This window comes from Lepidochelys kempii, chromosome 3 (assembly GCF_965140265.1).
Source record: "Lepidochelys kempii isolate rLepKem1 chromosome 3, rLepKem1.hap2, whole genome shotgun sequence".
Classification (NCBI taxonomy): Eukaryota; Metazoa; Chordata; order Testudines; family Cheloniidae; genus Lepidochelys; species Lepidochelys kempii.
Genome location: NC_133258.1, coordinates 22,053,942 through 22,198,120, shown reverse-complemented (window position 1 = coordinate 22,198,120; position 144,179 = coordinate 22,053,942). Strand labels below are relative to the sequence as shown.

At 43.5% G+C, this 144,179-nt stretch overlaps 2 protein-coding genes and 1 long non-coding RNA gene across 14 annotated transcripts; 1 reads left to right on the top strand and 2 right to left on the bottom strand.

Annotated features, from left to right (window-relative positions):
- Positions 1-43,027: 43,027 nt before the first annotated feature.
- Positions 43,028-47,257, bottom strand: TTC32 (tetratricopeptide repeat domain 32). 2 transcript variants are annotated; one of them, XM_073335949.1, is made up of 3 exons: positions 46,738-47,257; positions 45,140-45,306; positions 43,028-44,051 (listed from the first exon to the last, which is right to left on the bottom strand). In XM_073335949.1, the coding sequence occupies exons 1-3, from the start codon at positions 47,034-47,036 to the stop codon at positions 43,924-43,926; spliced, it is 594 nt and encodes a 197-aa protein (XP_073192050.1). In that variant the 5' UTR covers positions 47,037-47,257; the 3' UTR covers positions 43,028-43,923. The 2 variants fall into 2 exon arrangements, with proteins under 2 accessions (XP_073192050.1, XP_073192049.1); XM_073335948.1 differs by having other exon boundaries at positions 46,702-47,240.
- On the top strand, positions 46,608-57,689 carry LOC140908562 (uncharacterized). 6 transcript variants are annotated; one of them, XR_012157913.1, is made up of 6 exons: positions 47,882-48,910; positions 49,408-49,861; positions 52,441-52,544; positions 53,617-53,719; positions 55,099-55,858; positions 57,026-57,689. It is a non-coding gene; the product is annotated as an uncharacterized lncRNA (long non-coding RNA). The 6 variants fall into 6 exon arrangements; XR_012157912.1 differs by lacking the exons at positions 47,882-48,910; positions 57,026-57,689 and adding an exon at positions 46,608-46,817 and having other exon boundaries at positions 55,099-56,025; XR_012157914.1 differs by lacking the exon at positions 57,026-57,689 and having other exon boundaries at positions 47,879-48,910; positions 54,957-56,025.
- Positions 57,690-59,981: 2,292 nt separating this feature from the next.
- On the bottom strand, positions 59,982-139,576 carry WDR35 (WD repeat domain 35). 6 transcript variants are annotated; one of them, XM_073335942.1, is made up of 28 exons: positions 139,426-139,576; positions 138,341-138,458; positions 125,929-126,000; positions 123,360-123,452; positions 121,410-121,538; positions 119,900-120,033; positions 117,722-117,887; positions 116,651-116,796; positions 113,919-114,044; positions 104,382-104,567; positions 102,876-102,908; positions 100,728-100,788; positions 92,489-92,633; positions 90,836-90,905; positions 87,854-87,907; positions 83,070-83,179; positions 81,590-81,800; positions 78,688-78,768; positions 78,425-78,561; positions 71,392-71,595; positions 67,928-68,074; positions 65,749-65,881; positions 64,971-65,081; positions 63,777-63,941; positions 62,168-62,308; positions 61,542-61,698; positions 60,627-60,867; positions 59,982-60,302 (listed from the first exon to the last, which is right to left on the bottom strand). In XM_073335942.1, exons 1-28 carry the CDS (start codon positions 139,447-139,449, stop codon positions 60,152-60,154), a joined length of 3,546 nt encoding a protein of 1,181 aa, XP_073192043.1. In that variant the 5' UTR covers positions 139,450-139,576; the 3' UTR covers positions 59,982-60,151. The 6 variants fall into 6 exon arrangements, with proteins under 6 accessions (XP_073192043.1, XP_073192047.1, XP_073192048.1 ...); XM_073335946.1 differs by lacking the exon at positions 139,426-139,576 and adding an exon at positions 138,867-139,318; XM_073335947.1 differs by lacking the exon at positions 61,542-61,698.
- Positions 139,577-144,179: the final 4,603 nt, after the last annotated feature.

Below are 144,179 nucleotides of genomic sequence, written 5' to 3'. Positions count from 1 at the left end.
CTGTGTGGCCTTGGTTCAGTGACTAGAGATTGCTAAATCAGGCACCTATCCCACAGAGCCTCACCTGAAGGTTCCAGGGCAGTGGTGTCCATGGCAAGTCTCTGCTAGCTTGACTCCCCTGGAACCGTGGTACCACCAAGACACAGGAGGTGCCACCCAGGACCTGAGCCAGCGCCCAGACAAAAGACAGTAATGTAGCTGGCCCTGGCGTCCTGCAGAAGCACCCAAGTCTGAAAACGCTGGCCTTTGTTCTCTCTGGGCCTCCTGCCATGTAAAATGGTGACCGCGTGCTGTGTAATCCTTCTGCCAGGGTCTCAGCAGCAATAAGGGACGGGTTCAATATCTAGGGGCTCCTCTTAACAGTACAAGACAGAACCACCCCCACCTAGAAACCTGGGAAAACTAATCATCTCTGGGTTCCTATAAGCGTATGTCTACGCTGCAAAAAGAACCCACAGCAGTAAACGTTCTCGTTCAGCTGGACCAAAGGCTCTGAAACCCAGCAAGGAGGGGATAGGTCTCAGAGCCTGCACTCCACCCCAGGTGGGAACATCTACACTGCTATTTTTAGCTCCTTAGTGCAAGCCCTGCAAGTCTGAATCAGTTGACCCAGGCTCCGAGGGTATGTCTACACTGCAACATAAACCTGTGCTTGAGCCCAGACTCAAGCCTAACCCCTCCCCTTGTGTCTACACTGCAATTGTGCTAACCAGAGTTCAGAACCAGGATCTCAGGGCCCTGCAGGTTTGGAGGGTCTGCATTTCAGTTATGCCCTATTGCTTTGCAGTATAAATGCAGCCCCACTTGACTGAGGTCCCGTGAGTCAGATGGAAGTATCCCACAATTCCATGGGACAACTTTCTTAGTCCTCTTTATCCCAACAATCTGCAATCCACTCTACTGAAAACAGAATCCCCCACCCCATCCCTTTATGAATGGCAGCAGCTCAGATCAGTGTTAACCCCTTCTTTTCTGATCACCAATCTGCAAACACACTATCAGAGAACCTCCTAGGGTGTGCTATAGACCACCGGGATCTAATTTGGATATGGATAGAGCCCTTTTTAATGTTTTTAATAAAGTAAATACTAATGGAAACTGTGTGATCATGGGAGACTTTAACTTCCCAGATATAGACTGGAGGATGAGTGCTAGTAATAATAATAGGGCTCAGATTTTCCTAGATGCGATAGCTGATGGATTCCTTCAACAAGTAGTTGCTGAACCGACTAGAGGGGATGCCATTTTAGATTTGGTCTTGGCGAGTAATGAGGATCTCATAGAGGAAATGGTTGTAGGGGATAATCTTGGCTCAAGTGATCATGAGCTAATTCAGTTCAAACTGAATGGAAGGATTAACAAAAATAAATCTGCAACTAGGGTTTTTGATTTCAAAAGGGCTGACTTTCAAAAATTAAGGAAATTAGTTAGGGAAGTGGATTGGACTGAAGAATTTATGGGTTTAAAGGTAGAGGAGGCCTGGGATTATTTTAAATTAAAGCTGCAGAAGCTATCGGAAGCCTGCATCCCAAGAAAGGGGAAAAAATTCATAGGCAGGAGTTGTAGACCAAGCTGGATGAGCAAGCATCTTAGAGAGGTAATTAAGAAAAAGCAGAAAGCATATAGGGAGTGGAAGAAGGGAGGGATCAGTAAGGAAAGCTACCTTATTGAGGTCAGAATATGTAGGGATAAAGTGAGACAGGCTAAAAGTCAAGTAGAGTTGGACCTTGCAAAGGGAATTAAAACCAATAGTAAAAGGTTCTATAGTCATATAAATAGGAAGAAAACAAAGAAAGAAGAAGTGGGACCGCTAAAAACTGAGGATGGAGTGGAGGTCAAGGATAATCTAGGCATGGCCCAATATCTAAACAAATACTTTGCCTCAGTCTTTAATAAGACTAAAGAGGATCTTAGGGATAATGGTAGCATGATAAATGGGAATGAGGATATGGAGGTAGACATCACCATATCTGAGGTAGAAGCGAAACTCAAACAGCTTAATGGGGCTAAATCGGGGGGCCCAGATAATCTTCATCCAAGAATATTAAAAGAATTGGCACAAGAAATTGCAAGCCCATTAGCAAGAATTTTTAATGAATCTGTAAATTCAGGGGTTGTACCATATGATTGGAGAATTGCTAACATAGTTCCTATTTTTAAGAAAGGGAAAAAAAGTGATCCAAGTAATTATAGGCCTGTTAGTTTGACATCTGTAGTATGCAAGGTCTTGGAAAAAATTTTGAAGGAGAAGGTAGTTAAGGACATTGAAGTCAATGGTAAATGGGACAAAATACAACATGGTTTTACAAAAGGTAGATCGTGCCAAACCAACCTGATTTCCTTCTTTGAGAGAGTAACAGATTTTTTAGATAAAGGAAACGCAGTGGATCTAATTTATTTAGATTTTAGTAAGGCGTTTGATACTGTGCCACATGGGGAATTATTAGTTAAATTGGATAAGATGGGCATCAATAGGAAAATTGAAAGGTGGATAGGGAATTGGTTAAAGGGGAGACTACAACGGGTCCTACTGAAAGGTGAACTGTCAAGTTGGAGGGAGGTTACCAGTGGAGTTCCTCAAGGATCAGTTTTGGGACCAATCTTATTTAATCTTTTTATTACTGACCTGGGCACAAAAAGTGGGAGTGTGCTAATAAAGTTTGCAGATGATACAAAGCTGGGAGGTATTGCTAATTTAGAGAAGGACAGGGATACCCTACAGGAGGATCTGGATGACCTTGTAAACTGGAGTAATAGGAATAGGATGAAATTTAATAGTGAGAAGTGTAAGGTCATGCATTTAGGGATTAATAACAAGAATTTTAGTTATAAGCTAGGGACGCATCAACTAGAAGTAACGGAGGAGGAAAAGGACCTTGGAGTATTGGTTGATCATAGGTTGACTATGAGCTGCCAATGTGATATGGCTGTGAAAAAAGCTAATGTCGTCTTGGGATGCATCAGGAGAGGTATTTCCAGTAGGGATAAGGAGGTTTTAGTACCGTTATATAAGGCACTGGTGAGACCTCACCTGGAATACTGTGTGCAGTTCTGGTCTCCCATGTTTAAGAAGGATGAATTCAAACTGGAACAGGTACAGAGAAGGGCTACTAGGATGATCCGAGGAATGGAAAACTTGTCTTATGAAAGGAGACTCAGGGAGCTTGGCTTGTTTAGCCTAACTAAAAGAAGGTTGAGGGGAGATATGATTGCTCTCTATAAATATATCAGAGGGATAAATACCAGAGAGGGAGAGGAATTATTTAAACTCAATACCAATGTGGACACAAGAACAAATGGATATAAACTGGCCACTAGGAAATTTAGATTAGAAATTAGACGAAGGTTTCTAACCATCAGAGGAGTGAAGTTTTGGAATAGCCTTCCGAGGGAAGTAGTGGGGGCAAAAGATCTATCTTGCTTTAAGATTAAACTCGATAAGTTTATGGAGGAGATGGTATGATGGGATAACATGGTTTTGGTAATTAAATATTCATGGTAAATAGGCCCAATGGCCTGTGATGGGTTTTTAGATGGGGTAAGATCCAAGTTACCCGGGAAAGAATTTTCTGTAGTATCTGGCTGATGAATCTTGCCCATATGCTCAGGGTTTAGCTGATCGCCATATTTGGGGTCGGGAAGGAATTTTCCTCCAGGGCAGATTGGAAGGCCCTGGAGGTTTTTCGCCTTCCTCTGTAGCATGGGGCACGGGTCACTTGCTGGAGGATTCTCTGCTCCTTGAGGTCTTCAAACTACAATTTGAGGACTTCAATAGCACAGATATAGGTGTGAGGTCTTTTTTAGGAGTGGTGGGTGAAATTCTGTGGCCTGCATTGTGCAGGAGGTCAGACTAGATGATCATAATGGTCCCTTCTGACCTAAATATCTATGAATCTATGAATCTATGAGGTTTGCAACGGAGAGCGAACCAATCGAGCCTTTTGCAACGTGAGCTGCTTCCTAGTAATGTGCTGGCTAGGCAGTAAAGTTTTCCCACAGTACCCTATGGTCTTAGGGCTAGAACGGCCACATTTCAAAAAGAGTGGGTGCTGGGGACTCTGGGATATGGCTACTTTGACTCAGGTCTGCACACTGCAATTTGGAAACCACAGCTCTAGGTTCAAGCATGGGTTAGAAAAATCTTAATGTAGGGTTAAGATACAATGTAGACACTCAAGCCTTCCATGACTTTTCAAAGATAATTGCTAATGGCTCATATCTCCTCAGTCTGCTCCTGGGGTATTCTAGGATGCATTTCATCCAGCCCTGGGGACTTGAAGACATCTAAGTAATTTTAACTTGTTCTTTCCCTCTTTTAGCCTCTGATCCTACCTCATTTTCACTGGCATTCACTATGTTAGACGTCCAATCACCATCAACCAAAGGAGGTGCTGTTGTCATCATGAATATATCGGAATATGAACAAGAGGCTGCTCGGCAGCTCTCCAACACCACTTTCTACAAGCCATTACCCTATGATCCCACTGAGAGTTACCAAAAGCAACTACAGCATTTGCTCAAGAAACTTCCTGAAAAAGCACAAGATCAAATCCGCACAGACACACCCCTGGAACCCCGACCTGGGATATTCTATCTACTACCCAAGATCCATAAACCTGGAAATCCTGGGCGCCCCATCATCTCAGGCATTGGCACCCTGACAGCAAGATTGTCTGGCTATGTAGACTCCCTCCTCAGGCCCTACGCTACCAGCACTCCCAGCTACCTTCGAGACACCACTGACTTCCTGAGGAAACTTCAATCCATCGGCGATCTTCCTGATAACACCATCCTGGCCACTATGGATGTAGAAGCCCTCTACACCAACATTCCACACAAAGATGGACTACAAGCCGTCAAGAACACTATCCCCGATAATGTCACGGCTAACCTGGTGGCTGAACTTTGTGACTTTGTCCTTACCCATAACTATTTTACATTTGGGGACAATGTATACCTTCAGATCAGCGGCACTGCTATGGGTACCCGCATGGCTCCACAGTATGCCAACATTTTTATGGCTGATTTAGAACGCTTCCTCACCTCTCGTCCCCTAAAGCCCCTACTCTACTTGCGCTATATTGATGACATCTTCATCATCTGGACCCATGGAAAAGAAGCCCTTGAGGAATTCCACCATGATTTCAACAATTTCCATCCCACCATCAACCTCAGCCTGGTCCAGTCCACACAAGAGATCCACTTCCTGGACACTACAGTGCTAATAAACAATGGTCACATAAACGCCACCCTATACCGGAAACCTACTGACCGCTATTCCTACATACATGCCTCCAGCTTTCACCCTGACCACACCACACAATCCATCGTCTACAGCCAAGCTCTGCGATACAACCGCATTTGCTCCAACCCCTCAGACAGAGACAAACACCTACAAGATCTCTATCAAGCTTTCTTACAACTACAATACCCACCTGCGGAAGTGAAGAAACAGATTGATAGAGCCAGAAGAGTTCCCAGAAGTCACCTACTACAGGACAGGCCTAACAAAGAAAATAACAGAACGCCACTAGCCGTCACCTTCAGCCCCCAACTAAAACCCCTCCAACGCATTATTAAGGATCTACAACCTATCCTGAAGGATGACCCAACACTCTCACAAATCTTGGGAGACAGGCCAGTCCTTGCCTACAGACAGCCCCACAACCTGAAGCAAATACTCACCAACAACCACATACCACACAACAGAACCACTAGCCCAGGAACCTATCCTTGCAACAAAGCCCGTTGCCAACTGTGCCCACATATCTATTCAGGGGACACCATCACAGGGCCTAATAACATCAGCCACACTATCAGAGGCTCGTTCACCTGCACATCCACCAATGTGATATATGCCATCATGTGCCAGCAATGCCCCTCTGCCATTTACATTGGTCAAACTGGACAATCTCTACGTAAAAGAATAAATGGACACAAATCAGATGTCAAGAATTATAACATTCATAAACCAGTTGGAGAACACTTCAATCTCTCTGGTCATGCAATTACAGACATGAAGGTCGCTATCTTAAAACAAAAAAACTTCAAATCCAGACTCCAGCGAGAAACTGCTGAATTGGAATTCATTTGCAAATTGTATACTATTAATTTAGGCTTAAATAGAGACTGGGAGTGGCTAAGTCATTATGCAAGCCTATTTCCCCTTGCTTTTTCCTACCCCCCCCCCCGACGTTCTGGTTAAACTTGGATTTAAACTTGGAGAGTGGTCAGTTTGGATGAGCTATTGCCAGCAGGAGAGTGAGTTTATGTGTGTGTGTGTGTGTGTGTGTGTGTTCCCGGGGGGCGGGGGGGGTGAGAAAGCCTGGATCTGTGCTGGAAATGACCCACCTTGATTACCATGCACATTGTAGGGAGAGTGGTCACTTTGGATAAGCTATTACCAGCAGGAGATTGAGTTTGTGTGTATGGTTTTTGGAGGGGGGTGAGGGGGTGAGAGAACCTGGATTTGTGCAGGAAATGGCCCACCTTGATTATCATACACATTGTGAAGAGAGTGGTTACTTTGGATGGGCTATTACCAGCAGGAGAGTGAGTTTGTGTGTGTATGGGGGTGGGGGGGTGAGAAAACCTGGATTTGTGCCGGAAATGGCCCACCTTGATTATCAGGCACATTGTAGGGAGAGTGGTCACTTTTGATAAGCTATTATCAGCAGGAGAGTGAGTTTGTGTGTGTGGTTTTTTGGAGGGGGGTGAGGGAGTGAGGGAACCTGGATTTGTGCTGGAAATGACCCACCTTGATTATCATACACATTGTGAAGAGAGTGGTCACTTTGGATGGGCTATTACTAGCAGGAGAGTGAGTTTGTGTGGGGGGGGAGCGGAGGGTGAGAAAACCTGGATTTGTACTGGGAATGGCCCAACTTGATGATCACTTTAGATAAGCTATTACCAGCAGGACAGTGGGGTGGGAGGGGGTATTGTTTCATGGTCTCTGTGTGTATATAATGTCTACTGCAGTTTCCACGGTATGCATCCGATGAAGTGAGCTGTAGCTCACGAAAGCTCATGCTCAAATAAATTGGTTAGTCTCTAAGGTGCCACAAGTACTCCTTTTCTTTTTGCAAAACAAAGAAGTTATTAAGCACCTCTGCTATTTGCGCATTTTCTGTTATTGTTTTCCCCCTAAGATGTACCCTACATGGATGCCAAGAGGCAATACTTTCCCACTCGCAAGCACTGAGTCTGTGCATAACAAAGGAAAACTTGTTAAAAGGGAGAGGGAATGCAGCATTAATTTGGGAAAACACCCCAACAATGATTCAAAAGCATGCAAATAGAAAGTAAACACCCTCTCCACAGCACCCGAGGCAACAGAGCTTCCACGGTGAAAGTCTGACAGACTAATGTCCCTTTAACCCACCACTGCCTTTTTCCATCTGCTGCATCCCATTCACCACCAGTTATCCGAGGTCAGCCAAGTCCCAGAAACCAGGGGTGCATTCAGGTGGGTTCACATCCTGCTCCTGGGAGGTGGGGAGTGTCGAGAGATGTCCCTGCTTCTGCTGGTGTCACCTCTGCTTGCTGCCTCTGCCACTGCCTCCTAGTATCACGGCCATCTCTGCACCTACTTACCCCTGCCTTTAGCTGCAACACCATGTACAGAGACTCCACCGCTTAGCCCACTTTTTAGTGATTGCAGTAAGCAGCGGGGGACCTCACTGCAGCTACATTCTCTAGATTGCTTTTCACCAGAACATGGTCCAGGTCTAAGTCTTAGCCCCCTAGACTAGTTTATCAGTGGTTTCAGCTATATTTTACACACTGGAAAGGAACAAGGACTCTCAATTGAGAGTGATCAGCTCTCCTTTTAACACTGGAGGAGAAGGATCAAAAAGGACCCTTTAAACAGAGTCCACACATTCCCTTCACTCATCCTGCACCACACCCTATCACTACCCCCTGCTTAACAAATGAGGTGAGTTTGGGTGACCCCCCCCTCCATTAAGTACAGTTCTGCTGCCTTTTAGTCATACAAAAAGGATAACAATGTTGCATTACTCCTGCATCCGAGGCTTAAGTGAATTTCAACCCAAAACTGATCGCTTTGGCAAAGCAGGTATGTCTGCAAATCACCTAGGGCAAAGTAGGTGTTATTATGCAAATAGAGTCTGCTCCTGAGGACTTTTCCCCCAGTTTATCTCTAGGTGGCAGAGGAGAGCTCATTCCAACCCTGTCTTATGTAGTGTAAGCACTAAGAGTAAAATAACGCTGTTTGTTACAGATGGTATAGTGTCATTTCAATTCCCATGCAGCCTACCTTGCAAACCATGGTAGGGATTCCACCACTGTAAATGACTCACAATGACATGCACAGTCCAAGTTGAAATATGCTACTATTAGCCTTCAGAAACTGCCATTTTATGTGCCAAATTTGCCAGTTCTAGTAAGATCCTGAATGCAACACAATCAATCAGTATGGTTCTACTGCCGGGTGCAGAGCAGGTGTGGAGACACCATGAAAGATGGTTCCAATCAGTTACAGTGGAGAGGGTTTCTGAAGGTGCAGAAATCAGCAATGGAGTGGAGAGGCAAGGGCTACCAGGGAAAGGAGAGGAGAGGTCTCTGCGGTTGGCATGAGTAGCAGTGGATCATATGGTGTCTATGCAGCCCCATCACCACTTAGGGCCTGGAGAATCAGGGTTGGTCATTCTCCCTTCATATTAGAGTTTGGAAGCATGATTTCATGTTCCGATTGTCTGGTGGACCCAGCAGCTTCCACGCTTGGCCTGTCACACGGACTGCCCTCATATGGTTTGCTGCTTCACAAGTTGGAATTTAACATGCCACCCTACAATACATTGTGGGGTGCCTCACAGCATACCTTAAAAATACACAACACGGTGCTGACTTTTGAATGTGCTACAAAGGGCGGCAGAGGGCAGCCAGGGCAAGGTACCACCTCCATACAAACACCCATCTCTTAATCCTCCCGTTTGGCCTTCCTCAGTTTCATGGAGGCCTGGGATCCCTTCCAGGCAGGGCTCAGATGAACCAACTAGTGGAATCTGTGTTTAATCTTTCACTACCTGGATGGATCTTGTGACGCCTCCAAAATAACCCCAGTGGCCTCTCAGAAGATCTCCCTGGCAAGGGTTGTCAATCACCATCATACCCTTCTGTGGGTGACAGAGCTTCCTCAGGTAGGCCTGATTTAAATTTTCTGAGGCTATAGAGAACCCAAGAGGAACACTTTGAAAGAGGCATCACTGGGAGCAGGATAGGCATTAGTACTCCATATGGGGATGGGGAATGCTGCAGCAAAGCCTTTAAAATGCATGGAGTGGATCTCTGTAAAATTAAAAGGCCACCGGCCCTCAAAGCTGAGGCTTCAAGGGCAAAGTTTCCATGCAGTTTACTGATTTCAGCATGAACGTCTCCTGAATGAAAACCAGTTTCACTCTCCCATTTACTAACCAGCACCTGAGAGGATTCAGAAATTCAGCCCCAGCATGAAAGAGGGGGTCGAGCCACAAAGTTCTCATCTGAATCCCTAAAGTGCAGGGTGGTTTGGGCCAGAGTAGCAATTGGAGTAAGCTGCATATTTCAAGGGATCATTGGACGATGGCTTTTCTCAAAAGAGAAGAGAGACACCCGATGGAAAAAAACAAAAGTGCACCCAGAGAATAAGTGAACCACAGGAACAGAAAACAAAGTTCATGGACAAAGAAGCCATGCACCCAACCTCACCTCCAGTGGCCCAGAGAAATGAAAGCCGCTTGAGAAGAGGTAACTCTGCGTGACCTTCTCTGCTGCTGGAAGCCTTGCAGCCGTGTGAGACTTCTGCAGCCTGCCTTGAGCTGCACCAGAGCCTGGCTGGACACAGTCAATCCCACAAGGAGCCACTGCAGTTGGGACAGTACAAGTTTGCTGAATTATCAAGGCAGACCTACATTGTGGCTGCCTTCCCAGGAAGGAGACAGGGGCAAGAGGCCCCAGAACAGGTATAGAAATCCAGGGCCTCCATGTGGATTTCACTGACCTTCACATTCTTGCATGGCCCTGTGAACATTTCTCAACCTCTCTCCCCACATTCCCTTCACTGATCAGAGCACTGTGCACAGGGCTGGCCTGGGGAGGATGGAAGGGTCAGCAGAGGATTCTTTGGGTTCACTCAAACATAACTAACTCATTTTCTACAAAAGAGGGCATTATAAAGAAGCAGGGCCCAACTCTATTGTGCTGGGGCCCATGCTGTCAACAATTTAAAAAAAATCCACAGGCCAGCTTTCCACATAAACTGGCCCATGGGGTCTGTGAGGTTGCTAAGCCTCCAGTCACTGGAAAATCATGCTTATGTGCTAGTGAATCTTAGCACTTTTATAGTAGCATTTTGCAAACTTCAGCTAATAATTCACCACAACCCTCCTCAGAGGCAAGTACTACTGTCCCCATTTTACAGATGGAGGAACAACCAACATCTCTCCACTCTGCTTCTTGAGACATTCCAGAAGGCTAGGATAGCGCTCAGGCATTGACAGAGCTAGCACGTGCCCACCCAGGTGTACGGGGACTGTTGCCCCCTTACTAACACTCACTGGGGCTGTTTTAGTGGCTATCTCCCAGTACTAAAAGGGGGAAGGGTCGATGGGCAATCCGGACCCTGAGACTGACAGTCCCCAGGAACAATGGGGAGAGGCCAATGCTCCAGGTCAGCCTGAATGACAGGGCGGGTAGGCTAATCAGGGAGTCAGGAGGCTCCCGTGCTCTGTGTGAGCTGGAATTGCCTGGGTCAGACAGAGTGGGGCCGGGCTAAGGAGAAAACAGGGGCCCAAGCTGAGCTGGGGAGCAGAGCCGTGCCAGGGCCAGAGGGACCAGAAAAGCAGCCCAGAGAGAGCAGACCCTGTCCTGGGAGCAGAGCTTCAGCAACCAGAGCCAGAGGGACCAGAGAAGCAGCCCACGAAGCAGGTCAGTGCTGGGAGCAGAGTCACAGAAGCAGCCTGCAGAGCAGACCCTGTCCTGAGAGCAGAGCTGCAGCAACCAGAGCCAGAGGGACCAGAGAAGCAGCCCAGGGAGCTGGAGGGAGAGCAGCAGCCGTGCTGAGGCAGAGTGGAGCTGGGGCTGGAGCAGTCCAGGGCTGGGTGTCATGAGCAGCTGGGGAGAGCGAGGGGGGACCCTGGGCAGCAGGCCCAGCACAGGGAGACGCCTCAGCCAAGAGGCTCTACAGGACAGACTCGGAGGGAGATTGGTAACCCTGACAGGGCGGGGCAATGCTGGGAAGAAGGGCCCTGCCACCTAGAGCCTGAGAGCGTGTGGCCACCACCAGAGCGAGTGTCCAGCCCACAGCATCCCTGCAGCACAGCCAGGGCTGGAGAAGGAGGCCTGGGACTTACAAGGAACAGACTGTGAACTGCCCTGACATTCCAGAGACACTGTTTGTGATGTTCCCTACCACAGAGCGGGGTGATGTGTTTCCTTTAACCTTTCCCACTTTTCCTTATTCTTTTTAAAATTAATTGTTGATTAAATAACTTGCATTTGCTTTAAATGGTATGTTATGATCCGTGGGGCACAGAAGTGCCTAGTGCAGAGAGAGTACCCCAGAGTGGGGACACCCTAGCCCCTGTCCTAGGTGACCACAGCAGGGTTGGGGCTGGAGCCCCCCAGGAATCCTGGGCCCAGCCTTGTTGGGGTTACGAGGACTCTGCCGGACAGGAGAGTGGAAGGGGAGTCCTCGAGGGCAGGGAGGCCTCTGGGTAAAGGAAGTGGGAGCGAGGTCTCAGATCCTTTCTGAGCCCACTTCACTGGGGTATTGCAGAAGCCAGGAAAGTTCCCCACAATAGCGGGACTGTTCCCCCGCTTATACAGGCACTTACTCTGTAGAATAGAAGAGCAGCAAACACAGGCTCCAAGTGGCTGATTCACCTCAGCAGCCAAACAAGCCTCTGCAGAAGGAACTATTTTGAGAACAAGCAGCAGCCACGTGATCAGAAAGTCATTGAGGGTCAGAGTTCAGAACCAGTGACAAATGCCACATAAAAACCAGAATAATCCTCATTGGTCTCTGGGGGTCCAGGTTGTCTACCTTGACCTCCATCTTAGCGCTCTCTCTCTCTCTATACTTTGTTAACTGAAAATATTAGTTTGTCCGGAGTTTAAACATTCTGTAATCCAGACTCATGTCAGGGACCTGGGGACAGGAAATATAGAGTAGTCTTCTACCAGCACTTCTGAATGCTCTTCAGAGTAAAGACTACATATTTCTCTATGTCCATACAGGGCCCAAAATGTTTTGGGCACCACTATAATACAAATAAATAATAGAGAGAATTGTGCTCTCACTCAGGCACTGGACTGGGAATTGGATCAGGGTTAGATTTTACACAAGACGTTTCATGGCCCAGTTCAGGAAAGCTCTTACTCACATGCTTAAATCCCGTTGAAATCAATAGGATTTAATTACATGCTTAATTTTTGCACTGAATAGGGATGCTTTCTTGACTAGGGGCCCATATCACTTTGTGCCTGTAATAAGGGGTTAATAGTATCTCCCTACCTCACAGGGGTAATGTTCATTAATGTTTGTGAGGTGCTCGGATACTAGGGGTCATATAAATACCGAGATACGTTCCGATTATTATTGACCTTTGGGACCAGATGCTGCCACTCTTGCTCCCAAGTAGTAAGTTACTCCAAAATAGCCTAAACAAAAAAATTGGGGTCTATTTGCAAGTCAGGTAGTACTCAGTATGAGGAAGGAGGACAGAACCTGATCCATAGATTGCAACCTCCTTTTCACAAGGACTTCACAGACAAGCATGAAGACAAACTATCTAGCATCCTGTTGGCACTATGAGACACCTCCCCACCACCACCTGCCTGAAAAAACTCCACCCAACTAAATACCAGAGCAGAAGGGTTGGGGGGCGGAAAGACTACAGATTAAATAGATGCATCATATTCCAACATACCCTGCAGGTCATGAATTCAGGCTCCGATGGACAGAGGGAGGAACAGAGCTGCTGTTCCTGCAGTAAGAATGCCAGGATACTAGCATCTTGGAGAGTAATAGCAAAACACTTGAGCCAATCACAAATCCTCTGATGGGGCATAGAGGGCATATATAAGGGCTATTAGTCATCCAGAAGAATTTTGTTTTTCTAACCTCTGTTTCTGCCTGTCACTGTTAGGAATAAATTTGTGCTCCTGCCAGTTATTTGACATTACACTTGCTTTGGATGATTGCCTTTCCCAAATATTAATAGTAACTCATTATGGACACAGCATTGGTATTTAGTTAGATCAGACCAGCTTATTTTTAAAAAACAACTATTTCATATAAGAGAACAGATGTTTTTAATTTACACCAAGAACAAAAACAAAGTCCTATTGTTCAGTTACAAGGAATACAAACATTGATGGCTCTTTAGAAATTAACACCAACAGAAACTTTTTTTTTTAAGCCCCTTGTTACATAGGTCCCTTTGTGCCTAATCCCCTATATTAATGGCACATAATTGTTATGTTTTGTAATACAGATCAACATGAGTGCATCATTTACAAAGACAATAGAAAATTGCATAAGCATAATGATTTAAGTACATGGTAGACAGACAAGGATTTTTTTACAAATAATTAAGTAGGGATATAAACACTAGCAATTAGGAGCATAAACCACTCACTGGCTCATGGGGATCCATAACAGGATGTCTTATACCTTTCTCTGAAGCATCTGAAAGTGACCCTTGTCCATTGACCATTGTCACAGAGAGCAGACTGGAGTAGATGGACCACTGCTCTGATGCAGAATAGCCATTAGAATCATAGAATATTAGGGTTGGAGGAGACCTTATGAGGTCATCTTGCCCAATCCCCTGCTCAAAGCAGGACCGACACCAATTAAATCATCCCAGCCAGGGCTTTGTCAAGCCGGGCATTAAAAACCTCCAAGAATGGAGATTCTACCACCTCTGTAGGTGACCTATTCCAATGCTACACCACCCTCCTAGTGAAATAGTGTTTCCTAATATCCAACCTAGACCGCCCCACTTCAACTTGAGACCATTAGTGCTTGTTCTGTCATCTGCCACTACTGGGAACAGCCGAGCTCCATCCTCTTTGGAACCCCCCTTCAGGTAGTTGAAGGCTGCTATCAAATCTCCCCTCATTCTTCTCTTCTGTAGACTAAATAACCCCAGTTCCATCAGCCTCCCCTCTTACTGTTCTACTATCGTTCCAGTTCCACTGTATTTTCTTGTGTCTACACCCACTCTTGAAATGGCACACAGCTATGGCAATTACCTGCCCACGACTGGATTTCATGCCACCTGCCCTCCTTTGTTGTCTGTACAGCGCAAGTGTCATGTAATGGTGGGTGCATTTAGGCCTCTGAGAAAGGAAACCCTTTTGTGCATGTACGAGAGAGAATTTTATCCAGCACAATGGAGTTACCTTGTAGTAGCATAGGAAGTTAAATAATTATTATACTTTTATAGCACCTTTCCTCTGGGGATCTAAAAACTCTTTGAAAAAACTCCCCTGAGAGGTAGGTGTTATCATTCTCCCCACTTCACAGATGGGGAAACTGAAAATTGAAGTGATTTGCCCAATATCACACAACCAGAGCTGGGAACAGAACCCAGGTCTCCCAATTTCCTGCTTTGTGAGTTAGCCACTACACCCTACCCCCCACCCCAACTCCCATCACTTATTATGCCACCACTTTATAGTAAGACACTATTCTATACAAGAACAAGTACATTTAATATAGCCAAAATCTTTACCTTGTAAACAGAAAAAGAAACTAAGGTTAGTCACTCTGTTATATCAGCATACGGAATCTTCCTGATGGTGACGAGGATACTTCTAAATTCACTCCATATTGAGAATGCGCAAGGAATATAGAAGCACGTTTTATACCTCAGGGTGGATTACACTATCTCCCAGTAGCACCACAATTGCCAGATATCGTGCTCTCTGCTGCCACCTTAGGGCTACATTTATTTTAACATGGCCTAACAAAAGCTGAGAGAGAGAAAGCATACAAACAAACATGCAGTATTAGTAATAAAGGGCCCAAAAGCTTACCCCTTTGTTACTCCTCTTCTTGCTTCTTCACTGGCTGCAGATTAATGCTATGAATGTGTGGTGTATGTTTTGGCCAGCTCGCAAATGCGTGCTGCACAGACACCCAATGGGAAGGGCTATGTGCTAGAACTCATGGGTCATGCCTCGTAACTCAGCAGTATCACTATACTCATGCCCCACAATTCCCTTCCTGCCCCTGGCTTTTCCAGCATACATAGCAAAGAGTGTGAATTTGGCTTATTAAATCAAATTTCAGAGACCCCTATCTTGTTACTGCCAACTAGCCCATCCCAGGATGAGCACTGTTCTACTCCATACTTGTCTCTCCCAGCCTCTATGGTGTTGTAGTATACCAGAGCACCAGGCTGACTTAAAATGATGCTGAGGGACGTAGTGAAAACTACTCAGTGCCTTCATTTTAACCTCTCCTATAGCAGGAGCACAAGGAGGGACAATTCTCTAGGGCCAAAAAATATTTACTTAGGCAATCTGTGCGATTCATTGTTACAGAAGGAAAGAAAGTTAAACACTGGTTGAAAGGATTGGACTTTTTTTTAATATTTTTAAATCACTAAGAGCAAGTCTGGTTGAGAGAGTTACCGAGTATTTCCAGCTCCCATTAAAGTCAGCGGTCAGTGTTAATTTTCCAGCTGTATTATACAATGTGAAACTCAGTTCCAGCCCCACATGGAAACAGAGTTCTAGTTACACCGTCCCTTTCAACTCAAAGGACTCCAAAGCACTGTACACATGAATCAGCTCATTGACCACTGAAATGCAGCCTTTTCCGTCATTGTTCCCCCATGGATCAATGGTAAGTTCGCTTTCTCCACCCTGGTTTCCTCAGACTTAGATTTACAACATGACAGGAAGCCTCTCCGAAGCTGCTTATTGCAACGTGAACAATTTGCTCTCCCATCACACCGACATTTTCACTCAAAGTTAAAAAGCTGCAGGCTCTTATGTCATACTCACTGCTGTGAGTATCTGAGCACATTCATCTCCAGCACAATTCCACGTACAATTGCTTCGGTGAAGAGGCACTGAGGTGAATCACAGTGCAGGCAGAATTAGAATAGACCCTGCTTAGGCCCAGAGCCTGCAGTGAGCTCGATGTGGGCAGACCCCTCTGCTTGGGTGGAGCTCATTAAATTATTAAGGCCTCAGGCACTATGGAAGGGAAAAGGGTCCTGTGGCCAAAGCACAATACCGGGAGACAGGTAGGTCCCCACTGTGCCCAAGGATTCTTGTATCTCTTTATAGAAATCATTGAATGACAGTGTGTGTCAGTTTCTCACCTACATAAAGGGAGTACACCTACCTCACAGGACAGTTGTGTGAATTAATCCATTATTTTGGAAGTGCTTGGAGACGGAAGGGGAGGCAGACATGCAAAATGCCATGTCCTGGATGCAAATGGCCTTCCTTTTCTCCAGCATAAAAAGAAACAATTATAAAACTGACCTCCTTGTTTAAAAAAAAAAAATCTAGTCAAATGAGTGAATTTAATGCTCAAGGATGAGGCCCCAGCTGCATTAAGGGGGGTTCTATCCCCCAAAATGAGGGGGAGACCACCACTATTATTCAGATTTTACACTCTAGTTCAAAAGAAAAAGAACATTAACCTTATTGTATTACCTCAACCCCCCTTACCTGCCTATATATATTTTGTCCCCCACACACATACACCTGGGGAAACCACAGGTGAAACTCATTCAGGCCACTGCAAAAGTCCTGGTTTTGACTTATCAGATTGACCCCACATACACACTTCCTGAATTCCCCTCCCCAGGTAGCAATCCCATTTCCACAGGGGGATGCTGTTGTACCCAATAATCCAACTTCTAATAAACCATCCTCTATCTTCTCTATAACATATTTAGTTTGGCTGATCACTGACCAGATCCACACCTGTCTGACTGCCTTGATTACAGCAGAGCATTTCAGAAGGGAGTGAAAAGTTTTCATCAAAACACTCGGCTGTGATCAAACAAATCAAAGGGCAAGCATGACTGGACTCAAAAGCCAAGGGCAGCCGTCACAGAGCTGCTGTTATCTCTGGCATTGCTGGGTCACCAGGGTATTTAGCAGTAACATGAAAAACCCCTGGGGAAATGCTACATAACTACTCCAGACCGAATGGCAAAACAATAGGATTTGCAAGAATTGCTTCTAATGGCCTGCTCCGGATATCAGTGCCTCCTAGCACACTAACCTTGCAAACACCTAGTTGTGGGGAGTTTCTCTTCTGCTGCCCCAGATAAGGTTAAAGGCTCATCAACAACTCATACAAGAGGATTCAACACCCCTCCAGCCCCCAGTACAAATGCCTGTTCCTGGAGTCACAGTGTGGGTCCAGGAGAGAGAGCGCCCCACACTCTAGAACAGGGCCCAGCAGCAGTTCCCCCCTTGCCATTCCTAGGGTGGCTCTGCCTCCAGGTGGAGCATGCCAGAGAGAGGAGGAGCTTTTGCAATCCAGCCCCACTGCCACATTTATCAGGGCCGTGGGAAAGCATGGAGGCTGCAGGCAGATTGCTCTGCAGGTAAAGGGACTCTGATCCCATACCCCTACCTGCCTGCTCTTTCTGGTCTGTTTGCTCTATTCACCCCTGCACCGGTCTGTATTGCAGAGTCTCGCTGCTCCTTCTGTGGCTCCAGCCCGGGCTAGGGAGGACTCGAGTGGTGCAGGCTGCTCCCCCAGGTTGGTGAAATGAGACAACAAGAGATTGTCAGAAACATTTCCCTTTTCTCTGCGGGGGAGGCCTGGGCCTTGGTGTGCCTGCTCTGCAATCTAGCCCCCGTTGCTTCTCTGTTCCTCTGCCCGCACCCCAGGTTTTATAGAGAGCAGCTGCCCTTCCAGGATCTTTTGGGTGAAACTGGACAAACGCTTCCTGCAGGGAAAGTTCTTCAGTCTGGAGCTCGTGGGTGAGTAGCAAAGTGACAGATCTCAAACCAGGGGTGGACTGGGGAAGTTCTCAAATTGCCTCTAGATTCAGAACCTGTGTGTTAGCTGCTGAGGGACTTTCCCTTTAAATGTTCGCTGGTGACTTATTTTAAAAAACTGGCAGGATGGTGGGACGAGAGTGATGTGACTTACCAAGGGTCTAATAGCTGTGGCCTTGGCCAATATCTGTACAGATGGGTGTAACTAACAGCTCCAGGAACCTTCTCCTTTGTGCCTTACATCTAATGTAACTAAGAAACAGGTGGAAGGATGGTCCAGTGGTATAGGTACTTGTGCAAGGCTTTGGAGACCTGGGTTCAATCCCCTACTCTGGTGCAGAACTTGGGTAAGTCACTTAGTTTCTCATCTACAGCTAGGGACAATACTACTTCCCTACATGACAGGGGTGTGTGAGTTTGACGTGCTCAAACTCTCCAGTAGTGGGGGCTGTAGAAGAACCAGGCATGGCAGCTAGTTAAACAGTGTCTGCTAGAACCAGCATTTCTCAAATGTGGTGCATGTGGCCACCAGGGGCTTTTCTTGCAGCCACACCATCCTGGGCTGTGATGGGGGGGAGTAATGGCCACTCCCCCTCCCAGGTGCTCCTGGATACACCACCTTGGTGTTGGTTTCTAGGGCCACCAGCAGGGGTTGGGCCCAGCCCCCATTTGGAGACACCTGGGGCACAACGCTAGAGGAGTACTGGTGAGTTCCCTACCTTCCCAGGGGCAGTGGGACTCAGATTTGGCCTTCAGTCCCGGGGTGGTGGGGCGGCAGACTCCAGCTCTATCCTCCAGCCACGGAACTTTGGGCTCCACCCCCACTCCCACCCTGCTGCCTCCCTGACCCCCCATCCAGGGCTTAATTTGTCCCCAAACTTGCCAGAGATTAGTAAGTCTGCTGTGAAAAGTGATACTTGTATGTTTGTTAATCACTTTTCACAGCAGACTTACTAGCTCCCAATAAACAAATTACAATGCTTTGGATGTGTATATGTGCATATTTATTTTTTTCCTAACGTTGATTAAGTATTTTAGGAAATATTGTCAGAGCGGCCACCAGCAAAAACTGTCCTGAATGGCTCCTCAAGGCATCTGAGCTACAGGCTGCTATGTACAGAGAACTAGGTTCTAAGATAATGTAATAGGTGAGTCTTGTGAAAGTACAGGGCTGTCACATTCACCCTAATGGTGTGGTCTTACTGGCTTCTTTAAGGAACATGCTGGCTTGACCAATTTAGACCTACCTTCTGAATGGGGGTGAGGATTGTAACTCCATCTAAATATCACGTGGAAAGTGTGACCTTGATGTACCTGAGTCAGATGAGTTACTTAAGCTTTTTCCACCTATATTATGTTTCTTGTCAATAACTAGATGTGTCCTTTCCTTGTCATTAGACCCCTCTGGTGGCACAGTCCTGCTTGATGAGAAATTGGCTGCTCGCTGTGGCTATGTTCTGTCAGTAGATGTGTGGGGCAATCCTATCTTCCGGGCTTCTGTGCTTGGCTGTCATGTGGCAAACAAGGTGAGGCCCAAAGCCTACCTGGGAGGCTTGGTCTCCAAACAGTCGCTGTAGGAAATGCGGACTGATCACATAAGACTGTGATGCTATATGACTTCTCAATGGGGTATGATGGGAACATGAGAAGTCGTGCTGACTGCATGGAGGAGGGAAGATTGATGCCTCTGCACACCACCGGGAGGACGGGTCAGTTTGCCTGGCATGGGACTTCCTCTGCTCCAATAAAATGACACTCCAGATTGTTGTTGCTAACTGGCTGCCCGTTCAAACTTGTCTTTGCTGCTGCTGGGGAGTCTTGAAAGTCTCACTGGAAAGCAGTAGACTTGTAGGCATCTGCTGAAAAGGCCACCAGGTGTAGGTCAGTCACAGGCTTGTGTGATTTAGAACCATAGTAATAATGAGGGGATGAGGTACTTGCCATACTTGGGCTACAGTACATCACCTGCTTAAGTGCTTGGCCTAGAGCTGGGAAGTCACAGAAGCCCTGGGCTCAAGTAAAGTAAAATGTTCTGGTTCAATCCCACTCTGCTATAAAACAGGGTGAAATGGTGTGAAGAATAATGGGCCAGCTTTGCATTCTACTAAGGTCTTTGCTTAATTGTACTGTAAGTACTGATTTCTGACAAAAAGACCTTTCCCTAGATGGGAAAGGATTTCTTCCATTGGGATAGCTCTCTCTGTGTACTATCCAAGCGGAGATGAGGCACCAGTAGTAGTCATCTTGGTGAAGCCAGTTGAGGTAAATGCCAGGTGGGGGTTACAGGGTTTACCATGACTGGCTACATCCAGATAAATACTACTAGTGACTCATCTCCACTTGGACAGTGCAGTGGGATAGTGATCCTGATGTAAACACCCCACTCTTGTAAGTGAAGACAGCCTATGACTGACCCCAATTTTTTAACTGTAACTTGCTGTAATACTCTGAGTCTTGTGGCAAGAATACTAGTTACTGCTGAAGTCGTTTCTTAAATTACTAGAAGTCGTTTCTTAAATTTCTAGAAAACTTACCTTGTACACTCTGTTTCTTCTAGGCAGATGAATTGTTTTCTCTTACTATAAACGTAAAGGTGTCCTCCTCTCCAGACATGAGGCAAGCTGCAACCTACACCTATCCTATGTATTGTACATACTCTCCATGGGCTCCAAGAGAAATTGTATGTGAAGAAAATTATATGGAGGTAACTTATCCATCAAAAGCTAAAACATCGAGGCTCTCTGCAAATCAATGCAGTCTCTAAGTTAAGACACGTGTGAGCAGTTTACTCTACCCTAACAATATCCTGGGATAAGGGAAAGCTCTCAACTTGAGCAATAGGGACATCTGCCAATTTCACATATGTACTAAAGTCGAAGAGCGTCCGCCAGAATGCTTACTAATAGATTAAAATATGTAAGGTTCTGTATCTTGGGTATTCCTGATCTGTGACCGGTAACACTCAATTCCTGCTGGGAATGCCATATTTTGTGCCACTGCAGTGGGAATCGAAAGCCTCATAAGCATCTCTGTTAAATCTCCAGTTATACAGGGCAGGGAGCCTTAATGCAAAAGTGCTGCAACATCTAGTAAAAACCTGTTACCCTTCTTGGTTCAGGAAGGGTAACGTTTGGGGGTAGACCCCTTTATTTTACAAGACTGAAATTCTGGTGCATCTCAGGGATTTTATCAGCAATGAGGCCAGCCTCCTGCTGGATATGTCAGATGCTATGTTACAAGCATCCAACTGCCACAGTAGAACCTTGCACCAGTCCCAAACATGAGCCAACTTCGTATACCTCTTTTTATATACTGGTTACATAATTATCTCAGGGGCAAGGCTGCAGTGATATAGTAAGTCTTCTAGGACTTGAGATTGTCCAGCCTCATGCTAAAATGTCTGGTGCCAATGGTGAGCACTGCACCACACTTACGGAGTGGCAGCAGTTTACTACTAGTGAATCCAAACCTTGACTTCCTGTCTGGTAAGTGATGGCTAGCATTGCACCCTGAATGTTTAACAGCAAAAGCATCACATGCACTTTGGTTTAACTGGCTGGATCCTGAGTTCCAAACTCATGCAGTCTTCTACAAACCCTTGCTGTACTCTTTAAAACACTATAGAGTTAGCCAATTGTTAATTACTATGAACTGTGTGTTCTTAAGGGGAAGGCTATGAAGATTGTCACTAACGTCCTGTAAATGTAGCCTGATCAAATGTTCCATATGTAACTGAGATGCTAATAACATTCCTCCAAAGCTCCCTGCCTTCTCAGTACATATAAAAGCATGCTGCAGCTCATGTTTGCCCATCTCTGCTCCACTTCCAGGTGTCGGTGAAGAGTGATGTTCCTGCAATTTCAGACGATGACACTGCAATATGGATGTCAGCTCTGCCAGAGGTATGGAGGAGCATGTTTTCTAGTGGCTTCTCTTTGCTCTGCATCATCGTAAATCAGTGGTTTGGGTGACGATGCTGTCATTCTTGGAATCTGGCTCAATCTGTGTCCGCCTACAAGCTCGACTAGAAATGCATATAAGGCAGAGGTTCTATCAAACATAGATGCAAGTCAGCCTTCCAGGAGAGGAAAACTTTCCTAGATGATAAGGGATACTGATCAAATCACAGCAAGCTCACTAGACTGCAGAGGAGAAAAGTGGATGCAGTAACAAAACCTGGCCATTTATATTCTAAATGTTACTCCTTAAAGTAGTCTGGCATTTGATCTCTAGGCTGCTTCAGCAATAAAAGCACACTAAAGTAGTCCAGTTACCCAAAGCAGTGTTTCCCAGTGACCCGTCTATGGACTGGGGCTGGTCCCTGAGATCTCCCTGACACAGTTTAGGAAGGCAGCAAGCTGGTCCCTGGTATCAAAAAGGTTGAATCACAGTGTCCTAAAGCACTAAGGGCTTCGTAATTGTGGGGACTCTTTCAGGGCCACAAACATAAGCTTCCTCCAAAGGTAAAGACCATATGACTTCTCTAGGAGATGCCTGCAATAGCTGCATGCTGCCTTGCCTTCATGTAAGGCATGTACATTTCTGTCCTAGGATAGGCTAGCAGTGTCCTCCAGTCTAAATCAGGGGTCGGCAACCTTTCAGAAGTGGTGAGCCGAGTCTTCATTTATTCACTCTAATTTAAGGTTTCGCATGCCAGTAATACATTTTAACGTTTTTTAGAAGGTCTCTCTCTATAAGTCTATACATTATATAACTAAACTATTGTTGTATGTAAAGTAAACAGGGTTTTCAAAATGTTTAAGCAGCTTCATTTAAAATTAAATTGGCCCGTTCAGCCCACTGCCTGCCTGGGGTTCTGTTCACCTAGGTCAGCAGTGGGCTGAGCGGGGCTGGCGGCCGGGACCCCAGACCTGCAGTTGGCTGAGCAGCTCAGCCCGCTGCCGCTCTGAGGCTCCGTCCGCCGGCTCCCGCCCACCAGGGTCCCGGCTGTTGGCCCCGCTCAGCCCGCTGCCAGTCTGGGATCCTGGCCCTGCCCACGTAGAGTGGGTACCTACCTTCTCCCTGGTTCTAGCCCATTCTCTTCCTCTCTCTCTCTCTCTCTGCACTGAGCTGAGGGTGGGAGTGCACTGAGCACAGCGCTGGGGGTGAAGGAGCAGGTTGGGGTGCAGGGTCTGGCCAGGAGCTAGAATGAGGGAGGGGGCTCAGTTGGGGCAGGAAGTTTGGGTGTGGAGTGCTTAGCAGGGCAGCTCCCATTTGGTGCGAGGGGTGCAGGTGGGAATGTGGGGGGGGGAGGTGCAGGAGCTCCCATTTGGTGCGAGGGGTGGGGGTGGGAATGTGCGGGGGTGTGAGGAGGGTGCAGGAGTCAGGGAAGAGGGCTGGGGGCAGGTGAGGGGGGTGCAGGAGTCAGGGCATGGGGAGGGGGGCTGGGTATGTGTGTGGGGTGCTGGAGTCAGGGCTGGGGTCGTGAGGGGGTGCAGGGGTCAGGGTAGAGGGCTGGGTGTGCATGAGGGGGGTGCAGGGGTCAGGGTAGAAGGCTGGGTGTGCGTGAGGATGGTGCAGGGGTCAGGGCAGAGGGAGGGGAGTGTTTTGGGGGGTGCAGGGGTCAGGGCAGGGGGCTGAGGTGTGTGTGTAGGGGTCAGGGAAGAGGGCTGGAGGTGTGGGCTAGGGTTGTGGGGGTGCTCCCAGCCCCCTGCCCAGAGTGGCTAATGGCACCCCCTTCCCCATGGCCCCATCGCCACCTCTTCTCTGCCTCCTCTGCGGCTCCGCTTCTCCCCCTCCCTCGCAAGGGTCATCAGCTGATGGCGGCAGGGAGGGAGAGGAGGTGGGGCAGGAACCCAGCACCCTGGGGGAAGAGGCAAGCGGAGGGGTGGGGGGGCCTTGCCTGCCCTGCAGCAGTTGCCGGCAGGATCAAGCTTCTTCACTCTGCCCCCGCTCGGCCCGCTGCCAGGGCCGGTGGGTGGGACCTGGCAGGCAGGCAGCAGCGTGCCATTAAAAATCGGATCGCGTGTTGCCTTTGGCACACGTGCCATAGGTTGCCGACCCCTGGTCTAAATCTTAATGGCAGAATAATTGGGTCACATGTCCACCTATATCTCATCTCATCCAACCATGTTTCTCTTTCAGGTTCAAAAAGTGGAATACCAGGTATGGCAACTGATCTTTCTTTCTCCTTCAGGGAGAAAGAAAATAATGGTAAGCGACGCAGCCAACCTGGGTTACAGCTTCAATAATACACTGGCTCGAGTGTTCCTGCGTGCTCCATATTCCAGTAATGAATCTAAACTTGCAGTGGTGAGTGGTATGTCTTGTGGTGGGACTGAAAGGCACTGTTTCCAGTTTCTGTCCAGCAACAGTATTTCTTAACTTTCCATAGGTTAATGGTGTGAATATGAACTCAGTCAGTTCCACTTCCATGTACAAGCAGAGGTGGCTGCTTCTCTTGATTGACACAACTGTCTCATGTCCTATCGGTAGGTATCACTTCACAATTTACCAAGCCTACCAAAAAATAGTCACTTGCGCAAGCTAGTAGAAAACTCTTCCTTCAGGCCAAGCTGCAGCTGGCTCTTCAAGAGAAGCAATGTAAAAACAAACCTCTCCTAGATGCGTTCCAAAGTACGATTTGCTTAATTCATTTTTTCATTTCTCCCTCATTCCTATATACACCTTTACACAAAGGCAATAAGCCATCAAAAAAGCTACATCAGACTGTCCTTCAGCTGAGTATCAAGATCAGAAAAACCCTATTTCTACCACCGGGCCAGGAGTCCTATTTAGATAATGCATATGCAGAGTTATAACACCCGCAGAAGCTGGGATTTCTTGCATAACATAAGGGGTTATATTTTGTGCCACTGTAGTGGGAATCGAAAGCCTCAAAAGCATCACTGTTAACTCTCCAGTTATACAGGGCAGGGAGCCTTAATGCAAAAGTGCTGCAACATCTAGTAAAAACCTGTTACCCTTCTTGGTTCAGCAAGAGTAACATTTGGGGGTAGACCCCTTTATTTTACAAGACTGAAATTCTGGTGCATCTCAGGGATTGGGGGGTGCGGGATATAGAGTGGGTTTAAGAGGGAGAGTGGGTTTAAGAGATAGGTAAGTAACACAGCTAAGGGGTATCTTTGTAAGAGTGGTAGTAACTCATCTGAAATGATCAGACTACTTTGAATGCCATGCTTCTAGGGAAGGCTATAGAAGTTCTTGGTGGAATGGGCTGGGGGATAAAGAGGAGGAGGAGGCGGTGGTGGCAGCAGCCATTGTAGAATGAAGCTCAGTCCTGTTTCTTTGGAAACACAAACTCTTGCACTGAAGAATGGTTTGATCATCTGATTATCTGAATCAACAGATGGCACCAGATTCACTGATACTGCTATAACTTGGACTGTGCCAAGCATTATCCCTACACTAGTGCCTCAAGAACCCACCTTCGTGTCCAAAAACATTTCAGTGGGAGTCGATGGCCAAAGAATAATGCACCCTGAACAGAATTATATTCTGGAACACAACAAGACACACATTCGAATGACTGTCCCCATTGAAGCAGCTGGGGGCAGATTAAAGGTTAGTGAGAACCTATCATAATTTAACACCCTCTGGAGACTAATAAAGGAGATCAGAGACTTCCAAACAGGGGTCCATCGAGCAGTTGCTGGTGGAGATGTGTTGCGTGATGCAAGCTTCTTCAAGATATTAAACTGGATTAAAAGACTATTAAAAATCTACTAAGGGCTCAATAGCTCTCTCAGCTTGAGCAAATCTGGGGTGCACTGGAGAAAGGTATCAGGAAGCCAGTCCCTCAATCTTGATTGCCTGCCCAAATATAAGTTTATGCCGAAGCTGCCCTCTGCTCCAAGTGCAATGCATATGATGCAGCAAAGAATTTGCCATAGCCGGTCCTCACTTTTCCATTCCCCCAACTGCCTTCCCCATTATGCTGGGCGGTGCAGCTCTTGCACAGGGATGGAGCTGATGTAGAAGGCAACAGAGCCAGCTTTTAACTAGCAGAGGTTCCCCTACACAGGATTAGAAAACAATCCTAAATATTTTTAATACTGCTGTGGATCCACAGAGGTGATATAAAGAGTTGACTCAAAAAGAAGAAACATGGACTAATTGCTTAGGAGGAGTACCAAAGAATAGCACAAATATGTAGAGACCAAATTACAAAGACTAAGGTACAAACTGAGTTACGCTAATCAAGGGACATAAAAGGCAAGAAGGAGAGGTTCTTTAAATATGTTAGAGAAAGTGAAAGATGAAGGAAAGTGTAGGTCCTGTAGTTAGCAAGGAAGGATAGCTACTAACTGATGACATCAAGAAGGTTGAGGTGTTTAATGCCTATTTTGGTTCAGACTTCACTTAAAAGGTTAACAGTGACCAGATACTCAGCACTATTCATAATAACAAAAAGGGGGAAAGGGATGCAAGCCAAATAGGGAAAGAACACGTTAAAGAATATTTAGATAAATTGGATTACTCAAGTCATCAGGGACTGATGAAATTCATAGTAGGGCATTTAAGGAACTAACTGAAGTAGTCTTGGAACTGTTAGCAATTATCTTCAAGAACTTATCTAGATGGGTGAGGTCCCAGAGGACTGGAGAAAGGAAAACATAGTACTTATCTTCAAAAATGAGACAAAGTTTAGAAAACTTGACCTGTAAGGAAAGTTAAAAACACTGGGCATGTTTAGTCTTGAGAAAAGAAGACACGGTGGGAGGGGAACCTGATAATAATCTTCAAATATGCTAAGGGCTGTTGCATAGAGAATGGTGTTCAATTGTTCTCCATGTCCATTGAAGGTAAAACCAGAAGTAATGAGCTTAATCTGCAGTAAGGGAGATTTAGGTTAGATATTAGGAAAAACTTACTAACTGTAAGGGTAGTTAAACTCTGGAATAGGCTCCAAGAGAGGTTGTAGAATCCCCAGAATAGCAGGTTTTTAAGAACAGGTTGGACAAACACCAATCGGGGATGGTCTAGGTTACATGGACCTGCGTCAATGCAGGGGGCTGGACTTGATGATTTCTCCAGGTTCCTTCCAGGCCTACATTTCTATGATTGTTTGAGGAATGGGAGAGGAGGTGGGCCCACGAGCCCATTCATTTAAAATATGGTCCATGCTGAAGTATGGACCCTTGGAGTAATAGTTCCTTCCTTCAGAACACTTTCCTCTCAAGCTTTCTGTTAGCAAAAGATCTGGATCTAAAAATTAATTAAAAAGAATTATCTTGTTAACAGTCTCTTAATGATGTATTCTTGCCCTGAAAGGGCCTAACCAGGAAGCAAGGGTGAGTGCAGCATTACAAAGCAAGAGGGAAGCAAGAATGTCTCCTTTGGATAATCTGCCAATTTACTGTTCTGTCTCCGTAGTTTAAAAGACCTTGCTAACCCTCCCTCGATGGCCTAAGCAGCTGTTAGAAGTACAGCCTGACACAGCTTCACACCTTAGATGCAAGCCTGACTCTACACATGCCATGCGTACAATCTATGTGTTTTAGGCATCTGTCTTGACTTGCACTGGATTCTGAAACGCATCACTAGAATGACAAATTGACTGGTGAGGGGGTTATTATCAAACAAAAATGCACATGCAAAGAATGGTTCTAGATGGCTACAGAAGGGACCTAACAGCCTTTCTACAAGACACTGTCTAAAACTCTTAATGGCTGTTATAAATTTGATATTGATGAAACTGCTAATCACCTGCAGCAACCTAACTTTGCAGTGTGTCTGCAGGATACAAACTGTCTCGGTGCACGGTGTAGCAAGCCAGCTCTACTCTGAAAATGATGGCCCACCCTAGCAAATTACCAGGGTTAAAGGACAAAATGGGAGACATCCCTCCAATCATAATGGAGGGTTGGGTCAGACACTGTGACCTAGAGCACCCAGAATGGGGAGCGGGACCCAGCCCTGTGGGGCAGGAGCCACCACTGTGGGGGTGTCAAACACAGAAAAGTCATGGACAAATGGGAAAATCAGGCTGTCTGTGACATTTTTCCCCCACTGTGACAAACCTGCAGCCGTATCCATGCTCAGTACTACTTGGTATGTCTAAAATCTTGTCTCCTAGAGCACTGTAGCCAATGGAGTCCATGGAGTAATCTACAGTATCAACTTATTCTTGGAGCACACTTGGACAGATGTAGATTGGCATATGACTAAGTATACTGTGATCAAGCCCATCACTACACCTTTCATGCCTCGAATACCAACAGTCATCAACAGTAAGTCACTCCTCTGGCTAGATCAATAATAAGATGGTGCTCTTTTTTTTTTTTCTCTTTGTCTCTGAGTTATTAGTGTGGCCTCTGCTGTGAAGTTGTATCAACCAAAATACTTCACTTAACTGGGAAGTTTAATTTAGTTAGCTAGCTAGCTCTCAGGTGAAATGAATGTCTAGATCTAAATCTTGATAAAACTAAACAATTCTGTTACACACAGATATTCCCTTATGGTTAAGATCTGCAAATAAGGGGCAAAATGGAGAATAATCACTAGGGATTTGATGTGAGTTGCTGATTTGAACACCAGATTCTGCCACTCTAAGGCCTTGTCTACACTAACGTGATAAGTTGATCTAAATTACTCTATTTAAGCTACGTAAGTTACGTAACTTAAGTCGATGTAGCTTAGATCTGCTTACAGCTGTAACTACACCGCGCTATGTCGACAGGAGAGTGGCTCCCATCAACATACCTTCTGCCTTTTGTTGAGGTGGAGTACTGAAGTCGACCAGAGAGCATTCTCCCATCGACTTATCGTGTCTTCACCAGACCCATTAAATTGACGCTGCTGCATCAATCACAGCCGCACCGATTTAGCCTGTAGTGAGGACAAGCCCTAATTCCATCAGTGTCTTCCATTGAGCAAAGTGTGACTAACCTGCTGCAGGGAAAGAATGTCTGCGGGGTGCATCAAATGAGGAGGGATATCTCATCGTCCCACTCCCAACCTCAAGCCTACACTCATTAGTTTGGGAGTAGAGTGCTTGCCACTCAGTTTTCAAAAGCTCCTCTCTTGTTACATGTGTAGACAAGCTATGACTCAACATCTTCATAGTTACCTGGATAATTTATTTTTAAATCAAAATGGTGCTTTAATATAGTATCACTACCTTATTATCTGTTTAGTCTAGATTCCCTGCCTGTCACTGGACTCTTATAATAGATCTCTAGAAAGTAATTACACTCGCATTCCTTCAAGCGTGTTGTATATATTTAATCTTCTATAGCTTGGGGTGAAAATTCCTGTGTAATCAGACTATCTCAGATCTGACTAAACGTTAATAATAGAGCCATTAAGAGCTAACCTCTAGATAATCTTGCTTGAGCACAGCAAAATGGGAGGCTTCTAACTGTCCTACAGTACTAGATAAGCATTTGCAGTAACTATATGCTATCAACCTAACAGATACTCTTCCAGAGAAGAGAATATTTGATGTTGCATTTGGATCTTTTCTTCCTGACGTCTCTCTGGTGACAATCACAATAGGAAATGTGCCACTTTCCCCAGGAGAGGCAGAGCATCATGGGTACAAAGTTTATGAAATTACTTTCCCCAATGGAACAAAGGGATTTAACTTAGAAGTGCCTTTTGATGATCCTACTGTTCTGAAGGAGGTAAGATAAGGTGGCTATGATGTTGTGCTCAGTAGGAAACTCTTCTTCCCATCCCACAAATTTAAGATCTTGAAACTTTCAGGGCAAAAATTAAAAATCTCAAATACTCATGAACCCCAAATGCCTCACTTTCATTTCAGCCATTTTAGATGTACCGTAATTTAACGTAATGCTACATCTACACTATGAGCTAGGCGTGTGATTACCAGCTCATATACGTATGCTTACGCTAGCTCAATGAGAGCTAGCACAAGTATAAACAGTAGTGTAGCTGCACTAGTGCATGGCTTGGCTGTACCGCTTATGTACCCATGAGATTCAGGTGGGTTTGCACTCGGCATGGTGAAGCCGTGCTGCTGCCCATCCTTCTGTGGCTTCACTACTATTTATACCCTCGCTAGCGCAAGTATGTGTATGCTAACTGGGAATCACACCCCTAGGTCATAGGGTAGACATAACCGACATTTAAAAACAAAACTTTTTGACACTTCAAAACACTTTAGAGTCAAAATTCATTGAAACCAACCCTTTCCTGCGAACAGCTCTGGGATTGGTGAATCATCATTTTAACTTCCAGCAAAAACCACCTTGTTGGATAATTCCCAACCAGCTCTGCTATGATGTGGAAGATCATGACACATTATGACTGTCATGTGAACATGTTAGGGCAGCCATTGTTCAAAACCTAGATCTGGCACCACTAACCACCAACCATGCAATGTCAATGAAGGTATCACTCTCCTGACCTGAGTTAATATTCTGTTTAGAAAGTCTTGAGCAGCTGCCCTGCCCCGTATAGGACTATGGGCAAAATGCAACTTCAGGTGTGATTAAATGACCTACAAACTATGGCGGCTTCTGATGCTTCTGTTAACAGGGATAGGACTCATGCATACATTGTTCAGCAGCAGGATCTTATTCAATCAATTAAATAACTGCCTGTTGGGATAGGACTGCTTAACTTAGAAAAACAGAGTGATCAGTTTTTGCAATACTGCAGTAAACCTTGTCCAACAAACATCCAGCCATTCATGAACCAGCTTTTTACGTAATGCAGTTCAAACTGTGACTTGAGCAGATGCTAGACAGATTACAAGAAGATGTGGAAGCCTGGAGCTGGGCACGTTTGCAGCACAAGTTTGTAAAATAGCATGAGTTTAGATGGGTGATCTAACCTCCTTGTGTTTGAAAAGGGTGGTAAAGTGCAAACACTTCAACACAATCTTGGACCAGCTCATACAGAGCTGTTATATGAAGCAGTAAGATCAATGACATTTTCTGTTGTGGGGAACAAATACACAGCAAATACATTCTTGTTTATGCTGGAAGCAAATGCTGCTGAAACCTCACTCTCTCTTCTGACTTTCTTTTCAGTATGTGAATCGAAATGAAACAAAATATACCCTCCGTGTTAACTATACGTTACATGTGGGTCCTGAAATGAAACCATATAATCATCCAGCAGAAGTAGAATGTGTGGTTGCTGATATTGGTAAGCTTCCTCCCGTACTGACTGATTGAGACTGGTATAGTATGGGTAGGATTTTCATTGATGCCAATGGAAACTAAATTAGGCCAATGATGAGAGCTTTTTGGAAAAATCCCACTCAATAATTGCTCATTATTGGCAATATGGCTAGCTCACTGCTTTTCAGATGGCAGCTCTTCTTCATTCTGTCAAGGCTAATTATCTGCCCTGGAGACCCCATAAGCAGTAAAAGCTAGTCATGGGTCAGGCAACATGTTTAAAAGAAATGGCTAGCCAAATCCAGCGAAGACCTGAAACTAGCCAAACCCAGACAACTTTAGTATCACTGCATCTACCGGTAACACTTTTCAGATAAAAGAAAAGGAGTACTTGTGGCACCTTAGAGACTAACCAATTTATTAGAGCATAAGCTTTCGTGAGCTACAGCTCACTTCATATTTACATTAGGACAAGCTGAAATCGCTCAGCTTTTACGTTCAGGGTAAAGTTCAATTGGCCCAAACACAGCTCTGTAAACTCTAGAAATGGCAAAATTGCACAAAGTAGATCAGATAGTCAACTACTAAGACCTACTACTTGACATTCTCTCCAACTTCTGGGTTTTACAATGTGCTCGGCTACAGATCCTTCTGATTGTAGTGCCTTTATCTTAGAAAACATGTCTTGAGTTGAAGTGAAAGGAGGCTGAGATAAAATAAAGCCCAATTAGTCTTACCAAAGTTGGAGTTTAGCCGGAAGTCAGTCGGGCAGTTGCTAATCAACTGGGACTTTTGACCATATCTTGGATGCAATACCTTGAAGGCTAAAATGATACTAGGTATCTAATACAATCTATAGTTTCAATACAAACAATTTCTCCATGGTAAGAATTAATGCCGTAACTAAAACTGTGTGTCCAGTCTACATCCTGGCTTCTTTCACAGAACTACCAGAAGCAGTTGGTTACTGTGATAAAGAGAACCTGTATCTAGCAGTTCCCGTTTCAGCTCTGTATCAGTACTGGAACCTGTACATTGGTAATGAACTTCTGAATCAGCAAACTGTGCTCTCAAATAGGTATCTCCTGACTACCAATTCTACCCATCTGGTGTTGCAAGTACCTCTGTTTACTATGGGGATTATCTATGAGGTATGTAGACTATATTGTAAGGCTTTGGTATCTAAAAGGTTTCTTATCAGGAAGGAAAGGCATTTCACTCCCAAGCTTGTCTTGTAATGTTACAGTAACCATTTCTAATGAGGAAAATATCAAGGGGAAATGACTTTCCAATAAGTAAAGTAAACACAACCACAACAAGAGATCTGACTCCTGACCTATGATTCCACTGCATTCATTTACCCAGTGCAATGGCTCAAGTGGTCCCCATACATGTGAAGCAAACACAAAATTGTCAGGTGTTAAGGCAGATGACCTGTCCATATTGGGTCAGGCACCATGTTTAAACATGATTCTTGCTAAAGAATTCCTTCTAACAGAGTGACTAGGCTAAAGTTGCATTTAGCCCATGTAAAACTCTAGATTATAATACACATCTAGGCTACTCTACAATAGCCAGTCAAAACGTATGCAGCTGGTACCATGCCTAACTAGTCTGCACTCGTAAACTTGACTTATGACCCAGGTTGGACCAGGCTTAAGTCTTCACACTTGTCTCAAATGTTATATCTTTGCTAGTGTTTAAAGTAGCATCAAACTAAAGAGAGCAGTCTCTCTCTGATCAGTAAACTATTTTCACTGGAGAAATATTGTCACTTTCTTTACAGGAAGTGTCCTTTCAAAGACTCAAAACTAGATTTGATCTTGCACTCAGGAAAGCAAATACTCTGGAGACCATAAAAACATTCTCTGTGAGCTGCAATTTTAATTCTTCAGAATTTATAGGTAAGCTATTTAGGTCTTGATCTACGAAATGGAACTCGATGGCGTTCCTGAATCTAACGGCCTCTCTGACTTTCTTAGTGTGCTACCCTAATGGAACTGTAACAGTATCTGCCCCAATGAAGACAATTCCTTCCATTGATATGGGCAAAACAAAACTGAAAGACAGTACCTGCAAGCCCAAAGACTTTAATGAGGAACAAGCCTTCTTCCAGTTCCATGTCTCCACTTGTGGCACTTTACTAAAGGTAAGCAACTGTGAAGAGTGTTTTTTCACTCTCTGAGTAAACTCAAATTCTAATCAATTTTTGGTTTGCACAGTTTGAAGGTGATCACATTATTTATGAAAATGAAATATCTTATGAGAAAAAGATTCTTCCACCATGGGGACCACCTAGAATCACAAGAGATCCAGATTATAGGTAGGACTCCTACTCACTGACTCCACTCAGCATAGTGATGGTGCCTGGAAAGTGTCAATAATAATAATTCTGTTATTGTAGATTGACAGTCTTGTGCTACTACCCAACAAAAGAGAGACTGATGCATACTGCTATGGTTAGCAATCTACCTACAAATGGATCCCCTCCTTTTGGCTATGGTACAATGATGGTGAGATCAAATGTTGCAGGTAATGACTCTTTTTTTTTTTCCTCCAGTTTATAACATTTGTGTGACTCTAGTGGTGGTAAGCACTCTTATCTCAGTGCTTTAATTCCTTCTTGTAAAAGACCATCCTTAACTTTATCTTCTGTAGGACACAGAAGGACCAGACAAGTTCTGAATATAATTGCAAGGGTATCCAAAGGTAAGTTTCCTTCTTTGAAAACTAGGATAGTATCAAATGAGTCTTAAATTGATTAACAAAATCCCCAAACCCATTCTTTTCAAGATGAATCTTTCATGGAACTTTATGAACCAAATTTGACAATAGTTAAACCTTCCTTGGAGCCCATATTTTTTGAGGTAGAGCTAAAAGATGAGGAACCCAATGTTGAATTACACTTGAATAACTGCTGGATGACTGGGTCTTCAGACTTCAAAAGCACGTCACAATGGAACATTACTGTGGATGGGCAAGTAGAACTAGCTTAAATGACAAAATTGTTCATCAGAAGCATCTTGATCACTTCTAACTGTGGTGTTGCTCTGATCTCTCAAATAGCTGTGGGAACGAAAACAACAAATCTGTTACAGAGTTCTATCCAGTATCTGCTAGTAGAAGAGTGAAACATCCCGCTCACTTTAAAAGATTGGCAGTAAGGATGCTGATACCTCTGCTGGGACAGGTAAGATTAAGAGAAGTTAGAGAATCTAGGCTGTGAAATGATACCCTAACACTTGTGTGCTCTAAACTGAGGAAATTTATACTGAGGAATAAACTTAAAAGTGCTATCCTAACTTCCTCTCTTGAAAGAGGCCCAATTTATGCACCTCAAGGGTAACGCTGAGCTTATGACTTAGCCAGCTGAGGAACTGCTGACAGACCAATAAGCCTGACTAGTGTGCACTTCAGTTTTGCTGGTTCCTCTGAAGCCAAAATTTGCTTTGCACAGCTTTAGTGACTTAAAGGAGTTGGTGGATGTGATTGCAGAACCATTGGCCATTATCTTTGAAAACTCATGGCAATCGGGGGAGGTCCCGGACGACTGGAAAAAGGCTAATGTAGCACTTATCTTTAAAAAAGAGGAGGAGGATGATCTGGGGAAGTATAGGCCAGTCAGCCTCACCTCAGTCCCTGGAAAAATCATGGAGCAGGTCCTCAAGGAATCAATTCTGAAGCACTTAAAGGAGAAGAAAGTGATCAGGAACAGTCAGCATGGATTCACCAAGGGCAAGTCATGCCTGACTAATCTAATTGCCATCTATGACGAGATAACTGGCTCTGTGGATGAGGGGAAAGCAGTGGACGTGTTGTTCCTTGACTTTAGCAAAGCTTTTGACACGGTCTCCCACAGTATTCTTGCCAGTAAGCTAAAGAAGTATGGGCTGGATGAATGGACGATAAGGTGGATAGAAAGCTGGCTAGATTGTTGGGCTCAACGGGTAGTGATCAATGGCTCCATGTCTAGTTGGCAGCCAGTATCAAGTGGAGTGCCCAGGGGTTGGTTTTGTTCAATATCTTCATAAATGATCTGGAGGATGGCATGGACTGCACCCTCAGCAAGCTTGCAGATGACACTAAACTGGGAGGAGAGGTAGATACGCTGGAGGGTAGGGATAGTTTCAACAAGGACAAGTGTAGAGTCCTGCACTTAGGACGGAAGAATCCCATGCACCGCTACAGACTAGGGACTGAATGGCTAGGCAGCAGTTCCGCAGAAAAGGACCTAAGGGTTACAGTGGACGAGAAGCTGGATATGAGTCAACAGTGTGCCCTTGTTGCCAAGAAGGCTAACAGCATTTTGGGCTGTATAAGTAGGGGCATTGCCAGCAGATCAAGGGACGTGATCGGTCCCCTCTATTCGACATTGGTGTGGCTTGGAGTACTGTGTCCAGTTATGGGTCCCACACTACAAGAAAGATGAGGAAAAAAATTGGAAAATGTCCAGCGGAGGGCAACAAAAATTATTAGAGGTCTGGAACACATGACTTATGAGGAGAGGCTGAGGAAACTGGGATTGTTTAGTCTGCGGAAGAGAAGAATGAGGGGGGATTTGATAGCTGCTTTCAACTACCTGAAAGGGGGTTCCAAAGAGGATGAATCTAGACTGTTCTCAGTGGTAGCAGATGACAGAACAAGGAGTAATGGTCTCAAGTTGTAGTGGGGGAGGTTTAGGTTGGATATTAGGAAAAACTTTTTCAGTTTGAGGATGGTGAAGCTCTGGAATGCGTTACCTAGGAAGGTGGTGGAACCTTTGAGGTTTTTAAGGTCAGGCTTGACAAAGCCTTGGCTGGGATGATTTAGTTGGGGATTGGTCCTGCCTTGAGCAGGGGGTTGGACTAGATGACCTCCTGAGGTCCCTTCCAACCCTAATATTCTATGATAGTGGCACTTGCTGGAGTAAACTAAAGGGCTGGTATGGAAATATAACTCATACAGTTTCTGACTTTTCTTTTTTTTAATAGGATCAGACTCTTGGTGCTTCAACTCAAATATCTGGCACTAAGTCAACCAGGCAAACCAGCATGTGCCATAACTGCCATATGAAATATCACTCAGCTCACTTGCATCTGTTCCATCCCCTCCAACTGTCCACTTAAATGCCTGGCTAGTGGGGAAGGCAGAGGAAAAGGTAGATTGGCAGGATGCCTAGAATGCTAACCTGTGCCTCTGGCAAGCCTGGTGAGAGAAGGAAACGGGTGACAGTCAAGGGTTGTTCACCTTAGGATGCCTTGCCAGTAGCTCTTCCCATTCTAATCTGAGTGGATTCTAGCACTGCTAGTAGCTGCTTCAAGTAACCAGGCCAAAGAACAGCCTGGCCATTTCAACCTCTGGTAACATCTCCTGCGCTCAGTGGAAACCAATATGAGACAGTTTTGGCATGAGCTTCTTAATAAGCAGGCAGCCACACCTGGCACTGTAGATTCAGTTTCTGTACAGCCTCTGCATGGCTAGTGGGTTAAAACCTCCTGTCTCAACCTCTCTCATACAAAAAGATCCTTAACACAGAACTACAAATCCAATGCCAGCTCCAATAGACGTTTCCCTTTACAAGCATAAGTTTGGTAAGTGGTAGGTGAAAAGCAAACAGATCCCTTACTAACAAGAATTTCTCTCTTCTCAGGTGCACTTGCACTGCACGGTCGCAGTCTGCTCTCCTCCTAAGGTGTCGTCTGGCAACATTTGGACCTGTGGAGGCCGGTGTGACCCTACCAGGAAGAGGATAGGTATGTTTACACTGGGGGCATTTGGCCATGCTTAAAATACTCTGGCCTAGATTTTTAAAGGTAGCAAGGTGCCTAAATACCTTTAAAACTCTGATCCTCTATGCTAACTGGCTCCTGTGACCTTGAGCTGATGATTTAAAACACTGGTACTTGACAACTTCAGAATCTCAGTAGATTTAAAGCCAGTCAGAGTACAGTATCTATGGTCCTTTATTCTGTCAATAACAATCTTGTAAAACTTTCCAGATCAACACTCTGAACCATATTCTGGTCTCCATGGTTATGTATTGGCTGGGCCAGTCTGGATTGTTGATCCTGAACCAACTGAGGAGAAAAACATATAGACCAAACTAGGTGAGAACATTAGGCCTTATTGCCTGTATTCATCTATACAATTTACAACTGGCTTGTAGCCAAACAAACATGGGGCCTCAACACTTTTAACTAAGCTTCAGGCCAAATTTACACAATATCTCCATTTAACTGGAGCAGAAAATGCCACTAAAGAAAATCAAGACATGTACATTTAGACAGACCTCTCATTTTAATGGAAGAGATATCTTAATCCCCCAGACTGAATTGAAAATTTCAACCTACAGTTTCTTCTGTCTCGGTGAAGGACTGGCTTCATACAATCATTCTCTGGAGCAGCCAGACTTCATTGACCAGTTGATCTACATGTGTTTACAATAGGGTTTAGAGACCCTGAATTTAGTCGGAGCTCTGCTGGGCTAGGTTATGTACAAACACTTAGGCCCTGCATCAGATAGTGAGACAGGGCTAGCTTACTATCTGTTCTTGAAGGTGATCAGAACTATAGCTTTCTAGAAGTGAGACCAGACTCTCGGACCCATGACAGCACTGCAAGCCTGATGAACTGCAAATTACTAGTATATCAAGTGCCATGTTTCCTCTACTGGAGAACTCTACAAAAATCAAGCAACAAAATAACATTTTTTCCTCTCTTCCAGATGCTGACATGTAACTTGCTGGCCCCTGGACTCCTCCTGTGTGTGATCATGGCCGCTTTATTATTATTTCATAAACTGATTTTCATGAAGGGTAAAGAGCAAACGTGAAACATCAGCTAAAAGTATTTCTTCAATACACACAAGCTATTGTAAATGAGTAATTACACAGAACATGTGCCTAACAGGATCCCCACGTTTATGGTTTGTTCCCTGTAAAATTTAACTGGCTGTGCTCTCCTCTCTCAATACAAACTCTAAGCCTGGATACTGATGCATCTAGTGCTGGCACAGGCTTAATATAAACTAGATACTCAAAGGAAGGGATCTCCCTTTCCTGTACCTGTCAGTGTACAATAACAGCAACTGTGCAAAAGGGAGAATGGATTCCTATCCTCACTAAAACACCAACTCATCCACTATCGAGTTCTCTAGAGACTGTGTGTGTGAGAATAGACTTGGATATACCTTTAAACTGGCTGTCCAGAAAATAAATCAGATTCAGTACAGGCTACAACTACACCAAGGGCTGGGGCTGGTATTTCCAGCTCATTTTCACATACTCGCACTAACTCCCATCAAGCTAGTGAGAGTGTAAATGGCAATGTAGTCAAAAAGCTGGACCCAGTACATACCCATCAGTTTTAGGCTGTTTTGTACTTGACAGGACTAAGTCATGCCACTCCTGTTTATGCTATTTATACTCACGCTAGCTCACTGTGTATACAAGCTGGGAATCATAGCTCATAGTGTAGATGTAGCATCTGACTAGTTATCCTATAGCCTTTATAGCTGACCACTCTGACTCCCCCTTGAGGGGCTGGGGGGAGGCTATGCATTAGATGTACAGTAATGGGCACATAAGCAATTCCATGAAAGTCTGCTCCTCATGAAGCAATTAACTGGACTTTGAATCATCCTAGTATCTGATCAGACTCCTTCACTCCAGTGAGAATGGGAAGTAGCCCACCTCCATAACTTGCATAGGGGGAGCAAACTCTGCCTAAAGTCAGGCAAGGACAAGGGTCCTGTAGGGAAAACCCTAATAGTTAAACTTGGGGAGGGAGTTCAGACCAGCTACACAATGCCCGTGCTGTAAGGAGCAATGTGAGAACTCCCTCTGACCTGCCATATTGGAGGGTTTTCCCCATATACTATAGGCACTCTTCAATCTCCAGTAGGAGTGGGAGTCTTGGCCTAATTCTGAGTCAAGTCTCCTTTCCCATAGTCTCACTGTAGTAAAAAGATCTGGGTGGTATTGAGTGAAGTGTTGCTTTCCTCTGAAGCTCCTGCTGCTGCAAGTAGTAGGCATCCTTCAGCCTCAAGAGACCATGGGTCTGTGCCCCTGAGAGGTAAGGGATTTATTTAGTTGGTTTTATGACAGCCGTGAACGTGGCTGAAGAGACGTGCTTGAGAGAGACAATCTCTTCCGCATCTGTCACATTTAAAGGTGATGTTTCAACCCTTTGGGCTCTGCCTTCTGCGAGCTCTTTTCTCCTCTGATAAGCTGGATGGCTTCCTCACAACGCCGGAGACCTTTGTTAAGCTCTTGTTTCCAAAGGCTGCGGTCTTGAGTGTGATCTTCCCTTTGTTCAAATCCATATCCATTTCTTTGAGGTCTTGCTTGCACATATTCTTGAAATGCAATTTTAGGCATCCTTTGGGTCTTTTTCCAGATGCCAATTCGCCATAGAGGATGTCCTTGGGGATGTGCCCATCATTCATTCAGGACAGTGGAGGCATCTCTGTTTGAGGAATGTTGGTATGCTGGCCCGTTTGAGCACCTGAGTGTTCGTGACTCTGTCCCTCCAGGAGATTCCAAAGATTCGACGAAGGCAACACATATAAAGGCTGTTGAGCCTTGTTTTCTGATGAGAGTATAAGGTCTATGCCTCGCTCCCATACAACAGTATACTGATAACACATGTATGATACAGATCTTTGTGTGTTCTGTCAGCTTGTTGTTTTGCCATACCCTCTTCTTCAGTCTAGACATTGTTGTAGTGGCTTTTCCCATGCGGATGTTGAGTTCTGAAAGGTTGACTGCGATAGTGGACCCCAGCACAAGAGTGCTATCCTAATGAAAGAACAGTGTGTGATAAAAGCACTCATGTTTAGAAAGAGAATTGCCAAACTATGTCAAACCAGGGTCCACCTAGTATGATCACCAACAATGGCCAGCACTAACTGCTTCTGGAGAAGGTACAGGAAATCTCCTAGCAGACAGATGTGGAATAAGCTGCCTTCTGAAAAGGTCTCATCCTAATAGGTTAGGCCTTTTCTGACCCTCCCCATTTTTGAGACTCAGGACCAGTATTGCACACATTATTCCAGAGCAGACTCAACTAGTAAGTAATGGTATTATTCGCCATTCTATTTCATATGCATCCTAACATCTGGTTTTGTATTCTTTAATGATAGCTGCACACTAAACAAGAGGTCTCTGAGGTATCCATAGTCCTGTTAATTTATCACTCTGCAAGGCTTTGGTTAAAAATCTTTCCCTCCAAGATCCACCAACTCTGAAGTTCTTTGTCACTTTCTGAGTTTAAAAAAGCAGTTGGGAGAGGAAAACATGCACCACTCCCTTCTGGGAAAAGTTAACTGCACATCAAAAATGAGTGTAGTAGGGTACTACAGAGGTCCATGATATTACTCTTTTCCATGTCTCTGACCAAACAAGAGAATAGAAAGAGATGATTATTCCAGATACTGGAAGAAACAAAACATTTTGTAATGCACTGAAGGGACCAAACACTAAGTTTATAGGTAGAGAATCATTGGGTGAGAAGATTGTTATTCATTGCTGAGATAATCCCAGCCCTGGGGAACAGACTTAAATAGAGGTCGGCTAGTAAAGAAACCTGGCCAATGTGACACCTGCCTGAGGAAAACAGGCTTGTAGAAAACCTTGGAGAAGAGGTTGTGGATTATTAATGTCTGAAATGTTCCTACCCAAGAGAGACTGTGCCAATCCAGGCATGTTAGCAGCAACTGCCTGTTGGATTTACTGGTGCAGCACCATGACCATGAAAGGGGAACGCCTAGCCAGGGCTCTAAAGGGAGCAGCCAGGATCGCTTCAGACATTCTACAATAACTTACAATTTTCAGGCAGACACATCTAAATCTGGTGAAGGTGTAAACCCCACAGTACCATATACCTCTCTATAGTGTATTGTCTAAAGATTACATTGTGTTCATTTTACAAGTTGGGAGAGATTTTGAGTTATATCTGGAAACACTAAAAATAAAATTTTATTGTCCTCTGCTATTTTTATGATTCATAAAAGATGAAGAGTAGCAAATATTTCAAACCCAAGGAGGGTTACAGTGTGTATCCCTCTACTTCAGTTTACGGACAGGGAGAACGGTGGCTTCCTAACACCATTTCTACAGGCCCGAATGGCTGAAAATGCCACACAGCAAGGTTTAATAACTTCAGATTGAAAAAGCAGACTGGGTTAGATTGACTGGCAGCCAAAGACATCTGGATATCTTATAGGCTAGAGATGCCTGAAGAATTAAAAAAACAAAAACACACAAATATAAAAATACATTGACCAGGACATCTCTATGTCTTGTTGAGAAAAGGAAATACTGTGGAAAAACTGCTGCGTAAGGTTGTTCCCAATTCAGTGAAACATTCCTACGACGATGACGCAGACAGTATAAAAACCAAATAGCAGCATCTATAAAACGAAATGGTTGTGGGAGAATGAGCAGGTCTATCAGAAAGGTCCTTGTGTTTTTGTTTCCCAAAACATACATGATAGGACTCTTCAGTTTTTTTTTTTCAGTGCTTGTATGTTGTGTTTAGAAAGGACAGTGTCATGGTTCGGGGTGAGATGCACCTGTGATCTCTTTGCCTGCTCTCTCTATAGACACTGTTTCCCACTGATAAGAGTGTCTTTCCAACTCTACCTACACTTCTCCCAGAGAGCAACTCTACAGTTCACTCTATTTTAGACTGGAGCACCAGCCTATGACACCCTGTTCCCACCCTACTCATGATTGCAAAGCAAGTGGTGCCTTGTACTCCTTTGCAGGCCCTCACAAGTGCACCCTTCACCTGACACATTTTGCTACCTTTACCTCTGAGTGGAATTCTGCAGTTCTACCAATTTTGGACTGGATCCCAAGGTGGCAGCCACCCTGCTTCCAACCGCCTTAACACAAGGCACTTGCAAGACCCTTCCCTGGGGAAGCCTGTGATCACCAGCTGGTTAATGTGACTCAAAACAGCTCCTTCCAAACAGCCACTGCCTATTCACCCACAGGCTCACAACAAGCATTGAAAAAGGTTACAACACAAAAGGTCTGCATTCCTATCTTGCCTAAACTTACCCCTTTTCCCTAAGACCAACTACCTCTCTTGCATTCTCTTTCCTCCACCCCCTCCAGTAGCTGCTGACCATTCACCCCTTCCTTTCTCCAGAGCCTGCTTGATACTTTGGATTTGCAGGCTCTGGTCTTAGCAAAACAGCTGTGCAACTTTTGGCTCATGCCTGGGAAGAGCATCTTCCTTATTTACTGGCCTAGTCGCTGGTTACTTGAAGTTGTTTGCCCAGAGCTGTCTTGTCTGACCACTGTTTTGTTTTCTGCTTGCTCTTCCTAATAACCCTCTTTCATTCAATCCACATAGACAGGCACAATAGCAAGCACCTAAACGGAGGTACATATATTATTTTTATGAATAGTCTATCACCCTCATTTGCCACAGCCTTTTTGTCCCAGTTATGAAATGTGAGTCTGCCGTAGGTAGAAAGCATTCCTCCCCAACACATGCTTTTCATGGGGAAATGAACACAACTAATGGCTACAGGGATCTTCATTTGAAAACCAAAACTGAGACTCTTGAGAATTTGGACCCTACTGCCACAGTATGTCTGTTTCTCCACCTGTAAAAAAGGTTTGGTGGCATTGTTAGCCTAACAGGTGTGTCATAAGGCTAAAACGATTGTCTGGGAAGCACTATGGGATTGTATGAAATTGTGTGTAAGGGGTGTTTCACCCCACATCTGGAAGCAAATTCCGTAATGAAAGTGGTAACTGTAGATAGAACACAAAGCAATTTAAGGGCTAAACCCCAGTCCCTTTTACTTACCCAAGTAGTGCTGTAGAACTTCCCACTGACTCTCACAAGTCATTCCAGTGATGTGGCCTTGCATTTGTAAGGAGCTGTGAGATCTTCCATGAAGCAATATACAGTATAAAAAGAACCTTAAAGTGGTCTTATTTATTCAGAATACATTTGAAGTTGATGCCATGCTTGCAATTAAAAACTTTTTTTTTAAACCAGAATTTTATTCCTGTGCACAACACAATGGCATAATAGGCCCAGAGTTCTTGACTTGAGCTGCTGCTTCTATAGTCTAATCTGACAGAAAAGATGCACCAGTTTGCACTTACCCTTATAGCTAGTTAGATCATGCTTGGTTTTTTTTATGTAATAAATTAATTGTTTTTTTTCAATAAACAGGAAAAAAAGCCAAAAAGATAATTGCTATGAACAACTCAAACAATTACAATCCTTGTGGTTTCCTGCAGATGATACAGAAATCAATACAATATATTCATTTAGTATCCACTCAGCCATTACAATAAAATATAAACTTTATCCTATACTCTCCCTCCAGAGCCCACTGCCTTTGTGATGGACATATTGGAAATCTATAGGCAGATGTTATACTCCAACCTACTAACATACTGTAAAACAGTTTTAACAATGTTAAAGAAATTATTTCGACTAAACAGCTAATTTCAAGTACTGAAACTTGCTATAATTTGTCTATTTCCTCCACAAAAGACTTATTAAATAAATCTGTGCAAGAGTATATATAAACATTTCTTTAACAATCAGACTTTAGTAGTAGTTACTGAACTTCCACCAGCTTTGTATATATTATAAAATATTTCAACACAGAATGACCAACATCATAGACAGGTTTAACATTGTGCTTTTGTTCAACACTGCAATTACAGAGCTGTTCAAAAACTATAGTTTACTTGGCAATTATAGTACATACCTACTTTGATTATTTATCTAAAACTAAGAAAATTTCGTTTCCCCAGAGCAAGATAAAATGTAAACAATCTTGTGTTTTATTCATCAAAGACTAAAATCTCAAGTCGACTAAGTGTTCAAGAAAACATTTTTTATGGAGCTAGTGGGATTTTTAATATGTCCTTCTTTGTTTTTCCTCTTTGTCAAGAATAGTCTGTTTTAGACTCAAGGAAGCATCTTCAAACTCAGGGTTTAATGCTAAAACTTTCTTGAAATCTTTCAAAGCCTCATCATAGTATCCTGTGACAAAAAGAGAAAAAAATGTGTATTACTTGTTTCTGCATCTAAGCTATTTGACAAACAAAAACTGAAGAATGATTCCTGATGGTTTTACCAAACAAAACTCTCAACTTGAAAACAACAGGAGCTGAAGGTGTTTATTACTTCACAGGAGGCTCTCTGTCTTCTCAAGATCAGGCTCTGTATTCTAATTATTCATATTAAAGCATAATGGTTCTGATAATGCCATTTCATTATAAAACATGCAATAGTAATACCACTATGCACATCCGCAGAATCACTGTTAGTAGTTTTGTCTCCTTTCAGCAACATACATGAGTATTTTAGATTGTTTTCAAAGCCAAAAAACTTACAGAAGCTATAGAACTCATGAAACTATAGAATGATGGTGAGACTTACTGGGAGATGACTGAATTTTGCAAATTGCTGAGCAAATTGAACAAAACAACAAGGATAATACATAAATGTGTACTTTGATCTTTCACATTAATGGTAGTTTAATTTAAATATAATACCTTTAATGTCTTTATTGGTTTTTCACACTTAATATTACTCAAGTGTGGTTTTATATCTGATAGACAACCATGGTATACTATCAGGAATATATCCATTGAAAGCAATGGATTTCCCCAGTGCAAAAAATGTTGTTTGAGCAGAATCAGGGCCAACAACTCTATCCCCAAAACTTTATCCAGCAGAAATAAACTAAATGACAGAAACAAATTAGTCTGGAGGTCTTTTTACACAGATTAAGTTACATTATGAAAGGCTAACACTTATTTGGTGGGTCACTTGGTTTGTTCAGCATCCCAATATCATATAAACAAACCTGCTAAAAAAACAAGTTTCTTGTTTATTTTTAAAGCAATTACTTTGGACAGTGATTTAAGGGGGCTGATTTCCCACTATTTTACAATGGTATAATTCCACTGGCATGAAATTGGAGTAATGCACGTTAAAGTTCGCAGCACATTAATAGTATTATGTTTATCATGTTAGTGCTTAAGGGCCAACCAAGAATGGGGCACCATAAGCAGTCTGCAAATGCAATATACTAAATTAGAAAATGAACAATGTTTTTTCCATACCTAGCCTGTACAATATTAATCCTCGGTTATAATATGGGACTTCAAAATCAGGGTGGGTTTGTATGGCTGATGTGTAGTCATCCATTGCTTCATAAAAGTCAACCCGCATGTACTTGATTTGTCCCCTGTTGTTGAATGCAGTGGCGAGATCATGGGTGAGGCATTTCCTTGATTTAAAAGAGAGAGCAGGCACTGAATACCTAAAGAATCAAAAGTCTGGTCTACATCACATACCTTTATCAGTATAACTATGTCGGTGAGCGGTGTGATAAATCCACACTCCTGAACAATGTAGTTAACCAACTTAACCCCTCATGCAGACAATGCTATGTTGGTGGGAGAGCTTCCCATGCCAAATAACTACTGCCTCTCGGGGAGGTGGATTAACTACACTGACAGGAGAACTCTCTCCCATCAGCATAGAGCAGGGGGTCTCAAACTGGGGGTGGGACCCCTCAGGGGGTCAGGAGGTTATTACATAGAAGGTCACAAGCTGTCAACCTCCCCCCCAAACCCTGCTTCACCTCCAGCATTTATGATGGGGTTAAATATAAAAAAAGTGTTTTTAATTTATAAGGGGGGGTCACACTCAGAGGCTTGCTGTATGAAAGGGGTCACCAGTACGAAAGTTTGAGGACCACTGGCACAGAACATCTTCTTTCAAGCACTACAGCTAGGACAGTGCAACGTTTTAAGTGTAGACATGCCCACAGATACCCAGGCCAGAGGGCCGACTATGACACAGGCGCCGAATCCATGGGTGCTTCAGGGCTGGAACACCCATGGGGAAAAAATGAATGGGTGCTGAGCACCCACCAGAAGCCAGCTTCCCCTCAGCACCTGTCTGCCGGCAGCCCTGCTAAGCAACTCCTCCCCCTCCCTCCTAGTGCCTCCCTCCCTGTGACCAGCTGTTTCCTGGCAAGCGGGAGGTGCTGGGGGAGGAGCAGGAACAGGGCAGGGGCAGGGGGAGGAAAGCGGGGGGGGGGGGGGTCTGGGGGGTTGAGCAGCCCCAGGCCGGGGGAAGGCGGTGCCTGTAGGCTGTGATCATCTAGTCCGGCCTCCTGTGTAACACAGGCCACAGACCTTCCCCCAAACAAACCCTTTCAGGGAAACACCCGCTCTGGATTCCCGCCCCGCCCCGCCCCGCCCCGCCCCTTGGCCTGCCCGCCTCAGGTCCCTCCCGGTTTGCGCCTTGTTCCGCGCAGAACACGCCTCCCCTGGCCCGCGGGCTCCTGGCAGCCCCCCACTGGCTCTGCCCTGCTGGGGGGGGGGGGGAGGGGCGGACCCGCACAGCTGGGAACGGGCAGGACTCGGGGGCGGGGGAGCCGCGGCGAGGGGGCGCTCCCGGCCCCGCCCAAGGCAGGCGGCTCCCACGCCCCGCCCGCTGCAGCCTCGCGGCCCATCCCATTGGCTGCTGGGCGCGTGGCGAGCCAGAGCTTCCCCCCCGCTCCGCCGTCGAGGGGCGGAGCTGCACCCCCTGGTGCGTGCCCCGGTTAAGAACCTGCCCGCCCGCCTCCCTCCGCAGAAACGCCAGCCCCGCCCCCGGGCTACTCCAGACACACCTGGTGGGGGCGGGGCCGGCCGCCGAGCGCACGCACCGCGCGATGAAGCGGCTGTATAGCTCCTCCGCCGGGCCGAATCGCTGCTCCCGGAAGTGCGCGTGCGCGGCCGACAGCAGGTCCGGGGGCGCGCGAGCTGGCTCCTGCTCCATGACGGCGTTACATCCCCATAGCAACCGCCCAGCTCGCCGCAGGGGTCGGGGGCGGCCGCGCCGCGGGTGTCGCTCGCGCGACAGGGGCCGCACTCCACGTCCGGCTCTTGGGGGCCGGAGACGTGACGTCACGGCACCACCCGTCGTTGCGCTGTCGGGCGCCTGCGCAGCAAAGGAGCTACCCATAATCCACTGGGCTCCCGAGCCGCCCCTTACCTGTGGCCTCGAGCGGGCGGGCGCCTCACGCTTGTCCCCGACCTTCCCACAGTCTGCGCGCCCCCGCCTGCCCGCTCCTTCGCCCCGGGCCCGCTGGGCGCTTCCCGGCCTGGGCCTGGCCCCCAGCGCCGCTCTCTGCCCCCCTCCCCGCTGGGTGCACGCAGGCTCGGGCCTTTCAGCTCCGAAATACCTGTCCCGCCCCTGCTCCCACCGGCAGCCTGGCCGATCAGCACTGCCCCTCCCTCCCTGCAGCTCCCGGTCAGCTGTTTCTTGGCGTGCAGGAGGCTCTGGGGGAGAGGGAGGAGCGAGGGCTCGGCTGGCTCAAGGGAGGGGGCAGGAAGGGGTGGAGTGGGGGCAGGGCCTGTGGCAGAGCCAGGGGTTGAGCAGCGAGCTCCTCCTGGCCCATTGGAAAGTTGGCGCCTGTTGCTTCAGCCCCGGAGTCGGTGCCTATTACAGGGAACTGCATATTGACTTCTGAAGAGCCGCATGTGGCTCCAGAGCTAGAGGCTGGCCACCCCTGTTCTACTCGCACAAAACCGAACACCCTTGCCCCACCCCTCCTTTGAGGCCCTGCCTTTGTCCTGCTCCTGCTCCCTCCATCCTCTCTCCCTCGGTTACTCACTCTCCCCACCCACAGGCACTTCCTCATTTTCCCCCAGCTGACTCAGGGTGTTGGGGTTCAGGAGAGGGTGAGGGCTCCAGCTAGGGGTGTGGGCGCTGGAGTGGGGCCAGAAATGAGGCATTCAGGGTGTGGGAGGGGGCTCCGGGCTGAGGCAGTGGGTTGGGATGTGGGAGGGGGTGAGGGCTCCAGCTGGAGATGCAGGTTCTGGGGTGGAGCTGGGGATGAGAGGTTTGGTGTGCAGGAGCAGGTTTTGGGGGGAACTTAGGGCTGGTGTGCGGGCTTAGCTTGGGCGGCTCCCAGTCAGCAGGGCTAAGGCAGGCTCCCTGCATGTCCTGGGTCCGCGTTGTGCCGTAGTTCTCGGCTAATGGGAGTGGGGAGCCAGTGGTAGGGGTGGGGCAGTGTGTGGAGTCCCGTGGCCCCCCTACCTAGGAGCCGGACCTGCTGGCCACTTCTGGGGCATAGCATGGTGTCAGGACAGGTAGGGACTAGCCTGCCTTAGCCCTGCAGCACCACCAACTGGACTTTTAATAGGCCCAGTCAGCAGTGCTGACCAGACCCGCCAGGGTCCCTTTTCGACCAGGCATTCGGGTCGAAAACCAGACACCTGGCAACCCTATAGGGCAAACTCATGCACTGTGCTACATCAGATGTGTTTTCCCATAGATTACAAAAAGGAAAGAGAAATAAGTGCAGTAGGACCCCGTTTATCCAACCCTCCCTTATGTGGCTCACTGTATTAACCAAACAACCAGCCTTCTCTTTGGCTATCCCTTGATGCGAGTAGTCTTCCAGAGTATGCACTGGCACAGCGGATTCTGTATTCAATTTCTTTGTCAATGCTAGCTGTTTGAGAGAGGTGGCTACCCAGGTGTGGGAAATAGTCCACATTTTCCAGGGGGTCTCTGCCAGTGGTGATTTGTGGAGTACGAAGAGTAGTTTGTGCAGGTGAGGGCTGGTAGAGTACCTTGGTTTTCCCAGTGTTGAGAGAGAGACCCAGGCTCTGATAGGCATCTGCAAAAAGATTTAGGGTACTTTGCAGGTCAGCCTCTGGGTGTTCGAGAATGACAAAGTCATCTGCATGCTGAAGGTCAGTGATGCTAATTCTAGTGATCTTAGATTTTGTTTGGAGACGTCGGAGATTGAGGAGTTGACCATCCATATGCTACTCAATCCTGATTCCATCAGGAAGGTGGTCACGGATGAGAATCAGAATCACGGCAAGGTAAATGGAGAAGAGTGTTGAAGCAATGACACAGCTGTGCTTGACACCAGTGCGAATGATGAATGGTTCAATCCCTGAGCTGTTGCACAGAATGGTGGTAGTCATCCCGTCATGGAGTAGTCTGATGATGGAAATGAATTTCTGTGGAAAGCCAAACCTACACAGCACCTTCCATCATGATTTATAGAGTCAGAGGCCTTGGTTAGATCGATGAATGCCATGAACAGTTCCTGGTGTTGCTCTCTGCACTTTTCCTGAATCTGTTGTGCCACAAAGACCATGTCAGTTGTGCGTTGGGATGGCCTGAAGCCACACTGTTATTCGGGGAGGAGTTCCTTGGCAAGGGGGAGAAGGCAGTTTAGTAGGATCCGGGCAAGGATCTTCCTTGTGTTGGAGAGGAGGGCAATACCTCTGTAGTTCCCACACAAAAATTTGTCCCTTTCTTGAATATTGTAACAATGTTGGTGTTCTTAAAGTCATGTGGAATTTCTTTGCAGGTCCAGATTTTGTCTAGGAGTTGGCAAAGTCTGTGCTGGAGTGTTCCACCAGCTTTAAAAGCCTCAGCTGGGATGCCATCTGGGCCTGCTGCCCTGTGATTTTTTTGTCTGGATGATATCCTCAGAAGATGCGGGATCAGCAGGGTGTTCCATTGCTGAGTGTTGTGGAATAGGTTCAATGGTGTCTTCAGAGACCGTGGATTTGGGGTTTAGTAGGCTCTCAAAGTGCTCCTTCCAGCGTTGTTTAATGGCCACATGGTCCTTGAGGAGAGTGGAACCATCCTGGGAATGTGGAGGTTGGGCCTTTGGAGCTTGGCCCATATATAGCTTTTGTTGCTTGAAAGATGCTTCTCATGTCATCCTGGTCTATGAAATCCTGGATCTCAGAGGCCTTCTCTTGCCACAGCTTATTTTTGATGTCTCACAGCCTCCTTTGGACTTCGGCTTTGAGCAGGTGATAAGCCTTATGTTTTCATTGGTTAGAGGAATCATTTTCCAGCTACAGAATGCAGTTTTTTTCTGTTGAATTAATGCTAGGATTTAATGTGGGGAAACCGGTGCACAGGAGACTTGACAGGAGGAAAACGCCAGTGGCAAGGAGATCCAAGACAACCAGGGGCAGCCCTCATCCGCCTTCACGGCCACAGAGTACTAAAAGGTCCTCTATATGTGCCTGATCCACCATTGGGGTCTTGTGAAGTTTGGACAGTGGTTAGTCAGGAGCTTCGCCTCAGACCTGCTCACCAAGGACCCTAACAGAAGTATGAAAGCTCCAGACAATGTAGCTCTGAGGTCTTTAGGCCACACAAGCCTCTCCACCATGACAAGGGTGTGGTCCACCAGAGAGGAAACAAAAAACAACTAGCACACGCATGTCCAGAAGAAGGCAAGCTCTCCTGTGGCTGCTAGATGGCGCTGCAGCTTCGCACTTTCCTACCCCCCAGATTATCTGAATGTTTGATTATCCAGTTTGGTCTTGGTCCTAGTTAGATTGGATAAATTGGGATCTGCTGTACTAAGTTTTATTCTATACTTATTGACTAAAATGAATTTAACTAGCCTTCAGCTTCTGCCTGAGGAAGAGCATCCTTTACACATACCATTCAATCATTTATGAAATTGATCTGCATTATCCTCCACCATTCCCTTTGAAAAATAACTAAGGAATCATGATTTAAAATCCAAGTATAATTTATGCAATAAAACATAATGAACAGTAGATGGCAATGGTATGCAGATGTTCAACTGGCTATTTAAATAATCCTGTGTTGTGATATGAGCAAAATGCAGCTACGTAATAGGAAATTGAACCCTCTGAAGGGATTAGGCCACCATATGCAATGGTCAGAGTGTGGGATAAGAGGTGGGAAGAGGAGTGCTTGAGTGTTAAATGCCAAATCCTTGTGAATTAAAACCAGTGAGCTGTGGTGGCAGTGTAACAGTGGGAGATTATTTAGATTATTAGTATTACAGTACTGCCTAGAGCAGTGGTTCTCAAACTTTTTTTTTTTTGTGGACCACTTGAAAATTGCTGAGGGTCTCGGCAGACCACTTAATGATCTTTCCAAATGTTGTTTGTACCGTTAGCTAACTATTGTAAAGCGCTTTGGATAAAAGCGCTGTATAAAAAAAAACTTAATAATAATTTTTTTGCAAAAAGAAAAGGAGTACTTGTGGCATTTAGAGACTAACCAATTTATTTGAGCATAAGCTTTTGTGAGCTACAGCTCACTTCATCGGATGCATACTGTGGAAAGTGCATCCAATGAAGTGAGCTGTAGCTCACGAAAGCTTATGCTCAAATAAATTGGTTAGTCTCTAAGGTGCCACAAGTACTCCTTTTCTTTTTGCGAATACAGACTAACACGGCTGTTACTCTGAAACCAGTAATTTTTTTGTTATACAAATAAAAGCACACAACTCATATTTTAATAACAGTAGTCTTACCTTTCTAATGTGATGGATATGCCCTCTCTCCCCTGCCGCGCAGCCCCCGAGCTGCGGCTGGGAAGGAGGGGGGTTTTTCCCTCTCTCCCCCACCGCAGCAGTCCCCGAGCTGGGTCTGGGACGGAGGGGGGAGGTGTCTCTTCTCTTCCCTGCCACGGCAGCCTCCAAGCCCTGGAGCTGGGGAAAGTTGCTTCTTTCTCTGGCCACCGCAGCTCTGCATATCCCAAATTTCCCCCACCCCCTCTTCTCACCCCAGTTCCCCCTCCCAGCTACCCCATACTCCCCCCAAGGCCACCACCTCACCTTACATGTGCGTCTTTTCCAGGGTCCAGGCACCTAATCAAGTGGGTGGCCCTTCATTCTCTCGTGTGCGGCTGCCCAGATGCGCACCTTAGAGGGAACTACCCACGGACCACCTGAATGGCGCTCGTGGACCACTGGCAGTCCACGGACCACAGTTTAAGAACCTCTAGTCTAGAGCAGTGATGCTCAGCCTGAGGCTCATGAACCACAATTGCCTCTTTTAAAGTGTCTCCTCTGGCTCTTTGCAGCCAGTGGCGGATTAGCCACTGGGCCAACGGCTCATGCCCATACCCTGCCTGCTCGGCGCTCCCATTGGGGAGTGGGGTTGGGGTGTGGGGGCTTGCCCCTCTCTGCTTGATTGGCACTTCTGCCAGGAAGTAGGGGAAACCTCCCCACCCCAACCCCGCTGCCTGGCAGGAATGCCAGGCAGGTGGGGGAAGACCCCGCACCCCGACACCGTTTCCCTATCAGGAGTGCCGGGTGGGGGACGGGGCGACTGCAAACAGAAAGGGTGGGGAGGGGGCCCTACTAACCCCTAATCCACCTCTGTTTGCAGCACATAATATTAAAACACTATGAGATTTAATTATTGATGAATCTAAGTTACTAACCAATCAGGATGCTTTTACAATTTAATTGTAGTTGATAAAATAATAATACCTGGGCAGTCATTTTGCTGTGAGAATTATATAAAATAAATATTTCCCGTCATACTGTTTAAATCTGAATATATAGTACTATAGGAAATGAAACAATGAATTCACACCACTGTGGCTTTTTTAGGTACTGCTGATCACTAATTTGGCTCCTGAACCACTGAGGTCTGAGTATCACTGGCCTACAGATTACCCCAGAAGACTCACAGTCTAATTTGAGACAAGGCACAAGTAAGTATGACAAAAGGAGGGAAAGGGGAATAGAGTACTAAGCATAGGCACTGCCCCTGTGGGTGCTCCAGGGCAAAAATGGTGGATGCTGAGCACCCACCGGCAGCTCCCCTATCAGTGCCTTCCTCTTCCCCCCGGGCCTCCTGCCCGGCAGTGGCCCTGCTGATCAGTGCCTCCCTCTGCCCCCCCACCCCAGCACCTAAACTCCTGTCACAATCAGTTGTTCCGCGCGGTGTGCAGGAGGTGCTGGGGGAAGGGAGGAGCAAGGCCAGGGCATGCTCGGGGGAGGGAAGAGGTGGAGTAGGGGCAGAGCAGAGGCAGGAAGAAGCAGGGCAGGGTGGGGCCGTGGAGGAAGGGGTGGAGTGGGGGCGGAGCCACGGGGAGCACCCCCTGGCACATTAGAAAGTTGCACCTATGGTACTAAGGAAATGAAAATGAGATAATGCAGTTGGTACACACATGGTAACTATTGCACAACATGATGATTCCTGAAGGAACCAAATCTTTTATTTAAAATATATATATTTTTTAGAGTCATTGAGTTTAAGGTCAGAAAGAATCACCAGATTATCTGATCTGACCTCCTGTATATCACAGGCCACCAGCACCACCTAGCACCCACATACTAAACCCAACCACCAAAATTAGATCAAAGCGTTACAGCCCAAAGGAGACTAGACCAGGGGTGGCTAAATTGCAGCGCTTTTAAAGTTAAAGTGCGGCCTGCAGAGCTCCCCACGCTTCCCTCCCCATTCTCCACCTACCAGACTTGGGAGCAGGGAAGCTCAGGGCTTCTGTCCTGCTGTGGGGTTTGGGGGTTAGGGGCTTCTGCCTAGCAGGAAGGAGGGATCTTGGGGCTTTCAGTCCCATGAGGCATGCCTTCTGAGGTTTGGGGCATCGGTCCTGCTCCTGCTGAAGCTCCAAGCCCTGGTAAGCACCTCCTGTGGGGCTGAAGCCCTGAGACCGCCCTCCCCACAGGGCAGAAGCCCTTATCCCCACTACCACACTGTGGGGCTGACACCCTGGCAGGCGCCTCCCATGGAGCTGAAGCCCCATCACCCTCTTCCCACAGCACTGAAGCCTCAAGCCCCAGCAGGGCAGCTGGCCGACCCCACAAGCTCTGGGGTCTGAGGCAGCCACACAGCGGAAGTCCGGGATGGATGCCAGCAGAGGTGGTAGGTTTGTATAATTTTTGGTGATGCCCAGAACAGGTCCAAGTCCTGCCCCTCCCCCCATCTACCTGAGGCTCTGGGAAGGAGTTTGGGTGCGGGAGGGGTGCAGGCTCTGGGCTGGAGTTTGGGTGCTGGGTCCAGGCTCTGGGCTGGGGTAGGGGTGCAGGAGGGGATGTGGACTCCAGGAAGGAGTTTGGGTGCAGCAGGGGGTTTGGGGTTCAGGCTCTGGGAGAGAGTTTGGGTGCAAGAGGGGTGTGGGCTCTGGGAGGGAGTTTGGGTGCTGGCTCTGGGCTGGGGCAGGGGAGTTGGGTGCTGGATGTGGGCTCTGGGCTGGGGCAGGGGTGCAGGAGGGGATGTTTACCTCAGGGGGGCTCCCCAGAAGCGGCTGGAATGTCCCCGCAGCTCCTAGGCAGATGGGCCAGGGTTCCCGGCCAATGGGAGCTGCGGAGCTAGCACTAGTGGCAGGGGCAGTGTACAAAGCCCCCCGACCTTCCCTCCCCCAGGAGCTGCAGGGATATGCCAGCTGCTTCCTGGGAGCCACACAGAGCCGGGTAGAGAGCCTGCCAGCCATGCCAACCCTCCCTCCCTGCCAGCACCAGCAGGGGGCCTGGTCTGTGTGCTGCCTCCTGTCCCCGACCCACACCCCCAGCACCAGGGCGGGTCCCAAGCCACCCCCTAGCACCCTCATGGGTCACCCCTCCAGAGCACCTGCAGCCCCCCAGCCCAAGTTTTAGCTGAGAGTATATAGTACAAGTCATGAACAGGTCATGGGCCATGAATTTTTGTTTACTGCCCACGACCTGCCCATGACTTCTACTGAAATTACCTGGGACTAAAACATAGCCTTAATCATTACGGTCATGTGCTCCAAGTTTAAGAAAACGAGGCCCAAACCAGTTTCTTAGAAAGAAAGGACAGACCAGCACCCAGGCAGGTGTTAAGAGAGTATCGCCTGCTTAAGCAGCCATTTTCTGTCAGAGTGAAGGTGTAAATAAGAAATTTACATACCATCACAGGGATGGTTCAGACCTCATGTCCCTAAGAGACTACTTGTCACCTGCAGCCCAGCTGGGGGTAATCTTCAAAGAGGGGAGAGTGTCACACCCCAAGGCCCCCCCCCCTCCTCAGGGGGTCCCCTGAGGGAGGCAGATCAGCATTGTATATTGCTAACGCTGTTGCAAGCATCGCAGGGCAATTTGGGAAGGGTCAAAGGTGTGAGTGGAAGATTTTTTTTTTGCAGGCTCTGAGGGGGGAAGGAGAAAGAGTAGAGAATGGGTTACCTCAACACTGCAGCTAGCTCAGTCCGACGATAAGACACTGGCCCCAGTCCAAGGTCACGGCGCTAGAGGAAAAGTCTGAAGCTGCCTTTCTCTCTCACCCAGCCACAGCCAGCCATGAAAAAAGAAAAAGTACACTGAACCAGGGCTGCAGAAATGGAAAACACCAGCGAGATGACGAGGCGGGGGAGCAGAGATGTGTGTCCCTCGAGCCGTTGTGTTTTGGGAATGCGGAGAAGACCACAGAAACCCAGTTTGTACTGGCACAAAGAGCACCAGGAACAGAGGTCGCAGAATGGAACACCCCCAAAGGAGCCCAGGACTTAAAATCCTCCTGAGAGCTGGAGCAATTCGGAGATTGGCAGCGGATCCTGGACGATCTGTGCACACAGGACAGAACTCCCGACCACCCTTCCCACCCTCTTCTTCTTATGTTACACCCAGGCTTGGCCAGCCTTGGGTAGTGCATGAGTGAGTATGAAAGTGGGTTATGGCTTGGAACACTAATGCTTTCTTCCTTCCTCTGAGTGACGTGGGGAACCCCTCCTCCCCCAGCACTCTCCGCTATTATTTTATTATTTTATCAATAAAGGTTTAAAACTCAGTTACGTAGTGTGCTCACTCATCTCCTTCCTAAAGATCCTGCGGCCTCAGCCTGATCACCTGACACCCCAGGCAGATTAGTAACAGAAATCTGTCACAAGAGTAGTGTGAGAATGAGAGGCAGTGGCCTCCAAATCACTCTCTCCCCCTCCATCTCTACTCTGGCATCTACAATGCTCGAAAGACAAAGAAAGCATCATTGAACGGGGGTGGTTTCTGGCTGGAAGACTTTTCAGCCAGTACAGATTGCTGTAAACAAATGGTGAGACAAAACCTTTTTGCTTTTAAGTTCACTTAGCTTGTTAAGTTAGGCATTAGCTTGCATTTTACGCCTTTTGTAACCAGTCCTGACTTTTATGCATCATTACTTGTAATCACTTAAAATCTATCTTTCTGTAGTTAATAAACGTATCGTATTGTTTTATCTTACCAGTGTGTTTGGATTAAAGTGTGTGGGAAACTCCATTTGAGATAACAAGGCTGGTGCATATAATTTTTCATTGATGAAATGATGGTCTTTATGAGCGCCTCCTGCATTGTTCAGTACTGTGCTTGACAGTACAAGATGACCATTTCTGGAGGAAAGTCTGGGAATAGAGAATCTGCTCGTGTTCTTCTGCAGTGTAATTCATGAGTGGCTAACTAGCAGCACTCAGTGCAGTGTAGTGGGAGCAAGTTACATGCTGGAGGCAGTGTGTTAACTGGCCAGGAGTGGCTGTTCACCAGTAAAGCAGTGTAAAAGGCATCTCAGGTTGGAGAACGGAGGAGACACAGCTATTCAGCAGTCCAGATTGTACCCTGGGTAATATCAGACCCTCCCTGTCCTATGTCCCATCTCCAGCTGTGGCCATCCCTGATACTTCAGAGGAAGATTTAAAAACAAAAAACAAAACCAAAAAACCACCAAATACATGGGAATAGGGGAAATTCCCTTCCTGAGCTCTGCAGATCTCTGGCTGAAACCCTGAAATGCTAGTGTAGAAAACACCTTTGAACAAACATCCAGGGGCACAAATAGTACAACTTCCCCACCATCACTGGCCAAAATTTCCTTTTCCTTCCCACCGTTGATCTGAGTGCTGGCTGGCTGCTGCTCTCCTCAGAGGGGACAGCATTTCAGTGGTGCTACGTGTGTATTTGGGAAGATCTGTAGGATAGCTCATTTTGACAGGCCCTCTAGAGAAACAAACAAACAAAAAAGGCATTTATAAGTTTGTCCACTTTGATGCTACTTCTTGTGTCATTTTTGTTGTATCTTCATAGAATGACATGGCCTTATATAACTCTGAATTACACTGTTAAAGAAACAAATTAAATCAGTATCTATAGCTCGAAAACCAAAGAAAAGAGAGCTCATCCAAGTATCAGTGTAGAAAATCAGATTTTTATTTCATGGTATATTTTTCACATATAAAGTTTTTCCATACAGGAGGAATAAACTACTCAAAAGAACCAAAGATTTAACTTATGGATATTACAAAGGTAATTTTTCACCCAGAAAGACAAACCAAGAGAAAACAAGACTCCTGACAAGCTTTCCTCAAAAATATAATCCTCCTTAAAGTGAATTTCGTGCTTGTGAAAGATACCAGACTGACAAGACTGAACACTGAAGTGCTCTATCTATTTGAAGAACATGTACAGCTGCAGTGCAAGCTTCCCCACACTCTGCCTGCAGTGTGGCTCAATTCTACAAAGTAGGAAGGATGACAGACTAATTCAATCTCCATATCCCTTCAATCGCCATTCATACTGCCAAACAAGGATGACAGTTATGACAGTGTGATATGAACACATTATCTGCCTACCAGTTGATTGAGACTGCTAATTTGTATCATATAGTTCACTAAGAGCTGTCAGCTGGTAGCTGGTTTCTGTTATTACTAACCATGGGTGATTCAGCCTGGTTATATAAGCGTGAAACAAACAGTTAACAGATCCAAAAGAGAGAGAGCCCAAGAATTCAGATTATAAACCCTAGTTTCTTGACAGATCACCTCTTAGAGGTCCTTTGTTGATACTGTACTTGTAAATATGTGTTTAGAAAAAAGACTGCAGCATAAATATTTGGTTCTAACTATAACTAGACTAGAATATTTTCATTGTAGTAAAAAAAAAAAAGTTATAGGAAAATGTACAAAAGAATGATATCAAGGTTATAAAGGCTGCTCCTTCAATATTGGTCCCATCTGGAAATTCTTTACTCCAAGAGTCCATTTGTGTATTTTGGGAAAACCAGTGTTTTTTCTACTGAATGTATATTATAAAAATGAAGAACGAAGCTCCCATAACTAAGAGCTTGTCTACATGGAGCAGTTAATTAACAGCAAGCTAGGGCGTTACAATGCATTCGTTGTTCTGCACTGACTCCACATGTAGGCAAGCTTACTGTACACTAAAAGTGCCTTTGTGCACTTTAGCTTAATACATTTTAAAGCGCATTAAGCTTAAACACCCCATCGTGGCGAGATTTTTGCCTCCGTTGCCCAAAATGCTTTATCAAGCTGTAAATGGGAAAATCTGCAGAAAAACCTCAGAAGGGGGTTAAATTCAGAAAAATTATAAAATTGTTTAATTGGACATAAAATGAGTGGGGGTAGTGTCCGGAACCTTTGACATGCTTAGAACAGTGATTAGATTTAAAAATAAAGCTTTCATTAAATGAAAATTAATAATAGCTTAAATTAGAAAATAAAGTAATGGTGGCCATAGGGTTATGTAATGTAGTGGGAAATCCCATAGGAAGACATGGGAGCCCACAGAAATGAATAGGGATGATGCAATCAGGGCAAGGTATTACATCACTTCCGATGGGGAATGACTCAGCAAAACCCCATAGGAATACACTGTTGCCCACAGAAACCAATGGGACTTCCAGACAGGAAGTAGCTAGGGTTCCACCAAAGGTCAGCTGAAAAACCCCATAGGGATGCATTGAGCCCATAGAAGTCTATGTAACAGGGAAAGAGCTTTCGGTACATGTGACTAATTAGCATATGCTAATCTCTGGAAACTGGCTGAGCTTGAGGGTCATATGTCGATTCACATGCCATGCATTAGCATATGCAAATCCCTGAAAGCTGATTGGCTGAATTACGATAATAAATTAATAGCTAACAAGCTGAAATCATATATAAAGGCAGCAGCCAGCAGGCTACAGCTCTGTAGGGGACCAGGACCAGCAAGAGAGCAGAGGTCTACCAAACACCTCCAAGGAAGAAAAGCGCTTACAGGACAGCGGCTGCAGCATCAGCAAAACCCAGCAAAGAAGAGGCTGCTTGAAAGGCAGGTATAGCAGCAACAGCAGCAGCCCACCCAGGAGTCCAGGGTCGCCCCCTGGCAACGGCCATTTCTGCCACCCAGCCAGCAGGAAGCCTCCGCAGCAGCCCAGCAGCAGTGACCAACAGGCTTCTGTCTCTCCTGCCTGAGGGGAGACACTACCTCAGGAGAAGGCAGCAGCTCAGAGCCCGCTACCAGACCACACTCCCGAGGCACCGCACCCTAGCCTCAGTCAGAGCAGGAGGACCTTTGTAAGACGATTCAGAAGGATTTTTAAGAAGGCTTCTGTACATTTAATTGTCTTTTATTTTAGCATCCTAGAGCGTGTGGGTTTAAAGTGTAAACAAAGCTTGATGCCTCTGTCAGAGTGAGATCTCCCTACCCATCTAATGATTGTCTAATCAGCACTTGGTGCATGTTTAGTTTTTAAGTATTTAATGTTAATTCATATACTGTTATATGTTTGTTATACGATATAGAGTATTAAGCGTGTGATTATATTGTTATACTATATGTGATTGTAGTGCTGTCTTTATTTGCCATGCCGCTTCATGTTTATATTGTAACTTTATTACCTCTCTCTCTACTTTTACTGTAACTAATCACTTCTAAACAAATATTATTCTTGTTTTCAAAGAATTTATTGCTTGTTGCCTATTCTTGATCGGAGGGCTGTATCCGTGTCCTTCAAGGGAAAGTTGGCTAACTGTGGCTTTCCCTGAAAAATCCCTTAGGGAGGGCCACAACCTTTAATACCCAAACAGATAAATTGGAAATAAAGGGTTTCAAATTAAAAGCAGTGTTTCTAAGCAACATCCCGGGCTTATTATAATTGAATCAAAATCTTCCGGCAACACCATGGGCACTCTCAGTGCTCAATAAGAATATCCACATGGGGAGTTAATGCAGAGTAGCTACTGAATTTTAAATTTATACCCTAGCTTGCTGCCTACTAACTTACCTGGTAGACAAGCCCCTAGAGTGTCTCAAAGGAAACACAGATAGAGATAAGCATGCATTCATTTTGTTTGTTTTTAGTCTTAGGAAAGATCCTGTTAACTCATTTTTATAAAAGAGGGTTCACAATTACATCTTTTTCGAGACTCTTGTCATTCTAGTTTCTTTCTAAGAAAGATTTTTCTCTATAATCTTAGTAGCATCTTGTAACAGTATAGTGCCTGTATTACATTTCATAACACACTTTGAAATCTTGAAGTCTTTTTTATGTTTGTAATGGTACGTATACAAGGACACACTCACAATTCTTTTTCTTTTACTATGTCACTGAACTATGGCACAAAGGACAGAAGTTGTAATTGCTTATTTCTTGGGCCTGCACACAGTGCTTGCACACATTGCACATCCAGAATTGATACTCTGTGATAGATCTTCCTGTTGCAACACACGTTGGAAGTTTCCCTTCTCCACTAAAAAAACAAAAGAGAAAAAAAACACAGAGCTTTAGATGAAACCTGCTTGAGTAGTTTAATAATTTGCAAAACTTTCTTTGGCCATCTGTAACAAATTTAAGCTTTTCTCTACTTAGGTCTGCATCATTTTATTAGTACGGCATAATTAAATCACGTGTTAGTGTATATTATTAATAGGGCCAGGTATGGTAATCTTCCTGGTATGACACAGTATATACATTAGTCTAGCATCAGCACTTAGAGCCAGCCGCTCCCAATATCAAATGAAAGGAAGAAAACTTCTATCATCATACTAACAAAACCAAAATGTAGTCAGCCTACCCCTCCAGAAGACCATCCAGATCAGATTTTTTGGTATGTTTAGGACAGTGTTTAGTGAATATCTCCAGTGCAAGATCTTCATATTGCTGTCTCTGTTCAGGGCTAAGGGTTTCCAAGGATTCCAGTTTAACAAAGGCTTTTGAACAAGTACCAAATGCTCTATTGGCACATGCACAGAGAGCCAAAAGGGAATAGGTCTCAACTGCAGGGATAATGTCTTCATAATCTCGCAGGTGAAGAGCTAGCAAATGAAAAGAATGAGAAAGTTACAACATGTCCCCTTGAACACAAAAACAACTTAATTGTACTAGTAAATTGTCGTCTTAATATCAATTACCTGATTAAATAAAACAAACAAAATAAATCCAATGAAAATAGTAGAGAGCATAGATAGTCCTCCCTATTTTTAAAGAAGAAACTTTGTATTTAATTGTGAATTGAAAATGAAGTGTTTGAATTAGGCCCTTCAATACGGAGAGAAGGTAGAAGGCACAACTTACCCAACTAACATCTATCGATTCCTCTGCAGCCCCGGGGCTCTGATGTGAGCTTCATGGAAGCATCATTCAATGCACATAAGTGTGGTCAATAACAACCCTATGGGATTTGTTATCTAAACTTGTCAGATAGTGACAAGTTAAACTTCAGACATCTCCTGGTAACCAGCCCCTAGATGTTTCGCTAAAATTGGTAGTTATTCTGTAGAACTACCTGATGCTCAAACTGGCAACTAACTTGGCACCTGCTGATGATTGTTCCAACACTGTTAATTATATTTCTCATGTTCTACATTACATGGATCAGGTAATGGGTGGAACAAACATGACAAATGTAAACGGAATTAATTTGTTTACAGATTTGTGTGGCTTAGACTGATTTCAGTTTTCATGCCATCTGTACTGTAATAAATCCTACCTGTTTTCATTGCCGTGTCTACATAACCTTCATAGAGCTGTCTTTGTGCAAGTATAAAAAAATGATAAGCCTCAGCTCCTCGCCAGGCATTATCTGTGAGGCGATTAGCTGAAGAAAGAACATCTTCCTCTAGCAAACCAGCTAAAGCTGAAGTAGCCTAAAATCAAAGGAATATTACAGGTAAAAATTTCTGTTTAAAACACACAGCAAGATGCGGGAAAAGAGATTTTTCTAGTCACTATACCTATTTTCTATGTTAACTTAGGAAAATGTATATATATATTGTCCTAAAATGAATTTCACTATTTATACTATATAGTACAAATTTTCAGCCATGCAAAATCATTCGTATCTGTGTAAATTACAGAGTTTCAGTACATGTCTGAAAAGCTGGCCCACAATTTGTGTTTGAAATAATGTTTTAGTGACAGAGTTACAAAACTCAAATTAAATTGCTCCAGTTGCTTCAGGTCACCTGAAGAAGAGCTCAGTGTAAGCTCAAAAGCTTCATTCTTTCACCAACAGAAGTTGGTCCAATAAAAGATATTATCTCCCTGACCTTGTCTCTCTAATATCCTAGGACTGACATGGCTACAACACCATAGAAAGCATTTAAGACACTTTACCTCTGAACTCTTTCCTTTAACTTTTCCCCTCTGTGCATTTTTCACTTGTTCATGGTACTGTTCTACAAGTAAAGCTGACAATACATACAGCTTTTTGACTCGTAAAGGTTTAGTCCTTTTCTTTGCCTCTTCATCTGCAATCTTAAAGAAATAAAGAACATGAAAAATTATGTCTCTAAAAATGAAAATGCTATTTCTTTTTTTACAACGATATGCTAAAATTATATTAAAGATCTTTTATGTACCATAGGAAGCTATGTCAAAAGTCCATTTTTACTTGAATATTAGAATTTAATTTACAAACAAACCAATATAGCTGAACTTCATTCTCAAGATTTTAAGTGCAGAATTTATATATTCTATGTCTGTGGCTAGCAGGTGTATAAAGCCAGTCCTCAGCTGGTGTAAATCAGTATAATTTTATTGAAGTCCATGAAACTACACCTATATACACCAGCTGAGAATCTTCCCCGAGATGGCAACCTGAACTCTCTATAATAGTAGACTCCTTTCAGCAACAATTCAGGTATAAAGACCTGACCGTGCAACTATCAGAAGGACCCCTGAAGTCAGTGGTACTCTATGCAGGGGCAGAAACATGTTGTACAATTGGGGCCTAAACAAAAAATGGAACTGTATGAACAGGTTAAGACAAAAATATTGAGTTTAGGAGTCCAATAATGTTTCTAAACATGACAAGAATGTGTATTATTCTTCTATTCCTTTGAAGGGGAACAAACTTGAAAGAAAACATTTATTTGGTCAGTTATTCCCGAATTCTCTTTGCTATTACTTCTGAGTGAATAAAAGCTCATTCCCTTTAGTCTAGCTAGTCCTTTAGCTTGATCCTGTATTGAAGTCATCACTGCAGTAGATATGCTTGGCTACAGTTGAAGAGGTACTTCTATTAAACATTCTTATACGAACGTACTTAGAACTTTCTAAAAACATTACATTTTGAATTGAAATTTCTCATATTTGTTCTAAGTCAAGAGGTAAATTTAGAAAGTTTGATAAAAAATAATATAGCCATTTTTCTATTACCTTGCTGGAAGGGAAAAACAAAACTAAAAATATATCTGCCTTTTATAAAAAATATGTTTTGTAGACTTTTTTTTGCATTCATGCAACTAAAAGTGGCTGGATTTTTAAAAGTCAAATTTGACAAATGGATAGCTATCAGTGAGGACTAGGGTTTTTGCCATGAGAGGAGAAACAGTTTTAGAAATAATATATTTGTAAACATTTGTTGTAACAATTATATTTATATAGTGCCTGTCACCAAAAAAATGTCAAAAGCACTTTATAAACTTCAACTTGGTTACAAACTGATTCAGACTATACACAGGGATCATTGCACCCACCTTGGAAGCTTACCAGCACAGAGCAAGAGTTTTTGACAGGAAGTGAAGAAAAGATATCTAACTGGCATTACTTGTTAATATGATAGTTCTGTAGTTACGGTGGTTTCCGTATAATGATAACTATTTCCAGGGAACAAATAGCTAACACTGGAAAATTTGAACACTACACAAAAGCAACTGATGCTCGCTAATTATAATGTTATTTCTGACTGGTCCATATCACATAAAATAAAAAACCATAATACCTTGAACATGAGTTTAGCAGCATCAAAAAAATAGTTGGCTTTACGATAGAGTTCTATGGCATCAAGGATTTTATTCTTTTCCAGTAAATGAGATGCATATCTAGCTAGCAAGGATCCAATCTCTTTCATATTGTGATTTTTAGCCAACTCAACGGCTTTATTCCACTGGAAATAAGAATAGTCAGAATTATTCAATTTCATGTGTTTTCAAATATACACTAAGAGCCCACTTTTCATGTGTAACAGCTAAAACATCATTTTAGAACATTACTACAATAATGTCAAAGGAACGGGTAAATACAATATAACTACAAATATTTATGCCATCGACAACCTTGTGTTCATTTCTGTAGCCATTTGGAATGACTATTTCCTTATAGTCAAAATATCCTATCGTGTTTTACGCAGGGAAACAGAAGTTATGATTTTAATAAGCAAAGTACATAGCAACATTTTTTTTTATTGTCAGAATTGGCACTGACTGTTGGAAGCCTCTGAAAAAGCCTCAACGTGTAGCCGTCAGAAGCACACTGGTTTTTGTGGATCGTATTTGTAGGCATCTCTCTCTCCCCATGTTTTGTATAGGGAGCCTAGGCATTAACTCAGGCTTTGTGGTTCGCAATGTTGTTCTTGAGATTTTCTGGGCACCTAAAAGTTAGTCATTGTGTCACAGTACTGAAGTCCCTTTGTGGATCTGGTTCTCCATGTCTATTCAGTCCCTGGCTTCTCTCCTGAGATAGCTAATGATGATCCTAATTGGTAAACTGATAATGCAGCCGTGCTGCTGTAGCATAGATACTTACAACAGCGACAGAAGGGGTTCTTCATTGCTAGAGTAAATCCCCCTCTCCATGAGGCAATAGCTAGGCTGATGGAGGAATTCTTCCATCAACCTAGTGCTGTCTACACTGAGGCTTAGGTCAGCTTAACTTACATCCCTGAGCAATGTAGCTAGGTTAACCTAACTTTCTAGTGTAGACCAGCATGTAGTATGATCTGCCTCTCACAAAGGTCTCATACCCTAACAGTTGGTATTGGTTTAAGCACTAAGGCATGAAGTTTTGAAGGGTACTGAAGAGCCATCAGATGACCAATATGAAATGAAATCTTACTGGGGACAAAGAGGTAAAAATCCCATTGTTAATCCTTTTTTTCATTCCAAGACCACATTCTGCCAGCTGCCAAATTTCTCACCTGGTTGAGATGTACACAGGTATCTACTGCATCCTTTGGTCGATTACATTTCAGAAAGGCAGTCACAGCTTGTTCACACATGCCCACTCTGACAAACATATGAGCTATGTCCTGCAAAAGACATCACAATCTTGTTACCATTTATTTCCAAATCTTTGGGACAGTCCTTTAGTAACTGTAATCCTATTACAAGCTTCTGAATTTTTATTACTGATGCTGTTTACAGATTATAAATAGAGAAAACACACTGCAGTAATCTAAAGAAATATATTCTGCTCTTACACCCTGTTTCTCAGATCTACATTGGTTTTCAATGAAAAGTGATTCAAGGCAGAACATCATCTTTTAATTATGGGGAGTAGGGATTCTTCCTCCTAGGATTTAGTGCATATATTGGAAAATTTAGCAGAACAGAATAGGGTTGGGAAAGAAGGGGGTTATGGCTGTGTTTGTCCAAAACAGCGTAATAAGCCTAAAGGACATTCAAGTAACATGATTTGCCTTTACCATCTACTCTGGAATAACAAACAAATCAAACTAATTTTTAATTAGCTGTTACTCAGTGGATCACTTCAGTTCATACTGATAGGGTCTTTCCCTCTTTCAGAATCAGGAATAACCCCAATCTTCACCTTTCACTAACATTACCGCTGTTGCTATTGCCAGGGGAGCTGAACCAGTGGTAGCAACCATGAGAAATTTGGGGCAAAAAAAGTCTAGTGCAGACAAGGTCACATGTTGAAAACCAAAATAACCATAATAATTTTCTTATACTTACAGGAAGTAACTTGTTATTTTCTGGAAGTGAGTTAGCCAGATTCTCTAGTCCTTGGTAGTCTTCTAGCATGTAGTAACATTCAGCTAAACGTTCCTGGTTTCTTCCTTGTACATAATATTGTACAGCATTTATCCTAAGGAGGAAAAAAAAAAGCCTACTAAGACAAACAAACTTAAATGTTAATATAGTGCCATCTGACTAAACACTAAGAAATAACTTGTTCACTAAGTATATATTTGTAAATAAAAAAATAATATTTTTACCAGTTGGCTACGTTTTCTGGCATTTTACAGCTATTATAGAATGCTCAAGAAATTTAGCTTCATTATGTTGCAGCAGTAACAGGATCCAATGGCTAGAGCAGAGGTGGTAAGTCAGAAAACCTGATGTATATTACTCCATCTACAATGAGTGGACAAATCATTTATGCCATTTTCAGAAGTTGACTGTTTGGGTGCCTCAATTTAGTTGCCCATAGTCTGATCTTCATTCCAGCTGAAGTCAATGGAAGATGCAAGTGCCTAATATTTCTGAAAAATGAGGCCCCATGATCTGTGATAAATGAAGGGGGGGATAAGCTCCTTTTTATGGACCCCCAGCCAGCCAGTTAGCTATAAAACGCCTGTTAGTAGCTTTTCTCTACTTGATTTACCTGTAAAGGGTTAAAAAGTCCATAGGTAAAAGGAAGGGAGTGGGCACCTGACCAAAAGAGCCAATGGGAAGGGTAGAACTTTTTAAAATTGGGAAAAAACTTCCCTTTGTCTGTCTGTGTTGTTTTCCCGGAGAAGAGACAGGGCTGGAACTATGCTGTAAAAAGCTTTGGGCCAGGTATGAAAATCATCAGATCATACTTAGAAACTACTCATTTGAAACCCCAGATATGTAAGTAAATCAGGAAATGTCTAGGAAGATGCGATTAGGTTTATCTCTTATTTCTTTATGGTTTGTGGACTCCTCTGTGCTAACCACAGGTTCTTTTGTTTTGCTTGTAAACTTTAAGAGAGCTACCTTGATGCTTAATCCTTGTAATTGTTTTTTTTAAATCTAGCAAAAAGCCTAAATTCCAAATGTATTTTCTTTCTTTTTGTTTTTAATAAAATGAACCTTTTATTTTTTAAGAACAGGATTGGATTTTTGTGTCCTAAGAGATTTGTTTAATTAGCTGGTGGCAACAGCTGATTTCCTTTGTTTTCTTTCTCAGCTGTTCCCCGGAGGGGGGGCTGAAAGGGCTTGAGGGTACCCCACAGGAACCAACTCCCAAGTGTGCCCTCCTCGGTTCTCAAAGGGGTTTTTTACACTTGAGTGGTGGCAGCATCTACCCATCCAAGGTCAGAAAAAAGCTGTAACCTGGGGAGCTTGACAAAGCCCTGGCTGGGATGATTTAGTTGGGGATTGGTCCTGCTTTGAGCAGGGGGTTGGACTAGATGACCTCCTGAGGTCCCTTCCAACCCTGACATTCTATGATTCAATGAGTTTAATACAAGCGTGGAGTGGCCAGTATTAATTTTTACAATCCTTGCAGGCCCCCACCTTCTGCACTCAAAGTGCCAGAGTGGGGCAACAGCCTTCACATCTAAAGTTGGACACCCAAAAGCGTGGCCTTTAAATTCTCTGGGAGCTGACTCCTTTACAGGGGCAGAGTTAATGTAGTTTTGGTGGCCTTAAGCGTGCAGTTATATACTGTGAGAAGTTTGGGTTTAAGATTAACCTTAGCTCTGAAATTCCTCAGTCTTCTCTCTCTATTTTGTTTTGTTTGTTTGTTTCACTACAACAGACTTGTAAGGTTTTTGGCCATTCTGTAACTAATACTTACTCGTAACTTTTAACTGTAGTGTAACAAAATTGTTTGCCTCGGTTGTTTTTTTCCCCAAAGTTGAAGAAATTGTTTAGTGATTGGATTCCTGGCAGAGCCGGGATTATTGCTTTTCTGTTCTCCCCACTCTAAACAACAGTTCTCTGTGGAATTTCAAAGCTGCAAGTAGTGGTGGGACACATGCCCTCTGAAACTTACTAGCTCTTCAAGGTGATAGGGCTGGATCATGCCAGTTCATTCCACATTCACACACTCTGCACTCCAGCTCCCAAATGTGCCCCCCATACTCTATGCTGCACTTTACGAGGAGAGTCTGAATTCTGAGACAGCTACCACCACTTCATTATTTCCTGCTATAACACATACCATTTTTGTCTGTCTGCAAAATAGTCTCCAATAGCGTTATGTGCTTGTTCAAGAAGAGTATCATCTGCATCGCCTGAGCCTGTTTTCAATAGCTGCAATACTCGAAACCAGTCTCCCAGTTTTATCCGTAGACCAATAGCAAGATCTCTATAAATATCAGAACATATTTGATGACGATTAAAAAAAGGAAAATAAAATAGCTGCAGAAATTCTTGACAAAAGTGTTCAGAAATACTACCCCTGCAGGTGAACATAAAGGAAAAATGAAAGACTTATGGCCTGGAGACTGCATAAAACTTAAAGGAAAACTACCCTGATTAGTTATTATGCCTTAGACAGCTCAATAAATAAGAATATATGTTTAAAAAGACTTTTAAATATATTTGAAAGAGAAAATTACTTACTTTGAGCTAGATTGTGATGGTCTTTATGCAGCTTTCATAGTGGTGGGGAAGGGAATAATGGACTCCCCAGAATTCCAGCCCCCTGTGTAGTGGCTGCTACTGAAATGCTCTTCCCCAGAAGCAGTCAGGAAATAAGCAGAATCATGGTCGTCCACCACTGGTTAGTTCCACTGTACAGCCATAAGGAAGGGTATACATTGTATCCCTTAAAGGGGTGTCACATACTGTGCAAACAAACAGCTCTGGGAGGCATTCTGCCTCACTGACACAGAATGCCCTCTACAGGTTAATCATGTATTGTGTAAAATGTTATTTTCTTTATCAGCTTTAAATTTGTTCCCCTTCAGTTTTATTGGATGTCTCCTTGTTCTTCTAGTATGAGAAAAGCTAATGGAAGCTTCCCACTGACATACCTTATACTATTTGTTATTTTAGATACCTCTTTCATGTCCCTTTTTATCTAAGCTTGAAGTCCCAGTCTATATATAGAAGACTTTCATGCCTCCACTCATGAGAGGCTCATGCCTCACATGAGAGGAAAGTGATCAGGAACAGTTAGCATAGATTCACCAAGGGAAGGTCATGCCTGACTAATCTAATTGCCTTCTATGATGAGATTACTGGTTCTGTGGATGAAGGGAAAGCAGTGGATGTATTGTTTCTTGACTTCAGCAAAACTTTTGACACGGTCTCCCACAGTATTCTTGTCAGCAAGTTAAAGAAGTATGGGCTGGATGAATGCACTATAAGGTGGGTAGAAAGTTGGCTAGATTGTCATGCTCAACAGGTGGTGATCAATGGTTCCATGTCTAGTTGGCAGCCAGTATCAAGTGGAGTGCCCCAGGGGTCGGTCCTGGGGCTGGTTTTGTTCAATATCTTCATAAATGATCTGGAGGATGGTGTGGATTGCACTCTCAGCAAATTTGCGGATGATACTAAACTAGGAGGAGTGGTAGATACGCTGGAGGGCAGGGATAGGATACAGAGGGACCTAGACATATTGGAGAATTGGGCCAAAAGAAATCTGATGAGGTTCAATAAGGATAAATGCAGGGTCCTGCACTTAGGACGGAAGAACCCAGTGCACCGCTACAGACTAGGGACCGAATGGCTAGGCAGCGTTCTGCGGAAAAGGACCTAGGGGTGACAGTGGACGAGAAGCTGGATATGAGTCAGCAGTGTGCCCTTGTTGCCAAGAAGGCCAATGGCATTTTGGGATGTATAAGTAGGGGCATAGCGAGCAGATCGAGGGACGTGATCATTCCCCTCTATTCGACATTGGTGAGGCCTCGTCTGGAGTACTGTGTCCAGTTTTGGACCCCACACTACAAGAAGGATGTGGATAAATTGGAGAGAGTCCAGCGAAGGGCAACAAAAATGATTAGGGGTCTGGAACACATGACTTATGAGGAGAGGCTGAGGGAACTGGGATTGTTTAGTCTGCAGAAGAGAAGAATGAGGGGGGATTTGATAGCTGCTTTCAACTACCTGAGAGGTGGTTCCAGAGAGGATGGTTCTAGACTATACTCAGTGGTAGAAGAGGAGTAATGGTCTCAAGTTGCAGTGGGGCAGGTTTAGGTTGGATATTAGGAAAAACTTTTTCACTAGGAGGGTGGTGAAACACTGGAATGCGTTACCTAGGGAGGTGGTAGAATCTCCTTCCTTAGAAGTTTTTAAGGTCAGGCTTGACAAAGCCCTGGCTGGGATGATTTAGTTGGGGATTGGTCCAGGGGGTTGGACTAGATGACCTCCTGATGTCCCTTCCAACCCTGATATTCTATGATTCTATGATTCATTTGTCCTCCATCTCTGAACCCCTATTTCAGCTACATCTTCTTGAGATGGGATGACCAGACCTAAACAATATTCCAGCTCAGGGTGTGCCCCTGGTTTATAATATTTTCAATATTATTTTCTACCTCATTCCTTTAAATTCTAAAAATTTGTTAGTCCAAAACAAAAGCAAACAATAACCCTTAAGCAGAAGTTTTCATTGAGCTGTCCAAATGTCATCCATGGTGTGCTCCCATGTGATTACTGCTAATTTAAAAACCCAGCAACATGTATGTGTAATTCAAAGAATGTAGGATTTAACTAACTAACAGCAACTAGTTAACTGGTGTGAAAGTAGAATGAATTATATTTAAATTATAATTCGTTAAAGAAATGCTGCTTGAAGGGCTTGTTGAAATATAGTTGTCAGGAAGAGAAACATTAACAAGTGTGAGACAATGGGTCCTCAAACTAATTAACTTCGAGCTCCTACTGAGCTAGGAGATTGGTAAACGTTAGTATGCAAATAAGATAAGATATGTATGTATATTTGTCAGTTTCTCTTCCTTTTGTCTCTTATGTTAAATTGGCTTTGGCTTATCTGTATAAATAAGTTAGCTTGAGCTTTTGCAGGGGGCTCACATATCTGGGTGCATTGGCAAAGCGCTTTGCTAATAAACAGAGTGGTCTGACAAATTCTGTGAGCCTTGAATCTGACTTTGATACTGGCTAACTAAGTTTAAACTGTTCTTTATATTTTGGAATCTTAACTAAACATCTACAGACTAACATTCAAAAGTCTATGAAGATTTAAATTGGATACGGATTACTATATAGATCAATTAGAGAAAAGTGGAAGTAACACTGTTTGGAATGTGTTAACATAAATAATAAAGGTTTCAGAGTAACAGCCATGTTAGTCTGTCTACGCAAAAAGAAAAGGAGTACTTGTGGCACCTTAGAGACTAACCAATTTATTTGAGCATGAGCTTTCGTGAGCTACAGCTCACTTCATCGGATGCAGTTTCCGGTATGCAGCTCACGAAAGCTCATGCTCAAATAAATTGGTTAGTCTCTAAGGTACCACAAGTACTCCTTTTCTTTTTGCATAAATAATAAAGGGATTTGTAATCTACCAGTACAGCAGTTTTCTCTATCTAACCTTGTTCTCTTTTTCAGAACTTGAAAAAGCCCTCACTGCTTAAACATTCCCATTTTTTTTAGTGCAAGCATTTATTTTATCTAATATTTTCTTTAGTTGTTGCTGGGGTTACTGCATGCAATTACCTTCTGTCCATATCCAAATACATTCTTTCAGCTTCTTCAAACCGGCTAAAGTAAGCTGCCACTTCAGCTTGCTTCATTGATTCGCTCTGCAGATTGCCTAGGCACTTCACAAATTTAATGCCTTGATAGTCTTTGCAGCGCACAAATGCTTGTTCAGCAGTTTGTAGGTCTAGCTTCTGAAGAGCGGCTTCGGCCAGGAGACGCCTATATGATAAGCACAGATAGAGTCACAGAGTTTAAGGAAGGAAGGGACCACCAGATCGAATCTGACGGCCTGTATATCACATGCCACCAGCACCTGCACATGAAATCCAACAACCAAAATGAGTTCAAAGCATACAACCCACAGGAGACTAGACTTATGTGTCATAAGCAAAGAACAGGAGTTATAGCTAGAAAAGCAGCCGTAGTAGGAAGTCATATTAGGAATCATTTACTTAGTCAAGTTAAAAAAAAGACACCTAAATTAGGGCTAATTCAGCACCCACTTCTAGAACCACTAATCTCAATATGGGTGTATGCCACCTGCATTTAGGATGGAAGAATCCCATGCACTGCGACAGCCTTGGGGGCTGACTGGCTAAGTGGCAGTTCTGCAGAAAAGGACCTGAGGATTACAGTGGACAAGAAGAGGGATATGAATCAACAGTGTGCCCTTGTTGCCAAGAAGGCTAACGGCATATTGGGCTGTATTACTAGGAGGATTGCCAGCAGATTGAGGGAAGTGATTATTCCCCTCTATTCGGCACTGGTGAGGCCACATCTGGAGTACTGCATCCAGTTTTGGGCCCCCCGCTACAGAAAGGATGTGGCCTATGTGAAATGCACTGATGGTCTTTGTTCAGATTCATGTTGACATCTCTCCCACACACAAACCACAGCTGACAGCCTTGATGGCAGTCTCAGCCAGGGGTAACGGAAGCTCCCTTAAATGTGGGTGGGCCACCAGTGCCTGAACCCTGGCCCTGCCCCATGCACCATCCCTTCCCCCTGAAATCCTACACTCATACCACCTCTTCCCCCTGAGGCCCTCGCCCTTCCGCCGTCTCTTCCCCATAAGACCCTGCCCCCTGCTCACTCCGCTCTGCCTCCTCCCCACATCGTTTGCCCTTACAGCCGGAAAAAGTGATGGGGCCATGGCTCCTGGCCGCGCCTGTTCCGGTGCCTGGTCTCATCTTGTAGGCCCAGAAGTAAATGCACCATGGAGAGTAAATTATCCCTCTCCATCCTTATGGGTAGTAGCTGCAGGTTAGCACTAAGGTACAGTGACAGGGCAGTGTGGGGATGCTGTCACTGCCACTGCCCATGCTGTTCTGTTCTGAAGATAAAGAAAGGATTTCTACCTCCTTGTCAATCTGGTATTTGAATGAGCTCTAAAATGTACTACAAAAACAAAACTAAGTAGGTCTGGCTTAGACCCTCAACATATTGAATGAGTCAGTACAACTAGAGCACTAACTGCATAGTGCTCCAAGATTACTTGGCAAAAACAGGACTACTGCTGTTCCTGTCACTGGACTCCCATAACAGATGCATCAAGCATGATCAAAATGAGGGGTTCTCAACCTTTTTCTTTCTGAGCCCTCCCCCCCCCGCAAACGTGCTATAAAAACTCCATGGCCCACTTGTGCCACAACAACTGTTTTCCTTCATATAAAAACCAGGACCAGCGTTAGTAGAAAGCAGGGCAAGTGCCTGGGGCCCCAAGCCATAGGGGGCCCTTTGAAGCTAACATGCTCAGGCTTCAGCCCCAGGTAGTGGGGCTTGGGGCCCCAGGCTTCAGTCCCATGCAAAGGGGCTTTGACTTTCTGCTTTGTGCCGCATAAAGTCTAATGCCAGCCCTGCTTGGTGGAGCCCCAGGGGCCCCAGACCCCTGGTTGAGAACCAGTGGTCTACATCAACCCAATATTTGCTGCATCAAATTAAGAAGGATAGCATCAATTCAATTCTTGTGCTAGTCCCCAGATCTTGGGACAACCAACACAGAAGGGTTATCTGGCAAGTGAAGTGGATCTGCTACACACTCGTCTCATTTCTCAAGTTGCAGCAATAAGTGCATTATCCTACCTTTATCTAGAATGTATTTGCTCTATATCCAGTATTTCTATTTTCAAATTGTCAATCTGTTCTATATAAACTTGTATCCAGATCCTGCATTTATTTGCATATTCAAAATTCCCATTGAAGTCAATGGCAGTTTTTGCCCCAGTAAAATCAGGAGGATTTGCTCATTCTTTATGAGCCTACTATATGAAACTTACTGGGGCATGGAGAGTTATAAAATAATTGGTCCCTTTTCTACTGAAATAAATACTGGGTACTAGCCAAAAATAGCTTAGCTACTTCAGTAAGATAAAAATTTAGCAAAAATTTGGATAATTGTATTTAAGTTTTGGGTATCAATCCTATTTATGAATATACAGACTTTGAAAAAAAACACGCACACACATAAGCCCATGGTAAAGAGTGTTTCGTAAAACTTCATCTTTTACAGCAAGTCTGCTTCAGCCAGTAGTTTAATGGACCCAAATTCTACTTTGAACTGTTAGAAGTAGCAGAGAATGATCAAATTTACTTTGGGCTAGCTAGGTCTGCTATGCGGACACAAATCATTTTAATAGTTTCAAAACAAAACCATAAATAACTCCAGAAACAGATAAATGTAGTAAATCTCTGGATCCTTAAAATGGGCTGGCATAATTCCATAGTATCTTATTAAGGAAATTCTAGTCTTAGCTACTGACATTTCATTTTTCCTTTAAATTGTTTACTATGGCAATTACACATTCAACCTCTGAGACATGGGCTTTCACAGGTTTCTTTCTTTGTTCACTATTATTGCTTTTATACAGCATACTGCGTAGGATTTTGAAATTCAGTTTTAACCTTTGGGTCTGTGTTTAATTATAGTGTATAGAAATCTCCTTTCCATCCTTTCCTCACACCATACACTGTGCAAAATCCTGTTCCATGTCAGAGTCATCTCAAAACTTAACCCCGCTACCCTGCTTTCTCTTCTTGCCTCCTTCCAGGCTATTCAAAATCCACACAAGGCCCTTGTCTTCTCATTTGTTTCCCAAAGTGCTATGTACGCTTACAGTACTTGATAAAAATGCAATGTTGTTTAAAAACAACTTTAAATATTCAGACCTGTCATAAGGTTTGATTTCCATTGTTCCTACTAGCTATTTTATTTATATTACATTGTAAGCTCCTTGAGGCAATGACTGTGTCTTTATATATGTTTATACAGCACTGAGCACAAAGGGTGTTCTAGTCACTAATGCAATAAAAATATTAGTATAACGTTGCTCTTTTTATCTATGTCTTTATAGTTATTCATTTTATAGATTAAATGGTCACTGCTTGGTTAGGAGACTTCAAAGGAACTCTTAGATGCTGCACAGGAAGTGGTGGTAATTCAGCAGATGGCATTCCTTTTCTACACAGAACTGAAAAAATGCCTCAAATCCGGTCTACACTACAGACCTATATTGGTATAACTACATTGCTCAGGGGTGTGAAAAATCCAACCCCCTGAGTGATGTAGTTAACCGACCTAACCCCTCGTGTAGACAGCACGATGTCTGCGGGAAAGCTTCACCTGCCAACCCAGCTACTGCCTCTGGGGGAAGTGGATTAACTATGCCAATGGGAGAGCTCTCTCACATTGGCTTAGAGCGTCTTCATTAAAGTGCTGCAGTGTGCTGATGCAGTGTTTTAAGTGTAGATTTGCCCCGAGTGTGACATTATAGGACACCTTGCTGTAGGCAGAACAGTCTTTCAAATGAGAATGTAAAGAGGAGGTTCTGATCATGTCAAATCAACAAACAGCCTCTTGTTGTGGATTGGGCAAAATGTCATTGAAGCTAGTGAGCGTAACCACCACCTTAATTTGAGATAGCTGTAAGAAATAGTTAAAACTCGTTCATAGCAGCAGCACCTAAAACAAAGGCATACCTGAGGCTTTGTCTACGTTAATTAGCACTTTTGTCAGCAAAACTTTTGTCCGTGTGAAAAAACACCCCTCTGACTGACATAAGTTTCACTGACAAAAGTGCCAGTGTGGACAGTGCTATGCCGGCGGGAGAGCATCTCCCCCCAACACTGTCAATCAGTCAGAAGAGACAAGACTAGTTTAGCCTCTACCTGTAAGTTTGTCTTCTTATAAGAGGGAATCCATCAGTCCAGAAACTATTGTAAAGCTGCACCAAATGAAAGTTAAGGCACTCCCTTTTCCCTTTATGCCAAGAATGAATCTTGGCGGGAAAGCAAGCAATAAGTGAGCAGCTAAAGTACATTCCCAAAAAGGAGGTACTTTAGAAAGTTTTGTACTCTGCAGGATTGCAAACAAACAAACAAAAAAATACAGGGTCTCTGAATATCACCTGTATGCTCAACCTGGCGGGGGGGGGCGGGAATGAAGCAGCGGGTGTGTACAGAGAGGACGCAAACAAGCCTCTTGCCTGACTGGGTCTGATTGTGCTTCAAAGCTATCAAAAGAAGAGAAATCCCATTGTTTGGAATGGCAAGATAGTATGTATAAAACAGTGGTCCCCAAACTGTGGGACGTGCCCCCCTAAAGGGGTGTGGAGGAACTTTGGGGAATGTGGGGAGGCCCAGGCCAGCTCTCCCCTCATGGGGGCTGGGGGGGGGTGCAGAAAGGGAGCGCCACCCAGCCCTTCTCTGCCCCCAGCTCTGCTCCTGGCCCCGGCCCTGACCACAGCCCCACTCCCAGTCCCAGCTGCAGCTCTGGCCCCAGCCCCAACCGTGGCCCCACTCCCAGCACTTAGCTCTGACTGCAGCCCCCAGCTCCTGGCCCCCATCGCGGCCACGCTCCCGGCCCTGGCTTCTAACTGCAACCCTGGCCACGGCTCCCCACTGCGTCTATGGCCCCAGCCCTGGCTCCCAGTTGTGGCTCTGGCCCCAGCTGCCGATCACAGCTCTGGCCCTGCTCCCGGCCCCAGCTCCTGGGGGTCGTGAACCAGATAAGGGGGAAGGGGTACAAATGAAAAAGTTTAGGGACCACTGGGTATAGATCTGCTAGGATGCTTGTCCACCTACCCACTCTCTGCTCTTATGACCTGTGACATAGAAACATGCAGGCCTGTTACCTGTGTGTATTTTGATGGTAGATGGACTGGCAAGACTGTAAGCTTTTCAAACCATTTTGTTTATTCTGGAGTGTGCTAATGCAACTAAAACAGTAGGTAGCTGGAGCAGTTCTCTAATCTGTATCATGATATTGTTTCACAGCAAGTGCTGTGTAAGCAACTTGACCGGCAATCTCCCTGTCAAAGGCCAGTTCTGCACTACAAACTTTGGTTGATGCAAGTTATGCTGGCACAAAGCCACTCCAGTTCGTATATCATTCGTGCGCATGCATATTTGGTTCCTTGTGTCAGCACTGAACATACCCACCAGTAGTGCTTGTGTTGATGAACAGTGCAGTGCACCATGGGTAGGTATTCCAGTGTGCAACTCACCATCATCCGGTGCATTGGCTTTTGGGAAAATTTGACAATACATGGCAGGACAGAAAAGTCATGCTGGGGCGACTAGGAGCAAAGGGTAACATTCCCACCATGCAACTTTCTCCATCCCATAATGCCATCTATATCCATACCCATAATTTTCATGCTTTTTAAAAAAAAAGCCACAAAACTGCACAGCACTTCTCACTGTCTGCCATCTCTGACAGAAGCATGGAGCTCACACAGTCTACCCTATAGTTGTTGCAAACACAAGATGCATGATCCTCCAAATTTTGGAGTGCCACAAGAAGAACCACAGCATCAGGGAACATGACGATTTTGTGGATGACAAACTGCTGTGGGACATGGCAAAAACCAGTTCAAAGTTGTTGGTGACATTCATGGAGCAGCTGCACATGGTGGAGTGCTGCTTCTGGGACTGAGAAACAACTACTGACTGGTGGAATTGCACTGCAATGCAGATTTGGGATGTTGAGCAGTGGCTGCAGATCTTTTGGATATGAAAGGCCATATTCATGGATCTGTGTGCTGAGCTCGCCCCAGCCCTCCAATACAGAAACAACTGAATGAGCTGCACTGACAGTTGAGAAGCGAGTGGTGATTGCGCTATCGAAGCCTGAAACGTCAAATTGCTACTGGCCAATGGGAAATCATTTTGGAGTTGAAAAACACACTGGAGGGGCCTTTGTCATGCAAGTGTGCAGGGTCGTTAATCGTCTTCTACTATTATGGACTGTGACTCTCGGTAATGTGTAGGACATAGTGGATGGATTTTCAGCAATAGAGTTTCCAAACTGTGGTAGGGTGATAGACAGCATGCATATCCCTATTTTGGCACCAGTCCGCTCTGCCACGGAGTACAGCAACAAAAAGGGCTACTTTTTTATGGTTATGCAAGCACTGGTGGATCCCTGGGACATTTTATTGATACCAGTACGGGCTGGTCACGGAAGGTGCACGACATTCGTATCTTAAAGAATACAGGACTGTTCAGGCTGCAAGAAGGGGCATTCTCTCCCAACTGGTGGTACCATTGGTGATGTTGAAATGCCAATAGTGATCCTGGGGGATCCAGCCTACTCCTTGCTCCCCTGGCTCATGAAGCTCTACACCACCCACTTTGACACCACCAAAGAAAGATTCAACTACCAGCTCAGCAGGTGCAGAACAACAGTTCAGTGTGCTTTTGGTAGATTGAAAGGGAACTGGCATTGTTTACTCACAAGATTGGATCTCTGTGAGAAAAATATCCCAGTGGTTATAGCTGTCTGTAGTGTCCTGCATAATATCCATGAGGCAAATGTGGAAAAGTTGCCACAGGGGTGGAGAGCACAGGTGGAGCAGCTGTCTGCCAAGTTTGATCAAACAGACACAAGGGCTATTAGATGAGCTTAATATGGAGCTATGTGGCTAAGGGAGGCCCACGATGTCTTTTTACAGTAAACTAGGAGACTTGATTAAGAAGGAAAAGCAGATGAAAAGACAGGTTTGTAATCAATGGAAGCAGAAGAAGAAAGGATTTTGAAAAGGGATTTTACCAAAGTCTTGGATGTGGATTATCTTCTATGAATTGGGAAGACTCTTCAATCCCGACCTCCTCAATCAATGCTCGACTGTCTCGCAGTGATCGGATCTCAAAGTTAATTATATATTCTTTGTTAGGATGTTCAGGATTCTAAAAGAATGAAGTAAAAGACCAAATTTTAATCAATGCCATTACCACCCCTTAGAAACTGCTATTGTGCAAATCATGTTACATAGGCACTAAGTTTTCGTAAAACAGAAATTAAATTACACTTACTTTCAATATTTCATCCAAAAGAACAGATTTAATTTCTAAATCTTCAAAGTTGCAAATATATCCAGAAGTCTGAATGGGTTCCTTAAAATAAATATGGTTAAAAGATAATGAACAACTTTACATAAATCTGATAAAAGTTTCATATTGTTTGCAGTGTTGTTGTAGCCGCATTGGTCCAAGGATATTAGAGAGACAAAGTGAGTGAGATAATATCTTTTACAGGACCAACTTCTGTTTGTGAAAGAGACAAGCGTTCCAACTTCTGCAGAGCTCTTCTTCGGGTCTGGGAATGATACTCAGGCTATGTCTACTCTAGTATTACAGCAGAACAGCTGCAGCACTGCAGTTGTTCTGCTGTAGCACTTCAGTGTAGACTCTTATTACAGCAACAAAACGTGTTCTTCCAACACTGTATTAAATCCACCTCCCTGAGAGGCAGTAACTAGGTTGATGGAAGAATTCCTCCATTGACCTACTGCTGTCTACACTGTGACTTAGGTTGGCTTAACTACGTTTCTCAGGGGTACGGATGTTTTGCGTCTGTCAGCGACATAGTGTAGACCCACCCTAAGAGTCACAGCTAAATACAAGATGGAACCAATTGTTTAGCATAACAAGTTAACATGTTGTAAGGTACTGCTCCAGGTGAAGTTAGCAGTTAACGCCTCTACAGTCATAGGACAAGAAGGGTTAGTGGCCAAAAATCCAGTGTCTTTATTGAGTCCCTGATTTTTTGTGTCTAAGGGCTGATCTACACAGAAAACTTACAACGGCAGAGCTTCATCTCTCAGGAGTGTGAAAAATCCACACCTCTAAGAGACGTAGCTATGCTGACGTAACCCCCTGGTGTGGACAGTGCTAGGTCAACAGAAGAATCCTCTCTCGGGGAGGTGGAGTTACTACAGTGACGTAAGAACCCTTTCTGTCACTGTAGTGTCTACACTAGAAATGCTAAAGCAGCACAGCTGTAGCGCTCAAGCTGTTCTGCTATAGCATTTCTAGCGTAAAACATAGCCTAACAAGGTTTCCTTTGGAAGGTTTCCTTTGAGGATAAGGACTGAGACGTGGGCGAACACTTTTCAGAAAATCATCACTTCATAACTGACCTCTCAGTCCTCACCCTTAAAGGAAACCTACACAACACCTTCAAAAAATGAGCCTGGCAGCTTAAATTCATAACTTTGCTACACACTAGAAATCATGGACTTGGTAAAGACACTGGATGAATGGCTCTTTACAACATTCTATAACCCATCAACCCTCCTTTGTCCTAGTGACACTCTGAGTATCTTGCCAGACCCGAAGAAGAGCTCTGTGTAAGCTCAAAAGCTTGTCTCTTTCACCAATTGAAGTTGGTCCAATAAAAGATACCTCATCCACATTGGCTCTCTCATAGTTTAATATATGTAAACAGACTTCCTTCTTCCCCAAATTAAATTTTAATGACATTTCTTATGAGAAACAGATGCACAATAGAATAACCAGTCTTACATATAGATGTACAGCAATGGTCACCAACCGGTCGATTGTAATCTCCGGTTGCGCAGCGGGGCTGCTGCTAAGTCAGGCTCCCTGCCTGCCCCAGCCCGGAGAGCGGGTAGGCAGGGGTCTCTGTGCGCTGCTCCTGCCTGCAAGCACTGCCCACGCAGCTCCCATTGGCTGGGAATGGGAGCTGCGGGGGCAGTGCCTGAAGAGAGGGGCAGCACGCAGACTCGGACTCACATGCTTCCCCACCTCCCTCAGGGGCTGCAGGGGTGTGTTGGCCCCTTCCGGGAGCAGCGTGGGGCCTGGGCAAGCAGGGAGCCTGACTTAGTCTTGCTGCACTGCACGAGGTAAGTGCTGCCTGGCGGGAGACCGCACCCCAACCCCTAGCCCTGAACTGCCTCCCAAAGCCAGCATCCCAAATCCCCTCCTGCACCCCAAGTCCCTGCCCCAACCCTAAGCTCCCTCCCAGAGACAGCACCCCATACCCCCTCCTGCACCCCATACCTCCTCCTTCACCCCAAACCCTTGGCCCATCCTGACCCCCTCCCAGAGCCGGCACAACGAACCGCCTCCTGCACCCCAAACCCCCTCCTGCCCCCACCTTGACCCCCCTCCCAGAGCCAGCACCCCATACCCCCTCCTGCACCCCAACACTCTGCCCCAGCCTAGAGCCCCCTCCTGAACCCAAACTCCCTCCCAGAGCTTGCACCCCTCACCGCCTCCTGTACCCCAACCACCTACCCCAGGCTCAGCCTGAGCCCCCCCCAAACTGCGAACCCCTTGGCGCCAGCCGAGAGCCCGCACCCCCCCCAAACCCCTGCCCAGCCTAGTAAAAGTGAGTAAGGATGGGGGAGAGCGAGCAATGGAGAGAGGGGGGATGGAGTGAGCAGCGTGGGGCTTTGGGGAAGGGGTGGGGTTGTCCTTAAATTCAAAAAGTGATCTTGGGCATAAAGAGGTTGGAGACCACTGATGTACAGACAATTAAAATCTATATATTATTTAGGACAAACATGTTTTTCTATATCTAGATTATAACAAAAAAAGTCAGATGTGGATTTAACTCTCCATGTTTTATCATTAATTTCCACTAAAATCCTAGCCATGATGATATCTAAAATAAATATCGATAAGCACTATTTTTTGTAATCTGATAAAAGCAGAATATAAGTAAAATCAGATGTTCCTTTTTATTTTTCTAATATATCTGGAGTTTGGTCATTTATTTTTTGTAAGCAGCACTTACACAATAGAGCTAGCTGGTTTTTGAGACTTCCAGATATAGGCCCTGAGATTCAGCAAGGTATTTAAATACCTGCTTAACTTTAAGTTTGTAAGAAGTCCTACTAGTCACAGAATTCCAAATGTACAATATGGAATACACTGTAAGTGACTCATTTTCTTATGCGGATTGTTTTACCTCAGGATCCAAGTTTCTGAAAACATACATTCTTGTTTTCTCCATCATAGCAAATAAATCTGGATTATCTTTGGCCCATTTCATATCCCAGACATCTTTGCGCTCCAACTTCAGCTGCTCGCCTACGACTTGCTGTCCTGTACTATCTGTTACCCGTGTATCCAAGTCAAAGAAAGTCAGAACTCCAGAAAGGTCTATGATAGCAAGACGACTAACAGAAAATGGTGGGGGGGAGGTGAAATGAAACAGCTGATTAGTACTATTCAAATCTGTAAATTTACAATAATTCTGCAACAGACAGATTAAACTAGATGCTGGAGGCCTGATTCTGCTCTCTCAGTAATTTTACACCAGTGTAATTCCACTGATTTCAATGCAGCTACACCTGACTTATACCAGTGTGAGAAAAGAGTAAGGCCACAGGGTGGAAAGAATGAAATAAAGACATACACAGTTCCAAATGGCAGACATTCATCTACACATCTAGGGCCTACTCCTGCAAGGCACCGAATGCATTCAAATCCCATTCAATGTGTATGGGGGCACTCAGTACTTTACAGGAGCTCAGCAAATTGTTAAATCTGACCCAGTTGACTTCGTAATTGCCATACCAGTAAGATGCATCATGTATTACACCCAAAACCAAATGTCATACATCTTACAATAAACATTAACTAGCAAATATAATGAAATATTCCATTGCAGTAAAAAAGGTTCACACATCTCTGCATAACTGGAAATCATCAACATTTCTTAAAGTTTTTGACAAAAACTTTAAAAAATTATATTTTAACTGTATTTTAAACAATTGCAGAGATTAACTGGATTATCCTTCAAGATATTAGCTTGACAATCCTAAAGAATTTCCTGTATAAGAAAAAAGAGGAGGTCCCATGTGTGGTGAAGTTTCACACTAGAAGATTAAAACAACCAGTTTTGAAAAGCATAGCTTCCGACTATAACTTCTGCATCTTTAACATAAAAAGAGTAAAATGAGAAAATCACCACATATCATCTGTCAATCATGTGCTAATAATTCCTATTAATCGGAATGGGAAGTATGTATGTGTATCAGTGGGAGAGGAGAGCCAATCAGGATACAAGAACACCAATGTTAATGAACAATAACATTGTTAGTGAAATAAAAACATTTGGCACATAAATAGCACTTTTCATCCATGTATCTTCAAGTGCTTTACAAAGGGGAGTTAGAATTATTATTCCCATTTTAGAGATGGGGAGAAAGAAGTACAGAGAAATTAAGTAGTAGCACAAGGTCACATTGGAAGCCAATGAGAAGCAAGTAATAGAAGCCAGGTTTCAAATCCCAATCCAGTGTCCTACCCATTGGACTATACTGCCTCCTAGATTAAATAATATATTTTAAACCCATGAAATAAGTCCCAAATAAACCATTCCAATCAATTAGAATATTATTTTAAAATCAAGTGGCTATGTTAGAACCAGATCTATGACTTACCTGGAGTTGCAATTCAAAGACATTTGATAGGCCCGACAGTTCAGGACATACTTCTGAACTAATCCAACGTTAGGAAGACTGTATCTCTGAATGGTGCCAGATTCACGCCCCTAGAAAAAAGGAGATTTTGCATATTGAGGCAGCCTATATAATTTGCCTAATATTAAACTGTTTAACAAACATTGCCTAATATTAAACTATTTAACTTTCTTTATAAGCTGTCCTAAGACTAAGATTTGTTGGATGAAGAACAAACCAGAAGGAACACAGAGAGGGAACAGCAACACAACATTAAACAAAAAGACAGTTACCCTTTTTCATAACTGGTATTCTTTGAAATGCGTTGCTCAGGTCCATTCCATTCTAGGTGTGTGTGTTCGCCACATGCACCAGTGCCAGAAGTTTTCCCCTCAGTGGTATCTGTAGGGAACTGGCTCTGGCGCCCTCTAGAGTGGCGCACATATGCCACGGTATAAGGGGCACTGCCAGCTTCCCTCACCCTCAGTTCGTTCTTGCCAGGAATCTGACAGTGGGGAAGGAGGGCAGGTCATGGAATGGACATGAGCAACATATCTCGAAGAACACCAGTTACGGAAAAGGTAACTGTCTTTTCTTCTTCGAGTGCTTGCTCATGTCCATTCCATTCTAGGTGACTCCCAAGCAGTACCTCGAGAAGCAGGTAGTTCATGGACAGGTAGACTGTTTCACAGCCCTGCCGAACCCAGCGTCATCTCTGGCCTGCTGGATGATGGCATAATGTGTGGTAAACGTGTACACTGAAGACCACGTTGTAGCCCTGCAGATGTCCTGGAGAGAGACATGGGTTAGGAAGGCTGCCAAGGACGCTTGGGCTCTGGTTGAGAGGGTTTTCACAATCGATGGCAGCTGGGCCTGAGTCAGCTCATAGTAGGTACAGATGCAAGAGGTAATCCAGTCTGAGATCCTCTGAGAGCACACAGGAAGGCCTTTCATTCTTTCTGCTGTTCCTATAAAAAGCTGAGTCGATCTGCCGAACAGTTTGGTGTGCTCCAGATAGAAAGCCAGCGCATATCAAATATCCAACACGTGTAGCTGCCTCTCCTCGCTAGAGAAGTGTGGCTTGGGATAGAACACTGGGAGGAAAATGTCCTGGTTGACATGGAAGAAGGACACCACCTGGGGCAGAAAGGCCGGATGGGGCAACATTGGTACCTTGTTTTTGTAAAGGACAATATATGGTGGCTCCGACGTGAAGGCCCTCAGTTCGGAGACTCTCCTCGCTGAGGTAATGGCCACCAGAAAAGCCACCTTCCACGAGAGATGAGAAAGGAAGCAGAAGGCCAAATGCTCAAAGGGAGGGCCAGTGAGCCTCGAGAGGACCAGGCTGAGATCCCATTGAGGAATTGGGTCTCTGATTGGTGGGACGAGCCTTTCCAGGTCCTTCAGAAACCTGATCGTCATGTCATGTGAAAACATCGACCGACCTTGAACATGCTGATATGGCCTACAAGTGGACCTTGATGGAGAAGAAAGTGAGGCCCTGATTCTTCAACTGGCAGGTAATCCAGGATGGATTGGAGAAACAACTGGGTTGGACAGATACCCCGCTCCGCCGCCCAGCAGAAGAATTGCTTCCATTTAGCCAGTTACGTAGCTCTAGTGAGGGCTTCCCACTTTCCGAGAGAATTTGCTGCACCTGACTGGAGCAGGCCCGCTCCTCTGGGTTTAGCCATGCAGCAGACAAGCTGTAAGGTGAAGCGGAGCGAGGTTCTGGTGCAGGAGCTGACCGTGATCCTGGAACAGGAGATCCGGGCAGTGGCCACGGCTAGATCCATGAGCGTGCCGTACCAGTGTTGGTGAGGCCATGCCAGGGCGACCATGATGACATGAGCCTTGTCCCTCTTGATCTTTGACAGAACTCAACCATCCCAGAGTCGGTTACCCCAGGGATCGGTGGGAAAGCATACAGCAGATCCCTCGCCCATGACAGGAGAAACACGTCTGAAAGGGTGCTCTCACCTAGACCCTGCAGTGAGCAGAAATGAAGACATTTCTTGTTCTGTTTGGTGGCAAACAGGTCCACTCGGGGAGCTCACCACCTGTGGAAAATCATCCGGGCAACCTTGGGATGGAGCTCCCACTTGTGATGAGAGCAAAAGGACCTGCTGAGGTGGTCCACCAGTGTGTTAACATTAGGGAGATACGCTGTCTCCATGTGGATTCTGTGCTGGATACGGAAATCCCACAGACGGATGACTTCCTAACAAAGAGCCAATGATCACCCTCCCCCCTGTCTGTTCACACAGAACATGGAGGCCATGTTGTATGTCAGGACTCGCACCACTTGACCCGACAACTGGGGAAGGAAGTCCCTAGCTTGCAGGATGGCCTCAAGCTCTTTGACGTTTATGTGCACCGCACGCTCCTGCAGGGACCAAGTTCCCTGGGTCCACATTGTCTTGAGATGTACCCACCATCCAAGGTCTGAGGCATCCGATATCAGTGAGACCTCGGGCCGAGGATTCGCAAATAGCACTCTGGCCATTACCCCCTTTCGGTTGGACCACCACTTTAGGGAGCGGAGTACACTGCACGGGATCATGACAACCTTGTGCAGGTGATCTCTGGATGGGGAGTAGGCCGTTGCCAGCCACACCTGGAGGGGACACATTTTGAGCCTTGGGTGGCGGACCACATAGGTGCATGCTGCCTTGTGGCCTAGAAGCCTGAGACAGACTCTGGCTGTTGTGATTGGGTGCACGAAGAGGTTGGCAGTTAGCTTTGACATTGAGTCGAACCTGTCCTGTGGTAGAAACGCCCTGGAGTCAGTAGTCTAGCACCACACTGATTAATTCTATCCTATGGACTGGGACTAATGTTGACTTTTGCTCATTTATCAACAGGCCCAGAACTCAGCACGAGTCCTGCAGCACTTTGACATGGTGTAGGACTTGAGATCTGGAGCAGCCCTTGACGAGCAAGTCGTCAAGGTACAGGTAGATCTGGATACCCCGACGTCTGAGGTAAGCGGCCACCACCGACATGAATTTGGTGAACACCCTTGCACTGTTGTAAGGCCAACGGGAAGCACCGTAAACTGGTAGCTAGCAGTCCCCACCAGGAAACAGAGAAAACATGTGTGCACTTGGAATACTGATATATGAAAATAGACGTCCTTCAAATTGAGGGCGGCATACCAGTCTCCCGGATCCAGGAAAAGGATGATGGAGGCCAGGGAGACCATGCGCAACTTCAATTTGTTGAGATATCTTTTGAGGTCCCGCAGGTCCAGATTGGGTGGAGACCACCTTTGACCTTTGGAATGAGAAAATACCAGGAATAGAACCCTTTTTCCCTTCGATGGGCAGGGACTTCCTCCACAACCCCGACTTGCAGAAGGGCCTGTACCTCCTGTCTGAGCAGCTGCTCGTGAGAAGGGTCCCTAAAGAGGGATGGGGAAGAGGGGTGCGAGGGAGGGGTAGAAATAAACTGCAGGGTGTACCCTATTGCACAGTGCTGAGGACCCACCAGTCCGTAGTTATTGCGGCCCAAGCGGGGAGGAAAAAAGAACCACTTAAGCAACTATTTATACACTACGCAGAAGAAAACCACTAGGTGACACAACGCTTGCCGAGGCAAGGAGCAGTGATTATTATGAGACAGACCTCTTGGAAAGCAATATAATACTTCATTTTCCTTTGCCAATGCTCATGTACTACTTTTGTAAATAGATGATAAAAGATCTAGGGCATCATATGAATAGCGACTTATGACAAAGGCTGATTGTCAAAAGTGAAAACTATCCTAGCAAGAATGAGCCCATACTCAGAGGTCTTGGATCCAATACAGAGGACACTAAAAAGGTCAAAACGAGACAGATTAATCCACCATGAGATTTTTTCCAGTGTCCAGTGACACTTCAGTTTTGAAAAGTTTAAAGACAAAAATATAGGACCACATTTTCAGCCAGACTCAACCCAGCCTTCAGTCTTGCACATGCAGTGAAGTATTTGCACGTACAAATGCAAAATTACAAGTACAACATGAGATGCTACTTTCTGAAAATGTGTCCATTTATTTTAAAAAAATTTCTAGGTGAAAACTGTCCAAAAACAAAGTTTTCAAAAGATGACGTGAGCCTCTGCATTCCAGCATAGTTTATATAGAATATTGTTTTATTTACGTTATATCTTGTGAGGCTGAACAAAATGATAAATTTGAGCTCAGAGCCTTTAAAAAAAAAAAAAAAAAAAAGCCACAACATCACCATTTTGCCAGTCTGGCAATGTATAAATACATCATAATATTTCATACACAATTCTATTGGAGCGCATAGGCTCATTTGCCTTTGGCAATGAATCAGCATGTTTTTTCAACCCTGTGCATACATGCTTGAAGCATAGCTGGTGGGCAAAGTGAGAAGACATGTGTTCTTTACATGGTATAAAACACATGCATGTGAGAAACTGTGTGTTCAGTGTCCCATCAATTTTACTTACATTGTGTCAGTGATGTCAAATTCACTCTACAGTGAGGCCAAAAGACACTTTTCATTTCTGGTTCACAAGCCAGGTTTACGAAGTTGGAGCTAAACTTGCTGTCTTTCCTCATATGCGTGGCCTCAATATAAATCAATGGCACTACAGTATTCATGTGAGTAATGCAAGAAGGATTTGATCATGGGATAGTAACTCAGTTCAGAAAAAGTTTCAGATGTTTGAATACTTATTCAAATCCTTGTGAAGGTTTCTTCCAACTTTACTTGTGACTGCCCAAGGTCAGCTTATTTAAACTATGCCACTTACCACAATTAGTGTCTTATCAGATGCGGTTATTGCACAGATTGGATCCCTTGTTCCCTGAAAGCATATAAATGCCACCAGAATACTAGTTTTAATCACCTCGGTAAGAATTCATTGTCAAAGAACAGTAGCAGAGCAACAATACAATTAACTGCAAACTAGAAGACCAAAAGCTGGGAATGGATTTGTGTTTTTGCCACTGAGGAAAGGCAAAATGCATCAGAGATACTCCCTAAAAAGAGATTGGTTCAGATCAATAATTTAAACTTATTTGAAACTACCAGGAAGATTTTCAGTTTACCTGGAATTAATTTACTGACTTTATGAAACACTGTTCTTACTCCAAACATCCCTTAAATAGTATAATAAAAAATTATGAGGGAGGTTCTCCCATGTGTAGTCCTATTTGAAGGATTCATACAAAAATCTTGGTAGGAGGCAATACGGCTGGAAGTAGTATTATCTCCCTGTGATACTATTTCCTGCAACATCCTGAATGAACTTTATTGAATTAAGCTTAACATCTTTGAAGTTCACTGTATTAAAAATGCAAACATTTATGTGCTATTGTGAGACTGTATGGAACTTCTTTACAGGAAGACAAGATTAATGCAATCTCTGGAAGGAAACTCTTGACCAAAGATCCTTGAAATGTATAAAGGGTGAACTAAACATTTTAGGAGCGTGCTTGTTCTAAGCTGAAGCTGCGATGAACTTTTGACCACTAAGGAATCACACTGGGCGGGGGATGGAAGGACTGCATCCTGACAGAACCGTGTTAGGGTTGAGGTTAATTCTAATAAGCTTATTAGTATGCATGTTGGTTCTTTATTGTTTTTAATATGTTTTCGCTGTAATGTTTTTTACCTTAAGAGTAAAGTAGGCTTGCAGAGGAAGTGCTGTGTGATAGCTTATATCTGTAGTAATTACACTTGTTAACCACCTCTGAAGAGAAAGCAAGCAGGCATCCCTGGGCAACCCGCCTGTGCTGGGAATCACAGTGAAAGCAGGGAACTGTGCAGCCTGGAAATATCCCAGTCGGAAGGGAGAGAGATGTGTGTTTCCACCCAGAAAAGCAATGGCTGGGGAGATGGAAGCCGAGAGTGGGTGCCCTTGCTGGGCCACTGAGGGGACATACAGGTGCAGTTGCACTGAACTGTGACACTCTCCCTGGGTTCCCTCCACTGCTACTGAGCAATTGAAGGAAGACCAAGCCAATGGCAGTGAGACTCCCTTCCCCTGTGTTTTGGTATGTCTAAACTGGACACACTTCTTACGTTCATCAACGCTGCATAGATTATAGCCTATGTTTAAATATATGTGGGGTAAGAGGGGAGGCAGGGGATAAGCAGGGCAGCATCCATTTCCACAGAGGAGATCTGAGATTCATAGAGGTGGAAAAGGGCATGTCCTCTAAACTCCATGGCCTCAAGTCCCTCCCACCAAAATCATAATTCCAGGAAGTTCTACAAGGTTTGTTTCTCTGAAATTTTCTTTACACCTTCCCCTTCTCGAGTTTTTCCCCATAGGAGGCAATGACTTGGTCCTTTTATCCTTTGTTTTGGTCACAGAATGCCTAGTTATGAAACTAGTATGAGCTGTTGCTCTAGCTTAACAGTTAGACTGCTCTATTTTCATGCCACACTGAGGTACAGAAAACACACTTAGTTTTAATAACAAAATGTAATGCATTACTTCAGTAGTCAGTATTTGGTTGTGTCACATTACACTGTTTTGTAATATTATTTATGGTGCCCTGAAGGTGCCTTTATTTGTATTTCAGAGTGTCTCATTTACTGTTCATTCAGGATAGTAGTATTGAGCTTCACTACTTACTCCTCTGCCCTGGAAGTAGAGCTTTCCATTCAATGTGCCATGGCAGAAAGGCTCTCAGTGCACCATATTCATTTAATAAATAAAACTATTTCCACAAATCAGATTCTCCAGTCTACTTTAAATTCTCATTAGTGGCTGAACTGTACGTGATATCTCTATGAAGAGAACACTCTCACCGTTTTACAAAATCCAGTGATTTTGCCCTATGAGAAAATAGCAGCATTTCTGTGTTTTATTTGCAAGTCAATAAATAATATTTCTCTTTTATTTAAAACACAGCTACTTTCAATTTAAAATGTTTTAAAATGTGTGTTGCTTTGCTTTAGTAAGAGACAAATCTCAGCTATTTTATTTGTTCATGTCAATTCAAAATTTCATCTGTATTCTATATTTGGTCTACTAAGTAACTTCACCTGTCTTCCTTTATAACTTCTTTTCCCTGCAGTCTAACAAGCCACAGGTGAACTGCTCTGGCAGCTTGCCTATTGTAAATCTACAAGAAAGCAGCTCAGAGGGGATTACCAAGCAGCCACAGGGTTCAGCTGATCTGGGAAGAAACTATCAAGCATCACTCGTAAACAGTGATGCTTATTATGACCCTGAACTATGGGAAATATAGTAGTAATAGTACTAATAATAGCTCCCAAATTTACTGAAGAAATAAGATGACACAATCCCTGATCTGAACAGCCTACAACTGTAGTTTTAGACATGATGAAACAAGTAAGGGTAATAAAAGGTGAAGGAGGGAGAACAGGGATGAGGAAGAACACAAGCACTATACAAAGATCTCAAGGTTATTCAGCATAAGCATGTGTACATCTAGATAGAGCAGTTAAAAGAGCAGCTGGCAAATTTTTGAATTCTTGAGGTCTCATGGGCATCGTGTTTGTTTTCTTTCTTTCTAACTCTCTAGGGCAGGGACCATGCCTTTTCTATGTTCTGTAAAATTCATGGTACTGTATTAACATATGATGATAATAAGCAGTAGAAAGAGAGGAAAAACACACGTGCAGGAGATGGGAATACAAGAAAGTTCAAACAAAATGGCTACACACGTTTTAAAATGTATTAATCTGAACAGAGTAATGCTCACAATTATTAAGTAAGCAATGACAGTATAATATACTGGTTAAAAGGGTCACTTACTTGAATGGCCTTGCTGTAATCAAGCACTCCATCTGCAGCTCCAGAAGGGATATCATCAATGTGATAAATCCTATACAAAAGAGTAGGGTTTCAAAGGAGAAGAGATCAGTTTGGGTGAAAAACAAGTATCTGCAATCTTGAAAAAAAGTGCATCAATTTGGGGAAAGATTAAAAGTAAGCCAGTTTTTAAGCTCTGGCAGTGTCCCTTTAAAAAAGACAAGGTGGGTGAGGTAATATCTTTTAGTCCCTTTAAGTCAATTCAAAGCAGAGTTATTATTATTGTTCTACATACAGTACCAAAGATTAACATGGAAATGTGGGAAAAGAGGATGCTGTGGAGACAATGATAGTATCTATGTGGAAGGAGGATGGAGTGCAGTGAAGAAAAAAAAAATCACACCAAGGTTGGGAGGAAGAATAGTGAAGCTATTGCCAATGATGGAGACAGAAGCAGGAAGGAAACATTTTGGAAGAAAGATGAGGAGTGTAGCTTTTGACATGTTGAGTTTGGCAGGCCAGACAGGAGTAAAGGTGAAAGATACAGTCTGAGATGTGAGTTTGTTTACAGTGAGACAGGTCAGGGAAGAGGCGAAACGTAACTGTTGATAGTGGGGGGGGGGGGCACAATTTAAAGGTTTGGAGGGTGGCATGTAACCGCCTCATGCGTCACCTCTGGATCTAGAGCAGAGATTTTCAAAGTGTGGGGCTTGCACCCCTGGAGGAGACACAGAGGAACATTCGGGGGGTGGGGCAAACAGCAATGCCAAGCAGCGTGGGCCGGGGGCACCAGGCTGTTGTTAATGAAAGGTGGGGCAAGCCCCACTGCTGTGAGAGGGGAGCAGTTTCCCACGGGGCAGAACTCCTGCTATAGGAGTGGGAGAGCAACCTCTGCCTTGGAAACATGCCCAAGGCATGGTGGTCTGCAAAGCAGGCAGCAGGAAATGCTGGGACTCCAGCAGCAGGGAAGGAGAAGCAGCCCCATGTAGCAGGGCTGGGGGACGGGAGAAAGACTCAGCCCACATCCAGTCACCCCACTGCTTCCTCCCTCCCCATGCTGCACAGATCCATGGTGAGTGCCGCTGCCAGGGGGAGCCGCTGCTTCCTCACTGCTGGGCATCCCGAGGCCTTGCCCACTCTCACTGCTCTGTGGAGCAGAGTCTGCAGTGGCCCCTCTGGATGGGTCCCCTCAGAACATTTAGCTGTTGGCAGAAAACTGGGGGGGGGAGGGGTGTCACATGACCCTCCCCCATGCGTTGCCTCTGGGTCAGGGGTAGAGAGGTAGCTGTGGATGTCATCAACAGGGAAACAGTCATGGGAGTGGATAAGCTTGCCTAGGCATAGTGTGTATAAAGAAGAAAAGAAGCCAAAGACAGAGCTCAGAGTGGGAGAGGACAAAGGAGCCACCAAAGGAGACATTGAACAGGAGGTCACAGAGGCAGGAGGAGACTGTGAAAATGCTCTAACCAAAAGTAGTTCTGGATAATGACTATGCATTTGTTTAAAAACTATTCTTGTTCATTTACTTAGATAGGTTTATGAGTCAGCAAACTGAAGTCATAAAAATGATGAGAGGAGAGGAGTTGATATTTCCAGGAAGGCTCTCTTAACAATCATGTTGTGCTAAAGCAAAAAAATACAAAAACTGAGACAAACCTCTCTCTGCCTTCTTTTCTAGTCCGTGCTACCTGATTAATTTCCATTGCTGTGAGCTTCTTGGCAACACGGTATTGCCAGATATAAAATGCTTCTTTTGAAGCTGCTATCACATGGGTTTTGGTCATTGTAACAAATAATGGTCCTGTAATACAACCCAAACAGTAATACAATTAGAATGGCAAATTAAAACATGGACCAAATTCATCAAATGGAAACAAGTGAAATTTTGCTCAAGTGGACAGAATTGCATCTCTAGTCCAATGGAAAAAATAGCTAAAGAATATATTTCATTCATTACTGAGTTACTTCACTGTAGCTGTACATACACAGGCAAAAGAAGTGTGTTTTTCAATCACGTGAGCTCAATCAAGTTAGCTTAAATCAACTGAATCTCCCCTACCACTTCTTAATACCTGTGCACACACAGTTTAACACATAAAATCTTGCACTCAGGGACACTCAGGAAAGCTAATCCAAATGAATTTTTAAAGTGGATTAGGTAAACCTCATTAAACCTCTGTGAGGACACACTTATTGTGTGTCTTTAATTCAGTTTAGTTTAGTTTAATTCACTTTGGAAATGTATTAAATTGTATTACAGTCACTTTAATTCTGAAAAAGAGTGTCCACGGAGGAGTTTAATGTGGTTCGACTAACTGAATGGATGAACTATCAAGCTACAGATCAGTAAGGAGATTCTAGGGACATCAAGCAAAGCTCTAATGATGTGTATGCAATAAAATCAATATTCTCATCTTGATTTAGGATTAACTATTTGTATTATATATTCAACCCTACCTATTTTTATATATATAAGTCAAGAAAACATTTGAAGTCGCAAATAGCATTGCCCAAAGAAGATAAAGCACTATGCAGGATTCCTTGACTGCAACTAGGTGAAAACAATTAGAATTTTGAGCAAAACACAAACTTGAAAGTGCTGTACGTATGACAGTCTTGTCTTAATTAATTATGAAAGGGCCAAATCCTGAAATCCTCCTTCATTAATGTGGACTTTATGATTTGACCTGAGGAAAATATACATTTTGTCTTACTTTAAAATTTACAACCAACAGGACTTTAAATGGAAATTAAAAGGAACAGCCACAAGGGTGAAATGCTTGCAAACTGCATGGAGACTATTTAAAAATATCATAACAGAGGCTCAAACTAAATGTATACCCCAAATTAAAAACAAATAAACAGTAAGAGGACCAAAAAAGCCACCCTGGATAAGCAGCAGAGTAAGAGAGGTGGTTAGAGGCAAAAAGGCATCCTTTAAAAACTGGAAGTCAAGTCCTAGTGAGGAAAATAGAAAGGAGCATAAACACTGGCAAATCAAGTGTAAAAATATAATAAGGCAGGCCAAGAAAGAATTTGAACAGCATCTAGCTAAATACACAACAATTAACAGCAAAATTGTTTTTAAGTAAATCATAAACAGGAAGCCAGCCAAACAGTCAGAGGGGCCACAGGATAATTGACTGCTAAAAGGAAAACTCATGGAAGATAAGACCACTGCGAAGAAGGCAAATTAATTCTTTGTATCGGTCTTCACTGCAGAGGATATAGGAGAGATCCCCATAGCCAAGCCAAATGAGAAATCAAATTCAAGAAATTCCACATCTCAGGCTAGAAACGAAAGGTTCATTCACACAGGTAACATAGTGAGAACTCAAAATCTGATTCTTTGGCATTACATTATTCCAAATTCTTCTACTGCATAACACTCATGCATAACTCTGGAGGGAGCTACAAGCCTTTCACAAGCAGAAACAATATTAAAGCAGACAGATGGGTAAAGAATGGCTGAATGAGTTTTCACCTTTCTGAGTCTGAGGGGGATTAGACAAGGTAGCTCCTGGCTGTACAGTATTGTAGAAGCGTAAATGTAGGCTGAGGAAGCCAGCTGCTAATACTTAGGGGTATCTGAACAATATTTTTAAAATATACTGTTTAAATATATTTTATGTAACTGTTTATATTTTATGTATTCATTTACATGTCTATTTCTCTACCTACATCTGAAGATCCAGCTTCACCAGATTCACTCATACTATTCACTGAACTCTAATCACAGGGGATTGAGTTCATTCTATTCTTCTAATTAGTGCACAGCTATAAATCTCACAACAATCTGAATGCTTTCATCCTTTACAAATAAAATAGTGACCAAATTTTTCTGACTTCTGAGGAAGTAAAAGTATCTTTCATTGCAAATCAGAAGTTTTAAATTTAGAACACACTAAATAGTGTCAAACACATCATCCCACAAATTCAGATAACTGCATTTGTTGCCCCATTAATTTCAGGACCCAGCTCAAAATTGCCCTCCATGAACTTCCTCCAGTCTCTCTCTCTTCTCTCCCTCAGCATCTTAATCACTGCACCTTCACCTACTCATCTCATCACTATTCACATGAGGACCTTCTCTTCCAAACATTGTGCAATCTTAAAGCAGCCTTCTGTTATTCCTCCACCTCATCAACTCTTCCTCTCATTTCAAAACACAAGTAAAAACACAGTCTTCTCTTACCTACCCTTCTTCAACAACAAATAATTTCTTCTTCTGCCACTAACTCCCTAATTGTATTACTTAGCTCTGTGAAAAAATCTGGGATACAGTTTATGTGAAACATGTTATATAAAAAACAAACAAACGAAAAGGCAGTTGTTCAGTGCAGTATTGAATATCAGTAAGATTGAGATGGGCAGGGATTGAACTGGGCCAGGATATTGCCACATGGCACACGGGCACGCCTCCTATGCCATCATGTTCTTCGGAGTCAAACCCTTGAAAATGTGAACTGTTGCAGCAATGCTTGCCTGAGTTTGCACAAAGCCTGAAATAATATCTTTGAGAGACTGGAGCTACCCCACTCATCTCAATGGGTGTTAACACTGATGCCAGTGATGATGAGGGGTCTACTTAAATAGAGAAATCACACAATTTTTGAAGGTTGATCACGGTATAAATAGCAAATTTCACAGATCTGTTACATAGGGAATGCAAAGAAGCCTTTTCCAAATTACTTGAACTTTCTTTTATAATTCAGGCCTGACTGGACCCATGGCAGTATACTCAGTTCAGTGGAGTTCCTTCTTTTTTTAATGACTGAGAATTTAAGAATGGGATTTTGTCTTTTCTTTCTTATGTGCAATTGTAAAGAGGTCTGTAAAAGACAGACTGAGGACAGAAACACTGAAACCCAATCTTCAGCTTTTGTCTATCTGGATTTTAAACTGTGACTTAAATTGAAACAGAGAGTCCATACAAAACAACTTCTATATTAAACAGAAGGTTACAGTTGCATGGATAGGCACTCAAAAGTCAGAAAATGCAAACTGAAAGGTTGCAGGAAGAGATGAAGATATACATGCAAATTTAACTTTGGTTCCTTGCAACTCAAGTGCTTAACTGCGTAACCTCCATGTCCATCAGTGTAGGTATGTGATATGGAATTTCTTAGCCCTTTTAAAAAAAGGACGGAAAAGATAAAAAACACAAAAGTGGGATTCACTCTCCTGGATTCTGAAGCACTGCTGCTTGCAATAACTGTGAATAGTGCATCAAAATTACATAATCAGGAACTAATTGGCTGGACGGATGTTGGAGTTGGCAGATGTGATTGCAGAGCCATTGGCCATTATCTTTGAAAACTCATGGCAATCGGGAGAAGTCCCGGACGACTGGAAAAAGGCTAATGTAGTGCCCATCTTTAAAAAAGGGAAGAAGGATCCTGGGAACCACAGGCCAGTCAGCCTCACCTCAGTCCCTGGAAAAATCATGAAGCAGGTCCTCTAGGAATCAATTCTGAAGCACTTAGAGGAGAGGAAAGTGATCAGGAACAATCAGCATGGATTCACCAAGGGCAAGTCATGCCTGACTAATCTAATTGCCATCTATGACGAAATAACTGGCTCTACGGATGAGGGGAAAGCAGTGGACATGTTGTTCCTTGACTTTAGCAAAGCTTTTGACACGGTCTCCCACAGTATTCTTGCCAGCAAGTTAAAGAAGTATGGGCTGGATGAATGGAATATAAGGTGGATAGAAAGATGGCTAGATTGTCGGGCTCAACAGGTAGTGATCAATGGCTCCATGTCTAGTTGGTCTCCGGTATCACGTGGAGTGCCCCAAAGGTTGGTCCTCGGGCCGGTTTTGTTCAATATCTTCATAAATGATCTGGAGGATGGTGTGGATTGCACCTTCAGCAAGTTTGCAGATGACACTAAACTGGGAGGAGAGGTAGATACGCTGGAGGGTAGGGATAGGATAGAGAGGGACCTAGACAAATTAGAGGATTGGACCAAAAGAAATCTGATGAGGTTCAACAAGGACAAGTGCAGAGTTCTGCACTTAGGACGGAAGAATCCCATGCACCGCTACAGACTAGGGACCGAATGGTTAGGCAGCAGTTCTGCAGAAAAGGATGTAGGGGTTACAGTGGACGAGAAGATCGATATGAATCAACAGTGTGCCCTTGTTGCCAAGAAAGCCCATGGCATTTTGGGATGTATAAGTAGGGGCATTGCCAGCAGATCGAGGAACATGGTCATTCCCCTCTATTTGACATTGGTGAGGCCTCATCTGGAGTACTGTATCCAGTTTTGGGCCCCACACTACAAGAAGGATGTGGAAAAATTGGAAAGAGTCCAGCGGAGGGCAACAAAAATGATTAGGAGACAGGAACACATGACTTATGAGGAGAGGCTGAGGGAACTGGGATTGTTTAGTCTGCGGAAGAGAAGAATGAGGGGGAATTTGATAGCTGCTTTCAACTACCTGAAAGGGGGTTCCAAAGAGGACAGATCTAGACTGTTCTCAGTGGTAGCAGATGACAGAACAAGGAGTAATGGTCTCAAGTTGCAGTGGGGGAGGTTTAGGTTGGATATTAGGAAAAATTTGTTCACTAGGAGGGTGGTGAAACACTGGAATGCATTACCCAGGGAGGTGGTGGAATCTCCTTCCTTAGAAGTTTTTAAGGTCAGGCTTGACAAAGCTCTGGCTGGGATGATTTAGTTGGGGATTGGCCCTGCTTTGAGCAGGGGGTTGGACAAGATGACCTCCTGAGGTCCCTTCCAACCCTGATATTCTATGATTCTATGACAATATCAGAATATTCTACTTCATTTATTTGGGAGTCAAACACCCTTTAAAGAGGGATGAATTTCATTTTAATTATGATCTATGGACTTGGGCATAAATTTAGGAATACCTTATCAATCCACAGCTAATCTCTTAGTGCCATCAATGTGAAGTTCACAAAATAGTAGAATAGGACCTTTATGTAGTAACTGAACTTTTAGGTATCAGTATTACATGTTAAGTTATGTTCAGCAGCATTAAGTGAGAAAATAAGCTTGCCTTTAGGATCACAACTATTTCTGGACCTTGCTTTTCTTCCTTTCCCATCTTCTTTTCTCTCTATTCTTCCTCCTTCCCTGTCTTTGTGTTCCTCCTATGGGCTTAACTACCATCCCTACCCCTATTTCACCTAATAAAATAGTCCACTATTAAATATTTAGTTTTGGAATTAATACCTCAAATAAGATTAATGGGAGCAACGTTCATGATTCTTAAAGTCATTGTTTCAGACTCTCTGAAGACAACAATGCACTGATTTACAATCACAAAGTTCTTTTCACAACCAGGAGGGCTAGAAGTTAAGTTTTTGTTTAAAAATTAAGCCTAGATTCTGCAGAATCTGAAGATGCGGTTTCCAAAAATACAACAAGCAGACTGGGAATCTGACACCAGAGTCTCAAGAGGTGCACAGAAAGACCCCTACTCTCCTGAGAATCTTCTGAGTAAGGCTGCAAGTCCGTCACGGAGGTCACAAATTCCGTGACTTTCCGTGACTGGCCCAGGCTGCCTGACCCAGGCAGCCCTTGGGCCAGCAGAAGCAGTTTGGGTGTGTGGGAGGGGGCTCAGGGCTAAGGGCAGGAGGCTGGGAGGTGTAGGGAGGCACTTACCTCGGGATGTGGGGGCTCCCCAGCTCCCAGGCTGCAGCTCCTAGGCGGAGGAGGAGCCAGGGGGCTCCGCATGCTGCCCGCGCCCACAGGCCCTGCCGTGGCAGCTCCCAATGTCTGCAGTTCCCGGGCAACGGGAGCTGCACAGCCGGTGCTTGTGGCAGAAGCAGTGCATGGAGCCCCCTCGCCCCTCCGCCACCTAGGAGCCAGGGACACATGGAGCCGGGTAGGGAGCCCCTGCCAGCCCCGCCAACCCTCAGCACCAGTGGGGGGTCCCAGGCCGTGTGTCATGGCCCGGCCCCACCCCCAGCACCAGCGGGAGTCCTGGACCACACACCGCTGCCCGGCCTGCCCCCAGCACCAGTGGGGGTCCCAGGCCATGTGCCGCTGCCTGCTCCCACAGCACCAGCGGGAGTCCCGGGCCAGAGCGCCCACAGCCCCCCCGCCCAAGTTTTAGTTAGGGGTATATAGTAAAAGTCATGGACAGGTTATGGGCCGTGAATTTGTATTGACTTTTACTAAAAATACCTGTGATTAAAACGTAGCCTTACTATGAGCAACTCAAACTCATTAACCCCTCCCAGTTTTAGGGCAATCTGTTTCAATATGCTTTCACTATCTAACTAAATTAGCTATGTACGCTTAAAGAGCAAATCCTTCTTTAACTCTGCACTTAATGAGCTCATAAAAAGTAAAGTGCCACACATGCTCAGTAAGCTATTTTAAAAACTTCATAACATGGTGAAATTACAACTAATGTTCTCGTGAATAAATAAGGCACTTTGCCTTTACTTTACTACTGCCAAATTTCAACTTCCAGCCATTGTGGCTGCAGAGCTGCTAAAGAGTTACTATATATATATATTTAATACAGAGATATATTTTGTACTCTCATATTCAAAAATTACTGAATATTTTTGCTCAAACTTTTTTTGAACAATCATTTTGGGGCAAAGAGCAAGCATGGGAAAACATCTCCTGAAAAATGAAAGTTCCTCAAGATACGAACAACTGAAAACAGGCATTTAGAATGTCACTGCCACATTTCAGTAACAACGATTGAATGCTGAATTGGACAACAGGGCCTTACTAACCGAAAAACTGTGAAGTTTGTCAGTTTATTTTTCTCTTTTATCTGTCCCAAAGCTTCCCTCTGATTGTTAGAGTGCAATTGACAGTCCTTACTGAGGCAAAACACCTCACTGGCTTCACTCAGAGTTTTGCCTAAGTAAAGACTGCAGGATTAATAGCATTTGCCAACCATTTGGAATATTTTTTTAATGCAACTCAACCAACTAACCAGCAGGGAAAGTTCACATCTGTCAGATGAACCTGACTTTCTAATGTTTAATTACGTTTAAATATTTAATGTTACAAAGAGGCACATATATTATCCTTAGATGACCCTGCAGATGTAGTTGACATTAAAGTAATGAGAGAAGTTGTTTTTAAAAGTAAAGGTTATTTGGGAAGCTGCAACATGTTTTAGTGAAAGTGGGAGTCAAACTATTTTAACAGATCTGAGCAAGGATTCACTCTTTAGAAATGTGCATTTGTTAATAATAGAAACATTACTGTAGCTGTAACGGAAAAAGTTTAAGTCATTAAAAATGTCTACTGAAAAACAGAGAAATGGTACCAGTTAAAAAAAGATCCCATTGTTAATAGGTTGCATTAATCAGCGAAGTCAGGGTAGGTTCAGCCTTTTTTATGAGCAACAGAAGTGTGTTTATAGAAATGAAGTATTTACAACTACTTTATTAATAACAAATAGTGGTTTAATACCCAGTTCTTAATACATATCTCAGTTAACTCCACAGTGACCTTGAATTTCTATTGATTACTCTCCCATTATATATAAAATCTAAGAGGAAGGCACAGTGGCTGATATAATAGAATCATAGTAGATATGACACAGAACAGAAGAACACAAAAATGGCCATACTGGATCAGACCAAAGGTCCATCCAGCCCAGTATCCTGTCTGCTGACAGTGGCCAATGCCAGGTGCCCCAGAGGGAGTGAACCTAAAGGTAATGATCAAGTGATCTCTCTCCTGCCATCCATCTCCACCCTCTGACAAACTGAGGCTAGGGACACCATTCCTTACCCATCCTGGCTAAATTGAAGGATTTGTAAAAACAAGATATTGTTGTCCTATTGAACAGTTTTACAGTTTAAACAGTAGTTTAAATGACCATTATAAGATATTTGGTATAAGAAGTGGGAAAAGCAACAGAACAACATTGTTAGTATTTGCTTACCAATGTCAATATATTTTGGATCGAGGGGTGTACCAATAGAATTGCAAAGAACCAGCACGTACTGTATGGAAATAAGAGCAAATATCAGTGCTACTATGTTTGTTTAGTTCGGAAAGTTAACATACTGTACAAGGTATTCCTTTTGTGAAATGCTGCTCATAACCTGTACATCTCACAGGATCACAATCCTGTTCAGCAGCATGGAGAGCTAAAGTACCAAAGCCATCAAACATAATGCAGTGCAAAAATGAGAATAATGCTACTCTTACCTCCTACCTCTATATGAGACTCAAACTATGAAACGGGGCTTGAAATAATGATTAACCACACACTATCAAAGGATTGCATCTACTAGTCAAAAGATGGCATGAAAGAACAAGAGTCTCCACCAGCAAGGGGTAATATGCTGGTGACAAGGCCAGTCTCCCATTCCAGTGTCTGAGAAGGTGTACTGTGCTGTGATTCCTTATAAGAGTCCTGTCCTGTCAGACATTTCTCAAGCAATGTTTACACTGCAACTAGACACCCCAGGCTCGTGGAGCTCAGGCTGTGGGGCTGTTTCATTGCAATGTAGACTTCTGGGTTTGGACTGGAGCCTGGGCTCTAGGATGCTGCGCTGTGGGAGGGTCCCAGAGCTTGGACTGCAGTTCGAGCCTGGAAGTCTACACTGAAATGAAACAGCCCCCCAACCTGTGCCCTGGCAGCCACAGTCAGCTAGCATGGGCCAGCCGCAGGTCTTCCTTTGCAGTGTAGAAATACAAAAGATGGAGTCACTGAGGGTATCAGCATCAGGTTAACAGGTATATGACAAATTTGCAATCTGACATCTCTGTAGCTGCAAGAAGGCAGAGTTCTTGCTTTGGCCTTACCCACCTGACTTCCCAATACCACAGGATTCTAAGCAGCTACAGAAAAACTGACTAGAATCTTGCCGCTTTTACTCTGCTGCTGCTGCTTGGAAAAGCTATGAACATTAATAGATTGTCTGGATCAGTCTGCCAAGAGACTGAGGAAGATGTGACTCAAACAAAATGGCAGCTTGGACCCCATTATCCAGAGAATGCTACCTATTTGCCATTGGGATGTTTATTTTTCAAACCCTGGAATGGAAACATTTACATCAAATAGTTTTACCATGATTGAATAGGAAAGTGATGGCCTATTAAATGAGACACATGAAAACTGACAGCAACATGTGCTGCAGGAGCTCCAGGTTCAAAAGCAGGATTTCTATGCCCGAGATCATCAAGGAGCTGGTATACTGGCTCTCCAAGATATGGAAAAGAATTAGCTCTCCACAGTTCTTTCATTTTGCTGACTGAGTCATGTGACTGCAGAGGCTATGGAAAAAACTGTATCACCTGCCCCTTTAAACTGCTGCACAGATAGCTTGCACATAAGAAGGCAAAAATATATAGCACTTAAAATGCATGTGGTGTACGAAAAGTCTGTTGCTCAGAAAAAGATAAAACATCTGAGCATCGAAAAAGAAAAGATCTTTTCAGCAGGTGATCCACCCTCCTCATTCTCTCAGTAAGTGGAGAGCAGGAGCTAATAACTTATGATTTATTTTTCTCTCGTTTTCTCATAATTGTTCTTTGTTCGTTTAAGCCAGAATTTTAGATTGCAGATTAAAATACAATGATATTCCTTGACTTCACTATCAAAAATTGAGACTCCACACCTGTTATTTATAATTGATTTTCATCCCCTTTTTTTTTGGCAAATTATCACCAAATTTTATCTACTTTCAGTTTCTCCACCATGTCCTTGTTGCTGCACTTCTAAGATTCTATGCTATGACATCAGAAGAAGGCTGATGGGACAAGAGTAAAGGCAGCATCGGAGATACAGACCTACCAGTAATAAGAGAAGTGGAGAAGAAACAAAGATAAGAGACATTTGTAATCCTGAACAGTTAAAAATAAAAGGGTTTTGCTTATTTATTTCCAAGAAAGAAGATCAAATGTCTTTACCCACACCAGTAGAGCTGCAGATTTTAAACGATGCAGGAAAATCTCTCAGTTAATTGCACTTAAATTTAGTGGGATGTTTCTGGCCATTATCATAGCATCATATTTTCAGCACACACCACAGCACACTATTACTATACAATCAGTTGAATTAGCACTAAAATGATTCTTTTACCGTTGCACCAACTGACACCGTCTCATGCTCCTCCTTTGTAAGCAACATAAATATGATATAGAAAATAACTGAATTAATTCAGAAATGAATGCAGTAACCATTAAATAATGTAAATCTGGTAGTAAAATGTACATTTATCCTAGACACTTTTACAGCATCTATCGTCGTAGTATCTAGGTGCTAAAAAGAAAGTGGAATGTGAAATGTAAACGTATAGATAATAGGACCAGTTCATTGTACTAACCTTTAGCAACATCTACAGACCTTTTATATAGATATGAAAGATCATACCATGATAGAAAGAACAAACAATACAAGCATGATTTATTGTTATAATTCTGTTTTAAAAAGTTAAAAGAAGAAATGGCGCCTGCATCCCCACCTCACTCTCATTTTCTCTCTTTATATTCTTTAATTTTCCAGTGTAAACCAGTCTTTGGACTTGAAGTTAGACACTACATTTGGAAATGTACGTTTTATTCCATCTTTCCCCTCCTATTATTTGAATCATATTAGCTCAAATTCTTTTATTGTTTTTATAATTGAGAGGGACATATCTTGCACATTTTAGTATGCCCCCTATAAAGGTCTGATCCAAAGCCCATTGAACACAATAGAAAATCTCCCATTAAGTGCCCCAATTCAGCATGGTTTCAGAGTAGAAGCCGTATCTGTAAAAAGAAAAGGAGTACTTGTGGCACTTTAGAGATTAACAAATTTATTAGAGCATAAGCTTTCGTGAGCTACAGCTCACATTCCGCATGTACTTAAATCCATGCATAACTTTAGGCAACTGAGTAGCCCCATTGACTTCAATGGGACCGTACACGTGCTTTCATACCCTGCTGAATAGAGGCCTAAATTAATGGGTTTTCATTTATTTTAAAACAAAAGATGTCTAACATGTAGATTATCAGCTTAAGGTTGACTCAATAGATCAGTGACTTTTTTATTATTATTATGAAAGGATTGCTGTCAGATATGTCTAGAAAGACAAGTTGGTGAGGTAACATTTTATTGGACCAACTTTTTTTGGTGAGAGAGACAAGCTTTTGAACTTACACAGAACTCTTTTTTCAGGTCTGGGTTTATAATAGTTATTTCATTTTCTGCTTTCCATTGACCAAAACAATCTTTAAAGTCTTGATTTTTTTCCCTAAATACTGATTTTGTATCTCTTTGAAAATTGTTTTCAGTATTTCTAAAGCAGTAAAAGTTAACATTGCTCTTCTCCTTACACACCCATTAGCTGTTTGTAAGAACAGCGAGGATAGAGTTTGTTAGTTAGCTGCTGCTGCAATTTTTCTCTCGTTAAAGTGTGGTCCCATTCAAATGGTGGCGAGATTTAACTGAAGGTGATAGAATGGTGCAGATTCAGAAACTGAGGTACATTTTCCTACCACCTGACTGTAATTTTATGGTTGGCCACATTTGTGCCTGACAACATCCATTTAAAATTTGAGATTGTTTCAAGTGAGATTTAAAAAAAAAATAAAAAGATTTTACCTGAGGTTGGTTTTCATCAGCTTTAGTTGCCAAAATGCAGAAGTCTCCACAAGTGGTTATGGAAATCAGACTCTTGACATATTTCACATACTTTTCATTGTTTTTTGTATCCCAAAAAACCACACAGTATTCGGGACGATCCGGTCGGGTATATGCATAAACCACTGTGTTGGAGCAGTAACCCCACTGACAAGAAAAACAACATTGTTAATTTTGACCAGAAATTATGCAAATTGAGTGACAAGTAGTACATTGTTACTGTAGAAAAAGTGTGGTTCATATACACTACCAACATCTATCAATATTTCCCCCTTCCTTTCAAGTGAAATGCTGTATCAAAAATTGTAAATTTATTGCTGTTCTAAATTGCTGGATTGACAATCCAGGAGACCGAAGCCTTCTGTTAATTAACAAAATGGGTAGGAATTAGCTTTCCCACACTGCTACACCAACCCATCTCAACTGGAGTAATCCCCCAGGGATGACAGAAGAGTTCACTTTCCACAATCTATTCTCTTTTGAGTTTGTTATAAGTACCAATTGCTGTGTTTATTTTTGTGATGTGAACACTTCCCTTCTGGGAATTGGACTTGGAATCTTAGAAATCATAGAAATATTGGACTGGAAGGGACCTCAACAGATCATTTAGCCCAGTGCCTTGCACTGAGGCAGGACTAAGAATTATCTGTACCATCACTGACACATGTTCTTAAAAACCTTCAATGACAGAGATTCTACAACTTTCCTAGCACTTTGTTCCAGTGCTTAACTACCCTTATTAGGAAGCTTTTTCGTAATGTCTAACCTAAATCTCTCTTTCTGCAATTTAAGCCCATTACTTTTTGTCCTGTCCTCAGTGGATAAGGAGAACAATTTATCTTCCTCCTTTTTATAACAACATTTTACGTACTTGAAGATTTATGTCCCCCCTCAGTCTTCTCTTCTCCAGATTAAACAAACCCAGTTTTTTCAATCTTTCCTCGTAGGTCATGTTTTCTAGACCTTTAATCATTGTTGTTGCTCTCCTCTAGATTTTCTCTAACATATCCACATCTTTCCTGAAGTCTGGTACGCAAAACTGAACACAGTACTCCAGCTGAGGCCTTACCAGTAAGGCTACGTTTTAGTCATGGGTATTTTTAGTAAAAGTCATGGACAGTCATGGGCTGTAAACAAAAATTCACAGCCCATGACCTGTCCATGACTTTTACTAAAAATACTAGTGAATAAAACTTGGGGGAGTGGGGGCTGGGAGAGGGTGGCCTGGCTGCTTTCGGGGGGTGGCACACTGGCTGGGACCCCTGCTGGTGCTGGCTTCCTCCCTGGCTCTGCACCTGGGGGGCTCCCCGGAAGTGACGACATCTCCCTCGCTCAGCTGCTGGGTGGAGGCATGGCCAGGTAGCTCTGTGCTCTGCCTCCGCCTGCAGGGACTGCCCCTGCAGCTCCCATTGGCCACAGTTCTCAGCCAATGGGAGCTGTGAAGCCAGCGCTCTGGGCGGAAGCAGCATGCAGAGCTGCCTGGCCATGCCTCCACCTAGCAGCTGAGCAAGAAGGATGTCACCGCTTCCGGGGAGCCCCCTAGGTAAGCACCGCCACAGCCCACCTCATCCCATCAGGTGCACCAACCCCATGCCCCTCTCACACCCAAACTCTGCTACTGGCGGGGGTAAGTTGGGGTACTTTGGCCTGAGACTGCTTTAGCAGTAGTCAGCATGCCTGGCGCAGGGGCTGCCCGAGCTGCCCGAGCCAGGAGCACCGGCCACTGCAAAAGTTACGGAGGTCATGGAAAATCATGGAATCCATGACCTTCCTTGACCTCTGTGACAAACTCACAGCCTTACTTATCAGTGCTGAGTCGAGTGAAAGAATTACTTCTCATGTCTTACTTACAAAACTCCTGCTAATATATCCTGCTAATATATGTTATTTTGTTTTTTTTGCAGCAGTATTACACTGTTGACTCATATTTAATTTGTGATCAACTATAACCCCCAGATCCTTTTTTGCAGTGTTCACTCCTAAGAAGTCATTTCATCCAGTGCAACTGATTATTCCTTCCTAGGTGTAGTACTTTGCATTTGTCCTTATTGAATTTCATCCCACTTATTTCAGACCATTTTTACGGTTTGTAAAGATCATTTTGAACTCTAATCATGTCCTCCAGAACACTTGCAATCCCTCCCAGCTTGGTATAGTCCAAAACTGTATAAATGTACTCTCTCTGCCATTATCCAAATCATTTATGAAAATATTGAATAGATCCATCCAGACCCAAGCCAGATCCCTTTCAGCTTGACTATGAGCCACTGATAATTACTCTCTGGGAATGGTTTGCCAACCAGCAGTGCACCCACCTTATAGTAGATAAGTCTAAGCTATATTTCCCTAGTTTGCTTATGAGAAGGTCATGAGACACAGTATCAAAAGCCTTACTAAAATCGAGATATACCACATCTATGCTTTCCCCCTATCCACAATGCTTGTTAACCTGTCAAAGAAGGCTATTAGGTCGGTTTGATATGATTTATTCTTGACAAATTCACGGTCAGTGTTACTTATGACCTTATCTTCTAGGTGCTTACAAACTGATTGCTTAATTATTTGCTCCATTATCTTCCTGGGTACCGAAATTAAGATGACTGGTCTATAAGATCATGTCTACAGTACAATCTTAAATCGACCTATATTAGGTCAACTTACAGCCACTGCAGAAATTACTGCAGTAGCTGATGTCCGCACTACCTTCCTTTTGTCGGTGGTGTGCGTCCTCAACAGGAGTGCTTCCACTGACTGAAGAGGGGTGCTCCACATTCCCAGCCAGGAGCAGGGAAGCAGTTGCCCGGGGCTTCTTGCCTCCAGCAGGTAGATCTGCACCCTGAGTCCAGTTGGCTGCTGTGCTCCGAGTGGGGAGCCAGGACCCTAAAGGGACCCTGGGTGGCAGTGTGGCTTGGAGCATAGACCTAGCAGCAGCCCAGCTGGGGAGCCAGGATCCAGCTTTCTTGTCAATTTCACAGCTCAGGCAGAGCCAGAAAAATGACAAGAATGATAGCCAACAGCCAATGTAAAGAACACAGTGTCTACAAAGTCACTGTGTCACCCTGACTTACACCGACATAAGCCCTATGCCTCATGTGGAGGTGGAATTATTATGTTGCTGTAGTTACATCAGCAGGAGCAAGGCAGTACTGTAGACACAGACATAGTAAGGTCGACAAACTGCCTTACATGGACTTAACTCTGTAGTGTAGACCAAGCCTTAATCACAAATTGTCCTTATTCTGCATTTTATAGCTAGGTGTTGTATTTGCCCTTGTCCGGTCCTCTGAGATCTCTCCCATCTCCCACAAGTTCTCATTTCTTCAGCCAGTTCCTGAACTTGAAAACATCTAACTTGTCTAAGAGCTTGTCTACACTTAAAACGCTACTATAGTGCAGCTGCATGGCTGCAGCTATGCCACTGCAGTGCTTCAGTGAAGATGCTACCTAAACCAACAGGAGAGATTCTCCCGTCGACATAGGCACTCCACCTCCCTGAGAGGTGGTAGCTAGGTAGACAGGAAAATTCTTCCGTGGACATAGCAATGTCTACACTGGGAGTTAGGTCAGTTTAACTATGTTGCTCAGGTGTGTGGATTTTTCACACCCCTGAGCAATGTAGTTATATCGACCTAATTTCCTAGTGCAGACCAAGCCTACGTAATTCTTAACTTGTTCTTTTTTTTAGCCTCCGATTATACCCCATTTACACTAATGTTCACTACGTTGTCCCATCACTGCTAACCTTTTTGGTGAAAACTGAAACAAAAAAAAGGCATTTAAAACATTTTCTGTTATTGTCTTTCCCTCCAAATTTGAGTAATGGGCCTGCCTGGTCCTTGGTCTTCCTCTTGTTTCTAATGTAGTTGTAAAATATTTTCTTGTTACTCTTTATGTCCCTAGCTAGTTTAATGTAATATTGTGCTTTAGCCTTTCTAATTTTGTCCCTATATAGTTGTGTTGCTTTTTTTATATTCATCCTTTGTAATCTGACTTAGTTTCCACTTTTTGTATGACTCTTGAGTTTCAGGTCATTGAAGATCTCCTGGTTAAAACAGGGTGGTTTCTTACCATACTTCCTATTTTTCCTACGCACTGGGATAGTTTGCTCTTGTGCCTTAATAATGCCTCTTTTAAAAACTGCCAACTCTCCTGAAATCTTTTTTCCTTTGGATTTGCTTCCCAAACACATAGCAAACATAATAAATCAAACAAATATCCCAAACCCTGCAATCTTACAAGACTGGGACAGGCCAAAATAACCAAGTGATTATTAAAGCATTAAAAATAACTCTCCCCACAATAATCACATAATTTCTTACAAAAATAAGACGACTAACTTCTTCATCCCTCCCAAAAATAAAGAATCAGTAGACGTCTGGGAATATGGAATCAGAGAGAAGACAAAAAGGCAAGGCCAGCAATGAAAAGGCCAACCATTGCAACTTAGAATCAACCAATGATTTTATATTAGCTAAATGGCCACATACTTTCAATTTGTTTTCATCATTTCTTAGGGATTATCTGAAGCGAAAAGATAGATATACCCCACCAGAGAAGGGAAAGAGTGCTCTTTAAGAGTGAGGCATGATGGGAAACCTCTCTCTGATATAAAGAAAAAAAGGAGTTCAGCCTGAGGAAGTTTTGATAGAGGCAGGACCTATAGGAATTGAAGATGCAGGGCCCATCTGAGAAAACAACTTCGCTGGTGGTTTTTCTTCCTTTGTTAAATATTTTTTTCATTATGTGCTAAGAAATAACAACTGTTTGGAAAGTGCACTTGGCTGGTTAGTGCATTCTATGCCAGGAATTCTGAGGATCCTCTTCACACTAGATTTCAAACAGCAACTGTCATATAATTAAATAATACCATCAAGGGAACTTGAATTGTTACATAAATAGTATTGTAAATTTTCAAGTCTATGCAATATTATTTTACTGTGTGTCACCATATATAGCAATGGTCTCAGTGAGTTAAGGGGTAAATTGTGAAAGTCCAGGAACCACCAAAATTGTAAATACTGCTACTTCTACTGATAACAATGGTGAGATTACCAATGACTGACAGTGCCCAACGCATCTGAGTAAAATATTCCAGAAATTTTTTAAAGGAAAATTATGCAAATATCAATCTGATATTTGGTAGATACAATCTCCAGATTAGGTAATCACTACTATCCAAATAACTGACAAATCATTCTAAACAGCATCAAAAACTCTGAAAATGAAGCAATAATTCAAGGTTTTAACACTAAAAGAAATAATTAAATCTAGCTATTCTTAGAGAAATTCCATTCAATTTATGCTAAATAATAGTAGATACAAGACCTCCCACATTCATTACTTTTACTAGTGGCAAGGAATATTAACTGCGTGTCATACAATTCTCAGCCTTGTGGCCACTTGTTATTGTTGTTAATAGTACTTAAAAGGAAAGATATTGGGGACTGGATGCTTTAGTAGACTGATAATGGGATAGTAAGCCTTTCAACTCTAGGTCACGGGTTCAAATATGGCCCAAGTCAATAATGACTTTCAATCACTACCATCTGATGGTTGTTCAGCAGCCAGTGTGAATAGCTACTTCCCATTAGGAAGGTACTGATATAATCAGAAGGGCACACCAAAGTCATGAAAAGAAGTAATAAAATGTGCTACATATTAAAGGAAGAAATGTAGCTTTGAACTAGCAATCTTTAACATTGCCACTAAATATATTGTCAATAGATTCCATATGTTTGCTGGATTAATAAAGTAGAAAATAATTCTGAAAGAGTAATTAAATCCAAATGAGCAGCTAAGAATCTATATCTTTATGCAAGGACAGCTGTTCCCACAAAGACTCAGTTTTGCAAGGGAAAGAAATGCAGCTTACACACAGAGGTCTTAGAACTCAGATTTAAAAAAATCCCTTTTTCCTTCATCTGCCATCTCTAACCCAGGTCTGGAAATACGTACATCCTGGGATGCAACCCGAAAATGTTTTTTCAGTGTTTCATACATACCAATGGTAGTTCTAAGAAAAACAAATACATATAAAAAGCCATAGGCATGTGTTCCAGTTGTTACAAATTTCCCACAGAACACACCAGGCAGCACTTCCTCTGAGGCAGGTTAGAATTTCCAGAGCTTCTTCCAGCAAATTTACAATGAACTATCTGGAGTCTTTTCCGAGGAGACACAAATCATTCTCCAGTGGCTTTTTACAACAGAGTGAAACACTGTCTTTAATTATAGTTGCAATATGTTCGTCTGAAAGTTTTATGTTATGCTCTTTCATCCTTGCAGCTTTATTTTACAGTCTATTTAAATGCTAGTTAACAAAAACTTGAATGGTTAACATAAACAAGCAATCTTTTCAATTCATTACTTCAATCATCCCTCTCCACTATTATGTTATCTTTAAAATTGAACAGCAAGGAATATTCTTTGTTTGGATCACAGTTTTTTCAGCATGCTGACAGCATACATTTGCTACGAGATAACATCAGATAGAACAGGCAAGCAATGCCTTGCTAAATTCTTAACCAGGAGCCCACTTTGTACTGCTGTGTTTGTCATCTTAAAAAGTCATATACAACAACATAGTGTAAAGATTTTATAAGTACTGTTTAACCTAAACATAAATGTCAGTCTACTTGCCTTTTAATAAGTGTACTACCGGTTTTATAATAATATGATTTTTTAACTTTACACAGGAAAACAAATGTAATATAATTGTACCGAATAAAGTTATTCATAATGTCAGATTTTCCCCAGAAGGTGAAATGGTTGAAGCAAATCTTTACAAATGAACCAACAGTCACTTACAATAAAACTTATACTATTCTAATGTGCTAGAAGTCTACACAGACTTCAGTGAGAGTGGGTTCTTTCAAGTCTCCCAGACGTATAGGTTTAAGCTATATAGCACATAGAGGAATAAAGCTAAGGTCCTTTTCACACTACTACTTTTAAAATGTAATTTTGTGACCAGTTACAAATAGGACAGTTCAGTTTCTGTTTGTATAGCAGTATTTCTGCCATCAAAACGACATTTACACTCACTGCCCAATGGTATTTGTATAAGTGCATTCTGGGAAAATCTAGGCAGCTCTCTCATCATGTCTCCAGCACAGGACAGGAAGCCAAAGGAAACAGCCACTGTGATGCTGGCAGACTAGGTACCAGCTCATGCCAAGGCCCCTAGGCCTCACTGAACACTGACAAACGCGTAACTGGAAACCAGTCTGGCTCACCTGTCTGTTAGCCTGGTTAAAATACATGTTAAGTTGATAATAATGTATCATGTAATAATGTATGGAGGATACGAATAAAAATGCCCGACGAGAAGGAAACAGAAGTGGAATTTGTACAGGGCAAAATTTCTAAGCATGAGAAAGGGATCCCCAAGCTGCTTAGATTAGCCCTAAAGGACATATAGAGCTCGCATATTACAGCAGTTTCTGTTACCTTTTTGAAATCTAAAACTGTAACTCATTTGTGTTGTAAGTTTACCTGCTTTAACCTTGTAAATAACTCATTTCTTTTTCTTAGTTAATAAATCTTTAGTTAGTTTATTATAGAATTGGCAACAAGCATGGTCTTTGGTGTGTGATCTGAGGTACAATTGACCTGGAGTAAGTGACTAGTCCTTTGGGACTGGGAGTAACCTGAATATTGTTGTAACTTGAATATTGTTTTGGTGTAAGGGACCATCTATATAATAAAGGCAAGCCTCCCAAGGTAACAAGATAGAGCAGAATACCCAAGGAGACTGTGATTCTACATGAAGGCTGTTGTAGTACTTGGTTGGTTAAATCTACACGCAACCAGTTTGGGGTTTGTGCCCTGTTTCTTAACAGTCTACCCTGAGGTTGGCACTCCCTGCTGTGAGACACTCTAGACAGCTTGACAGACATAAAACAGCATCATCAGCATGTGATCTAATTACTCTCTGGGATGCTCTACCACAGAGACTTGGTAAGAAGGAGAACCAACCAAACTGGTTACACAAACATGGTTGGAGAGCCCTGTCTGAGCTGTTTAAAAAAAAAGTACAGAACTGATTACTGGGTTCCGGCCATGGTTTTTGAGAAGGGTGAAATACTCTTAGCTGCAATGATTACTGATGGAGTTTTAACTATGTGATGGGACCCAGCCAGGGTCTCCCACAGTCAGCCGCCTGGCTAACAAAATTGCGGTGAAAGTCTAATATTGTGGGATCTGCAATTTCTGCACTATCGCGAATTAAGCAGGGACTTTGTGATGGGCAGATACAAACCATGTTTTCAATCAACTATCCTGGTGACTGGTTACAAACTTTAGGTTAGGTCTTCACTACAGACTTATATTGGTACAACTACATTACTCAAGGATGTAAAGAATCCACACCCCTGAGCGACATAGCCAGAGACATCCCTAGGGTATGGCAAATCAGGGTGGCGGCCCCGGGCCCTGCACTTTGGAGGGCCCCGCGGTGGCTGCCCTGAATCACTGTACCCTAAGGATGGCTCTGTGTGCATGTCATGCCAGGTGCACTAAGCCAGCCGCAGGGGGCGCTAGGCCAGCCCAGGGGGGTAGGGTTAGGGAGACGGAGGGGTTAACTTTGCAGTCATATGATACACAGGAAAAAATTCAGATCCATAATTTACCACCAGTGCTGCTTCACCAGTGGTAACAGTGGTGGAAATGGAAGGGCAGAAAGGTTAGGGTAACTATCAATGAAAGCTAGCCCCATCAGGTAAAGTTTAACTAAACCACAGTAGACACACCTGAGCCCTGTCTCAACTGTAACTTCCACCCTTGCTACAACTAGTGGTGCTTTACTGGTGATGAAATTGTTCAGTGTAAATAAAGTCAAATATGCTAAGGGTGGGTTACATTTTTAAAATAAAAACATGGATTGTTCAGAAACTGATGGATAAGTTCTTTCCCTCCCCCACCCCTGCCTCCAAAAAAGGAAGTTTCCTGCTCCCCTGCTAGCCCTGACAGAAGCGCTAATCACAAACATTAGCACATTCTCATCTAAGTAGTCATGAAAAATTTAACAAACTCGTTTAGAAACAGATTTGTCGAAGTGTCTTAAAGTGCAGTAATGATTAGAAAAAGAGTGCCTGTCGAAATGACACTGCCATGGTGTGTATTTATTTCCCATTAATACCTTCCTTATTATATTTGGTCAGTTTAGAAATCAAAACATTTTTAGACTGTCAGAACTCCAAGCTTAATCTGGCATGCAAAAATTAAGCTGCATTCTTTTCACTTAGCACAAAATCAGATAATCAAAACTTAGTTATTTTGCTGATGACATATAAGACAGAACAGAAAATAGCTTCCTCTACTAGCTGTGCATTAATGACTGTAATCAAAGGTATGTTTGGTGAGAAACCTGTGTGGTGAATACATACACAAAGGGAGTGGATATATGCAATAACAAGTTACCATTTTTTCAGGTATATTTTCTGATAATAACCATGTTTTAAGATTTTCCAGTAAATCAAGTACTACGTTACTACCTACCTTGTAATCTGGCCGAATGTTTGCAAAATATATAAAAGAATCAACAGCTAACCCAATCTTCAGTCCACCTCCCTCCCAGGACAATGCTGACATCTGCTTGCCAGGAACTTTCAATGTACGCAAATGCTAAAAAAGAGAATATTTAAAATATACCACCGAGTTACCAGCATTACCAGATCATTAGAGACAAATGGTTAGACAGCTGAGGCTAAATCCCACTCTCCGTTACGCCAGCAATACTCTAGAGTTACAGTGATCACAGAATTTGGCTTTTGTACTTTTAAACAGATCAAAACCAGAAATAAATTTAATTTGCATTACCATAAAGTATTATTTTGCCTTCACTGCACTGTTATTTTTGTCAGAGAGAGAAACCCACAAAATTGGCAATATATGACTAACTCATAACTCAAACTCACAAAACTAAATATTAAAACGAGAACGAAAGCACACGTGTCTTCTTTCAGTCCACAAGTATATGTTATTTCAGCCACTTTTTAAATAAATAACTTCCCATTAATAATTCAGTACTGACATTTGACATTTTTCAAGAATTTGGTTTATCCTGACATTGTAATCCTGTTTATCACAGCAGCAGATTGAGATGTTACTTCCAAGCACAATTGCTAGGACAAAGATGACAAATTTAGTCATTTGTCTTGATTTTTATAATATCCCCATCATGGGTATACGTACAATCAATTTTGTAAAAAAATTCTAACATACACACACAATTATACTAACATCAACAATAAATCCTTTCCAACCTTGTTAACTCTTTCCCTTCCCTTACCCCTAACCCATCATAAAAGCCAGAGGGCGAAAAAAAGAAAGTTAAATGTCCAGTTATGTCTTTTAATTGTTACATAGAAATAAATCATACAATTTATAACAGATGGTAAATTAATTCCCATTTTGAAACACTGTTTGAAGTTATAACCAGTAAACCTCTTGACATTCACAAGATGCCACGTTTGATATCCATATGTTTCTACAGATTGACTACGGCCCTAGTCCTGCAGATACGTATGCAGGTAAAAAAAATTACACCCAAGTAGCTATATTCTGTATATAAAGTTACTCATATCTGTACGTCTACTCCTGTTGGTAAGTTTTTGAATAATCAAGGCTTTAGTATGCTTTGATTTTATGTTATGGCTTCTGTTTATCTTGCCCATATGCTCAGGGTTTAGCTGATCGCCATATTTGGGGTCGGGAAGGAATTTTCCTCCAGGGCAGATTGGAAGAGGCCCTGGAGGTTTTTCATCTTCCTCTGTAGCATGGGGCACGGGTCACTTGCTGGAGGATTCTCTGCTCCTTGAAGTCTTTAAACTACGATTTGAGGATTTCAATAGCACAGATATAGGTGTGAGGTTTTTTGCAGGAGTGGTGGGTGAAATTCTGTGGCCTGCGTTGTGCAGGAGGTCAGACTAGATGATCATAATGGTCCCTTCTTACCTAAATATCTATGAATCTATGTTGAACAGATTGCCAATGCATCTGAGCCTGATTTTCATGCCTCAGACTGGCTTACTTTTCGAGGGCATAACTCTTTGCCCAAATTAACAGAAGGTGCAAATTTTACTATTTATATGACTAAGTGTCCGACAGAGGGTATAATACAAGTACTTAGCTATCTAAATCCAAAATATATTGTGCACATAAATTACACTCACAAAAAGAGAGGACATTTCCTGAAAACTTGAGCCATTATCTGTGAGTGTTTGAATTAGTCCAACAAAATTTTCCACAGACCTCAAACTTAAAATGTTACTTAAGAATATTTCTGTATTAATCTGGAATGCTTGATTCAGTCACCCACGTAATGAGACTAGCAGGCAGACTAGTTAAACTGTCCCAAAGATTTGGGCACTAAATATTCTAAGTTGTGGAACAATCCTCCTCCAGAAATCAGGATGACACTGGATCTTATGTCTTCATTTTGTTCTGAAAGTGATATCTCTCATTGTTATAAACTTATCACAGCTATCTTCAGAACTGGTCTGGCCTTCCTTCCCTATAAGAACTAGAAATTTCCTCATAGGCAAATTACCTCTACTTTACATAATTTTGCTGATGCCCAAATATCACAATGGCTAATATATCTATGTCTAACCTATTATGAGAGCAACATCACCAACAAAAAATGTAAAAAAACCCATCACTTAGAAGGAGGAGACTGGGTGGGTGGCCTGGCCTTAAGCTCTAGCTATATAAAAGACTTTTGGGCCAGATTTCTAAAAGTATCAGTTAAGCACCTACATACCTTTAAAAATCTGTCTCTTTGACAAAACTATGTCCCCAACAGACATATGAATGTTAAATACAATTTATTACTGCTTCCAGAAGTTTCTGGGCCCATGGGCTTCATTGATGTCAGGTACCATGTACTGAGTTTTACTGAATTTGGCCCATAAAAAATATAGTTACAGCATAGTATACTAATGCTGTGCAGTAATAAATTCACACTTCTTGAATCATGATGATCAATACTGTTTTATAAGTACACAACCCATGCAATTAGTAGACTAATTCCCTACAAAAATAATATTTAGTTTACTTCAATATAATTTTAATATATTCAAACTACAATGCACTTCTGACACACTGATCATAGTTTGGGCAATTACCATACAAACAAAATGTATACCAAGGTTTGTTGTTGCGGTTTTTTAAAAACAGTGTGCATTTTACATCTAATGTAGGATATTAAATATATTAAATATTTTTACCTCACCAAATGGAGTGTAGAATTGCACAAGATTTACATCTTTATCCTGAGTGGTTGCTTTTTGGAAGCCTGCCACAGCCAACACACTTCCACAGTGGTTCCATTGGATACTCACTACATTCATACCAGTGTCAATCAAAACAGGGTCTAGTTTTTAGAAATAAAAAAGAAGTGTAAGAAGTGTCAAAAAAATTTTGGACAAAAATGGCTCAGTGTTCAGTATCCCATACCTGAGCAAAAAGGCCATCAGTTCAAGTTTTAGGCACACCTAATTTTAAGTTATTCTAGATGTTATTTCTAAAGGGTCACACACTGTTACTTCTGTAGGCCAAGGGCATTGCATACACCAAGGTACTCCTTGCATTTGTCCATTCCCCCCCACAAGCTCCTTGTGTGGCACCTTCCCAGTCTCCTCTATTTCAGGGACTCCCTACCACCCCTATCCTTGTACCAGGAGCTCTGTGTGCAACTCCATTACCCCGTCCACCACATAAGAGGGGCACTGTGTGCCCCCTCATTGCAGACACCCTGGCATATGTTCCCCCATCCCACCACATGCCAGTTGTGCTGTGTCCCCGCATGTTCTCCTCACTGCATATCATGGTCTCCATTTCCCCCCATGGCAAGGGCACTGTTTGATCCTTTGTTCCCCCAATACTCCCTTCCTTACCATGGCCAGAGGTCTGTGTGCCCCCCATAGCAAGGTCTCCTATTTTCTCACTATGCCAGGAGTTCTGTGGGAGCCTCCCATTACCCCTACCATTTCTTTTCTTTCTGTCTGGGGCTGTCAACTGTTTTGGTTTTTTTTATCTCTAGACAATCACAGAGGTGGTTGAAGTTGCTGGGTCAGCCAAGCAGATGCCAGGGTCTCCATGTGTTCCCCATTTCCCCCTTACGATTTTCACCAAAAATCAGTATGGTTCTGGCTGTTGATGCCTTGAACATTCCCTGGAATTTTGGAATTGATGAGATGCAGCATTCAAAAGCTATGGCATTAGAGACAAACAGAGAAATTTCTTCAAGTTGAGAATAAGACCTTACTTTGCTCGGCTAAAAAGCAAATTGTACTTACTTTGGTCATTCTCATGTCTCATTATCTGGCATCTTCCATTGTCAAAACAGATAGCAAGGCAAGGGCAATCTGGCTCAGTATAGCCTTCTGTACCAGGGTACCAGTGTATTCCGGCAATACTGAATGCTCCAGTTATGTTCACCAAACAATTCAGTTTCATTTTCATCTAGAGACGGAATAGTTTAATCATTTAACAGCTCTATCACATATTTGACTAAGCTGGCCATAAATGCAATGTATATTTATACCAACATCTTACAAATTACTAGAGCTGGGTGGAAATGGTTCTCATATCCCAGGAAAATTTTCAAGATTTCAAGAAGATTTCCCCATTCTGATTCAGTACAAAAACTCAAAATCTTGAAAATCTGAAAAAAAGAATTGGTTCGGTCAACTGATACTTTGATAATTGCAAAATGTTTAATTTAGATTGCAATCTTTTAAAATTATTATTAATTTTTAACTATAACTTAAACTTCAAACAAAGTCATTTTGAACCAAATAAAGGAACTTTTCATTTTGAAAAGGTCAATGGGGACATTTTTACAATTTAAAAAACTTCTTCCCCCACAAATTTACTTCTACATTGGAAATTTGTCAAAACCCACCCTGACCCTTTCCTGATGAAAGCTTTGGTTTAGATGAATCAGCATTTTTCAACAGAAAGTTTTCCAACCAGCTCTACAAAAGGCCCTCCTTTGTTTAAAGTTTGCAGATGTTAAGTTTTATAAAATAGAAATGTACTTACAAAGTAATTCAAGAGAGAACTGGAAAAAGCTAAGATTTTTATATATTTGTAATCCACTATGACAGCATGTTTTCAAGTGTCACCCAGGCTCACCCTTCCCCCACACTCTCAACAACATGAACTTTCAGTAATAAAGTACTGTACAAAAAAAAGACTCAAAACATCTGGAATTGTTTAATGCCTTTTCTACACTATCAAAAAGCTACACTGATTTTGAAAATGGTTTAGTGCATACTCCACATTACTGCTCCATAAACAAGATAGGAGGCCTTGTTTGAGTAACATATGCTAAACAATGCTAAGCCAGAACCACGTTTGAGACTAGATCCTAGCTGGATTTGAACACAGTTCTCCAAAATAGTTATCAGAGAGTTTTAAAATTGCATAGTGAGGACACAAAGAATGTTACCAACTTTTAAACACTCAAAAATGATAATAGGGCTAGAGACTGATAAAGGGGTAGTAGATATTTACCAAACCCTTCTTTCAAAGCTACTGCTTTTTCATCTATTTGCATCTGACCTCTTGTAGTTATCAATTTTTTAAAAGAAAATTGAAATAAAAGCAATATATATTTTGTCTACAGAAGAATTATTTTAAGTCTTTTGGAACTTTTTTTAAAATGGCCTCTTTTCTTAATTGATACACCCACTTAATTACGGCAATAGGTTGTCCATCAGGATGGACAATTAGAGGATTTTTCTGTACTGTGTTGTTGCCTAAAATGTAATGGTACACAGTCCAATCGTATCAAAAAATGAAGTCTATGTTTTTGTAAAGTTGGCACTTTACTACTGTTAAGTATTTTCAAACAGTTATTCCTGTACTCCACATAACTGGAAGATCAAACTAAACAATGGCAAGTAAAATACACAGTGACAGAAACATAAACCAATAGTATACACACATATTTTCCCTCAAGGACTTGCTGATGAGATGTAATTCTTTTAAGAGCTCTAATTTAATATACTAAAATTCCGTCTCACTGTTAGACAGCCATGGTGGAAAAATGAAGGCCTGATTGATGCCTAAGATATGTTAGTATTAGTACTAATGATGCATTAGCTTCATTTCATTTACCTAGCATGTACATGAATGTTTTCAAATTTCTCTTTTAAATATGGATTGCAAGGCAAAGAATGTTTTAATTGATGTTATGTTCATTTAGCTGCTCGGAATGATGGTGTATTTAAATGTTATCAGAATATTTACATTAGAAAACTTGATAATGTAAAAACCTGCATAAAATCAGAATAAGAAGTCTTCACGTAGGACCTTGCGTAATTCTGAAGATTCAAAACCCTCAAATTAATAAAAGATTATAGCTACTACTTGTAAAGTATGTCTGTCTTAACTTGTGATCTACAGTTTTACATTAAAAAATTAGATAGTTGACACATATACTGTACAGTACATAACTCTGAACTTACAATAAAATTCCCTTGGTTGTCATAAATATGAATTTCTCCATTTGCCATTCCAAAGAGTAGAATTTTGCTATCTGAGGACCATGCTACATGGCACAGTTGTGAACCTTTCAAATCTTTCCCCCAAATACGATTACCTATAAAAGAAAATTATTAAACTTAAGAAACATACCAGAGAATTGGAAAGATTACGCAGACACAAGAAACTACATAAACAGATAAAGAAATTCAAAGTTACAGTTTCCACGGTAACTAATTCAGTGATGTATATATTGAGGCAGAAAGTTTTGTAGTCAGTTACTGTGGGAAACATAACCTTGTATTTCTCAAGTTTTGCAAAAGTAAAATCTCAGACATAATGACACACCAAACAGAGTTTGGCTGTGGGATTTTTTTTAAATAAAGAAAAATAAACAGTGAGCAATATGCATGTCATGCCTTTAATTTCAATTACATGGGATTGTGCATTCACATAACCTTCTTTTTGTTTATTTCAATATATGAATATCCATATATGATACATGCATATGGAAAACTACTCACAGTACAGGTTTGAATTAGTAAGGAAAATGAAGAGTTTGGCACATGCTATTTTCACACTTTATCAATTCTTTACTTCTCAACCAATTTTTCCAAAACTTAGCAAAACATTCATTTCTCAGTTACTATAACTGTGCAAAATTTGAACTTTTCAAATTAAACATTCAGGTTATCCTTGTGCAAAAAATGGTGTGTAAAAAGTATGAAAAAAATATAATTTTTCCATATTCGGGTAACTTAAGATGAATGGAATGTTATCAGACTTCAAAAAGAAAAGTCACCACTGGCTTGAGAACAAGGAACAGACATTTTTGCATGAAGGATAATCTTTTTCTTGGAAAAAGTTACAAGTGCCTGAAAATAAGTTCTTAGAATAAATATGCTTTAAGAACCACAGCTATATCATCACTCTTGCCATACATGGAAAACCAGACATTCACTCCAATTGGAGTATCTTAATTTGGCTTACACAAGTTTTCTAAACAGAATTACTGAGAGTGAAAGCTACCCAAATCTCCAGAACACCATATTAGTTAACAAAACAGATAATCCAGCCTGTGATAAACCCACGATGACAGCCTCCATAACCTACTTCTTAAATTTTCAAACAATCACCTTAGTGCTTTCTTCTATGCTGCCCCTTAGCTTGGGAAGAGCACCACATAGACATGTGCAAAACTAATGCATTATCCTTCTTCAAATCCCTCCTTTAAAGCCTCCTTTGCTCTGACGACCACAAAAAACCTGGAAACAGTTAGGCAGCTGGTGTGCTGAGACTACCAAGGTGACCAATATTGTCTCATCTGTCTGTAACTATCTGTTGTCTCTTGTCTTATACTTAGCTTATAAACTCATTGGGGCAGGGTCCATATTTTTTGTTCTGTGGTTGTACAGCATGTAGCACATTGGGGTAATTAAGAATCATAGGTGCTATGGTAATACAAATAACAAATAATAATAGTAACAACTTTACCATCCACTGAACCAACAATCACAGCCCCATCTTCGTACACAATACAAATCTTTTGTCCATCAGCATTCCAGCTCATACTTCGAACAACAGATTTATTTCTATTGTTGATCATCTCCTCATACCAAGCACCTGTGATCAGAGAATGGATTTCAGTTGTACCTTTCACTTTGCAATCCTTTAAGTGAAATGTGGTTATTAGAAGTAACCCAAGATATACTCAGATGCGGCTAATCATTAAATGTCACATTACAAAAAACTGCAAATAGCATGATAATGACATTCACAAACAATAGTAACTTTGAGAAGTGTTACAAACACAAGAAAGAAGAACAAAGGAATACAGAGAGGTTATAAATATAATCAGGAAATAAAATTAGATTCTGTTTATCTGAAATACAGATATTCAGCAAAAGGGAGAAACTTGTGAAACAGTAATGAAGAACAAGACCTGAGCTGAGACTTGACAGAAAATTAGGTACGACTTTGCTATGTGATATGGCAACAAAAAAAGACCAATGTAGCATTGGGCTGCATGCACAGAAGTGATGTAAAACAGAAAGGAGAGGCTATGGTTCCCTTTCTGTAAAACACTGGTGAGGCAGCTCTTGGAAACTATATAGGCACATATAAGCCACCAATCACTGCAGCGTCCACTGTGTTGAGGCATAAGCAGCTCAGTTCCAAAAAGATATTGACACATAGAATGAAATTCAGAGAACAGGTGTTGGAGGGCTTGACTTGTTAAGATGTACAGGTCAGCCAAATGACAACAACAGGAAACGTAAAGGCATCATTACAAAACAACAAATATTAGAAAGTGCAGACACCAAGGATGGAGAATTAGTAAGGGTGGTCCAAAGAAGTGAAGTGATCAAGTTAAGAAAAGAGAAAATGTAGGATGTCTTTTTAAAATAACTGTGAGATTTACCTAGAGTCAGAGCTATTAGATCATGGAATAGGTTTTCCAAGGGAAGTAGTGAAAACTCTACTGCTTAAGACATTTAATAGACAATACATAAACAACACACTCTAGGAAACAATTTTCTTTGATAGGGTAATGAACTAAATGACCTAATGAGTATTTTCTGGCACTGATATACATGATTCTGCTATGACAGTAAAATTAATCCTAGGCAAAGTAAACCACCTGATTTGATGCATCCAAGATGGAGAACTGAAATGTCTCTCTATTTCTCTAGTAATTTGACAAAGGACTCTGTTCTTTAACAAAGATTTTTTTCTCTCTTTCTCTCCCACTATATATGTGTTCATTGGTTTGTTTTGATATGGTTGCTTGTGATAATTGGTGGACTCCTACAATTGATGTATTTTTAAATTGTGCTGATGCATATGTTTTTAACAGCTCAAATATTAAAACACAGAAGATGAATACTATAAATTATACACTACTTAGTTATGACAATGCAATAAATTCATGGAATAATTCTAGATTCTGTAGAAAAATTTACTCTAGGCAAGGTCTCTAAGGCCTAACACCTCCACTAGAGTGTATCTTTTCTGCATTTACTGTTATAGCACAAAGGATTATTCAATATTAACATCTAAGACTAAACCTAAACCATTCTATTGTATATTCTTTGTATAGTTCAACAGGTTTTTTGCAAATATGAAAATGTTTGTTTGGCTATTGAGAAAAGTGAATAATAAGGTTTCAATTCTTTGCTGTTGAACAAAAACACTTGAAAACTGAGATTTTTTCTTAAGGCAGTTCTGGAAAGATGACTTCATTCTTTATACGGGATTACACGATGGAAAATGCGTACAATTAAGCCCGGTTATTAAACGCTTGTAAACTAAGAACTTCAAACATACCTTACACCTACTTTGAGCTTTGTAACCTGCAATTAAAGTCTACAGACACACATTATTCAATCTCAAAATCACTCACTATGGTATATTACCCAATCTCAGACTTGTCTCAGACAATACCTTTATACAACATCCACACAATGATGAGCCCATTTTGATCACTGGTAGTTAGCTTTTGATACTGTTCATTCCAGGTCACCACTTGCACAGAACCTGGAAAATTATATAAAATTCACTTTTTATATTAATCAGGAAATGGTCTAAGATAATAAAGATTATTACATCCTTTTTAAATTTTCAATCACACTTTTATGGAATCTCCTGGCTCTGCTGATTTTGATTCTGCTTTTTCAGCCACTCTTTTTTGTGACTGGCAATAAACGCTCTTCTTTCCACAGACCTCTACTGCATTGCCCCCACCTCTTCATCTATTTTATTCCCTTCAGTCACAGTCTCTCCAAATGCAACCTTAGATATTACTTCTATGAGAATAAAGCCCAAATCTGTATTCATTCCTGGCTTCTGTCCTCTTCTCTGTTTCTGCCTGCCTTACCCTCATTAACTCCTGGGTCATTATAGCTTTCTTCAGGTCAACAGATCTAATAATTGGCATTCTACTAGGGGGAGATTTTCAAAAGTATAAGTGGCAGTTAAGAGCCTAATTGCCATTTGTGCCTGTCATAAATATAAAGGGAAGGGCAAACCCCTTTGAAATCCCTCCTGGCCAGGGGAAAGCTCCTCTCACCTGTAAAGGGTTAAGAAGCTAAAGGTAACCTCGCTGGCACCTGACCAAAATGACCAATGAGGAGACAAGATACTTTCAAAAGCTGGGAGGAGGGAGAGAAACAAAGGGTCTGTGTCTGTCTGTATGCTGGGTCTTTGCCGGGGATAGACCAGGAATGGAGTCTTAGAACTTTTAGTAAGTAATCTAGCTAGGTATGTGTTAGATTATGATTTCTTTAAATGGCTGAGAAAAGAATTGTGCTGAATAGAATAACTATTTCTGTCTGTGTATCTTTTTTGTAACTTAAGGTTTTGCCTAGAGGGGTTCTCTATGTTTTTGAATCTAATTACCCTGTAAGATATCTACCATCCTGATTTTACAGGGGGGATTTCTTTATTTCTATTTACTTCTATTTTTTATTAAGTCTTCTTGTAAAAAACTGAATGCTTTTTCATTGTTCTCAGATCCAAGGGTTTGGGTCTGTGATCACCTATGCAAATTGGTGAGGCTTTTTATCCAACATTTCCCAGGAAAGGGGGGGTGCAAGTGTTGGGAGGATTGTTCATTGTTCTTAAGATCCAAGGGTCTGGGTCTGTAGTCACCTAGGCAAATTGGTGAGGCTTTTTACCAAACCTTGTCCAGGAAGTGGGGTGCAAGGTTTTGGGAAGTATTTTGGGGGGGAAGGACGCGTCCAAACAGCTCTTCCCCAGTAACCAGTATTAGTTTGGTGGTGGTAGCGGCCAGTCCAAGGACAACGGGTGGAATATTTTGTACCTTGGGGAAGTTTTGACCTAAGCTGGTAAAGATAAGCTTAAGAGGTTTTTCATGCAGGTCCCCACATCTGTACCCTAGAGTTCAGAGTGGGGGAGGAACCTTGACAGTGCCTTTGAAAATCTCCCTCCTTATTACAAAGGACATCCTGCACACCACTACTCCATCTGAGACACAAATCTCACAATTACTCCTACTCTCAGAAATACAGGTGCTTGATTGACCTCAAAATTTTATTTACTTCCCAAATTTCCTAGTCTATGAAGCAGACTATTATATTGAATCCATATTAGAAATTAACGAAGCCACTTTTCAGTCAAAAATTTGTCATGCCTTCATTTCCTCTTACCTTGACTAACAAAATTCCCTAACTTGCAAATTTTGAATTTAACAAACAGTGGCTGCTTATCTCCTCACCTGGACCCAGGTCACGCTCATCCTCAAAAATATCTGCTGATATCTAATATCCTGGGACCAAGACGGCTACAACACTGCATATCAACTTCGTGTCTGTTTCAGAATCAAAGATATCACCCTTCTAATCTTCCACAGCATACTGGGATTTCCACCTATCTTTCTCAGAACTGATCTTTTCCATCACATTCAAATATGGCCCTCAAATACCAAACATCTAACAGGCCTCACCTCCAAATATTCACAGTGAGCAGAAGTCTATTCTCCTATGTTATCTTAATAACCTAAAACAGCCTCTCTTTCTCTTAAGCGTACCTAGTAGACCCCATGACTCTTCAAATTCCACCTTCCATGGTCCATGACCCTTTCTAATGGAACAGTTCAAAGAGTACTCTCTTGTGCTTCCAATTTCCTTATGATCATTCTCTTGGCACTGAAATTTTGCCATTCCACCCTTCTTCACCCCTGCCCTACAGCAACTACAAACCCTATTTGTATGATGTACATATATGTAAACTGAAAACTGCCATGCCAGGTGATAGGAACCCATTTAAATACTTATTTCCTTGGATTAATTAATAATAGTAGATGGCCAAGCCATTACATGACTGATATTTATGTTGGTAATCTCTATTCCAGTCTTATAGTAGGAAAAGACACAACAATAAAATTATTTTATCAATTTTATAACAGAATATTAACAGCTTGTATTTTTACTCCAACCTTTAGCTTTTTTAGTATTAAACAGAAGATGACAGAGTAGCATAATGTAACTCTTACCACTGTGACCTTCAAGGGTCTGATTCATTGAAAGATTGCTAGGAGCTGCAAGTCCCTTTAATTTAGCTTCATCTAAACAAAAATAAAATATTATAAAAACTGTTTGTAATAAATGAAATACATCAACTTGTACATGTGGAATCAGATCTTGTAATCCTAACTCATGTGGTCAATCCCATTGACTTCAATAAAACTACTCTCAGAAGAAAATATTGCAAGATGTGGACCATTCTCTATCTACATCTCAGTTTGTTAGCTGCATCTGAACTCGCCCCAACTACTCCCCAAGCTCAGACTCTCATCAGGATCCAGAGACTTGAAGAGAAACCAAAGCCAACTCCCTTTGTTTATTTTCCATTTGAAAAAGCACAAGAACTTGAAAAAGCCTTATTATTTCCCTTTCCTAAAATTTACTTATCTTAACTTGTAAAATGCACTGAGCCTGCTCTCTAGGCTCCACTGTATAACAGAAGAATGATTAACAATAATCAGAGCAACATAAATTGCATACATGACTTACAAATATATATGCATAACCTTTACTCCTCACGCTACAGTTCATATTTAAATAGCAACATGCTGGCCAGCAGTCAATATTCATTCAGTTTAAAAAGAGTGAGCTACCTGGATTGAGTTCATATCTGAGAGAAATCAACCTAACAGTTTGAGAATTCATTTCAAAATAAATGTCGTATTATTAATTATTTGTTAAGCACCAACCATGTGCTCAGAACTGCACTGGTACAGAACATAAATAGACATAGGGTAGGACTTTTAAAAGTAAATCCTAAATGGATTAGGAGCAAAATCTCATTGACAAGGGTTGGGAATTGGCGCTTAACAAATAAATAAAAATTTGACTAACATATTTATTTTAAAATGAACTCTCAAACTGTTTAACAGATTTCTCTGACATTACTTAGGCCTGGACAGTAGTGCTGGAACAAATTTTTATAGTGGGGCTGCTGAGAGCCATTGAACCAAATTGTAAATACTGTATATAATGGAAACTACCTCAAATCAGGGGGTGTGGTAGCAGCCCCATCACCCTTAGTTCTAGCATAGATGGGCCTGGATCCACAAAGAGGCTTAGACATTGCAAGGCTGAGTGTCCCAATGCCTAACTTTTAGGGACCTAGAAAAATCACTGGAACAACAATGGGATCCACAAAGCCTGAGTTAGGTGCCTAGACTCCCTATATAATGAATGGATAGAGACAGGTACCTTAGAATACAATCCACAAAATCCAGCACACTGGGGAGGGAGGGGCACCTAAGTTAGTCAATCAATCAATCAATCATCATCATCATGTTCCCATTATGCCTCTGGCGTTTAGGGAAGCAACGAAGCTCATCCACTCCTGTCTGTTTTTTGGCAAGTCTTTCAGGGGTTCCCCAGCTGTGCCCCAGGTTTTGCAGCTCGGCTTTCACAGCTCTTTATCATGTTGTTTTCGGATGGCCTCATTTTCGCTTGCCTTCAGGTGTCCATCTTATTGCTATTCTGGTGATAGAATCAGTTTCCATCCGAAGCACATGGCCGATCCATCTCCACCGCCTCCTGGCAATGATGGTGCTCATATCCTCTTGGCTGCACTGTGTCAATAGATCTTGGTTTGACATTGTTCTGGGCTAAAAGATATGGAGGATTTTTCTGAGGCAGGCTGTATGGAATGAAGACAGTTTGGACATGTCTTACTTTCTCATTCCCCAGCATTCTGCACTATAAAGTAATGCTGAAAGTATGCAGCCCTGATAAATCTTGAGTTTGTTTTTGGTGTTGCATTTTGATGATTTCCAGGCTGTATTTAAGCTCCTAAAGGTGTTCCTGGCTTTATTGATTTTCTTTCGGATGTCCTGGCTTGTTCCACCATCCTGGCTAATGGTGCTGCCCAAGTATGTGAATGTTTCTACATTGGTGGGAACATAATCCTCTATCCGTAATGGTGATGGTGAGAAAATATTAAAGGTCATGATATATGTCTTATTGCAGCTGATTTTCAGTCCAATTTGCTGGCTGAATGCATTGAGTCGAGTTGTTTTTTCTCGTATATGGTGTTGGATATGTGATAGGAGAGCAACATCATCTGCAAAGTCCAGGTCTTCAAGGGATGAGAAGGGTGTCCATTTAATGCCTGTTGGCATGTCTTCTGTTGTACGCTGCATTACCCAGTCAACGGCAATGCTGAATAGGATTGCAGACATGACACACCCCTGACGTACTCCTGTTTTGACTTCAAAACTGAGCACCCTGTGATCAACACTGCGTATAAAGTTGAAATAAAAGCTTTTAATAATGTTGATTATATGGAGAGGGACTCCATATGCTCGCAGAATGTGCCATAGGCTGGTCCTGCGAATGCTATCAAAAGCCTTCTCAAAATCTATGAAGTTTATGTAGAGTTGCCGTTGCCATTCTAAGCACTGTTCTATTATGTTTCATAGCCTTTCCGAAAAATGGCTTGCTGTTTTCCGAGAACGTTATCAACTGCCTCTGATATATGCTGGACTATGATTTTACACAATACTTTGCTTGGCACAGATAAAAGTGTGATACCACGCTAGTTATTACAATCACTGAGAGTTCCTTTCTTTGGTATCTTCACTATAACCCCATTTGGTCCACACATCTGTCACTTTTTCCCTTTCCCAGACTGATGTAAACAGAGGGGCCAGGTTAGATGCTGCTAACTCAGGGATGACACATTGAACAATTCTGTATTAAAGTTATCCTTGCCAGGAGCTTTCCCATTTTTTAAGGATTTGATGGCTTGAATGATCTCTTCCTTAGCTGGAGTGTCTCTGTTCATATCAAGATCTTCTTCTGCCTCCGGGATGTTTGCTTCCTCTTTAGGTGGCTCCCTGTTCAGCAATTCTTTTAAATACGCTATCCAGTGCATTTCTTGTTCCGTTTCTGTTGTTAGTAGGTGGCCTTGTTTGTCCCTGCTGAAAGTGTTTGTTGGTGTCTGCTGTTTACCACTAATAAGCCACGTCATTTTGTAGCTGGTTCCTTGTTCACCACGAGCAGCTGCATCCTCTGCTTGTGTTGCCAGATTATCCATATAATGTCGTTTGTTCACTCTCACAAGGCATTTGACCTCCCGGTGTGCCTTGCTATACTGCTCGTGGTATTTGTCCTTTAACTTCTGGGATTTTGTATCTAAAACTTTTTTCTTCAGGGCTCGTCTGGTTTCTATTGTATTCCATGTGCTGGGTGTAATCCAATCCTTTCTTCTCAACTGCCTGTAGCCTAGACAGGCTTCACTGCTCTGTTTATAAATTGCTATTACTATGTCCCACTTCTTGTTGATATCCTCATCTACATTCCCCTCCTCTTCATCAAGGTCTGTAAGTGTCTGAAACCTGCTCTTTAACTACAGAACGAAGGCTTTCGGTATTTCAGGGGACTTTAACTTGTCAATGTCACATCTATGTCCCTTGTTTGGTAGACCCACACTTGTCAGTTTTGGCTTGATGGAGGCTATCACAAGGTGGTGGTCGCTGCCAACATCTGCACTTCTTCTCACTTTCACGTTGGTCAGGGAGCGTCTTCATTTGCCATTGATCATCATATGGTCAATCTGGTTCTTATCTCTGCCATTTGGAGAACACGATATCAGCTTGTGAATTTCACAATGTTGAAATAGGGTTCCACCAATGACTAGGTCATTCATATTGCAGAAATCAACAAGCTCTCTCCATTTTCATTCATGGTGCCACACCCACGTCTTCCCATTGCTCTGTCATTGTTTGTGTTGTCCTTACTGACCTTGGCATTCAGGTCTCCCATGATGATAGTTAGGTCATGGCATGGTACTCTCTCTAACTCCTGCAATGTAAGGTAGAATTTGTCCTTTACTTCTTCATCACTGTCATTTGTTGCAGCGTAGCACTGAATCGGGGGATATTATTGTGTTTCCCTTTCAGTCTGGCTCTCATTAGTCTGCTGCTAATGGACTTCCATTCAGGCAGGGAATGCTCCACTCTCTTCAAAAGGATGTTGTTCATCATCCCGTCCAGAATACAGCAAAATTTCTCCCGAGGCTGTTAATCTTCCTGATTCCATCCGTCTGCTCTCGCAGATACCCAGGATGTGTAAGCTGAAGCATCTCATCTCTCCTGTGACCTGAGCTAGCTTCCCTGTTTCGTACATTGTTCGTACATTCCAAAAACCAAGTTTGGTTTTTGTCTTGGTGTTGAGCACTTCAGCCTTCATGCGAGTGGCTTCTTTCAGCTTTCACCACTGGCAGTCATGTGGGTCATTGACTCCTGAAGACCATCACACACAGTAATGGTTGATTTATCCATTGCTATTTCCATAACATTTTGTTTTTTATGGGACAGGGTTGTTAGCCTAACCCCCAACCTGGAGAACCAGGGTGTCTGTTTTGTTTGGCCCCTTCCCCACAGACCAATCCGGCATGGTTGAACCTACTAGGAGCAAAAATCCCCCACAGACACAGACTCTGGGGATGGTTGGAGCATGCAAGCTGTCCCGCCACGAGAAGGCACAGACTCCAGAGGACAGAAGTTAGTCAATGGGAGATGCCAATGAGCTGGGTGAGTTCCAAGCCCCATCCCTCTTTTGGATGTTGGTGCCTCAATCAGAGCTGAAGGAGGCACCTGTCTTGTGATTCGTGACTGGGAAACCCTCTCCTAGAATCAGATAGTTTAGGTACCTAAGTCACTTCTTGCAAGACAGAGTTAGGCAGGTATTAAAATCCACACAAAACAGCTGGGGGCAGGGGCGAGAGGAGAGCCTTCTTTACAACTGTTAGCCCTAACCACTGGACTATATACAGTGGCTGTCACCCTCTCTGACCTAATTAATATTTAATTATTCAATTATTTGATTAAAGTGGAACAACTTCATCTGGAGAGATATTCAACAGAATATCCCATATTCCAGTGGCTAGGGCACTCATCTGAGAGGTGGGAGATCCTTGTTCAAATCTTTTCTAATCAGAGAGGTGAACTGAACTGGAGATCTCCTATATCTTAGGGAAATACAGTAACCACTGGGCTAAAGGTATAAGGGAAGGACTCCTTCTCCCTACTGGCTGCTTCGCAGAGCGAGGGAGCCTATGAGTATACTTACTGGGTCAGGCCCGACAGGCACTCCTCCATCTATCTTCCTCCAGTTAGTAGATCATACTCAGGCCTAGGTGGGACATAGGGGGCAGACACCAAGAGTGAGGGTGCAGTGCCCATGCTCAGAGGCTGAAACTTGGGGCTTGTCTTCACTACTGGGGTAAGTCTACCTAAGTTACACTACTCCAGCTACATAAATAACGTAGCTGGAGTCGACGTAGCTTAGGTCGACTTACCCCGGTGTCTTCTCTGCACTGCATCAACGGGAGGCACTCTCTGGTCAACTTCCCTTCCCTTACTCCATCAGAGAGAGCTCTGCCGTTGATTTAGCAGGTCTTCACTAGACCCACTAAATTGACCTCTGCTGCATCAACTGCAGAAGTGTTGATCTCCCCGTAGTGAAGACCAGCACTTAGGTGCCTAGCGAACTTTTACAAGAGATATTTAGGTGCCAAGTGAGGTTATCCCTACAAGGTTAGGCGGTAGCCCAGTGGAGGTTTGGTGGATCACAGTGATGCCTAAAAATGGGCCTTAGGCACCTAATTACCTTTGTGGATCTGAGGTTTAAGCATTTTTGAAAATTCTACCCACAGTCTCTGTTCCAAGGAATTTAGACCTAGATGACAGATACTAATCAGACAAAAATGCACTGAGATAGGCATATGATTGAAATAAATTAGATTGCATTTTTAAAGTATGATTTTAAGCGACAATGACATTAACTAATATGACTGTAAAAACGGCATCCTTTTACTCTATACATCTGATGTGTGTGTGTGTGTGTTTTCAGAGTCTTTATGGAAACCCACAATTAGGGCTGTCAATTAAATGCAGTTAACTATTAACTCAAAAAAATTAATCACGATTATTTTTAGTTTTAATTGAACTGTTAAACAATAATAGAAAACCATTTGAAATGTATTAAATATTTATGGATTGTCTATATTTTCAAATATATTGATTTCCATTACAACACAAAATATAAAGTGTACAGTGCTCACTTTATATTTGTATTACAAATATTTGCACCATAAAAATGATACACAAAGGAAACAGTATCTCAATTCACCTCATACAAGTACTGCAGTGCAATCTGTTTATCATGAAACTGCAACTTACAAATATAGGGTTTTTTTGTTACATAACTGCACTCAAAAACAAAACAATGTAAAAATTTAGAGCCAACAAGTCCACTCAGTTCTACTTTTTTTTCAGCCAATTGCTAAGACAAACAAGTCTGTTTACATTTATGGGAGTTAATGTTGCCCACTTCTTATTTACAATCTCACCTGAAAGTGAGAACAGGCATTCGCATAGCACTTTTGTAGCTGTCGTTGCAAGATATTTATGTGCCAGATATGCTAAACATTCATATATCCCTTCATGCTTCGACCACCATTCCAGAAGACATGCTTCCTGCTGATGATGCTCGTTTAAAAAATAACGTGTTAATTAAATTTGTGACTGAACTCCTTGGGGGAGAATTGTATGTCTCCTGCTCTGTGTTTTACCCACATTCTACCATATTTGACACTGTCTCCCACAGTATTCTTGTCAGCAAGTTAAAGAAGTATGGCCTGGATGAATGGACTATAAGGTGGATAGAAAGTTGGCTAGATTGTCGGGCTCAACGGGTAGTGATCAATGGCTCCATGTCTAGTTGGCAGCCGGTATCAAGTGGAGTGCCCCAAGGGTCGGTCCTCGGGCCGGTTTTGTTCAATATCTTCATAAATGATCTGGAGGATGGTGTGGATTGCAATCTCAGCAAGTTTGCAGATGACACTAAACTGGGAGGAGAGGTAGATACGCTGGAGGGTAAGGATAGGATACAGAGGACCCTAGACAAATTAGAGGATTGGGCCAAAAGAAATCTGATGAGGTTCAACAAGGACAAGTGCAGAGTCCTGCACTTAGGACGGAAGAATCCCATGCACCGCTACAGACTAGGGACCGAATGGCTTAGCAGCAGTTCTGCAGAAAAGGACCTACGGGTTACAGTGAACGAGAAGCTGGATATGAGCCAGCAGTGTGCCCTTGTTGCCAAGAAGGCCAATGGCATTTTGGGCTGTTTAAGTAGGGGCATTGCCAGCAGATCGAGGGACGTGATCGGTCCCCTCTATTCGACATTGGTGAGGCCTCATCTGGAGTACTGTGTCCAGTTTTGGGCCCCACACTACAAGAAGGATGTGGAAAAATTGGAGAGAGTCCAGCAGAGGGCAATAAAAACGATTAGGGGACTGGAACACATGACTTATGAGGAGAGGCTGAGGGAACTGGGACTGTTTAGTCTGCGGAAGAGAAGAATGAGGGGGGATTTGATAGCTGCTTTCAACTACCTGAAAGGGGGTTCCAAAGAGGATGGATCTAGACTGTTCTCAGTGGTAGCTGATGACAGAACAAGGAATAATGGTCTCAATTTGCAGTGGGGGAGATTTAGGTTGGATATTAGGAAAAACTGTTTCACTAGGAGGGTGGTGAAACACTGGAATGCGTTACCTAGGGAGGTGGTGGAATCTCCTTCCTTAGATATTTTTAAGGTCAGGCTTGACAAAGCCCTGGCTGGGATGATTTAGTTGGGGATTGGTCCTGCTTTGAGCAGGGGGTTGGACTAGATGACCTCCTGAGGTCCCTTCCAACCCTGATATTCTATGATTCTATGAACACTTTCACTGCAGATTTGACAAAACGCAAAGAAGGTACCAATGTGAAATTTCTAAAGGTAGCTACAGCACTCAACCCAAGGTTAAAGAATCTGAAGTGCCTTCCAAAAATCTGAGAGGAATGAGGTGTGAGGCATGCTTTCAGAAGTCTTAAAAGAGCAACACTCTGATGTGGAAACTACAGAACATGAACCACCAAAAAAGAAAATCAACCTTCTGCTGATGGCATCTAACTCAGATGATGAAAATGAATATTACTACTGGGCAGGGCTGGCTCTAAGATTTTTGCCACCCCAAGCAAAAAAATTTTTGACTGCCCCTGCTTTTTTTTTGTGCCCCCTCCACTCCCACCTCAACTCTACCCCTTCCCAAACCCTTCCCCAAATCCCTGGCCCCGCCTCCTCCCCCGGGCGTGCCACATTCCCCCCACACTGCTTCCTGCAGCTCCCCCCCTCGCAACCCTCTGCCCTAGCTCACCTCCACTCCGCCTGCTCCCCTGAACAAGCTGCAGCTCCGCTTCTCCCCCCTCCCTCTCAGGCGAGGAAGAGGGAGCGCGTTCAGGGGAGCAGGCAGAGCGGAGGTGAGTGAGGGCGGGGGGAGCACAGGAAGCAACGGGGGGGATAGAGAAACCGCTCCCCGCCCCAGCTCATCTCCACTCCACCACCGCCGCCTCCCCCAAGCGCGCTGCTGCTCAGCTTCTCCTCCCTCCCTCCCAGGCTTGCAATGCAAAACAGCTGTTTCGCGCACAGCAAGCCTGGGAGGGAGAGGGGAGAAGCAGAGCCGCAGCAGCGTGCTCAGGGGAGGAGGCGAAGGCGGAGCGGAGGCGAGCTGGGGCACATTTCTAGGGGCGGCATAGCCAGTGCCAGAATGCCACCCTAGAAATGTGCCGCCCCAAGCACCTGCTTGCTTTGCTGGTGCTTAGAGCCAGCCCTGCTCCTGGGGGAATTCTGCGCTATTGCGCACGTGCATAATTGATGACCCACGCATATTTTAAAATTTTTGCGCAGAAAAAAGCTTTTGCCGAAATGTTGCTGCAGTTCCACCTTTTGCCCACCAGACTGTGCTGTGGTGCAAGAACAGCAGCAGCTCCCAGACAGCCAGGGGAGAGAAAGAGCCTGCCTTCTTTGCAGCACCTGTCAAGCCAGGTCAGGACACAGAGGCTATTGGGAGACAGACAGCGTGGGGTGCTGGGGGGGGTCAGACAGGGGATCATAAGGGCTAGTGGGGGAGGACAGACTGGAGCAGCAGCTAAATGGGAGTGGAGGCACAGGGAGAAGGAGGTGCAGGGCCACATAGTGATGGGGGAAGGGTACAGAGCTACATAGGGACAAGGAAGTGGCTGGATGGGGACATAGAGACACGTGGAGACAGGGGGAGAAGATACAGGGACACAGAGACAGGGATGTGCTGGGTGGGGGCACAGAGACACATGGGGATGGGGGAGGAGGTATAGAGCCACATGGGGACAGGAGGAAGGGTACAGGGCCACATGGGGATGAGGGGAGTGGGTGTCTGAGTGGGGGTGGGGGGACATATGGACGGGGGTGCAAGGACACAAGCGGGTGCAAGGAGACACAGGGACATGGGCAGATGTGCCTGACTGAATGGGAGAGGCTAGGGGTCAGCCAGGGTCTGCATAGCGGAAGCTCCCTAACAATCCCTCCCCGCCCCCCCCCAAAAATCAGTTCCACCCAACAACCCTCCAAGTTCACACCTAGGCTCCTTCCCAGCAATTTACTTCCATCTCCCTCAGCTCCTCCTGCTTCTGAGGGGTGCGGGAAATACAGTTCTTTATTGTAGTTTAACTGAATTATTACTCAGAGTTCTGTATTAATATGCCTAGTAAGGAATCTATTTGTCAAAAAGCATTTCCTGAATCTTTTTTGTTGTCTGTATTCTTACACACATACTTGCTGACAGATATTTTGAAATAAATGAATAAAAATAATTGAAACTGGTGTGATTATATTGTTATTTTGACAAATAAAATATGCAGAATTTTAAAATACTGTGCACAGAATTTTTAATTTTGCGGAGCAGAATTCCCCCAGGGGTAGAATATGCGTCGTTCCGCACTGCTTTGGATTGTTATCTATCCAAATCCAGAAGAATCCATCATCAGCATGGACGCATGTTCTCTGGAATGGTGGCTTAAGCATGAAGGGACATACGAATCTTTAGTGCATCTGGCATGTAAATATCTTGCAACGCTAGCTACAACAGTGCCACGTGAATGCCTGTTCTCGCTTTCAGGTGACATTGTAAACAAGAAGCAAGCAACATTATCTCCCGCAAATATAAACAAACTTGTTCGTCTGAGCAATCGGCTGAACAAGAAGTAGAACTAAGTGAACTTGTAGGCTCTAAAGTTTTATATTGTTTTATTTTTGAGTGCAGGTATTTTTATTTTTTTACATAATTCTACATTTGTAAGTTCAACTTTCATGATAAAGAGATTGCATTACAGTAATTGTATTAGGTATTTCTTTTGTTTCTTTTTTACAGTGCAAATATTTGTAATAAAAAATAAATACAAACTGAGCACTGTATACTTTAAGGACAGGTTTCAGAGTAACAGCCGTGTTACTGTATTCGCAAAAAGAAAAGGAGTACTTGTGGCACCTTAGAGACTAACCAATTTATTTGAGCATAAGCTTTCATGAGCTACAACTCACTTCATCGGATGCATACTGTGGAAACTGCAGAAGACATTATATACACAGAGACCATGAAACAATACCTCCTCCCACCCCACTCTCCTGCTGGTAATAGCTTATCTAAAGTGATCACTCTCCTTACAATGTGTATGATAATCAAGTTGGGCCATTTCCAGCACAAATCCAGGTTTTCTCACCCCCCCCCACCCCAAAACACACACACACACACACACAAACTCACTCTCCTGCTGGTAATAGCTTATCCAAAGTGACCACTCTCCCTACAATGTGTATGATAATCAAGATGGGCCATTTCCAGCACAAATCCAGGTTTTGTCACCCCCCCCACACACACACACACACACCATCACAGGACCTAATAACATCAGCCACACTATCAGAGGCTCGTTCACCTGCACATTCACCAATGTGATATATGTCATCATGTGCCAGCAATGCCCTTCTGCCATGTACATTGGTCAAACTGGACAGTCTCTACGTAAAAGAATAAATGGACACAAATCAGATGTCAAGAATTATAACATTCATAAACCAGTTGGAGAACACTTCAATCTCTCTGGTCACGCAATCACAGACATGAAGGTCGCTATCTTAAAACAAAAAAACTTCAAATCCAGACTCCAGCGAGAAACTGCTGAATTGGAATTCATTTGCAAATTGGATACTATTAATTTAGGCTTAAATAGAGACTGGGAGTGGCTAAGTCATTATGCAAGGTAGCCTATTTCCCCTTGTTTTTTCCTACCCCCCTCCCCCCAAGACGTTCTGGTTAAGCTTGGATTTGTGCTGGAAATGGCCCACCTTGATTATCATGCACATTGTAGGAAGAGTGGTCACTTTGGATGAACTATTACCAGCAGGAGAGTGAGTTTGTGTGTGTTTTGGGGGGCGGGGGGTGAGAAAACCTGGATTTGTGCTGGAAATGGCCCAACTTGATTTTCATACACATTGTAAGGAGAGTGATCACTTTGGATGGGCTATTACCAGCAGGAGAGTGAGTTTGTGTGGGGGGGGCGGAGGGTGAGAAAACTTGGATTTGTGCTGGAAATGGCCCAACTTGATTATCATACACATTGTAAGGAGAAAGAAAAGGAGTACTTGTGGCACCTTAGAGACTAACCAATTTATTTGAGCATGAGCTTTCGTGAGCTACAGCTCACTTCAGCTGTAGCTCACGAAAGCTCATGCTCAAATAAATTGGTTAGTCTCTAAGGTGCCACAAGTACTCCTTTTCTTTTTGCGAATACAGACTAACACGGCTGTTCCTCTGAAACCTGTCATTGTAAGGAGAGTGATCACTTTAGATAAGCTATTACCAGCAGGAGAGTGGGGTGGGAGGAGGTATTGTTTCATGGTCTCTGTGTATATAATGTCTTCTGCAGTTTCCACAGTATGCATCCGATGAAGTGAGCTGTAGCTCACGAAAGCTTATGCTCAAATAAATTGGTTAGTCTCTAAGGTGCCACAAGTACTCCTTTTCTTTTTGTGTATACTTTAGGAACATAAGAATGGCCCCAAGGGGTCAGACAAAAGGTCCATCTAGCCCAGTATCCTGTCTTCTGACAGTGGCCAATGCCAGGTGCCCCTGAGGGAATTAACAGAACAGGTAATCATCAAGTGATCCATGCCCTGTTGCCTATTCCCAGCTTCTAACAAACAGGTTATGGACACCATCCTTACCCATCCTGGCTAATAGCCATTGATGGACCTAACCTCCATGAATTTATCTAGTTCTTTTTTTAACCCTGTTATAGTCTTGGCTTTGTATTCTGTGTTGTAATTGAAATCAATATATTTGAAAATGTAGAAAACATCCAAAAATGTTTAAATAATTGGTATTCTATTATTAACAGTGGAATTAATCACAATTAATTTTTAATTGCTTGACAGCCCTACCCACGATATCATATTCAAAGTCACTTTCAAAGAAGAGTACCACTTTAAGTACTCAGAGACCTGGTGGATTTTGCTCCAAATTTCATTTACCTGTCTGTGTTTCTAATTTTAAAACTTTCAACAATCCATCTTCTCCACCACATGCTATGAAACCTTGGTCCTTGTTCCAAGATATACATCTTAGCCGAATGTTACCAGGAATTGCAATCTTTAAGAAAGAAATATTTTTCAATTTAATTGATCAATAACAACAATGTCTTATTTTGAAAATATCCCAACCACAAACACTAAGCAAATACACTTGGGTTACTGTGCATCATAATATAAATTCCTCCAGCAACTTATCAGAATTGTAAGCACATGACTACAATTAAAAGTTGATAGAATACAGTAATGGCCATTCACGTAAAATTATACAACGATAAACAAACCAAGGGAATCAAATATAGAGAAGGGGAAGTCTAACAGTAATAATCAATAAAAATAGGACATTTCTTAAAAACATCTAACGTAGGGGTCCACTTATTTATCTTTCGCACCAACTGCTCTGATTGTGAGGGAAACACTAGGGGAGAAATGGATAAGGACACTGGGGATTTGCTCATCTTGGACTTACAGGGATCTCTCTAGGGTGCCTAAGGAAGGCAATATAGGGGCTCCAGTCTCCACATCTCTTCAGTGCTCAGCGCCATGCACTAACTCTAACAGATTGCAGGCTTGATGCAGAAATTACGGGTCTCTGCCTCAGGTCAGCCTGGAAGCCAGACTAGGCCAGTCTCATGGCCCTTCTGGCCTTAAAATCGGTCCGAGTCTGCCCAGCATCCTGGCACCGCTGCTCGACAGGGCTCAGCTCCGAGGGGGGGACTGCCGGGAAGAGGCTCCGCACCCCGGGGAGGCGGGCAGGTCAGGAGCTTCAGCCGCACTCTGCAGCTGGGGGCCCGGAGGGAAGAGACCGGACCCAGGGCAGCGCTGGAGCGGATCAGATCCCAGCTCTCCCGGGCCCTTGCGGCTTTTGGGAGGAGGGGGCGGCGCCGCTGGGGAGAGGCCCCTGCCCGCGCGTAGCGGAGAGGGCCCGGCGTCTCCGCGGAGGCGGCTCCCACTAGGCCTGTGACCCCGGCCGCAGGGCGGGCTCGGTGCTCTGCCCCCCGGCTGAGACAGGCCGCCGGGACACTCACCTTTTTGCTCAGGTAGATGAACATCCTGCGGAGACCAGGGGCGGGGAAATGGGGGGGGGGGGCAGCGGAGGCCTGGGGGTGCCTGAAAGGGGAGCGTGTTACCGCTGCCTCCCTAGCAACCCGGCTTCCCTGGCAACCACCGCCGGAGCCCGCTCCCGGAAGTAAACACGTTCACTTCCGGGGCGGTGGCGCGACTCACAAGTTCTGGCCCCCCCCCACCCCCCGGCTAGCCTGACGCCCCTCCCCGCCGGCGTGGTGAGCGGGGACGGGGCTCGTCCAGCCCCATCGCTCCCGGTTTGTGGCCGGGGCCGCCCAGAGCAGCCGGTGGGGGACGCTCCCTTGGGTGCTGCTAGCCCTGATCGCGGCTCCTTCCTGTCGGTCCCCGAGGGCGGTGGGATTTGGGGGGCGCCTCCCTCCCCAGGTCTGTGCTGAGCTGGCTCCGGCTCAGGCCCCTGCTGCTCACACACCCATCCGTGTGGCTGGGGTCCGCAGGACCCCGCTGAGGGGGCGGGTCCGCGTCTGGACTGGGTCCAAGCCCTGCCGTGTTGCAGTGTGGACGCAGTTCAAGCCGCAGATCTGAGTCAGAGGCCTGTGTAGTGCGGCGTGGGCGTGTGCGCCCGGCTGCGGGAGCGGGATCTGGCCACTCGGAACCTGGGTTCACCATCCAGCCTGGCGCCTCTAGCACAGCCTTGGATACACCCGTCCACAAGCCTGCGCCCCACAGACCCGTGCTTAATGTGCAGCGAAGACAAACCTTAGGGAGGCCCACGTGGCTCTAGGTGATCACCCCTCTGTTGTTCACATCAGGGCGATAGGAAAACAGCAGTGGCAGTATCGTAGCCAATGAGGTTAATCCGAGGCAAGATTATTGCAATTGAAACTTTTCCCCAACTCCCATATGCTGCTAAAACTGCACTTTCCATCTCATCCTCACCCAGGCTGTCCCTGGCCCTGATCTCAAGTGGTTGGTGCCCAGGGAGCCCTGTATGACAACCAGCTGCCTCAGAAACCAGGCATGTAAACCTGAGACAATATTGATTGGGAGGACCCGTTTTTGAGGCTCTAATGAAGCATAGCCCCCCTGAGTCATGCTGTGTCCTCTCACCAGTTGAAGATGGTGGGATTCTCTGGTTCAAGCCTCCTCACCAACCTCCCCTGACCACACCCTATATTTCCCATGGGTGCTGGTGTTGTATAGGCGTAGGTTAACATTTTTGCACCCACCTGAGAGTTAGGGCCAGGTTTCTAGATATCTTTACGAATCCAACCTACAGGACAAGATTTTTAAAGGTATTTAAGCATAGGTGCTGAAGCACCCACAGAAAAAAATTAATGGGTGCTTAGCACCAACCAGCAGCCAGCTCCTCGGCAGTCCTACTGATCAGTGCCTCCCACCCATCGTGATCAGCTGTTTTATGGCCTGCAGGAGTGCTGTGGGGAGAAGGGGGAGGAGCAGGGACAGGGCACACTCAGGGGAGGATGCAGAACTGGATGGGGAGGAAAGAGGCGGGGTGGGGTGCAGAAGTGGGGGGTTGAGCCCACCTGGGAACTGGAGGAATCTGGCACCTGTGTATTTAAGCATCTGAAGATGCAAATAGGTGCCTTGTGGGATTTTCAACAGTGTTTAATTCCGTGTGTAGGAATAAGATAAACTAGTATTTATAATTTGTTAGAAGTCCTGTATAAAAAAACTAAAAACAACTGGGAATTTAAAACTTGCACAACAACAGACCACAAATCTCAGTGATGATCGAGCCTGGAGGTATTCTAAACAAAAATAGGTCTCAGCGGTGCATGTAGTGTTTTCTTTCCCTTCGCACTGACTCAATGTGCATTGGAGGCTTCAGGGTGATGTTTGTGGTCATTGTGTGTGTGGGTCATGTGGTTGTGCTGATTTTTGTCTGTGTGTGCTGGCAGCAGTGTGTTGATTTGTGTGTGTGTGTCCCGGTGTGGTGAGCAGCTGTGTGTTCAGGATTATTGTGTATACTGGGTGGGTGGCTGGTTGTGTTGTGTGTCTAGAGTGGTTGTGGTGGGAGATTTGTGCAAGTGATAGTTGGTCCAAATTATCCACCATCTGAGCAGTCTCCCTTATAAAACCAATGAAATTGTAGCACAGAAATTAGTTGCAGAGCAAGAGTTATGGCTGAGTTATCTTTGATATCACAATGCTCTTGGATTCTTGACATGGCAAAAATACATGCCTTACACCCATATGACGTACCACTAGAGTAATTCATAAAGTCAGAATGGCTGAGAACTTAAAAATCAGATAGCAACAGACTGAAAAACTCAGTGATAATTGAGCCTGGTGATATTTTGAACAAAAAGAGCTCTCGGCTGTTCTTGTAGCTTGCTTCACAGCATGACAGTCCTGGAAACTTATTACATAGATAACTGCATTCACACTGGGGGGAGAGGGGGGGGTATGTGGTACTGCTTTAACTATACTAGTCTGTATTTTTAATAAAAGGTTCAACTTTTAACACAGACGGGACTTAAATCACTTTTGAAAATGGAATGTAGACTGTCAAGTCACTTAGATGTGTTTGCAAATTCCCCCCATTGCCAAACAGTCCTGTTTCAGCAATCATTGGCTAGCACTCACTGTACTGACCCTTAATTGTAGACAAAAATAACACACCAGTTGAGCTTGAGTTGGGTTTAACTCAGTTACAAGTAGTGGTAAATCCTGATTGACTTATCAGTGCAACCCCCCCAGATGTCAATCTACACTTTTTTTCTCAATTGTAATGTATATTACGCCCAGGGGAATTCTGTGCCGCTGTATGTGTGCAGAATTCATGTCCCCTGCAGAAAAATGACTTTCTGATGGGGAAGTAAAGGTAAGCCGCAAGAGCAGTCATGCGCTGCTCCCGAGCAGTGTGGGTGCATCATTTCAGGCCCCAGGAGCACAGAGAGAAATCACTGGGCAGAAGCAGTGGGGTAGGGCTGCCCCAGCCCGTGGCTTCCACCCTTTGACAGGCTCAGCTGCTAGTCCTGGCTAGCCTGGGGAGGATGGGACTTCCTCTTCCCCAGCAAGGAGCAGCCAGGGCTTTGTCAGATCTACCCCGAGAAACCTCTCCAGCTGCAGGAAGCTCCACACCTCTCCACTTCCTGCCTCCATCGCTCCTCAGCTCTGTGTGTCTGGGGGCAGGGGGCACTGTACCGGGAGCTGCTCCTGTCTGCCCAACCCCCTTGCATCTGGACCTGCACCATACCCAGATAGTCCTGTCAAAGCTCACTCCCTGCACCCAGAACCCTCCCCACCAAGCCCCCTACATCCAAACCCATACCTCAACAAGCCTCACCGTCTGCATCCAGAGCCCCCTACACCCAGATTCCACTCTAAGCCCCACCTCCCTGCATCTGGGCCCCACCCCTGTACCTGAATCCTCACCGCAACAAACCCCACCCTACCTGTACCTACACCATTCCAACAAGCCCCAAGCACCCAGCCCCTCCACCCCACTGAGCCACACCAAGCCAGCACCCAGAATGCCCCAACAAGCCCGTTCATCCAGATCCCACCACATCAAGCCGCCTGCACCCATATTGCTCCACACAGAACCCTATCATCCCACATGTAGATCTCCCCACACTAAGCCCCTCCACACTTGGATCCTGCTGGGCTGAGCCTGTCTGCCTACATTTAGAGTGCTTGGCACAGAGGGGCAGGGCCCCAGGCAATTTCTTGGGCAGACTTGGCCCTTGCACTATGTCAGGGTAGGGTGCAGCCTCACTGCCATGTCCATGTCCTGGGGGTTGTAGGCTGATCTCACACCTCTGTCTATGCTGCCCACTACCCTACTGCAGCCTCCACATTTATTTATTGACAACATTTCAGAATTTTAAAGTAGTGTGCAGAATTCCCTCAGGTGTAGTATATACACCACTTGCTAAATACCAACTCCTTAATCTGAGCTACTTCCAAGTGTAGGCTAGGTCAGGTTTCCCTCTAATGCTGCTGTCTCTATTACTGTATACCACCAACCAGAGAAAGGGAGAGAATATTCATTGGCAGGACAGCATGGTGGCTCCCAACAACAGTGGGGAGGTCTAGTCTCTGACTGCCCCTGAAGGAATCTGCCATGTTAGGCAATTCTATTCTCAGCTGCTCTCTATGGACCATTACATACAAACGAAAAGCAAATCAGAAGACTCTCTCTGTGATTCACATATCTAGCTTAGATACTTATTATGGTCCCTATATACCATAGTATCTGAGCACCTTTCACTTAAGATTAAATACACTAAAACCACCCATGTGAGGTAAGCAAGTATTACACCCATTGTACACAGGGAACAAAGTTAGACAGTAGGCGACATGCCTAATGACACACAGGAAGCTTGAGATAGAACAAGGAATTGAACCTGGGGTTCTTGAGTCCTAAGCTAACACCTTAACAACTGACAGGTTTCAGAGTAACAGCCATGTTAGTCTGTATTCGCAAAAAGAAAAGGAGTACTTGTGGCACCTTAGAGACTAACCAATTTATTTGAGCATAAGCTTTTGAGAGCGATGAAGTGAGCTGTAGCTCACGAAAGCTTATGCTCAAATAAATTGGTTAGTCTCTAAGGTGCCACAAGTACTCCTTTTCTTAACAACTGAAGCATCCTTTTTCATGGGTGCAGGTGTATGCTGATTATATCTGCCTGCAATCTGAAAATTTAAAGAGACAGCCATTTTACCAAACCATAGGCCAAATACAGTTTATACCGTGTAAACTTCAGTGAAATTGCATGGGTATATAAAT

Excerpts from the sequence above, each read along its gene's own strand:
- WDR35 (XM_073335942.1), bottom strand. The coding sequence starts at position 139,449 with ATGTTCATCTACCTGAGCAAAAAG. Across the intron at positions 138,459-139,425 it reads TCATCTACCTGAGCAAAAAG|ATTGCAATTCCTGGTAACAT; the intron begins GTGAGTGTCCCG and ends TCTTTCTTAAAG. Across the intron at positions 81,801-83,069 it reads TCTTTGAATTGCAACTCCAG|TCGTCTTGCTATCATAGACC; the intron begins GTAAGTCATAGA and ends ATTTTCTGTTAG.
- TTC32 (XM_073335948.1), bottom strand. The coding sequence starts at position 47,036 with ATGGGTAGCTCCTTTGCTGCGCAGGCGCCCGACAGCGCAACGACGGGT. Across the intron at positions 45,307-46,701 it reads GCCGGCCCCGCCCCCACCAG|GAAATGCCTCACCCATGATC; the intron begins GTGTGTCTGGAG and ends TTTTAAATCAAG. Across the intron at positions 44,052-45,139 it reads ATTAATATTGTACAGGCTAG|GATACTATGATGAGGCTTTG; the intron begins GTATGGAAAAAA and ends TTTTTGTCACAG.